Source organism: Ranitomeya imitator, chromosome 3 (assembly GCF_032444005.1).
Source record: "Ranitomeya imitator isolate aRanImi1 chromosome 3, aRanImi1.pri, whole genome shotgun sequence".
Lineage (NCBI taxonomy): Eukaryota > Metazoa > Chordata > Amphibia > Anura > Dendrobatidae > Ranitomeya > Ranitomeya imitator.
Window position 1 is genome coordinate 167,696,259 of NC_091284.1, and position 144,179 is coordinate 167,840,437.

Here is a 144,179-nt window from a genome sequence, read left to right on the forward strand (position 1 = left end):
GTAAGAGATTATTTAGTTCTTTTGATGTTAAAAAAATGCCTTGTTATAAATGATCTTAAGAATGGAGCGTACAGTATGGATTTTAGTAAAACTATTGAATATGTTAGAAAAACAGCGATACCAATTTTCTATTGCGGTTTATGAATTAAGTTGTTCTTGTTAGCAGACGTTAATCTGCTAATCTGTATTTTATATGCAAAGCCTGACTGGTATTTTACTCCAAGTCCGGCTTTACCAATAATACCACGAGCACCTGACCAAGTGCGCTTATTGATATTCATAGGGGACTAGGACATTGTCCCTTTAAATCAGCCCTTCTGAAAAAGGAGATTTAAGTCACATGATTTCTGCTTCCTCTGCCTGACATCATTGCCTCTGCAGTCTCAGTACCTGTAGGAAGGATGCTGTGCTCTTCTGTGGGCCCTGGATGAACAATGTTACATTGCAGATTTTGCAGGTACGTGCAGCGACTGCTTCTTGTATGTAAAATCTGCTGTGGGGAAGGGGAGCTGATGCTTCCTATAAGAGTGCTGCATTTGTGCAAAGAGCTGACATCTCCGCATAAATTCTGCCATATGGGGCTGGGAGGCTGAAGGCCTATTCTCCAAGTGTGAGGATAAAAGCTCTTTGTTACTGAATGCTTAGCGACATACATAATGTATGTGCCGAGAGATAGAAATGTCCGGTAAATATAAATAGCCCCCTACTAATCTGGGATTAGTGTCAGCCGTGACATGACAGCTCGGTGCTCAGATAACAGAATACTAAACAGTCTTGTGTCCATTTACTTGAGAAGAGATCAGTAGCACTGAGAATGTTCAAATCATATACTGTATAAACCCTCATAAATGAGTACACCCCCTTTGAAAAGTAAGATTCTGTATCTAACTGAACACAAGGACAATTTCTGAAAAATTGATAAGACCAAGTTTCATAAAAATCCATAACATGAAGTAAGGTTAATAATATACCGTAATTCATTACAAATTCTCCAGTTTTATTCAAATTAGTTAATGCAAAAATGAATACACCCCACATCAAAAATTAATGCAGCTAATATTTTGTATAATTGCGATGATTTTTAAGGACAGCACCGAATCTTCTAGGCATGTAATGAACAAGTTGATGGCATATTGCAACATCTGTCTTTTTACATTCTTCAAGAAGGACCTCTTTAGAGCCCGGATGCCGAATGGAGGGTGAAGCTCGACTTGTCTCTTCAGAATTCCCCATAGGTGTCTGACTTGTTTCAGACCAGGAGACATTTGGCCACTGAATGACTTTAACTCTGTTGTTCTTCAGAAATGCAACAGATGTGTGTTTTGGATCATTGTCATGTTGAAAAAGTGTACGTCTATCAAGGGCACAGAGTGATTGTAGCATCCTCTCTTTCCGTATAGAGCTGTTCATCTGTGAATTCATGATACCATCAATGAAATGTAGCTTGCCATCACTAGGAGCACTCATAGAGCCCCACATAGAGACACTGCCACCACCATGTTTAACTGTAGGCACCATGAAATTAGAAAAATTAATTTAGAAAAATGCATATTGTCTGCAGTGAAACATTGTGCTGGCAGTGTCCTTATGTTAGGCTGCACGAGTGCTCCTGGTGCTGGGGAGCTACATTTCATTGATGGTATCATGAATTCACAGATATTCTCTATATTGAAAGACAAGATGCTACCATTAGTGATGGGCGAGCATTGCAAGTATCGCATGGTGCTCTGGTCCCCATAAGGTCGTTTGAACTATCTGAGGCGAAACAGAAAGAGATGTCCGTCCTCCAGAAAAATGCTCAAGTTTGCCATGCACTTCCGAGAGTCTGACATGCTTGATCTGAGTACCAAGCACTTGTGCATTTTAGTGCTCAATCAACACTATTTACAATCACTACATGCCCTTACTAGACATAAATTTTTCTGAATGCATGGTACCTACAGTGAAACGTGGTGGCAGTGTCCTTGCAGTGGCTGCATGAGTAATTCTGGGGTCAAAAAGCTATATTTCATTAATGATATCAAACTCACAGATGTACTGCTTTATATTTAAAGAGAAGATGCCACTATCACTCTGTGCCCTTGATAGACATGCAATTTTTTTTAAATGATTGGTGCCTACAGTGAAACATGGTGGTCGCAGTGTCCTTTTGTGGGGCTGCATGAGTGTTCCTGGTGTCGAGGAGCTGCATTTCATTGATGTTTACTGCTCTATATTGAAAGAGAAAACGCTACTATCACTACATGCCCTTAGCAGGGCTAGCCAAAACTGCCATGAAAACATTAAAAAAAGTTGCAAAATTTCTTTGCAAACTCACTTCAGACAAAAAATTAAAAAATTATGAATTTTTCAAATTGTTTTATTCCAGATTTGTGGTGTAAACAATTTGATTAATCAGACCTTTGTGTTGAAGATTGTTGTTGTATGATCCAGTTATTACAAACAGTAGAAAGTTTATTAATCAAATATTATTTATTGGAGTTTTAAAAAGAAATAATGTATATAAACATATATTACCACTATCCCATCCCCCTCTCCCTCACTTTCCTACCCAATATCCTGTCTAGTTACTTTGTATATATCAACATGTAAAAAGTTATTGTATACAATACATACATACTGTAGGTAGTCAGATATTTACTGCAACAGTTTCTTTATTCATTAGCTAACAGGTTATCTTCCTTTCACTAGTACAGTGTGGGCCATGTATATGGATACACATAAATAAAATGGGAATGGTTGGTGATATCAACTTCCTGTTTGTGGCACATTAGTGTATGAGAGGGGGAAAATTTTTCAAGATGGGTAGTCACCATGGCGGCCATTCTGAAGTTGACCATTTTGGATCCAACTTTATTTTTTCCAATGGGAAGAGGGTCATGTGACTCATCAAACTTATTAAGAATTTTACAGGAAAAACAATGGTGTGCTTAGTTTTAATGTAACTTTGTTCTTTCATGAGTTTATCTTTGTTTACAGCCATTGACATGTCAGAGGTTAACACATGAGGAGCGGTTAGAAATTGTGTTGATGTCTGGTGAACACAGTACCCGGGTCATTGCAGCAGATTTCAATGCAAGACACCCTACGCAAGAAAACTGTCACCATTCCCATTATTTAGGTGTGTCCATATAAATGGCCCACCCAAAAAAGTTTGCCTCATCACTGAACATAATGTTCTGTGTAAACTGAGGGTCCTGTTACAATATTTGTTTTGACCATTCTGAAAATTCAGCGTTCCGATCTGGCATCAGTCGAACATCCTTTCGGTGGATATTAGCTACTCACAAATGGTACCCTTACAAAATCCAGCTGCTGCAGCATCTCAATGAGGATGACCCAGATCGGTGTGCTGAATTTGCAGAATGGGCAAAACAAAAATTGTAACAGGACCCTCAGTTTACACAGAACATTATGCTCAGTGATGAGGCAAACTTTTATTTATATGGATACAACTAAATAACATGGGCATGGTGACAGTTTTCTGGCGTAGTGTGTCTAGCATTGAAATCTGCTGCAATGACCCGGGTACTGCGTTCATCAGACATCAACACAATTTCTATCCGCTCCTCACGTGTTAACCTCTGCGACATGTCAATGGCTTTAAACAAAGAGAAACTTGTAAATAACTCATGAAAGAATAAAGTTACATTAAAACCAAGCACAACATTGTTTTCTTTCTTGTGAAATTCTCAATAAGTTTGATGTGTCACATGACCCTCTTCCCATTGGAAAAAACAAAAGTTGGATCCAAAATGGCCGACTTCAAAATGGCCGCCATGGTCACCACCCATCTTGAAAAGTTTTCCTCCTACCATATACTAATGTTCCACAAACAGGAAGTTGAGCTCACCAACCATTCCCATTTTATTTTTGTGTATCCATATGGCCCACCCTGTAGTTTAAATAGAAGGTGGGTCAACATCCTAACCCTTAACGTTGCTCTAGCCTGAAGTATCAAGCCAAGGAACCCAAACTTTCTCAAATGTTTTAATCTTTCACGATATACGATATATAGCCTTTTCTTCCACCAGTAGTGTTGACCAATATAACAACTCCACCGCTTCCCACCTCTGATATCATGCAGGCATCTGATCTTTTTAGACTCATTTTACACTACCTAACATTTTGCTCTCCAGCTGTAGGTTTAAGAGATCAGATCAAACTACAGTGGGTTTTTCAGACCAATATTTTTATTAACAATATATGGGCTCTTAAATTTCATGTATTTAAAACAAATCCCTTCTACATTCAGGATGAAATGTTCAGTTTATACATAGCCTTCCCCACCCTCTCTTTCTAGGCACCATTAAATACACAGAGAGATCGATGCCCGCTGCAAGGATTACGCCACTGAGGAATTTTTTTCAAGAACAGTTCTAAAGTTTCTGTAATTGTTTTCAATGCTGCAGTTTCCTCCATTGATAGCAACTGGAACAAAAATACAACCAAGCCAAACATTTGCAAGATTTGAATAGCACTTTGTGATGTTCTTACATCCGGGGCTGCAGTAATGTATCACTGTATGTGAGTACAGACTATCTGAGTATTTATGTTTCAGAGTCTTTTTTTTTTTTTGGCAGCCCAGTCCACTACGATATGGGAACACCGGCCATTTCTATGCTGCAGCTCATTGGGACCGGCTTCTTCATGGTGGTAACTCCTGTTTAGCCACAGATAGCATCACCAGCAAGAAGCAACAGGAAGAGTATCCCTTCAGATCAGAAAAGAAAAGGTAAATTCTTTTTATTAAGATTTACAGTTTTTCACCTGTAAAGAAAGATTACATAGACCCGTGAATTACAACAAAGTTAAAGTCACCAAGGAGCATAAAGAAGGGTGAGACTAAAGGATAAGTCCAGTTATAAAAGTTATTCAGCTCATCAAAATATTCTTTATAATTGAGGTAGGCACTTCCTTTCTTATATTATAAACTTCAGCTGCTGCAGAATCTCTTTTTGAACAGTAATAAGAGGAATCCTGTTTACCATTCTTCAAGCCTGCCTGCATTAGGTAGTGGCGCATATTATTTTTCAGTAATAGGGTCACTGCACTCTTAGGCTATGTGCTCAAGTTGCGGAGTGTATGCGTTTTTGCCGCATTTTTTCACCGTGAAAGCGCATAAACAACCAAGCCCATTGAATTCAATGGGATTCCGCAATGCTGTGCTAATGTTGCATATTTTTCCACGGCGGAATCGCATCACGGAAAAATACGCAGCATGCTCATTCTTTGTGCGGAATTGCGGCGATTCCACACACATAGAAGTGCATTGATCCGCTTACTTTCCGCATGGAGCTATGCCCACCATGCGCAAAGTAAGCGGATCATGTGCGGATGGTACCCGTGTGTGGAGGAGAGGAGACTCTCCTTCAGGCCCTGGGTATCATATCCCTGTTAAAAAAAAGAATTCAAATAAAAAATAGTTATATACTCACCTTCTGGCGGCCTCTGGATCCAGCCCAGGCCTTAGCGATGCTCCCGGCAGCTCCTGTTCCCAGTGATGCTTTGCGACAATGACCAGTGATGACGTAGTGGTCTCGCGTGATGCTACGTCATCTGGGGTCATTGTCACGGGGCTTCACTGGGAACGGGAGCTGCTGGGAGCATCGCGAGGATTGGGAAGGCTGCGGGTGCCGCCGGAAGGTGAGAATATCACGATTTTTTATTTTTTTAAATTATTTTTAACATTATAACTTTTTACTATTGATGCTGCACAGGCAGCATCAATAGTATAAAGTTGGTCACACTTGTCAAACACAATATTTGACAAGTGTGACCAACCTGTTTATCAGTTTTCCAAGCGATGCTACAGATCGCTTGGAAAACGCTAGCATTCTGCAAGCTAATTATGCTTGTAAAATGCTAGTGTTTAGCAGGAAAACACATGCCAATTCCACATGCGTTTTACCCGCCGCAGGGAGTTTCTGAATTGCCGCGGAAATTTCCGCGGCAATTCAGCAACGAGTGCACAAAGCATAATACACACTGCACTTTATAAGTTGGCCGCTCAGTGGTTAACACAGATAAGGGAACTGCATGCAAAAGTGATCTGTCAGAAAGAAGAGAAAAGTGGTGCCTATGTAGCGCCAGTCATCCCTATGTAATGATCCTAGTCTGACATAAAAAAAAGACCTATATGGTCGAAACGTTGCTCTTCTATGGCACAATAAATTTTTCATTTTGAAACTACTACACCCGGATGGAGCGCTGTTTTTCTACTACTTTGGTTCCTAGTCTGACATCAGTCCTTTTACAAAGTTTTACAGAGACCCCGACTTCCAGTTCTCGCAGCTGTATTTTCCCCTCATGTCTAGTAGTCACAGCAGTATCCATCCACTCAGAGTAACAGCAGTACAGCACCCTTCCTCCAGTAGTCACAGCTAGAGTTGAGCGACTTTTACTTTTTTCGGATTGAGTCGGGTTTCTCGAAACTCAACTTTGTCAAAAGTCGGGTCGGGTGAAATCGGCCGAGTATTGCGAAAAGTCGGGGGCCGACTGAAACACGAAACCCAATGCAAGTCAATGGGGAATCAAAGTCGGCAGTGAGCGGAGGACAGGAAAACACCTACAGTGCCCATTTTAATGCCAAAAACATAAATTCTTATTTCTTAAGCTTGTCAATCTTAATTTACTTTATAATAATAGTTAGGCATTGAAAACCGGGGGTCATTTGGCTAAAGTTGTGGGGGGGGTAGGGCTGGCTCCAGATTTTCGTGGGCCCAGGAAATGCGGAATACGTTACGGTGGTGGAGCAGGGAGAGGTAAGTATTTCAACTTTGCAAATGCTGTGATCCTGAGCAAGCAGGGGGGGGGAACTCGTTGGCACTGGCACAGGGCCCCTCATAGTACGGCGGTGTGTTTGATGGCGGGGGGCGCCTCCCACTGGCAGAGACACTTTTGCGTACTATGAGGGGCCCTGTGCCAGTGATATCACCAACGAGTATGCCCCCCCACCTGATGAAGGAACCTGCACTTTCATCTGCACCTTCCTCTTTGTCTCCGTGTAAGGTGGTATAGTATACGGGAAGGGGAACCTGACTTTCATCAGGGTCAGATTCAGGCTGTATAGAGTGCAAGGGCAATGTAGTGGTCTGGGTCAATGTACCAGCAGACTCATCTAGCAGTGGCTGGGCAATGGGCAGGATGAGGAGGAAACACAGATATAGGCCCAAATAATAAAGTAGGATAAATGCAGTTCAAAATTGGTAACAGGACTAAACAGGGGGCATTGCTTTGTTTAGTGGAGGACAACTGTAATGAGTGGCAGACACAGTTAGTAGGCCCAAATAATAAAGTAGGCTAAATGCAGTTCAAAATTGGTAACAGGACTAAACAGGCGGCATTGCTTTGTTGAGTGGAGGACAACTGTAATGAGTGGCAGACACAGTTAGTAAGCCCAAATAATAAAGTAGGCTAAATGCAGTTCAAAATTGGTAACAGGACTAAACAGGTGGCATAGCTAGGTACAGGGGTGGGCTCCTCTGCTGAGTAGCAGACAGAGGTAGTAGGCCCAAAGTATTAACTGGTCTAAATGGAGGCCAGGGCCCCTGTATATTTTAACTATCATCTATCATTTCAACAAATTTGTATTGGCAGTGCCATTGAAGGATTTAACAGCACAGACTACACAGTGGTGGAGCAGGGAGAGGTAAGTATTGCAAGTGGTAGAGCACTGTTTGAGCTGGGGGGGAACACTCTCTCGTGGGTGGTGGTACTGGCACAGGGCACCTCATATTATGACGGTCTGACGTTGGTTGTGCACCACCACCGTCAGAGACACTTCATTGTACTATGAGGGACCCTGTGCCAGTGCCGTCGCCCAAGAGTGGGCCCACCCACCTGTCCAGGCAAAAGGCACTCGCACGGGTGCTTGCGCCAGGTGGTGACCACGGCCCTGTGGGGGGAGTTAGCCCCTTTAGGGAGGTATAAAAATGGCCTATGGTGGACATTCAGCAGCTGCAAATGGAGGAATTGGAGAAGTCAGTAAGAGGAGGCCAAAAGAAAGACATTTTTCAGGCAAGCTACGTGTCAGCAGGGGAAGGTGGGGCAAAATAATTTGAAATCCATGATTGGTTCATTTTAATGAAGGTTAGATCATCCGGCTTTAAAAGCTGTTTTCCTACTCCCAGATAAGGGAGCCTTCGAGGCCTTGTGTAGCCAGACGATGACGCTGGCTCAACACCTCCATCCTTAGGTGCTATTGTGCTTTTGCCACTACCACCAGATGCACCACCACCACCACCACCATCAGTACCAGCTGGCAACCACCGCCCATGGGCTCTTCCACCAGACTTCCTCATTTTTTGGAAAATCTAACCAAAATAACAACCGTTATATGGTACTGTAAAACAAGGTAGAAGGTGTATATAAACTTGTTGAGAATATAAATCTCCCTTTTTTGGGGGGAGACTGAACCAAAACTCAGGCCCAGTGTATATAACAACGCAATCTAAGTGGCAGAAAGTGGCTGACTGACATACGACAAACTAACAGGACTGAAGTATATCCACTTTGTGAGAATTTGAATCTCCCTTTTTTTTGGGAGACTGAACCAAAACTCAGGCCCAGTGTATATGACAACGCAATCTAAGTGGCAGAAAGTGGCTGGCTGATATACGACAAACTAACAGGACTGAAGTATATCCACTTTGTGAGAATTTGAATCTCACTTTTTTTGGGGGAGACTGAACCAAACCTCAGGCCCTGTGCATAAAAGAACACAATGTAAGTGGCAGAAAGTGGCTGGCTGATATACGACAAACTAACAGGACTGAAGTATATCCACTTTGTGAGAATTAGAATCTCCCTTTTTTGGGGGGGAGACTGAACCAAAACTCAGGCCCAGTGTATATAACAACGCAATCTAAGTGACGCAGCTCACCGACCTCATGGCCGATCCCACACTAGGATCGGGTTGGGTTTCATGAAACCCGACTTTGCCGAAAGTCGGCGATTTTTGAATTTGTCCGATCCATTTTGCTCAACCCTAGTCACAGCAGTATCCATCCGCTCAGAGTAACAGCAGTACAGCACCCTTCCTCCAGTAGTCACAAAAAAAGCACCAAAAAGCAACATTTTGAGGCTGCATTTTCCTGCCAAGAGATGCATAAATTGTGCAGACATTTTTGCAATCAAATACTCACCATGTGCACATACCCTAGTATTCACCACCTTTTCCCCGTAGTCTCAGTAGTCTCAACAGTAACTTTCCCTTAGTAGTCATAGCAGTGCCTCACCACTTTTTCCTCATTAGTCATATCAGTGCTTCCACCTTCTTTCATGTACGGTATTCACAAACTACCCTTTTCTCCTAAGGCTATGTGCACACGTTGTGTATTTGCTTGCAGAAATTTCTGCATCTCTTGGCTGAAAATACACTCATTTTTTTGCATGTGTATTTCCACGCATTTTTGTAAATCAATAGAGCTAAATAAAGATATATTATTAAAAAAAAGAATTATGATGTAATTTCCTTGTTCAAACTCTTCAGCCAGATACCCTCATTAATATTAAATAAAGACACACACGCAGTCACCAGCCTATGTAGAAGCATTAACATAATTTACCTACATATGCTGTAACAAAACAGCAACTGTCAGAAATCTGGGTGAAATGCAAATTCTGTTTATTTCTCAAAAAAAATTTTTTTCAATTGCATGGGCTCCTGCATAAATTTCATAACCAGCAGAGGGAAAGCTGACAGCTGAGGGCTGATGTTAATATTCTGGGAAAGAGCCAATAGCCAAAGGTTTCCAGGTTCTTAATATTGCTTTGACTTTATTGGCTAGTTTACAGGGAAACCTCAGAGAAAAATTGACATGGGGTCCCCCTATAAAATAAAACCAGCAAAGGCTAGGCAGACAGCTGCGGGCTGATATTAATAGCCTGGGAAGGGCCCATGGATATTGGCACCCCCCCAGGCTAAAAACATCAGGTCTCTGCCACCCCAGAAAAGGCGCATCTCTAAGATGTGCCAATTCTGGCACTTAGCTCTGGCACTCGCTCTTCCCACTTTCCCTTTAGCGGTGGCAAGTGGGGTTCATATTTGTGGGGTTGATGTCACCTTTGTATTGTCAGGTGACATCAAGCCCCGAGGTTAGTAATGTTGAGGCATCTATAAGACACCTATCCATTACTAACCCCATAGTGATATTGTATAAAAACACAGACACCCAGAATAAAGTCCTTTATTTGAAATAATCACACAAACTCCTTTATTGAATCTAAATTTACCATAGTTACTGAACACCTAATCCCTGATGCCCTTGTCTCCTGAAAACAATCAAATAATAACAAACCAACATATAATACTATCCTGTCCGATGCAGTCCACTTAATACTGAGTGTCCCAAGGCGATCTCACGTGTAGAACAGTCACATCGGCAGAACTTTCCCACGCAGCGGTGCCGTAAGTGAAAGCATCGGAGCTGATCAGCTGATGAACTCCAGTGAACTCTCACGGCGGCTCAGTGATACACTGACAGGAATTAATCGCTCCCGCAGTGTATCGCCGAAGGCCGGTTGAGATCGACGTGGGACACTCGGTATTAAATAGACTGTGGCGGAAAGGTGAGTATTTGTTGGTTTATTATTTATTATTGTTTGCAGGAGACACGGGCATCGGGAATTAGGCATTCGCCGAGTATGTATTTTGTATGTGAATATGTATGTAATTATGTAAATGTTTAGATTTTTTTTACAATTGAACACAGGCGCTGGATGATGAGACTATTCTCCCATCATCGGCTCATGTTGTCTCTGTCCTATGTGACCAAAGACATAGCCGAATGGGAGCAGTAGTCCCATACACAGACATACACAGAGACACACATATTCTCCACCCACACACTCTTCCTCCCTCTGACATTATTTCCCTTTGAAAATTCGTAGCTTTTTTGGCACCATATCTGCAGCAAATACGCAGCAAATATTCAAACCTTTCTACACTTGCGTTTTTGCTGTAGATTTGACTGACTCAATTGAAGTCAATGAGGCTGAATTTCATGGGAATGGCTTTTAGTGTTGGCAAACTACTGAAGTTATTAGTAATCACTATGCCGATTTCCGACTTTCTCTACAATGGACTACTTTGTGCGTCCAGAAAGAGATCAGAATTCACTTCATCCTTAAAAAAGGGGGACTTTATAGATCTATGATAAAAAACAAGGCACATAGCACAGTGGTACTTAGCAAGGCATAGAAGAAAACCACAAAAAATTTCACGCAACGCGTTTCTGACCTATGTGGTCCTTACGGTCAGAACTGCGTTGCGTGAGATTTTTGTGGTTTCCCTCTATGTCTTGCTAAGTACCACTATGTTATTGCCTTAATTTTATCATGGGTCAATAAAGCCCCCCTTTTTAATGGACGAAGAGAGTGCTGGTTATTGCTTTTGAGTTTTTTGACCGTGCACTAAAGCGGTGAGCGAAAAGCATTTTTCACTACTTTGTAATATGGTGTTGTCTCATGGTCCACAGTGCTCATTTCTTACATGTGATTCATGTATTTCATGTGAGGGGCTTTATTAAATTCTAATTATTACTCTAAGATTTCTTTCTCGGGGTCAATACGATGTTTCATCTATGGCTGGAAATAATGTATGCCACTAATTCTACATCAAAGGCTATAAAACAAATGATGATCTACACTGAGCTGTGCAATACTGCCTGAACACATACAGTGTTATGAGGATATTTAATAATGCATATCTTGTTTTATTATAGAAGCAATCATGGTTAATACTGGAGAGGTCAATGGTTCCAGCAACCTTATGGATTTCCTTGATGAACCTATTCCAGATGTTGGGACATATGAGGATTTCCATACCATTGACTGGTTAAGAGAGAAATCACGGGACACAGACAGACACAGGAAGGTAAGAATGCATTATGTATGAGTGTGATCAATGCATATAACTGATAGTGGTTCCCATCTTTATGGAGGTACAAGTTACAGCTCTGGCACAAATTAAGAGACCACCACATCAAAACCCTGTCATGACCAGCACAATCTCCAGACCTGAACCCCATTGAAAACCTCTAGAATGTAATCAAGAGGATGATGGATAGTCACAAGCCATCAAACAAAGAAGAACTGCTTACATTTTTCCGCCAGAAGCAGTGTGAAAGACTGGTGGAAAGCATGCCAAGATGCATGAAAGCTGTGATTAAAAGTAATGGTTATTCCACAAAATATTGACTTCTGAACTCTTCCTGAATTAAAACATTAGTATTGTTGTTTCTAAATGATCTTGAACTTCTTTTCTTTGCATTATTTGAGGTCTGAAAGCACTGGGTTTTTTCATTTTGACCATTTTTCTTTGTCAGAAACAAATACAAAATTTATTGCTTGGAAATTCGGAGACATGTTGTCAGAAGTTTATAGAATAAATGAACAATTTACATTGTACTTAAAAATATACCTATAAAGAGAAAAGTCAGACAAACTGAACATTTTGCAGTGGTCTCTTAATTTTTGTCAGAGCTGAATGTTGAGCTGCTAACTTCAGCAATAATATAGAAAGAGGCCATTAGTAAAATTGAAAAGAGAACAATGCCCAATCCAAGAATCCCTGGTCTAATGATAAGCATTGTTACTCTTAGCTATATAAACAGGACATCTTTTGATATATAAAGGGGCTATACCCTTGGCCTATGACATTTACAGATGTACCATCCATAGAGGAACATACTCTATGACCATAGGTAACTACTCTAAATAAACAAGTATTGGGACATACATGTTGTATCTACATCAGCTTTTACGAAACCACATTCTAAATTCATGGACAATGAAGGGGTTGTTTGGCCTCAGGCTACAAGTCTACAGTCACTCACTCTATGTGATTGCCGACCTATCACTCATCACATCGTGTGCACTGCGTGCTGTGAGGATTCTCTGACACTGGGAGCAGGCGGTCATATAACCACCAGTATACGATTTTCATACTCCAGGCAACATTCAGACTAGACTTTGTCCAGCCTCACTCAATACCCTTGCATTGAGCTAGGCTGCACCCATGTACTGCATGTATGCAAATCACATACTTGAGGTCATATGCCCACCGCTCCCAGCGGCAGGGAATCTTCACCACACACAGTGCGCATGATGTGAGGATTTACTAGACTTGCAGAATAATGCCGGACAACCCCTTCAATACATACAGTCATGGCCAAAAGTATTGACACCCCTGCAATTCTGTCAGATAATACTCATTTTCTTCCTGAAAATTATTGCAAACACAAATTCTTTGGTATTATTATCTTCATTTAATTTGTCTTGAATGAAAAAACACAAAAGAGAATGAAGCAAAAAGCAAAACATTTGATCATTTCATACAAAACTCCAAAAATGGGCCAGACAAAAGTATCGGCACCCTCAGCCTAATAATTGGTTGCACAACCTTTAGCCAAAATAACTGCGACCAACAGCTTCCGGTAACCATCAATGAGTTTCTTACAATGCTCTGCCAGAATTTTAGACCATTCTTCTTTGGCAAACTGCTCCAGGTCCCTGATATTTGAAGGGTACCTTCTCCAAACTGCCATTTTTAGATCTCTCCACAGGTCTTCTATGGGATTCAGGTCTGGACTCATTGCTGGCCACCTTAGAAGTCTCCAGTGCTTTCTCTCAAACCATTTTCTAGTCCTTTTTGAAGTGTGTTTTGGATCATTGTCCTGCTGGAAGACCCATGACCTCTGAGGGAGACCCAGCTTTCTCACACTAGGCCCTACATTATGCTGCAAAATTTGTTGGTAGTCTTCAGACTTCATAATGCCATGCACACAGTCAAGAAGTCCAGGGCCAGAGGCAGCAAAGCAACCCCAAAACATCAGGGAACCTCCGCCATGTTTGACTGTAGGGACCGTGTTCTTTTCTTTGAATGCCTCTTTTTTTCTCCTGTAAACTCTATGTTGATGCCTTTGCCCAAAATGCTCTACTTTTGTCTCATCTGACCAGAGAACATTCTTCCAAAACGTTTTAGGCTTTTTCAGGTAAGTTTTGGCAAACTCCAGCCTGGCTTTTTTATGTCTCGGGTAAGAAGTGGGGCCTTCCTGGGTCTCCTACCATACAGTCGCTTTTCATTCAGACGCCAACGGATAGTATGGGTTGACACTGTTGTACCCTCGGACTGCAGAGCCGCTTGAACTTGTTGGGATGTTAGTCGAGGTTCTTTATCCAACATCCGCACAATCTTGCGTTGAAATCTCTTGTCAATATTTCTTTTCCATCCACATCTAGGGAGGTTAGCCACAGTGCCATGGGCTTTAAACTTCTTGATGACACTGCGCACGGTAGACACAGGAACAGTCAGGTCTTTGGAGATGGACTTGTAGCCTTGAGATTGCTCATGCTTCCTCACAATTTGGTTTCTCAAGTCCTCAGACAGTTCTTTGGTCTTCTTTCTTTTCTCCATGCTCAATGTGGTACACACAAGGACACAGGACAGAGGATGAGTCAACTTTAATCTATGTCAACTGGCTGCAAGTGTGATTTAGTTATTACCAACACCTGTTAGGTGCCACAGGTAAGTTACAGGTGGCTGTTAATTACACAAATTAGAGAAGCATCACATGATTTTTCGAACAGTGCCAATACCTTTGTCCACCCCCTTTTTTATGTTTGCTGTGGAATTATATCCAATTTGGCTTTAGGACAATACTTTTTGTGTTTTTTCATTTAAGACAAATTAAATGAAGATAATAATACCAAATAATTTGTGTTTGCAATCATTTTCAGGAAGACACTGAGTATTATCTGACAGAATTGCAGGGGTGTTAATACTTTTGGCCATGACTGTAGGTGGTCCTCCCTTTTTTTGGAGAAATGTTGTCCTTTCATCCAAAAGATCATTTGTTAGGTCAGACATTGATGTTGGATTAGATGGCCGTGCTCCCAACACTTATACCCTGCAGACCCCAAATACAGTCATATAGTGTATATATCAGTATATCTAATAGTGCGTGTCACCAGTGGCATCTCTACCATGCTGTGCCCTAATAACATTGGCAGTTTTCTAAACAGCGCTACCAAATCCTAAACAGAAAGCTTTTTAGGCAGCCAAATGAATACTCATTAATGCGTCTTTCAGTCGATGCAATTATAAATCTGTCTTCAGTAAGAGTCTAAGGACCTGATTCATCATTGCTGTTTTTCCAGTTTTCTGGAGTAATTTCCTCTTTCTTTATGACTTTTGCACTTGTAATTTATTCGCTACACATTTTGCGCCACTTATTAAGTTGTCTTTCTTTTTCAGCCTTTTTAAATTTTTATTTGAAAAATTTGCATATGTTTTAAACAGATTCATGAAATGCGACTTTTACCAAATAGCGCATTTTTGGCCCATCTCACTCCAGTCTTCACATGGAGTAAGGTTTCTGGAGACGTTTACAATTTGGCACATTTTTGAAACTTTTTCTTAAGGATTTGTGACATTTGGTGCTGAAAAACAATTAAAGACAAGAATAACATAACTGCAAGCGCCATTTTGAAGAATTTGGCGTGAAAACTTCAGTGAATACCACAAGACAAAAAAAGAAAATTGGCCTCAAGAATCTGCAAATGATGAATCAGGCCCTAAGAGTTTGTTTGTCACACGCAGTGCAAATTTACCTGTTGTGAGTTTTTCCCAGTGAGCATGGCCTATAAGTCTCCTTAGCAGTCTGCTTAGAGTACCCCATTGAAGGCCTGTCACCTTGTCAACTAGTCTCCTCATTTGCTCTCTTAAGAAGGCAAGAACCCCCGAAACAGCTGTATACCAATGGAGTTTCTAGTTTGGCTTTATTATGTGCAAAATTCTTTAAATTGTTGCCATGTTTTATGATTCCTATTTCCTAAACGTTGCAATAGAGACCCTGCTTTCTTTCTTTGTGTCTTCGTGATGAGGCTATTTGGAGGTTTTTATTTCACAGGAGGTGCTGCATGGCCTATAAGTCTCCTCATGACAACTTGGCGATCTCCTTATAGAGTAATTTTAGCCCTTAGATGAGATTCATATTTCTGATAACGGCAGCTAAGAATCTGTATTTAACGGAAGCTAATGACAATGTAACCAATCCGAATGGTGAACAGCCAATGCCATTGAGTTATAATGTCTCCGATTAAGATTTTAGGCATAAATGACCAAAACCTTCCCAAATTTCATACTGCAGTAAAACAATTCCTAAAAAAAGATGAAACTTTAACCCATAGTGAATTTTATTTTATTTATGTAAAACAGATTGAGATGTCATTAGGAAAGTGATCCAGTGTAATTTCTAATCAGACTATGCAATATTTATTACTTGGATATTCGCTGACGTCAAATTTGATCACATTTTCCAGATTACCAGCAAAAGTAAGGAATCAATTTGGGAATTTATCAAAGGACTTCTAGATGCCTGGTCAGGATGGATTGTCATGCTTCTCATTGGACTGCTGGCAGGTATGGTAGTTGTCATTGTACAATGCTTGGAGAGATGGATTCTTTAGTGCCATCCTTATGTAATGGAAAACCTTTAGTGCACAGGCTCATATGAATGCACGACACAATTTTCAAATTTGTATTTTTAAAATAATTAGAAATCTATGTATCATTTCCTTTAGACAAATATTATAAAACTAGATGGCAGCCCGATTCTAAAGAATCGGGAGTCTAGAATCCATATATACTTTATTTATTCAAATGTAAGAATAATACAATTAATAAATAATAGTAAGAAAGAACAAAAATAATATGCAGTATATGGAGAAAACACCAAACAAAAGTTCAAAATTGGTGTGAAAATGTCACTGAACCACTTCACAACTAAATATATATAGTTTTGGTAAATGGTATTATCATTTTTTTGACGAAATTCGGCAGGAGCTTGAAGAGCAACGTCACTGGGCCCGCCTCCACGCAGTAGAAACTTGCTGTGAGCTAAAAATTCAAAAATCACACCAAAATGGCGGGCGGAGTGTGTCACAGTACGGCACGTTTCTGATTGGTCGCTCGCAGCAGGCGGCAACCAATCAGACACTGGACACTGTTGACATCACTTATCTCCGGACATTAGCTCCGGACATTACCTCCGGACATTATCTCCGCACATTAGCTCCGGACATTAGCTCCGGACATTAGCTCCGGACAAAGCCACGGAAGTTGGCACAAATTGCAGGAAGTAGTATTCTAGGCAATTAATCTCCGGACATTAGCTCCGGACATTAGCTCCGGACATTAGCTCCGGACAAAGCCACGGAAGTTGGCACAAATTGCAGGAAGTAGTATTCTAGGCAATTATATATTAGATACATTTAGGTTTATGGGTGTAATGTGAAAAAATGTAGAAAAGTTGCATACTGCAAGACCATACAGCATTTTAATGAAGTCAGTTGGAAATTGAGATCACTGCAATGAATTCAGTCCTTCAGATTAGTGTTTCCTATGCTGCAACATCTATACAGTATGTACAATAATGGATCTATGTTTAGTTTATTTATTGTATGGGGCACATACATAATATGTAGCAAAGCTGAGATGGTCATTTGGCAAAGCTCCCTGTGGTACTGCTGTGGTTAATGCAATGACCCCTCTGCCACATATGAGAACAATACTACAATGAATGTGATAATTTATAAAAGCGATATTTCATCATTTTATACCTGTATAATAATGTTATTACAGGGGTAATTGTCACTTGTAATGTATAAAATGGTTCATGTGCAGTGTAATGTATAAATTAGATAATGTGCAGTGTAGACCGGCAGAGAACAAAAACTGAGGTCCTGGGCAAAAATAAAAAGTGGGGTTCAAAATGCTAACATATTGCAGCAACACACAACCGATTTCAGAACATAAACAAGGGTAGTGTTTAGTGAGCACTAGAATGCTCGAGTGCTCAGTAATCAGGGGGGATCGGATGCTTGGACAGACTCTAGTCAAGTATCAAGTATAATGGAAGTCAATGGGAAACTCAAGGATTTTTACGAAAGACCCTAACAGGAGGGCTGGGAGGCAAGAAAATCAATGAAATGGATAGAAACAGTGCTCAAATAGAATGGGAAGAGCATGGGGAAGATGCCTGGACGCATCTCTGACTCCCAGGTTGATACGGGGAACAATGTGGTCAGAGTATTACTCCACTTTTACAGACTGATAATAAAACATACAGTACAGACCAAAAGTTTGGACACACCTTCTCATTTAAAGATTTTTCTGTATTTTCATGACTATGAAGGCATCAAAAACTATGAATTAACACATGTGGAATTATATACTTAACAAAAAAGTGTGAAACAACTGAAAATATGTATTTTATGACTGCTTTGCACACTCTTGGCATTCTCTTGATGAGCTTCAAGTGGTAGTCACCGGGAATGGTCTTCCAACAATCTTGAAGGAGTTCCCAGAGATGCTTAGCTTTTGTTGGCTCTTTTGCCTTCACTCTGCGGTCCAGCTTACCCCAAACCATCTCGATTGGGTTCAGGTCTGGCGACTGTGGAGACCAGGTCATCTGGCGTAGTACCCCATCACTCTTCTTCTTGGTCAAATAGCCCTGACACAACCTGGAGGTGTGTTTGGGGTCATTATCCTGTTGAAAAATAAATGATGGTCCAACTAAACGCAAACTGGATGGAATAGCATGCCGCTGCAAGATGCTGTGGTAGCCAAGCTCGTTCAGTATGCCTTCAATTTTGAATAAATCCCCAACAATGTCACCAGCAAAGCACCCCCACACCATCACACCTCCTCCTTGCTTCACAGTGGGAACTAGGCATGTAGAGTCCATCTGCTCCCTTTTCTGCGTCGCACAAAGACACGGTGGTTGGAACCAAAGATCTCAAATTTGGACTCATCAGACCAAAGTACAGATTTCCACTGGTCTAATGTCCATTTCTTGTGTTCTTTAGCCCAAACAAGTGTCTTCTGCTTGTTGCCTGTCCTTAGCAGTGGTTTCCTAGCAGCTTTTTTACCATGAATGCCTGCTGCACAAAGTCTCCTCTTAACAGTTGTTGTAGAGATGTGTCTGCTGCTAGAACTCTGTGTGGCATTGACCTGGTCTCTAATCTGAGCTGCTGTTAACCTGCGATTTCTGAGGCTGGTGACTCAGATAAACATATCCTCAGAAGCAGAGGTGACTCTTGGTCTTCCTTTCCTGGGGCGGTCCTCATGTGAGCCAGTTTCTTTGTAGCGCTTGATAGTTTTTGCAACTGCACTTGGGGACACTTTCAATGTTTTCCCAATTTTTTTGTACTGACTGACTTTCATTTCTTAAAGCAATGATGGCCACTCGTTTTTCTTTACTTACCTGTTTTTTCCTTGCCATAATACAAAGTCTAACATTCTATTCAGTAGGACTAACAGCTGTGTATCCACCAAACTTCTGCTCAACACAACTGATGGTCCCAACCCCATTTATGAGGCAAGAAATCCCACTTATTAAACCTGACATGGCATACCTGTGAAGTGAAAACCATTTCCGGTGACTACGTCTTGAAGTTCATCAAGAGAATGCCAAGAGCGTGCAAAGCAGTCATCAAAGCAAAAGGTGGCTACTCTGTGTCTAGCTATCGCCCAATATCTCTTCTCCCTTATGCCTCCAAATTGCTGGAGCAACACGTCCATCTTGAACTGTCCTCCCACTTCTCCTCCTGCTCCCTCTTTGATCGGTTACAATCAGGCTTCCGTTCCGATCACTCAACTGAAACTGCCCTAACTAAAGTCACCAACGACCTACTAACTGCCAGGAGCAAGCGACACTACTCTGTCCTCCTTCTCCTGGACCTGTCTTCTGCCTTTGACACTGTAGACCACTCCCTTTTGCTACACATGCTCTCATCTCTTGGCATCACAGACTTAGCCCTTTCCTGGATCTCGTCATACCTGACAGACCGAACATTCAGTGTCTCCCTCCCCCACACCACCTCCTCACTTCGCCCCTTGTCAGTCGGTGTTCCTCAAGGCTCTGTTCTAGGACCCCTACTCTTCTCCATCTACACTTTCAGCCTGGGACAGCTCATAGAATCCCACGGTTTGCAGTACCATCTCTACGCTGATGACACGCAGATCTACCTCTCCGGACCTGACCTCTCCTCCTTGCTTACCAAAATCCCGCACTGTCTGTCTGCCATTTCAGCCTTCTTTTCTGCTCGCGTTCTACAACTGAACATGGACAAAACAGAATTCATCATCTTTCCCCCATCTCACTCTACCCCTCCACCAGACCTATCCATCAATATCAATGGCTGCTCACTATCCCCAGTCCCACACGCCCGGTGCCTCGGGGTGATCCTCGACTCTGCCCTCTCTTTCAAGCCACATATCCAAGCCCTTGCCTCCTCCTGTCGTCTCAAACTCAAAAATATTTCCCGGATCCGTGCTTTCCTTGACCGCAACACTGCAAAAACGCTAGTGCATGCCGTTATCATCTCCCGCCTCGACTACTGCAACCTCCTACTCTCTGGACTCCCCTCTAGCACTCTGGCACCACTCCAATCCATCCTACACTCTGCTGCCAGACTAATCCACCTGTCCCTGTCATGATTCCAATGGCAGGGAATCACAAACGGACAAGCACCAACGAGCTCTAGGGTGATGGAACCTGAGCTGACCGCGACCCTAAACCTGAACACACAAATAACAATAGCCGGGGAACGTGCCTACGTTGATCCTAGACGTCTCGCACCAGCCGAAGATCTAACTTCCCCTATTAGAAGAAAAATACAGACCTCTCTTGCCTCCAGAGAAATACCCCACAGAAATAGCAGATATAATGACGGTGAAATGAGAGGAAGGCACATACACAGTATGAAAACAGATTCAGCAAAATGAGGCCCGCTAAAACTAGATAGCAGAGGATACAAAAGTAAACTGCGCGGTCAGCAAAAAACCCTTCAAAAAACCATCCTACAATTACTTGAACTCATGTTCCAACTCATGGAACATGAGGAGCAATTACAGCCCACTAGAGCAACCAGCAGCAAAGAAACAATTATATGCAAGCTGGACAAGACAAAAATAAAGCAAAACGTGGAACAAGAAAATCAAAAACTTAGCTTGTCCTGAAGAATACTGAAGCCAGAAGCTGAGGTAACAAAACACTCTGATAACCTTGATAGCTGGCGGGGAAATGACAAGAAAGCCCGGTTAAATAGGAAACTCCCAAATCCTAATAGAACAGGTGGACACCAGAGACAGCAGAACACAAATCACCCAGTACCATCAGTAACCACCAGAGGGAGCCCAAAAACAGAACTCACAACAGTACCCCCCCTTGAGGAGGGGTCACCGAACCCTCACGAGAACCACCAGGGCGACCAGGATGAGCCCTATGAAAAGCGCGGACCAAATCATCAGCATGAACATCAGAGGCAACCACCCAAGAATTATCCTCCTGACCATAACCCTTCCACTTGACCAAATATTGGAGTTTCCGTCTGGAAACACGAGAATCCAAGATCTTCTCTACAACATACTCCAATTCTCCCTCCACCAGCATCGGAGCAGGAGGCTCAAGCGAAGGAACAACAGGTACCTCATACCTCCGCAACAACGACCGATGGAACACATTATGAATAGCAAATGATGCCGGGAGATCCAAACGAAACGACACAGGGTTAAGAATTTCCAAGATCCTATAAGGACCGATGAACCGAGGCTTGAACTTAGGAGAAGAGACCTTCATAGGAACAAAACGAGAAGACAACCACACCAAGTCCCCAACACGAAGTCGAGGACCCACGCGGCGACGGCGATTAGCAAACTGCTGAGCCTTCTCCTGGGACAACTTCAAATTGTCCACCACATGACTCCAAATCCGATGCAACCCATCCACCACCATGTCCACTCCAGGACAATCAGAAGGCTCCACCTGACCAGAGGAAAAACGAGGATGAAACCCCGAATTACAAAAGAAAGGAGAAACCAAGGTAGCAGAACTAGCCCGATTATTAAGGGCAAACTCGGCCAGCGGCAAAAAGGTAACCCAGTCATCCTGATCAGCAGAAACAAAACACCTCAAATAAGTTTCCAAGATCTGATTAGTTCGCTCCGTCTGGCCATTCGTCTGAGGATGGAATGCAGACGAAAAGGACAAATCAATGCCCATCTTAGCACAGAACGTCCGCCAAAATCTAGACACAAACTGGGATCCCCTGTCAGAAACGATGTTCTCCGGAATCCCATGCAAACGAACCACGTTCTGGAAAAACAGAGGGACCAACTCAGAGGAGGAAGGCAACTTAGGCAAGGGTACAAGATGAACCATTTTAGAAAAGCGGTCACACACAACCCAGATGACAGACATTTTCTGAGAGACAGGGAGATCCAAAATAAAGTCCATGGAAATGTGCGTCCAAGGCCTCTTCGGGATAGGCAAAGGTGACAACAATCCACTGGCTCGAGAACAGCAAGGCTTAGCCCGAGCACAAACCTCACAAGACTGCACAAAAGAATGCACATCCCTCGACAAGGAAGGCCACCAAAAAGACCTGGCCACCAAGTCTCTAGTACCAAATATTCCAGGATGACCTGCCAACGCAGAAGAATGGACCTCGGAGATGACTCTACTGGTCCAACTATCCGGAACAAACAGTCTCTCAGGCGGACAACGATCAGGTTTACCCGCCTGAAACTCCTGCAAAGCACGTCGCAAGTCTGGGTAGACGGCCGACAAAATCACCCTATCCCTAAGGATACCAGTGGGCTCAGAATTTCCAGGGGAGTCAGGCACAAAACTCCTAGAAAGAGCATCCGCCTTCACATTCTTTGAACCTGGCAGGTATGAAACCACAAATTTGAAACGAGAGAAAAACAGTGACCAACGAGCCTGTCTAGGATTCAGACGCCTGGCAGACTCAAGGTAAATCAGATTTTTGTGATCAGTCAAGACCACCACACGATGTCTAGCACCCTCCAGCCAATGACGCCACTCCTCAAATGCCCACTTCATGGCCAAAAGTTCCGGATTACCCACATCATAATTCCGCTCAGCGGGCGAAAATTTTCTAGAAAAGAACGCACATGGCTTCATCACCGAGCAATCGGAGCTTCTCTGTGACAAAACCGCCCCCGCTCCAATCTCGGAAGCATCAACCTCAACTTGGAAAGGAAGCGAAACATCAGGCTGACGCAACACAGGAGCAGAAGAAAACTGGCGTTTAAGTTCCTGAAAGGCCTCCACAGCCGCAGGAGACCAATCAGCAACATCAGCACCCTTCTTAGTCAAATCCGTCAAAGGCTTAACAACACTAGAAAAATTAGTTATAAAACGACGATAGAAATTAGCAAAGCCCAAGAACTTCTGCAGACTCTTAAGAGATGCAGGCTGCGTCCAGTCACAAATAGCCCGAACCTTGACGGGATCCATCTCAATAGTAGAAGGGTAAAAAATATACCCCAAGAAAGAAATCTTCTGGACTCCAAAGAGACACTTTGAGCCCTTTACAAACAAGGAATTAGCCCGCAGGACCTGAAACACCTTCCTGACCTGCTGAACATGAGACTCCCAGTCATCAGAAAAAACCAAAATATCATCCAAATACACAATCATAAATTTATCCAGATATTCACGGAAAATATCGTGCATAAAGGACTGGAAGACTGAAGGAGCATTAGAAAGTCTGAAAGGCATTACCAAATACTCAAAATGGCCCTCAGGCGTATTAAATGCGGTTTTCCACTCATCACCTTGCTTTATTCGTATAAGATTATACGCACCCCGAAGATCAATCTTAGTGAACCATTTAGCCCCCTTAATGCGAGCAAACAAATCAGTCAACAAAGCCAAAGGATACTGATATTTTACGGTAATCTTATTCAAAAGACGATAAGCTATACAAGGCCTCAAGGACCCATCTTTTTTGGCCACGAAAAAAAAACCTGCTCCCAAAGGGGACGAAGATGGACGGATATGTCCCTTTTCCAAGGACTCCTTAACATAATCCCGCATAGCAGTATACTCTGGCACTGACAGATTGAACAAACGACCTTTAGGAAATTTACTACCAGGAATTAAATCTATAGCACAATCGCAATCCCTGTGAGGAGGAAGCGAACTGAGCTTAGGCTCCTCAAAAACATCCCGATAATCAGACAAAAATACAGGAACCTCAGAAGGAGTAGATGAAGCGATAGAAATCGGAGGTGCATCATCATGAACCCCCTGACATCCCCAGCTTAACACAGACATTGTTTTCCAGTCAAGGACTGGATTATGAGTTTGTAACCATGGCAGACCAAGTACTAGAACATCATGTAAATTATACAATACCAGGAAGCGAATCACCTCCTGATGAACGGGAGTCATACGCATGGTCACTTGTGTCCAGTACTGAGGTTTATTCATAGCTAAAGGTGTAGAGTCAATTCCCTTCAAAGGAATAGGGACTTCCAGAGGCTCAAGACTAAACCCACATCGCTTGGCAAATGACCAATCCATAAGACTCAGGGCAGCGCCTGAATCTACATAGGCATCGACGGAAATGGATGATAATGAGCAAATCAGAGTCACAGACAGAATGAACTTAGACTGTAACGTACTAATGGCAACAGACTTATCAACCTTTTTTGTGCGTTTAGAGCATGCTGATATAACATGAGCTGAATCACCACAATAAAAGCACAACCCATTTTTCCGCCTATAGTTTTGCCGTTCACTTCTAGACTGAACTCTATCACATTGCATTGTCTCAAGTGCCTGTTCAGAAGACACCGCCAAATGGTGCACAGGTTTGCGCTCCCGTAAACGCCGATCAATCTGAATAGCCATAGTCATAGACTCATTCAGACCCGTAGGCGCAGGGAACCCCACCATAACATCTTTAATGGCCTCAGAAAGGCCATCTCTGAACTTTGCAGCCAGGGCACACTCATTCCACTGAGTAAGCACTGACCATTCCCGAAATTTTTGACAATATATTTCTGCTTCATCTTGCCCCTGAGAGAGAGCTAATAAAGCTTTTTCAGCCTGAATCTCCTGGTTAGGTTCCTCATAGAGCAAACCCAATGCCAGAAAAAACGCATCCACATTAAGCAACGCAGGATCCCCTGGTGCCAATGCAAATGCCCAATTTTGAGGGTCACCCCGCAGGAAAGATATAATAATCTTAACCTGCTGAGCAGGGTCTCCAGAAGAGCGAGATTTCAAAGAAAGGAACAGCTTGCAATTGTTCCTAAAATTCAGAAAACTAGATCTATCTCCAGCAAAGAACTCTGGAATAGGAATTCTAGGTTCAGACATAGGAGCATGTACAACAAAATCTTGTATATTTTGAACCTTAGCAGCAAGATTATTCAAGCTGAAAGCTAAACTCTGGACGTCCATGATAAACAGCTAAGGTCAGAGCCATTCAAGGATTAAGAGGAGGAAAAAAAAAATCAGCCAGGCTGCAATTAAGGCTAGGCAGCAACCTCAGAGGAGAAAAAAAAAAAAAAAAAAAAAACTTCCTCAGACTACTTTTCCTCCTACTTCAGCCCAAACATTTTGGCCGGCTATACTGTCATGATTCCAATGGCAGGGAATCACAAAAGGACAAGCACCAACGAGCTCTAGGGTGATGGAACCTGAGCTGACCGCGACCCTAAACCTGAACACACAAATAACAATAGCCGGGGAAAGTGCCTACGTTGATCCTAGACATCTCGCACCAGCCGAAGATCTAACTTCCCCTATTAGAAGAAACACAGACCTCTCTTGCCTCCAGAGAAATACCCCACAGAAATAGCAGCCCCCCACATATAATGACGGTGAAATGAGAGGAGGGCACATACACAGTATGAAAACAGATTCAGCAAAATGAGGCCCGCTAAAACTAGATAGCAGAGGATACAAAAGTAAACTGCGCGGTCAGCAAAAAACCCTTCAAAAAACCATCCTGCAATTACTTGAACTCATGTTCCAACTCATGGAACATGAGGAGCAATTACAGCCCACTAGAGCAACCAGCAGCAAAGAAACAATTATATGCAAGCTGGACAAGACAAAAATAAAGCAAAACGTGGAACAAGAAAATCAAAAACTTAGCTTGTCCTGAAGAATACTGAAGCCAGAAGCTGAGGTAACAAAACACTCTGATAACCTTGATAGCCGGCGGGGAAATGACAAGAAAGCCCGGTTAAATAGGAAACTCCCAAATCCTAATAGAACAGGTGGACACCAGAGACAGCAGAACACAAATCACCCAGTACCATCAGTAACCACCAGAGGGAGCCCAAAAACAGAACTCACAACATGTCCCCCCGCTATTCCCCAGCCTCTCCCCTGTGTCAAGCCCTTCACTGGCTTCCTATCGCCCAGAGACTCCAGTTCAAAACCCTCACACTGACATACAAAGCCATCCACAACCTGTCTCCTCCATACATCTGTGACATGGTCTCCCAGTACCTACCTACACGCAACCTCCGATCCTGCCAAGACCTCCTTCTCTACTCCCCTCTCATCTCTTCTTCCCATCTCCGCATCCAAGACTTCTCCCGTGCTTCCCCCATACTCTGGAACTCTCTACCCCAACACATCAGACTCGCGCCTACCTTAGAAACCTTCAAAAAGAACCTGAAGACTCATCTCTTCCAACAAGCCTACAGCCTGCAGTGATCCTCAACCTACTGAACAGCCGCACAGCCAGCTCTTCCCTCTCCTAGTGTATCCTCACCCACCCCCTGTAGACTGTGAGCCCTCGCGGGCAGGGTCCTCCCTCCTTATGTACTCGTGTGCCTTGTTATCTGCTCATGTTTAATGTATTTGTCTATATTTGCCCCGTATTCACATGTAAAGCGCCATGGAATAAATGGCGCTATAAAAATGTATAATAATAAATAATAATAATAATAATACTTTGAAGAACCTAGAATATAAGACATATTTTCAGTTGTTTCACACTTTTTTGTTAAGTATATAATTCCACATGTGTTAATTCATAGTTTTGATGCCTTCAGTGTGAATGTACAATTTTCATAGTCATGAAAATACAGAAAAATCTTTAAATGAGAAGGTGTGTCAAAACTTTTGGTCTGTACTGTACAAAACTGAAGATAAAATGGATTTTACATGAAAAAATGTTAGGAAACATTCTTCCCTGTATAATGACTTGTATATAAGGCAAAATGAAAAAGAGAAAGGAAAACAAAATGCCCCCTCCACTCCTTAATAGCTGGGCAATATCTCACCATATTTCTCTGTCACCTATGACTGCAGCAGATGACATAGTAAGGGGGGGGGGAATAGAACTACACCCATCGGTAGTCACTGGTAAATATAATTTTAACATTTTACTACCTTATCTGGGCATGTGGTGTGTGTGACATGGTCAGACACATCCTGTTTAATTTATCAAGGAGGGACACTGAAGCTCACAAAACCTATCCGGACAATGCAAGAACTGCCAAAAATTAGAAGGACCCTACATTAGACTTAATGGAGGACCTCATACACATTCTGTTAAGATGGACTCCTAGACTCATAAAGCCTATGCACTAAGTGCAAGGACTACCAAAAATGGTAAAGAGTTTGCACGAAGTGCAAGGGCTGAAAAACATTTGCCCCTATCAGACTCTATCAGAATTGTAGAGGTAGGCTTCATAGATATCCTGTAAAACTTATGAAAGAGGGCATCATACAGACCCTGGAAAAATTAAGAGTGGGGGATCACATGATGAACCGCTAAAATTATAAGCGACATTTATCTGATGGCCCTCTAAAAATTATGAGCGAAGGCCACCTGATGATCCTCTAAAAATTTGTGTGAGGGTCTCCTGTTTATCCACTAAATATTATGAGTGAGGGCCACCTGATGACCCTCTAAAAATGATGAATGAGGGCAACCTGTTTACTCTCTAAAAATTATGAGCAGGGGCTGCCTGATGATCCTCTAAAAATTTGTGCGTGGGCCTCATGTTTACCCTCTAAATGTTATGAGTGAGGACCGACTGATGACCCTCTAAAAATTATTAACGATGGACACCTGAATAACCTCTAAAAATTATGAGAGAGGGTGGCATGATGAATCTCTAAAAATTATGTGCAAGGGCAGCATGATGAACCTCTAAAAATTTGGAATGAGGGCCGCCTGATGACCCTGTTGATATGGTGGAGGGGGAGGACAGGAAAAAGGAGAAACCATTAACCATATACCATTTTTTTTTTGGGGGGGGGGGGTGCATGGGAATACACAAGAAAGAAAGGGAACATTTGCATTGGCTGCATGTCTCTGCATGCACCATCAGCAGCACGTTTTTTTTCCCCATACCTTACACCTTTCACATTTTAAGTTAGGTATACAATATATGCCTGTAAACTTTCCGGTATTAATATGGAAAAGAAAATATGTAGGTCTAAAAAGGACTTTTGTTTTTAGGTTGCATCAACAGTATACCTATAGAAGGACTGTATGGCAATAAACCCTGCCTATATGCCTCTAATCCAAAACTATCCCTCCTCCACCAGCTATCCCTACACTGAATGGAGGTTACAGTGGTTTACTAGAGAAAGGACAGTATGTAGCATTGAAAATTACTTTTGTTTTAATGGTGCAGCACTGGTATACAAGTTCTGCAATAGCAATTAAACACTGGCTATATGTCTGTTCTAATCTAAGCTCTCCCTCCTAGATCAACTCTCTCTGAACTATTTTCAGAGGAGCGTGTGCCAAGCATTGCATTACCGGGTCTTATATAAGACCCTATTATGCAATGCGGCCGGCCGATCACAGTAATTCCAGAAGCCGACATGGCTTCGGCATTACCGTTTATGGCAGGTTATCTCTCGTATGTTTATTGGCTGTCTATGAGCCACAAAACATGCTGCGGGGTCTCAATCATGGCGCTCAATCACCCACGATACTTGAGTAACGAGCATACCCGAGTACCCTGATGCTCGATCGAGTGGGGAGCACACTCACCCATCAATAAGCAAAAGCCAATCGACAATATTCAAGTTGTTGTTCTCTTGTTTGTTGGCCTCTTTACACTGGCTGGTGAAGAATGATGGGGACAGAACAATCACTAATACCTCATTCTATCCACATACAGTCAGGGCCACCATCAGGGCAATACTGCCCTTAATACTGTATGGGGCCCGGTGATTAGGAGCAAAAAGGGGGCCCGAGCACGCTGGCAACTCCTGGGCCCTGTTGGATGTGGCCCCCAGTCACCACTAGCCTCCCCCTGGCCCAGGTGGTCTGCACAATATGAAGGGATAGCTGGATAGATAAAGGGATATATTAAGATAGAATGAAAACACTTGTACATGTGTAATGTTAATGTATTGGGCTCTTTGCTGTTATACAGATATTTCTGCCTATTTACACTTTGCGGGAGCGAGTCCAGTAGAATGGGAATTATATCCTCTCATTGTCATAATAACCTCTCCAGAAAAAATCACTAGAGCCCAGGGGGGGCTAGTGGTGACTGGAGGCCCGCGTCCAACAGGGGACTAGGTTACGCATCCAACAGGACCCAGGAGGAGGCTAGTGGGGACTGGGGTATGCATCCAACAGGGCCCAGGGGAGGCTAGTGGGGATTGGGAGCCCGCGTCCACCAGGGGACTGGGGGCCCGCATCCAACAGGACCCAGGGGAAGGCTAGTGGGGACTGGGGCCCCACATCCAACAGGGCCCAGCGGGAAGCTAGTGGGAACTGGGGGCTGCATCCAACAGGGCCCAGGGGAGGCTAGTGGGGATTGGGGGCCCTCATCCAACAGGGGACTAGGGTACGCATCCAACAGGACCCAGGAGGAGGCTAGTGGGGACTGGGGTATGCATCCAACAGGGCCCAGGGGAGGCTAGTGGGGATTGGGAGCCCGCGTCCACCAGGGGACTGGGGGCCCGCATCCAACAGGACCCAGGGGAAGGCTAGTGGGGACTGGGGCCCCACATCCAACAGGGCCCAGGGGGAAGCTAGTGGGAACTGGGGGCTGCGTTCAACAGGGTGAGGGAAGGCTGCTGAGTGGAGTGAGGGGAGGCTAGTGGGGAAGGGTGCTGAGAGGAGTCTGTGTCTCGCTGGTGGAGGCTGCTAGGGTGAGTCTGTGTCCTGCAAGGGGAATCTGCGCGGGGAGGCTGAGGTGGCGGCGAGGTCAACCAGGGCTAGTCGACGATTGTGTTTACAGAGGGTGTTAGCCTCTGCAAACAGGTGGGAACAAGAATAGTTGACAAATGTAAGGGTATGTTCCCACGGTCAGTAAATGCTGCGGGTTGGATGCTCCGTACATCCGCAGAGTTAAAACCCATAGCATCCTGATTTTACAGCATAGTGGATCGGATTTCCAGAAATCCCATCTCCACTATGCATGCAAGGACGCCTCCGGCTTCCCTGCAGAGATGCACATGCGGGCGTCTTTCCAGACCGCAGTATGTCAATTTATGTAGTGGAGACGCTCCGTCTCCGCTGCAAAAATTACCCATTCACCAAAACTGCATTATGTTCTTAGCCACATGCATATTAAGCGCATACTAATTTAAATAATGTTGTACCTTGTCTCAGCCGAAATTTCACATACACTGCAGTTCTTGCGATGACCTGAACTGACCGCGAGAACTGCAGTGCATGTGTCTGCCGGAGACTGAGCTATCTCCTGTGATCATCTCTGCTGTGTCTAAATGTCAGGCTGGATAGTGGCATAATGCCACCATTCAGCCAAAGGAATCCAGATGTAGCAGAGCTGGATTCGTCGTCAGACAGTATGTATATCTTCTGGGCGGACAGTTCAATTAGTTTAAAAAAATGTATGTGACACAATCTCTTAAAGAAATACCAAAAAAAAATTAACCCCTTACCGGCATCGGACGTACTATACCGTCCGATGCCGGCTCCCCTGCTTTGATGCAGGGCTCCGCGGTGAGCCCGCACCAAAGCCGGGACATGTCAGCTGTTTTGAACAGCTGACATGTGCCCGTAATAGGCGCGGGCAGAATCGCGATCTGCCCGCACCTATTAACTAGTTAAATGCCGCTGTCAAACGCAGACAGCGGCATTTAACTACCGCTTCCGGCCGGGCGGCCGGAAATGACGTCATCGCCGACCCCCGTCACATGTCCGGGGGTCGGCGATGCGTCTCCATTGTAGCCATAGAGGTCCTTGAGACCTCTATGGTTACTGATTGCCCGTCGCTGTGAGCGCCACCCTGTGGTCGGCGCTCACAGCACACGTGCAATTCTGCTACATAGCAGCGATCAGCAGATCGCTGCTATGTAGCAGAGCCGATCGTGCTGTCCCTGCTTCTAGCCTCCCATGGAGGCTATTGAAGCATGGCAAAAGTTAAAAAAAAAAGTTTAAAAAAATGTGAAAAAAATAAAAAAAACATAAAAGTTTAAATCACCCCCCTTTCGCCCCAATCAAAATAAATCAATAAAATAAATATCAAATCTACGCATATTTGGTATCGCCGCGCTCAGAATTGCCCGATCTATCAAATAAAAAAAAGTATTAACCTGATCGCTAAACAGCGTAGCGGGAAAAAAACTCGAAACGCCAGAATTACGTTTTTTTGGTCGCCGCGACATTGCATTAAAATGCAATAACGGGCGATCAAAAGAACGTATCTGCACCAAAATGCTATCATTAAAAACGTCATCTCGGCACGCAAAAAATAAGCCCTCAACCGACCCCAGATCACGAAAAATGGAGACGCTACGAGTATCGGAAAATGGCGCAAATTTTTTTTTTTTTTTTAGCAAAGTTTGGAATTTTTTTTCACCACTTAGATAAAAAATAACCTAGTCATGTTTGGTGTCTATGAACTCGTAATGACCTGGAGAATCATAATGGCAGGTCATTTTTAGCATTTAGTGAACCTAGCAAAAAAGCCAAACAAAAAACCAATGTGGGATTGCACTTTTTTTGCAATTTCACCGCACTTGGAATTTTTTTCCCGTTTTCTAGTACACGACATGCTAAAACCAATGATGTCGTTCAAAAGTACAACTCGTCCCGCAAAAAATAAGCCCTCACATGGCCAAATTGACGGAAAAATAAAAAAGTTATGGCTCTGGGAAGGAGGGGAGCGAAAAACGAACACGGAAAAACGAAAAATCCCCTGGTCATGAAGGGGTTAATAAATGTTTAATAGGCTAGAGTAGAGCCCTGCCAATACAGTCTACCTTGTCGTGGTGGCAGGCTTAAAAAATCTTTTGGTCAAAACAAAAGCTGATGCCTATGTATGTGATCTGGTGTTAGGCTGCCGTCACACTAGCAGTATTTGGTCAGTATTTTACATCAGTATCTGTAAGCCAAAACCAGGAGTGGGGGATAAATCCAGAAGTGGTGCATATGTTTCTATTATACTTTTCCTCTATTTGTTCCACTCCTGGTTTTGGCTTACAAATACTGATGTACGAGTAAAATACTGACCAAATACTGATAGTGTGACGGCAGCCTTAATGTGTGGTTGGTGAGGGCGTGGTGCAGAGTTTTTCCAAGAAAGGGCGGAGGAACTATGGAAGGTTTGTGTGGTGGAATCGGAGCTAGGGTGGAGGCGGAACTGCAGGTGGAGCCTGGGCGGAGTCTAAAGGGGGCCCAGAAAATGTTGCCAGTATGGGGCCTCAAAATTTCTAGTGGTGGCCCTGCATACAGTACATATCATGCTTTCATCAGCACATCCTCTGCTTACATCAGGTAATGTACTGCTGAGTATAATGATCTGTATACTTTCAAAATCAATCCAAGTCATCCAACAAGGGTTTTTCTCTTTCATTGGCTGATTGCTAACATGTTTACATCTACGAACGCTTGTCTTTACTGACGGTCATTGTAAATGTGGATGCTACTCACACTTCATGTTATGCACATACTGGTTATTACACACATACTGCATATTACAAACACACACGGCATTTTACACACACACCACATGCTACACACACTGCATGTTACACATACTGCATGTTGCACACACACTGCATATTGTACTTATACACTGCATGTTGAACACCCCCACACACACATACACACATACACACTGACCTGCATGTTTTACACAAACATAAACAAACACACTGCATGTTACACACGCTCAATGTTGCACACAAGCATAACCAAACAGTGAATGTTACACTCATGTACATTGCATGTTGCGTACACACACACACACACACACACATACACATACACACACACACAGTGAACTTTACACACGTGCACATTGCATGTTGCACACACACACACACACACACACACACATACCAGTGAATGTTACACACATTGCATGTTGCGCACACACACATACAAACACAGTGAATGTTACATACACACACAGCATGTTGTATACACCTTTGGTCACGTGACCATGATGTCATAAAAAATCTTTTTACACTTCTAAGCTCACAAACTGCACTAATTATGCAGGACTGACATTATCAGTGCAGTTTCTGGCTTGTAAAGGTTGGAGGCTCTGGGCAAATTTCACTACACTTCTCTGTGCTCCTACAATACTGCATTACCCTCACAACATCCTGAACACTCACATGCTAAATTCAGCACTACTACACTATATCAGTATATGCACTGCATATTTTAATTTGTCAATATTATACACCATAATATTTAGCAACATGCATTAACCTAAATTACCACAAGATGTCAGTGTTGGTCCTGCTATTGGCCGCTTTCATCTCGCTGTCTTTCCTTATACCGTAGGTTATTATTCTGCAGATGAATATAGAATACGGTTACTTTCTGTAATAATGGGTAAAACATTTTATGATGTATGGCTGAACAGGTATTTGGGGAAAATAAATGTATACAAGTGTAAATAACAGCATGGGGTAATATAACGTAATGCATACAATGTGCAGAGATATAAGTAATCCCTTTTGTTTTCCAAAATATTAGTTTACAGGATATAGTTGTGTACAGCATAGACAACCATATAAAAGGGAATCTGTCATCAGGTTTTCACTATGAAATCTGAGAGCAGCATGATATAGGGGAGGAGACCCTGGTTACAGCAATGTGTCGCTGTGTGCTGCTGTCAATAAAATCAATTTTAATCAGCAGGACATTATCACTAGAGGACTAGGTGCAGGCCTGGATTGGGCATCTACCAAGGTGGGCAGATGCCCAGTGGGCATTTATTTCATCGCTGGAGTGGTATCACTAATGTAAGTTCCCTGCGTCCAGTATTATTGTTACCAGTCACCGTCTTCATTTGTTATGAGCACCGCTCCAGTTGGTCTACACCAGTTTGTGACCTACTGGATCACTCTAGTGTTTGCTGGGCGAGATGGAAGTCACAACTCCATGTAAGTCTATGAGAGCCACAATGAGGCCGGAACGACGCTCCCACAGACTTACATTGAGATCTTGTGGCTGTTACCTCTGACTTCTGGTCAGTCAGAAGTTGTGGGCACAAGATGGCAGCTGTACTGGAGGGGCATCGGGAAGAACTGAAGATGTCAACTGGCACAACTCCACCGCTGAAATATAAAAAAAACGCTGGAGTGGGAATCTTGTAGGCAATTATTGTAAGTTTGACACTTGTTGTTGGGACTAGGCCGGAGGCCAATTCTTTAGACTGTTAGTGTCTGAAACTACAGACAGGTAAGAAATTATTATGCCTGGATGTAGTTTTCCTCCGACACCTCTTAAAATATGCCGTTCTAGTGAATAAATGGAGTTTGCCCACAGGGTGTCATTGCTAATATTAAAGTTGTTAACCAGTTACCGACTTCTTTTTTTTACTAAAATCTGGAATGAACAGAAAAAGGCACAGAAATGTAATTTTGTACCTTCATTACTGCTTTTCCAGAAATCACATTAATTTATAGGAGATATGTCAAAATATTTCACAATAAAGCCTGCATGGATTATTAATACAATTTCTTAGACCTGATGATGCTGGGTTACTAGCGATGAAAATCCATGTCTGAATGTCGGCGTACTCTTGAAATACAAGGGATCATTGTATGAATCCAGCTAGAACAGGACTCCTGAAATAAAAATGTTATTATTAGACAAGGAGTTTTTTCAAAAAGGATTATACAGATTTTCTGACATGGGTTTTCAAAGTAAGTACATTGGCCTCATCAAATCTAAGATAACTCTTTAATAATGTATGCATTTTATGTTGTGAAATCTGGTGACTGGTCCACTCTTAAGAGCTGCTGAAAACTGTAGGGTTGTTGGAGAAAGCGCAGCATTTCAGCAAAGCACTTACGGTATGTATTGCATCTCTACATTATATGTTTTTATTTCATTTAATTATATAATTCTATTGTTCTTATATTTTATAGGCACTTTAGCTGGAGTTATAGACTTAGCAGCGGACTGGATGACTGATCTAAAAGAGGGAATATGTCTCAATGGGTTCTGGTACAGCCGTGAACAGTGCTGCTGGCTATCAGATGAAACCACCTTTGATGACCGGGATAAATGTCCTCAGTGGCAGAAATGGTCTGAACTGATGATTGAGAAATCAGAGGTAATAGTTATGTTCAAATAAAATCCCATTAAAATGTTGTTCGATATCTCATGCCTGGTAGTAGTAGTACTGAGGAGGGGATTTAAAAAGAAAATTAATTTGTCTTGCTCCCCACATCATGCTTCAGAATTGCTCATTGTGCCCCTTTAAGGGCTCATATCCATATGACCGAAAAAACGGACGAGTGCCATGCGAATGTCATGCGAGTGCAATGCAATTTTCACACCTAGCATCCGACTTACATCCGAGTGCATTGCAATTGAGAAGCTGCCGGTGACAGCATCATTGGATAGCGCTGACGTCACTGGTGCTGCGCTGACTCACAGCTTGACCAGCGGTGAACTCTTGAGTGTGGGAAAATGAACTGGCATTTTCCCACACTCCAGAGGTCATCCCAGTTCAGTATGGCTGCGAGCGGCAACTTCAGTGATTGGCGGTGCGGTCATTGAAGCTGTGCTTCCTCTAAGCCTGAACTGGGATGACCTCTGGAGCGTGGGAAAATGCCAGTTCATTTTCCCACGCTCAATAGTTCACCGCCGGTGAAGCTGTAAGTCAGCGTAGCATCAGTGACGTCAGCACTAGCCACTGATGCTGCTGCCTGCAGCTTCTCACTCATTACCCAGAGGTTTACAGCTGGGACGGTCGCATTTGCACCGCTCCCGGTTGTAAACTGTATATCCCCTAGATATGGATTATGGAGTGGGACTGACTGAACGCCGGACACGTATGATATATTGTTGGTTTGTTATTTTTTCATTTATTACAGGAGATCGAGGGTTTCGCATGGATCAGCCGTAACAATAAAATGGTCAAACTGCGTTTAGTTTTTTATTTAATTAAAATTATTTATTCTGGCTGTGTCTTTATTTAACCCTTTACCAACTATGGGACTAGTAATGGATAGGTGTCTTATTGACACCTCTCCATTACTAAGCCGGCTTGATGTCACCTTACAATACAAAGGTGACATCAACCCCACAACTATTACCACACTTGCCACCACTACAGGGCAAGTGGGAAGAGTGAGGCTAAGTGCCAGAATTGGTGCATCTTACAGCAATTATCTAGCAATTGTTTGTTGAATCTAATACAACATATTGGACAGACACACACTCTTACCTTCCTCAAACAGTGCTACTTTAATTCTGAGGTCTTCACTGATAGACCAATTTTGCACCACCTCTTGTGCCCAAGATATAGTTTTGCTGTCATTCCAACAATGGCTTTCATTTCAATAGCTAAGCCATCCCCCTCCTCCATCACTAACTACACAGAAGTGAGCTAGCTTTGCTAATGAGCAAAGCCATAAGTCAGACTCTTCATCGAAACAGAGAGGGAGGAAAAGCTCCATGTCCTTGTTGGAACAAAAAGCAGAAGTTACACTTTGGGACCACGAGGGGGTTTGAAATTAGTCCATTAGTGCAATTTTCAGAATTAAGTATAATAATGGGCGAGATTAACTTGAATGTTGTATCCAGAAATTTCTGCTGCCAAGTCTAAAATACTTGGTTTGATAGCAGAGTAAACAGAATTTTGTTGTTTTTTTTTGTAGCCAAAGCTCTTTTCTTTCCTATTGTTTGTTTCTCCCTGAAGGCCCTGTGACAATAGCAACAAATATTAATTTGCCTTGGCCAGTCAGTGCATTCCTGCAATAGCATATAACACTTAAGTCATTCTACGCTGTGCAAACTACTGGCTAGGCCTCTGATATACATCAGTCAGAAACACCAGACTCCATAACTAACATTTCAGTACTGATCCTTCTTTTTTGATGACTTATTAGCACGTTATAATAACACTTTTAGACCCTGATTCATCAAACAGTTTTTGCCATAATGGTGGCATAGGCCTGTTTGAATGGGATGTTGGACTCTGGTAAGTACAGAAAATACTAAAGGCCTTATATCTTTCATGTATAACTTCTTATTACTAAAATTCCTGGGAGATCCTATGTCTGTAGTTAAATCCAGGTGGGAGAGGGGTATGGGTCATATTACTTCAGAGGAGTGGGATGATATCTTCAAGTCACCAGGGAAAGTATTGATAAATACGTTTCAAAGAAGATCCAGCTTATTTCTCATTTACAGAGTATATAGAACTCCAAAAGTGCTCTACAGGATGGGCCTCAGGACAGATGATTGTTGCCCACATTGTAGGGAAGACGGTGCAGACTTGGTCCATATGTTCTGGTCCTGCTCATACTTGGTTGGGTTGTGGGAGGATGTGAGTAGATTGATTTTTGAGGCCTTTAAATTCAAATATCTCTTAGCCCCAAAGTGTGTATGTTGGGATATGTGGAAGACATTGGAAACTCATCCACACTACAACTGGCTATAGCTAAAATGCTATATAAAAACCAGAAAGTCCATAGCTAACCACTGGTGGCAAGAAGTGCTCCGTCAGCGGAAGAGGTTGTGAGCTGCTTAAATACCACCATTTTGGTGGAAAAAAAATATTCATCCAAAGGGGGTAATTGTGAAATATGGAAAACAGTGGGAGGACTGGATTAAATGCCCAGATATAACATTAAAATGTGAGTTCAGGTAGGTGAGGGGGTAGCCTGGATGGAGGGGAGATGGGGGGGGGGGGGGGGTAAAGATTGAGCACTGTATCCTTGTCAGGAACAATGAATGATACAAAATTTTACTTGCCATAATTTCTTGTGACTTTATAATATCATTATCTTTATCAACCATTTTGTAAGTCGTAAAAGTTTTCTCAATAAAAATGCTTTGATGTAAGATAAAAAGTCTGTGTGCAATCTTCTCTGCCTACTTGGATTAATTCACAAGGGAAACCTAAAAAAACACTCAGGACCACCTACATACAAGCTAATGGATAGAAAAGCGAGAATTCTTCTCTTTGGATCACCACTTAGTCTAATGGATGGATAGCACTTACACAAACTATCTTTAACACAACAAATTAAATTTTATTCTAAACATATTTTCTCTTTTATCTCTTTTTCAGTGTTACCTTCTTTATTTCTAATGCTCTGCTATGGATTACACTTGTCAAAACTGTCAAGAAAAAGGACAGTGGCTCAGTGGTTAGCACTGTAGCCTTATAGCACTGAGGTCCTTGGTTCAATTCCTCCAAGGATAACATTTCCAAGAAATGTATATGTTTTCCCTGTGTTTGCGTGGGTTTCTTCTGTGCTCCTCCAACTCTCTAAAGACATGCTGATAAGAAATATAGATTGTGAGCCCCAATGGGGACTGATGATGACATCTGTAAATTAATGGTGCTATATAGGTAAATGAATAAAAAGTATCCAGAGTGTAACCTGTCAAATGCAAATTATTTTCAGCCAATGTTTGGCGAATAGAACCTTACAGGTTCTGGCATGTTTTTTTTTGCGCTCAGAAATATCTTTTGAATGAGACCCCTTTCTGTTGGTCACATCTGCGTCTGTCATTACTGTGCCATATATAAGAAGTAAGTACTTGTTTGCTACATATTTCTCCTATTGCTTAGAACATCTTTATGAATATGGCAAATAGATACTACTTATTCAACTCTCATGTTTGGTCATTATTAGAGATGAGCAAATTTGCTCTGGTTCCCTCTTATTCGGCAAGCTATAGCGCTTTCCTAATAAGCTACAGCGGGAACCCGGCTTCCTGGATTGCGCTGGCCGATCAGCTGATCGGCACCACAGCTGCATGTGTCGCAGCTGTGTGACAGGCACGACACATGCAAACAGGCTCTCCATGCATGTGTCATTACTGTCACACAGCCGCGACACATGCAGCTGCGGGGCCAAACAGCTGATCAGCTGGAACGCTCCAGGTATCCGGGTTCCCTCTGCAGCTTATTCGGCAAGCGCTATAGCTTGCCGAATAAGAGGGAACCAGAGCAAATTTGCTCATCTCTTGTCATTATTGATGGAAAAAAAGCTAATTATATGCAATTTCTGCTCAAAACTGAATGTGAAATGAGTGAATGTTTTTCACAGTCTGAAGTACCACATTATGCCGAGTCTGATAAAAGAGGGAGGAACTGAGGGATTCATTAACAGTTTTAATAGTTGATTACAAATCTATGAACACTTGGCGATGCTGGAATATCATCGAAATTGTCTACTGCTCAATGATCCACTTAATAGGCATCTTATATGTGTGCCTGACAGTGTGTGGACTGATTGATGTTGATAGTCACCGGCATTAGGACTCTATTCTCTTCTCAGGCTATAAAGTCACGAGTTCTGTATTCTAAATGGAACAGCAGGCAGCATGAATCAGTCTGGCTGAATATAGTCTTCTCTGAAATGCTTCAAATTTCAGAAAAAATATCCTTTGAAGATCTTCGGACCATATGTGGTGACCAGGCTAGTCCGACACTCTTCCCAGTTGGCTTTCTTCAGTGTCACTTTAGTTAATTAATCACCAGCATCCGTTGAAGTTGAAGGCTAGTCACATCTATGATCACTGGCCAGATCTTTAAAGTATATTTTCTGTAAAACGCCAGGCATTTCAGAGAAGAACATATCTACTTGCAAACAAGCAGCCAAGCTGTGACTTATGATGCCCATAGTTTGGGCAGCATGATCAGGTGTCAGGTTCCCTTGTACTCTAATTTTAATTTCTATTTCCAGCTGAATTCGTATTCTTTGACTGTTCACGTGCTCCTACCCACCTCCCCCTAGATCTAGAATATATACTGTGCCTGTCTTATTTTTGCTTCTTAAGTTAATGTCTTATTGCAATTTCATATGAAAGCGCATAGTATGTTTGACTCTTTGTGTAATTTCTTTCAGGGTGCCAGTGCATATGTTTTAAATTATTTCCTTTACACTATGTGGGCTTTGACCTTCTCGTTTTTGGCTGTGTCCTTGGTTAGAGTCTTTGCCCCTTATGCATGTGGCTCTGGAATACCTGAGGTAAGATACTTTCTCATTTCTCTACATGTCAGAATGTACCCAGGATTTTACTGGAATAACAATGTAATAAATTACACCCGACTGTTGTATTTTTGGGGCAAGCAGCCTGGGATTGGCGTTGTGTAAAAATTAAGAGTCCTTGGTGATAAGGAATGTGGAAGTTTGACTATCCTCTGATGGAGATCAAGAAAACAGTTTCTTTTTTTCACTCCTTATCTATGAACCGCTCCTCATCTGTTTATTCTTCTAGTCATTTTGATGGTCCTTATATCACTACTGTAAGAGCAGTGAGACTATGGAACACTCTGCCGTATGATGTTGTAATGAGTGATTCATTACTTAAATTTAAGAGGGGACTGGATACCTTTCTGGAAAAGTATAATGTTACAGGGTATATACACTAGATTCCTTGATAGGGCGTTGATCCAGGGAACTAGTCTGATTGCCGTATGTGGAGTCGGGAAGGAATTTTTTTCCCCAAGGTGGAGCTTACTCTTTGCCACATGGTTTTTTTTTGCCTTCCTCTGGATCAACAGGTTAGGGCATGTTAGGTTAGGCTATGGGTTGAACTAGATGGACTTATAGTCTTCCTTCAACCTTAATAACTATGTAACTATATTTAAAGGGAATCTGTCACCTCATTTTGCCGCTATAAGAAAAACAAGTTAGATTATACTCACCCAGGGGCAGTCCCGGTTCGGGGCCGATGGGCATTGCAGGTCCAGGTCCGGCGCCTCCCATCTTCATGCAATGACATCCTCTTCCTTGCTTCTGTCGCGGCGTAATTCTCTGCCCTGTTGAGGGCAGAGCAAAGTACTGCAGTGCGCAGGCACTGGGAAAGGTCAGAGAGGCCCGGCGCCTGCGCACTGCAATACTTTATGCCAGGCAATACTTTACGCCTTTGAGCAGAAGCCACAACAGAAGCAAGGAAGAGGACATCATCGCATGAAGATAAGAGGCGCCGGACCCAGACCTGCGACACCCGTCGGACCCGAACCAAACCAGGGACGCCCCTGGGTGAGTATAATGTAGCTTGTTTTTCTTATGTTTCAGGTTACATCGAGGGCTTATCTACAGCATTACATATTGCTGTAGATAAACCCCTGATGGCGGTGGCCTTAGCTTATAACGGTAAAATGAGGTGACAGATTCCCTTTTTTACTTTTCTTGTGGTGTTTTATGTAAAAAAATGCAATTTTTCAAATGTGTTAAAGAGGACCTGCCACTTGCCATAAATATGTGATTTATTTCAATCACCTCAATCTGGTGTCCCTGTGCCACTACATTTCTGAGCTGTGGTCTATTTGAATAAATCTAGTAGTTTTAATCAACTGGGCAGGGTCTTCAAAACAACTCCTTTAGAGAAGAGTTGATGACCACGACCACTTAACTATCAAAACTAGATTCAGATTTAGAGAAGAGGATGCCATATCTCAGGAATGGAGAGGCACAGGAAGAAAAAAAAAAAAAGAAACAAGTAAAATTAAGGAGAACAATGACATTGACATCAAGTAAAAAAAATGTAAAAGCGTTGCATCTTTACCGCATATCAAGTGACAGCCCCTCTTTAAACCTACACTGATTACACTGGTGAACACACATAATCAGTCTTGAAAGTTCATCTTTTCAAGCAGCTATTAAAAGGTAATAGCCACTGAGGATTCTCATTTCTTAATGTTTGTCTCAAAATGTTTCAGCAACTGTTTTGTGTTATATTTTATACAGTAGATATTATACAAAAAAATAAACATGTTCTACAGGCGAGTTTGATGTTTTCTTACCACCAGACATGGAAATTACATTTTATTTAAGGAATGGAAAACTTTGGAAAAAAATGGGAGACTTGACACCTGTGTCTATGAAGAAGTTAGCTGAAAAGCTAATGTAACTTTAAATGGTGTCATGTGTGCTGCAAAATTCTAGTTTTATAGTGAAATGAAACTCAGTACCACAATTTGTAGCCCATTATATTTAAAGCCGATTCCTTGGTTCATTTTGCACATGCTGCTTGTCTTTAGAAACAGGACTCTATAGAATTATAACTTACTAGATGGTGGCCCGATTCTAACACATCGGGTATTCTAAAATATGTATTTATGTATATATGCGGGCGCCGGGCACTGACTGCGGGGAGTAAGGAGCGGCCATTTTCTTCCGGACTGTACCTATCGCTGATTGGTCGTGGCTGTTTTGCCGCGACCAATCAGCGACTTGGATTTCCATGACAGACAGAGGCCGCGACCAATGAATATCCATGACAGACAGACAAAAGGACCCTAAGTGACCCTTAGACAATTATATAGTAGATTTGGCATGGTGTTAAGAAGGAGCAAAGAAATATACAGCGGTGAGCATAAATGAGTACATGCTCTTTGAAAAGTAAGATTTTAATCAATATCTCACTGATAGCCATACATATGGATACTGCCACCATCATATTTAACTGTAGGGACCACAATTTTAGAAAAATTAATTTAGATAAATGCATGGTGCCTACAGTAAAACATGGTTGTGCAGTGAAAGAGAAGGGAATATTGAGCGCACAATGCCTTGCAGTCCAATGCTGGAGGTTAAAATCCATATGGAGGGTGCCGATCCCGCGGGTGAAGTTCAGCCAGCTATTTAAATTGTGGGGAGGAAAAAATCGGCACATCCATCCAACAATAAATAAAATATATCAAAAAATTATTGAAAAATCTTAAGTATGGATTCTAAGGATATAAAAACCTGATACGTTTCTGGCATCCAAGCGCTCTTAGTTATAGGATAAATACATGGTGCCTACAGTGAAATATGGTGGTGCATGTCCTTATGTGGGGCTACATAAATCCTACTGATGTCAATGGAACTACATTTCATTGATGATATCATGAATTCACAGAATGTGAAAAAATCTTAATTTTTAAAAGAGGGGTGTGCTCTTTTATGCTGAGCACTGTATGAATTTGAGCTCAAGCCACACGTTTTGTCTAGATACAATTTATGGTATATGGTATAGTATGCATTTTTTATTGTATTGTTAATGTTGTTACTTATGACTGTTGTGTTTGAAACTGTTAAACTGTAAAGCGCTGCGGAATATATTGGTGCTATATAAATAAAGATTATAATTTTTTTTTTAGTATTTCTAGTCAGATAATGTAATAGCTGTCTAAAACTAGGTAACTTTATTCTGAACTAAGGCCTTCATACACATTAGAGTAAAGTTGTCCTAACCGGTTAATATTGTCAAAATTTTCCAACAATCTTTAGGTTCTCACACACATTAGACTAATAGTCTTGATTTCTATTATGCTTCTGCAGTTTGACCTCTAGTGGCTGCAATTGTTCTCCTTGATCATTTTGCTGCATTTCCACTCCTTTCCACTGGAGACTGCCGTTGTGTTCTGCAATTGCCTATTTACTAAGATTCTGAAACTGTAGAAGCCATCTTGTTTCCTGTTTGGACCTACTTAAAGCCACATGGATCTCTCACTCATTGCTTGAGTATTGTGTCTGTTAGTCTAGTTCCAGTCTCCAGCTCCTGAACTATCTCATCCAGGATGCCATCTCTGGATTGTTTCCTACAACTTCTTGAACTACCCCAAAGGACTTCTTCTACTGCTTGCTGTTTCTTGTTCATGCTTCTCTGGCCACTGGATTCCAGCAGTGCTACATCAGTATCATAACAGGATACTCAAGTCATGAAAGAGCGATCCATGTGGCTTTAAATAGGCCCATACAGGAAAAAAGACGGATTCCACAGGTTCAGAATCTATCATCTTAGTAAAGGGCAATTGCAGAACACAACAGCAGCCACCAGTGGTATGGAGTGGAAATGCAGCACAATTATTAAGGTGAAAAAATAGCAGCCACTAGTGGTAAAACTGCGGAAGGACAACAGGAATCCTGACATCAATATAAGCCAAACCCACCAATATTGATGGCTTTCAGGCAACAGACTACCATGTATGTGGGCCCGAGTTAATTGATTATTGGGGAAGATGACGATTAGACATGGCCGATTTTGTTTTCCCAGATATACGCTGTTGCTAGACATGGTCTAGTGATGGCTTTTTCATTGTTTGAAGAAGTGTACCTGTGTATGGGAGAGCTGGTTGATAATCCTGTCAGCTGAGCAAACAGCCATCTAATGTGTATGGTGTGCTTAAGATTTTTAACTCCCAATTCTTCCCTGATAGATGATGCGTTCCAAGAGATAAGAAGCTACCAGAGCAGTCTTGCCACGAATATCTCATAAAGAACACACGAGTTGCGTGTTCCTGTGCGTGGGTCAGTTGGGGAATATAGCAGTTGTATGAACGATCATTTGTCTTACAGCTCTGTAATGTTTATAGGGGCCTTTTCCTGTATTAGCTTGTGTCAAGTTTGCCCACAATAAGAAAAAGGTGTCAGATTTTCTTGAAGGAGCTCCACTCTCGTCTATCGACTGTGTCTGATATTGCACCTCATCCCCATTTTTGTTCTTCTATTGGGTAATCCTTTAACTCAAAATGCTAATTTCTAAATTTTGCTAATCTTCAGAATTAAGTCCATGGACTCTATGGTAAGACATTTGATAATAAAATAAATAATCATTCTTTTGGGACGTATATATTGACTTCTTCCAAAAAGGCTACAGAGTCAAATGATCAAATGTGACTTTCTTTTCTTAATTTCCACCATATACATTCAGTCTAAAGGTTTTTCTTATATTCTAGATAAAAACCATCCTCAGTGGTTTCATAATAAGAGGTTACCTTGGAAAGTGGACACTGTTGATAAAAACAGTGACTTTAGTGCTGGTGGTGTCTTCAGGATTAAGTCTCGGAAAAGAGGGACCTTCAGTGCACGTGGCATGTTGCTGTGGCAATCTATTCAGCAGCCTGTTGTCCAAGTACAGCAAGAATGAAGGGAAAAGGAGGGAAGTAAGTAAATTAGCCTGAAAACGTATGTTACTTAATGTATGTACTAACATGCCATGTTTTTAAATCCTATAATATTTATGTTACAGGTACTCTCAGCAGCAGCGGCAGTGGGAGTCTCTGTTGCATTTGGAGCCCCAATTGGTGGTGTGCTATTCAGTTTGGAAGAGGTATTCTTTAGAATAAAGTTACTTCTTTATACACCTTGAGAATGTTTTATAGAGCCGATGAAACTGTACTCCAGATCTTAGTACAATCAGATTATTTTAGGCTCTCTAATTCCAACTATTTAGGATCAGATCAAAACGGTTTAGAAATTTACAATATAATGCTACTAAAGTAAAATATACAGCATGAGCATTGTACAAATTCTAAGATCTTCTCTATTCATTTAATCTTAACAGTTACATGGTCTGCACTGTCATTGATGCAAATATTTAAAATGTTCCACTAGAAATGTCACTTCACAATTGATTAATGATAACTGAGTATACATAAATACTTCGTACCCCATTTTGTAATATCATAAAATGGCGATTATTACAATATTTATAGTAGTGTAAAATGAGAAAAAGTAGAAATACTCACCTTAGCAATTCCCCACTGCTCCAGACGATTCCAGAAGTCCCCTGCCAGTCTTTGTATTTCCTGTTCCGTATGGACAGACATGTGACCATTGTAGCCAATTGCTGGCCACAGTGAAGGAACAAGTCATTGCTACATGGAGTGATTGGCTGCTGGAATCAAATGTCTGTCCAGATGGAGCAGGAAAAATAAAGACCATCAGGGGACCAGGGAACCATCTGAAAAGGAATGCAGGATATCTGTTGGGTGAGTAATACTTATTTTTAGATTAGAGATGAGCAGATCGATCATTAGAAGATCGAGTTCTAGTTGAATTTGAATATTTTGAGATAAAGCGTAAGCTCTTATGGTCAGTGGGTTTTTCACTCTCTCTCCCCCCATGTGTTTATTCCAAGCAATTTCATGCTTTCAAGTATTGAGTTTCACTCAATTCGAATTTCAAAAGATCCGCTCGTCTCTACTTATTTTCATATTTTACACCACTGTGAGAACATTTTAATGCATCCAAGTTTTTTATACACCCTATTTTGACTTCTTTTTGTTTAAAGAACGGTCAATAGACATTTGACAAGTAGGTTTACATGCTTTAGAAGTATGAGTTATATTTTTCAACTGTATTATATATAATTGAATATATAACTATATATATATAATATATATACGGTATATATATGTTATATTTTTCAATTGTTAGGATATGATACCATATATTAATAAAAAGGTAAAAGTAGGTAGAATGCAATCAACTGAAGTCATGGTAATTCATTTTTCCTTGTCCTAATGCAACATAGTATTTAATAAGATGACATGAGTAAAAATATATATCTAATTTTTAAAATAGCAAGGAGAATGCTGGTTTACTTTTGCTCATTACTAAAATCTGCCTTTTTTGTAGGTCAGTTACTATTTTCCTCTAAAAACCCTGTGGCGTTCCTTCTTTGCTGCTCTCGTGGCTGCCTTTACTCTGAGATCAATTAACCCGTTTGGGAACAGTCGTCTGGTTCTCTTTTATGTCGAATACCATACTCCTTGGTACATGGCTGAGCTATTTCCTTTTATTCTTCTTGGTGTGTTTGGAGGACTTTGGGGGACCCTTTTTATTCGTTGTAACATTGTTTGGTGTCGCAGGCGTAAGACCACTAGCCTTGGCAAGTACCCAGTACTGGAAGTTATTGTTGTGACAGCTATTACGGCCATCATAGCTTACCCAAACCCATATACACGAAGAAGCACTAGTGAACTTATCTCCGAGCTATTCAATGACTGTGGAGCACTTGAGTCTTCTCAACTCTGTGATTACATTAATGATATCAACATGACCAGACCGGTGGATGACATCCCGGATCGACCAGCTGGCCCAGGAGTTTACACCGCAATGTGGCAATTGGCCCTAGCTCTTGTTTTTAAAATTATAATCACTATTTTTACATTTGGTATGAAGGTAAGTGCACTCGATAACATTTTTTTACTTTTAAATAAATTGATTTTACTTTTATTATAGCTGTAGGTTCTTACAATCAGTGAAATCCATAAAAATCCATCTTCATATAGTGACGGTCCAGTGGGAAAAATTTAGCAGTAAAGGCATAGCAAGAAATTTTGGATATTTAAAGTTTAGTATGGTATGAACGAAGCCCCAAATTAAGGAAGACATCAAAAAATGTACTTAATTTAAGGTCTGATTGGATTGAGACACAAAATTTACCCACATCACCTTTGTATGCCAATTAACTTAATGAAATACATGTTGCTCTAAAAGTTTGTATTTTTAAATGGAAAACAGCATGAAGGAAGCAGCTTTATAGAAAAAAGAAGAAAAGCTTTATTGCTCATTAGTACTGTATGAGCATTACTTACTGCCTTGGAGAAATAATATGATCACTAAACTCTTTTTAATGATGTCTTCTGTTCAGCACCTTCAGATCTTACCAGGGTAAAAATCAGACTGCAATAAAAAATGCATCAAGCTCAGTAGATATAGCGAAACAAACTCTGGAGATGACAATCAATTAATAATGTAAACTCAAATGTATAATATATCAGTATAACATCCATTTAACCCTATAGACAAGCAACACATCATTAGCTGTTAAACTCAACAAGCCCTTCAAGTAAGACATTTCACTGGTCTACACATTTAATGAGAGCCGTGTTCCTCTTTTCTCTTAACCCATGTATATTGTGACCCTCCTTACCAGTGTGTTCATTTAAGTTGTGCATAAAATTGTTCTTAAAGAAGTTGTGCACTACTTGAGTCAACTACTCACCTCCCATGCTGGCACCGTTCCCGCGGTGTCGGCACTCTGTCTCCCGGGGCTGCCGTGTGGTTGTTGTGACACGTGACGCCAGCGCACAATCATTGCTGGCATCACTGTTCCCTCGTCCTGTCGAATTGAGCATGACTAGGGAGTCCGAGATCAGCTGCACCCCAGCCTTCCACTTCATGTTTGATTTGTCTGAAGGCGGGGACAGTGACGCCAGCGCTGACTGTGTGACAGCGTTATGTGTCACAACAGCAGCACCGTAGCCCCGAGACCGCGAGTCCCGACACCACAGGAACAGCGCCGTCACGGGAGGTGAGTATAGACTTTAGTATTTTATTGGGGCCAAACATTTGGATCAAGACTGGGTTGTCCTTTTAGTGGACAACTCATTTAAGGGCGCCTTTTTCACACTTAAATGGGTTAGCTGGACCTATTTAATTTTTTTATTATGGGCTAACTATCTGCCTATTGTGCCCGGCACCAATGTCAGCTGCTATAGAATGGTCACAAACCGATTCAGTGGCTCCCACTGATGTCACATTAACAGTGCAGTGGCTTTCCTTCAACACTTCTCTATTGACAGGGCGTGACTGCTGATGTCATGCAGATTGACAGCCAGCTCTGGCTGTCAATCAGCATGACGTTGGCTGTTGAACAGGCAGATGGTTAGGACTACCTGTCTTAGTTTTTAGGCTCATAGTAAAAAAAAAATAGTGCTGGACAACCCCTTTAAGTTTTTTCTTGTTTATCAGACATAAGAGGTATTTTGTTTCTACACTACTGGCATAAGGGATATGTGAGGTGCCAACTACTGTACTGCTACCATTTTCCTAGACACTTTTTAGAATCTAAAGCATACATATCTTTTTACATAAAACCTTTAACTATGCCTGGACTTAGTAACACCCACAACAAGTTGAAATAGCTTTTGGAGCACATACCATTCTAATATGTCCAAAAACTCTCAAGTCTCTGAAACTTGTCATCCACTTTTATTACATGGGCAGGCCCTCTGCATAAGCTTTCTATTAGCACTACAGGTTCTGAAACTTAATTTCCCTCACTTTTCAGCAGGTGTTGCTCCTGCCAGTGCCCAATAGCTTGCCTGCCTGAACTGAAAGAAAGACCACCTCTTCTTTATGCCTGCATACAGTTTTTTTTCAGAGAGAACAGCAGGAGCGCAGAGAAAATCACACCTACTTAAAATCATCTCTCTCAGTATATCTGCTGCTAGAGACAGATTATCCATTACTATAGGCAGTAAACAGCAATTAAGACAAATGAGAGACATATAGCAGCTGGCAACTTGGAGACATTTTTCAGGGTAAGATAATATAATTCTTAAATACCGTACAATGATTTGCGGATTATTACACAGCACATTATCAAGTTGTTGGACATTACGCTGACCTTCACAGAGCCTTCCTGAGCTCATGAGGAATGAATGTCAGATTGATTGGAGCCCCACTAATCACCAGTATGGGAGTCGTGAAATGGCGTTTGATTTCAGCAGCAGTTCAGCACATACAATAAAAGCATAATAATAATAATTTTTATTTATATAGCGCCAACATATTCCGCAGCGCTTTACAAATTATAGAGGGGACTTGTACAGACAATAGACATTACAGCAAAACAGAAATACAGTTCAAAACAGATACCAGGAGGAATGAGGGCCCTGCTCGCAAGCTTACAAACTATGAGGAAAAGGGGAGACACGAGAGGTGGATGGTAACAATTGCTTTAGCTATTCAGACCGGCCATAGTGTAAGGCTCGGGTGTTCATGTAAAGCTGCATGAACCAGTTAACTGCCTAAGTATGTATCAGTACAGACACAGAGGGCTATTAACTGCATAAAGTGAATGAGAACATGATGCGAGGAACCTGATTTTTTTTTTTAAATAGGCCCTAATTCACTAAGACTGCTGTTTTGTACACCAGTGTCATTGGGGGGGGGGGGGGTCTGAAGGAATAGGATGCACAGAATTCATTCTAGAGACACACACTACTTAATGAATTTGGCGCATCTTAGCAGTGGCTTTAGCCTCCATGTGCCTCTTCAGAAATATTATTCCAATTGTAAGATTACTGGCGTAAGAAATGCCGCCACTTTAGATGAATCTGATGGGCTGGCATAGCCATGCCCTGCACCTCTCTGGCTCCTCCCCAGGTCCACCCATTTTGGAGGTGCTGGTGTGAAAGCACCAAAAGTCGCAACATATTTGAGCAAATTGGTGTTGTGCAAAATTTAGCAACTTTTTTTTACACCAGTTTTCTGGCATAAGCCCCTTGATTAGTCGAGACCATGAAGTAAATAATAAAGTACTTACATTTTCAAAAGATCTATGTATCTAATGTGTTTTTTGTGAACTATAGATTTATTATTGTCACCCTTTAACTTTATTGAATATCATACATTAACTGAATTAAACCAAAGTATCAGTAAAAAGGTGATATGGTATCAACTGAGCAAGCCATTATGTCATAAACATCACCTAATAAATCCGTGCCAGTCCCGATGTTCCTTCTAGTAAATTTGCTTCTTGGTAGTGATCAATTATTCAGCCAGTTTTTGCATCAGGACACGGTCTCCTTTATATTAGCCTATAGACTTTTTGCAGGTGTCTTTCCTGTTTCATGAATATTTACAAGCTGTTTTAATACGTGAGACCACCAAGAGTCTCAGCCCTAGAAGGTCGCCTCGGAGCACTTCTCTAAATATTTGAAGAACCTAGAATCATTATAAAAAAAATCCATGGCACAGTAAGCCTTTTATTGAAGGCATTTTGTGCATACATGTTCCCTATCCAACAATCTGCTATACAGGGAAACTGCTGAGCCTTGTCCTTACTCTTGTTCTAGGAGCTGTGACATATCTGATCTGTTTTCCTAATTTTTACCATATCATTGTAACATCATGCACAGCAAGATACAATATCCTTGCACATCTTCATATTCCTGCTTGTCCATATTGGAAGGAGGACACAAGATTTTGGATCGAAAACAGAAGTATTTAAAAATAATGTTGAAAGTCTGTGTAGATAGGCAGATAGATGATATTGTACATTTTAGTTGTCAGACACCTTTTGGTTGGTTTCAGAATCCAAATATTCACCTTCCATTAAACCTTCCATGTGCACATTAATAGAAATATCATCTATAAGTCTGCTCCAAATATGGATTTCGTCTACTTGACCCTGGAGACTTTGTGCCACAGCTTGGGAACACGGGTGGGCCAGTGAAACGTTGCCTTCAGAAACCGACCTTTATTGCCTTTTCTGTATGACTCTTATGGACAGTGGTAGGAAATAGAAAAGTTTGCACAAATTGGCTGGTTTATTGGAATTATCTAGCCTCATTTCCCATTATATTTTGTTACATGTTGCATTTTCATCTGCACAGTTGAGTTTCTTTATTTTTACAGATCCCATCAGGTCTGTTTATTCCAAGCATAGCAGTTGGAGCTATAGCCGGTCGCATAGTCGGTGTTGGAGTTGAGCAGCTGGCCTATCACCACCATGACTGGATCATCTTTAGGAACTGGTGCAGGCCAGGAGCAGATTGTGTCACTCCAGGACTCTATGCTATGGTGGGAGCTGCAGCTTGCCTAGGTACAGACCTATTGACTTCCTCCACACCGCAAACTAGTGTAATAAAATAGGACACAATATTAGATGGACTGTGGCATATGGAGATAAAGTACAGACCCATGCACTTCTGAAAGTGCCACATATTGGCTCTGTACAAAATATAGTGATAGTGTTAATTAAAGGGAATCTGTCAGTAGAATCATGGCTCTATATGGGCATTTAGTCCATAGGAAATTGACTAAAATGATATCTTGGTATCTGCGATCTGATGTCTTATTCCAGAGATATTCACATTTTTTTAAATATGTAAATGACCTTTTCCAGGCTTTGGGCCGGAGACTGATCTGCATGGGGATCTGCCTCCAGAGATTATTATAAATGAAAGGGGGAATTACCAGTATGATGTGCAATGGCCGCTCTGTGCTCTACTGTTTTCACTGCAGAGCTGTGTGATTATAAGACAGATGTCACATTAGCATATAGCATCCGATGCTCCAGCATCCAATCTGATATGCTAATGAGACCCAGCTCAAATTCTGCTGTGAGTGTGAGCAGTGTCGCATTTTACTGTGATCCAATCCTCTCACATGCGAGAATCGAATCATAGGAGAAGGACAGATTAATCTCTCCATCTTCTCCATTGCCTGTCTCAGGCATATATCGAACCGCGCTTGGATGACATCAAAGTGCAGTCCTATGTTTTGCACGCACCCATTGACTTTAATGGGTGCGCGCCATGTGAGATATGCAGCCAATAGTGGCTCTGCCTCATAGAATAACGCTGGTCAGAGTAGGATTTTCTCGCATTGCACTCCTCCGTATTATACGCCATTGTGAGCGAGCCTTAACTAACACATCTGCATGTTCCTCTCAACTTCCATGTCACAGGCAAAAAAGGTTGTAATAGTGTTGTAATACAGCAGAGCTGTGAGAGATGCAGCTGCTATTTTATTTGTAAGAAGACAAATGTAATTTCTCCTATTCTGTGTTAGTTACATGTCTCACACTGGTAACTCTCCCTCTTATTACAAATAATCTCTGGAGGCAGATTCTCATGCAGAACAGTGTCTGTCCCATAGTCCTGAGCAGCTCATTTACATATAAGAAAATCATGGATTTCTCTGGAATAATAGATCGGACCACAGATATGAAGGTTTCATTTTATTCAGCTTCCTATGACCTATATACCTATATAGATGGCTTAGGAGGGCTGATCCTACAGACAGATTCCGTTTATAAAGGATACATTTAGTAATCCAATGTAATATTTTAATAGATATACAGTGGGGCAAAAAAGTATTTAGTCAGTCAGCAATAGTGCAAGTTCCACCACTTAAAAAGATGAGAGGCGTCTGTAATTTACTTCATAGGTAGACCTCAACTATGGGAGACAAACTGAGAAAAAAAATCCAGAAAATCACATTGTCTGTTTTTTTATCATTTTTTTTGCATTTTATGGTGGAAAATAAGTATTTGGTCAGAAACAAACAATCAAGATTTCTGTCTCTCACAGACCTGTAACTTCTTCTTTCAGAGTCTCCTCTTTCCTCCACTCATTACCTGTAGTAATGGCACCTGTTTAAACTTGTTATCAGTATAAAAAGACACCTGTGCACACCATCAAACAGTCTGACTCCAAACTCCACTATGGTGAAGACCAAAGAGCTGTCAAAGGACACCAGAAACAAAATTGTAGCCCTGCACCAGGCTGGGAAGACTGAATCTGCAATAGCCAACCAGCTTGGAGTGAAGAAATCAACAGTGGGAGCAATAATTAGAAAATGGAAGACATACAAGACCACTGATAATCTCCCTCGATCTGGGGCTCCACGCAAAATCCCACCCCGTGGGGTCAGAATGATCACAAGAACGGTGAGCAAAAATCCCAGAACCACGCGGGGGGACCTAGTGAATGAACTGCAGAGAGCTGGGACCAATGTAACAAGGCCTACCATAAGTAACACACTACGCCACCAAGGACTCAGATCCTGCAGTGCCAGACGTGTCCCACTGCTTAAGCCAGTACATGTCCGGGCCCGTCTGAAGTTTGCTAGAGAGCATTTGGATGATCCAGAGGAGTTTTGGGAGAATGTCCTATGGTCTGATGAAACCAAACTGGAACTGTTTGGTAGAAACACAACTTGTCGTGTTTGGAGGAAAAAGAATACTGAGTTGCATCCATCAAACACCATACCTACTGTAAAGCATGGTGGTGGAAACATCATGCTTTGGGGCTGTTTCTCTGCAAAGGGGCCAGGACAACTGATCCGGGTACATGAAAGAATGAATGGGGCCATGTATCGTGAGATTTTGAGTGCAAACCTCCTTCCATCAGCAAGGGCATTGAAGATGAAACGTGGCTGGGTCTTTCAACATGACAATGATCCAAAGCACACCGCCAGGGCAACGAAGGAGTGGCTTCGTAAGAAGCATTTCAAGGTCCTGGAGTGGCCTAGCCAGTCTCCAGATCTCAACCCTATAGAAAACCTTTGGAGGGAGTTGAAAGTCCGTGTTGCCAAGCAAAAAGCCAAAAACATCACTGCTCTAGAGGAGATCTGCAGGGAGGAATGGGCCAACATACCAACAACAGTGTGTGGCAACCTTGTGAAGACTTACAGAAAACGTTTGACCTCTGTCATTGCCAACAAAGGATATATTACAAAGTATTGAGATGAAATTTTGTTTCTGACCAAATACTTATTTTCCACCATAGTATGCAAATAAAATGTTAAAAAAACAGACAATGGGATTTTCTGGATTTTTTTTTCTCAGTTTGTCTCCCATAGTTGAGGTCTACCTATGATGTAAATTACAGACGCCTCTCATCTTTTTAAGTGGTGGAACTTGCACTATTGCTGACTGACTAAATACTTTTTTGCCCCACTGTACTTATGGAATTGGTTAATATTTGATTACTTATGCTTTAGTAGTTGATCATTCAATGTCAAAATGAATGGTAATAAATGATGCCGGGCATTTGATGGTGCTCAGTACCTATATTAACTGAGTCTTAAAAATTCAGCTCAGGGGATGACATATAATCTGCTTCAATGTGTTGAAATGTCTATAGACGCTGAACATGTATTTTCAAGCCAAAGCACAATCAGTAATTTTTCCTGGTGTTGCGCTATAGTCATAATGTCACGTCATGCTGGCTTTTCTCTGTTTTGGTAATTCGGCTCCCAAAGTGTAAAGTAGATATTGCAGATGGTGAAAAGAGAAACTGTGAAACAATAAAAGAAGAGAATTACAGGAAATCAATACCCAGACCACAGTACAAGTGTAAATGTGAACAATAGAAACATTGTGATGTGTAACATAGCATGCACTAAGGGGGGTAATTAAAGGTCAGGTTCACATTGTAATATATTAGAGGCTTGCTGAAATAGCTATTCCCTAATTTACTGTAGTTATTAGAATTCATGCCTCAACAGCAAAATCAACTTGATAAAAACATTCAAAGCTGTCGGGTAAAGTTGGAATCTGAGCAGGTCCTTTGCTGCCTGCCTGATTTATATCCATTGTTGTACATAGAATACATGTAAAGTGCCATGGAATAAATGGTGCTATAATAATAAAGAAATTGCCAAATACATTCTTAAAGGGGTTATCCGGGTATAGGTATTTTATTACCTATCTTCAGGATAGGTCATCAAAAGCAGATCTTTGGAGGTCTGACACCCGCCGCCCACACGATCACCTTATTTTTGTTTTGTTAGACAAAGCAAACATTGTAAACCCTTTGATGCAAGCACAGTTCAGCTTCTATTCAGAAGAATTGCTGCAGTACCCTGCACTTTGCATGGAGCTCTGCCCAGAAGCTCCATTCAAAGTGTATACATCCGCTAAAGCAAGATTGATCTGATCGGTGGAAGCATTGGCATCGGCCCCCAACCAATCTGCTATTGATGACGTATCCTCTAGATAGGTCATCAAATATTTATCCTTGGGCGACCAATTTAAGTGAATGTTGGAAAATTTGTTACAGGGTCTCCATCTAAGATTTATAATGTTTCCTCCTTTTCCAGCAGATGCGTTTTTGGGCCTCCTTAGGCACCGTTACCCACATTACGACACTACTTTTACCCACCTGCATCAGCATTCTTCTATAGCTTCTATCTGCCATTAAAATAGCCTAATCAAATATGAATAGCACACCTAGATCTTTCCCTTCAGTACTTTGTTAAAACAAGTGTTGCAGAGAACATTTTTCATGCAATGGTTCTCTGCCATTCATAAAGGATAAATGATCTTTTATGCTGTTTGGAGAGAAAACTATTTTCTATTAAATTCACATAAGTGTAGAGGAGTTTTGTTAGAGAAATGCAAAAGTGTGAATAGAACATTACTGAGTAAAGTTGTTCCCGGTGGAGGGGAAGAGTACGCCACTGCCGCACGTCAATGGTGGCATACTGACTGGATTGGTCTAGTTAGTGTCCATCTGCCTAATTATTCTCTCTTCCAATTAGCTATTAGTGAGAGTTAGGACTGGAGGCCTCTATAATAGGGAGCCCAGAATCTTGTGAAAATACTTGGTTTGCTCATCATCAATCTGTTATTCTTTGTTTTAGGCAACAAGAAAGATTTAGCTAAAATCAGACAATTTGACAATAAAGAAGCATAAAAGACAAAAATAAATTGTTCAAGAAGAAAACAGGTGCATATACACTGCACAGTTATCGGGAATTAATATTTCTAAGAATGCAGTGTAAACAGGCTGACGATCAAAATGCTCGTTCGTCAGGTGAAATCATCTCTAAGTTTACTTTAAAAAGTCAACATTCTTGGCAACATTACATCCTATGTCAGCAGAACCATGATAGTATGTGCGCAAAGAAAGATCTACTACTGGTTGATCAAAAAGCACCGTAAGCGCGGTCAGCTTGTCTAAACAGGATATTCAATGGCCACTGATGCTGATCGGCGATCATTTACGGCCACTGGGCAGCCAGCAAGAGCAAGCTCTAAATATCAGATATGTGCTATATAGAACTGATAAGCCATTGTGTTGTGAAAATGCCAAATGGGGAATACGACTTGCCATTCCCTGAAATGTTCATATTATCTAATAAATTACTGTAGATTTTGGCCTGATTTGTTTGTGTGTGGCCCTCATCCATAACCACAATGAGAACATTTGTGACTGTGAATTTGTATTCTGTAAATGAATAATGTGTTTCTTTTTTCTGTAGAAATCCGTATTCCATAGTAATGTTATTTTTAATTTCAGGTGGCGTCACTAGGATGACTGTTTCCTTGGTTGTTATTATGTTTGAGTTGACCGGCGGTCTGGAGTACATAGTACCATTAATGGCAGCCGCAGTAACAAGTAAATGGGTTGCAGATGCATTTGGGAAAGAAGGAATTTATGATGCACACATCCATCTAAATGGATACCCATTCTTGGATGTCAAGGATGAATTCACCCACAGAACTCTAGCAACAGATGTGATGAGACCTCGCCGTGGAGAACCGCCACTCTCTGTTCTCACTCAGGACAATATGACAGTAGAAGATGTGGAGACTCTAATCAAAGACACCGATTATAATGGTTTCCCTGTTGTGGTATCCAGAGACTCAGAGCGTCTGATTGGCTTTGCCCAAAGGAGAGAACTCATAATTGCCATCAGTAAGTTTGGGATTTATAATCTTATATGCATTTTTAATATTAATGTTTTATCATTGAGAAGTTTACTCCTTTAGCATTAAGCACACCACCATTTAGGTAAATCCTGTATTTATATTATATAGAGCACAAGTTAATTGATTACATGCCACTGAGCTAAATGGATATATACTATAGCCACTAACAGTGATCATTAAACAAAATCCAAGTCTCATATTGATTTGTGAACAAAGTACACTACACTTGGCCACAGCAAAATCACTCCACAAAACGCAAGTGCAACGCATGTCCATGCGCCCCCCATTTTACATATAGGGGCGCATGACGCATGCGTCACCGCGGTTGCGCCCTATGCAACGCAAATGTGAACGTAGCCTTATACATTAATTGATGGATGTTTCAGTAATGTCCTACCACGCTGCACACAGATCATCAAGATCTGCAGCTGGTATAACCCTAGCATCCTGATGCCAGTCCTAACCCATATAAGTGATGCCAGAGATGACTGTACATTACTCCAGTTAAGTCAAGCAAAATGATTCTCAAGACCCTGGTCAAACAGCCACATCGGTACTCTGAGGCAACCACACCTGAGCACTGCAAAATTCCTACTACCTGCCTGCATCCTGGTTACTCTTCTAATTAGTAGGCCTCCTAACCATCATGAGTCAGACCACTAATCCGAAGAGATGCCCATGATGATAGCATGTAGTATGAATTTCACAATGCTCAAGTCCAGCTGCCATGGAGCCCCAAAATGGCCGCTGGACCAAGGTCCTGGAAATCTTTCTGCTCAACTCTAGAATATAATTTTTGCAATTAAAGCCAAATGGGCTTTCTGATGGTGGAGACTGAATGTCCATGCAACAGGTATCTCATATCTGTTACCAGCTTTAGGCTTTACACATTACACTAATGGTGGCTGAACCTGCCCAGATTTTGGCTGGGTCTCTGGAATCTCCCCTGATGATGTGGATAACATTGATTAAGTATTTGGATTTCAGTTTGTTCAATCCTTTTGTTCTCACCAAAAATTAGTCGCCATCTGAAGTGTCTGGCAGCGGCCGATTCCCTTCTTTCCGGTAGGAACACAAGCCCACATACCACAATTGAACGTGTAGCTGTCTGGGGGGTTGGAAATGATAACAGTCTGCCGAATGGCTTGTGTATGACCACTCCTGATTTCATAGGCTGTTTATATAACTTTTTGAGTTTAGAATTTTAAACAACAAATGGTTAATCATGTTTCCACATGAACACATATAAACTGTAAAGGGACTGGCCAAATGTAATATTCATATTTTGCTTCAAATTTCCCATGTAAATCCCCTAAGTTCACATCAGGTATCTTGTCTCATTGCACAATAACATACCACAATCAAAGAGGAAAAAAACACTAAACATTTAAAACATTTCAACCATTTTCTCCAGAACTTATCACAATTTTCTAAACATACACAAGAAACCTCTTGATCACAGTGGGCTGCTGCGAAGCCGCTGCCAGGACGTTTTTTCTAAATTCCTTTTAATCAAGACGTTTCTTGTTTACAGAGTAGATCAGGTTCACAAGACTAGGACTGCTTACCCTGCAGTTCTAAAATGTTAGTAAACATCCATTTTTTAAAATCTGCTTATTAAAAAAAATGATTAGAAACTCACTGGCATTAACCCTTTCCCAAGTACGGCACAAATCGGGAGAAGGTGTATGGGGCAGGCTCACAGGCTAAGCTCGCACCTTACCCAGCAGATAATGACTGTGACACACAGAGGCCTTTAACAGCTGGTTGCTTACCTGTTAAATGCGACAATATAATTGGGCCATTCTATGCACCCATTGCCCAACCCACCACCCCGAGATGCAGTCACTTGATGCAGATGCCTTGCTAGGGCAGCTTGGGGCCTGCTGAAAATCCCCTTGTTTGCCATTAAAGCCCCATTGAAGCCCAGGTTGTTGTTGGACTTCAGAGGAGACCATGATTTTTCCTATGTGCAGCAATGCTCTTGTATTTCTGTATATACTATATATATATATATATATGTATATATATATATATATATACATATATATATATATATATATATATATATATATATATATATAAATTCTAATTACCCCAACCCCCTTCATCCCAATGAAAATTAAAGTGTTTAAAAAAACAAACAAAACAAGAACACATATTAGGTATCATTTACTGTAATGCTGCAAAAAAGAGAGATGAGAAGCGATCAAAATGTCAGATCTATCCCAAGTCCTTACACTGCTCCATCAACAGAAAAAATAGAACATTGCGGGTCTTCGATAATGATGACAAACAAAAAAGTTTTTCAAATTGCTGAATTTTTGTACTACTAAAATCATAAAAACTGCACAAGTTTGATATGTCCATAATCGTACTAACCTGGAGAATCTTAATGTCAGATTAGTTTTACTGCATGATCAACATTGTAAAAACAAAGCCCCAAAACAATGACGGAATTGTGTTTTGTTTTTTGTATTTTCATTGCTCTTGGAATTTTTTTCCCTATTTTTCAGTACTATGTGTGGTAAAATGTGTCTTTCAAAAGTAAAACTAACCCTACAAAAAAGCAACATATGTCTATATGGACAAAAAAAAGTTATGGTTTTTGAAAGAAAGCGATGAAAAAAATAACAAAAAAATGAAGCTCGGCCACAGGAGGAAGGGGTTATTGGCAAAATGGAATTAGCTAAAGGCTTCATAGCACCTTTCTGACAATAGGCCATGGACAGAAAGATGGGAAATTAAGTTATGTTTTAAAAGACAATGGACTAGGTATATACACTTGTACTCAAAAGTTTACATACCCCAGCAGCATGTTTGCTTTTTTTGCTTTTTTTCAGAGAATATGAATGATAACACCAAAACTTTTTCTCCACTCATGGTTAGTGATTGGGTGAAGTCATTTATTGTCAAACCACTGTTTCTCTTTTTAAATCATAATGACAACCCAAAACATCCGAATGACCCTAATCAAAAGTTCACATAACCCATTTCTTAATACCATGTATTGCCCCCTCTAACACCAATGACAGCTTGAAGTCTATTGTGGTAGTTGTAGATGAGGTTCTTTATTTTCTCAGATGGTAAAGCTGCCCACTCTTCTTGGCAAAAAGCATCCAGTTCCTGTAAATTCCTGGGCTATCTAGCATGAACTGTGCCCTTGAGACTGAGATGGCCACTCCAGAACCTTCACTTTGTTCTGCTGCAGCCAATGACAGGTCAGCTTGGCCTTGTGTTATGAACTGGTGATTCAGAACCACAATGGACCTAGTGGTTAAGAGCACACAAAGTGACCTGATTGTTACTATTAACATAGGACGAGCTCTGAGACGTGGGAACTCTGCTGACCGCAATCCCTAATCCTATCATACCACACTAGAGGTAGCCGTGGAGCGCTCCTGACCAGAACTAGGCGCCTCGGGCACAGCCTGAGAAACTAGCTAGCCCTGAAGATAGAAAGATAAGCCTACCTTGCCTCAGAGAAATTCCCCAAAGGAAAAGGCAGCCCCCCACATATAATGACTGTGAGTAAAGATGAAAATACAAACACAGAGATGAAATAGATTTTAGCAAAGTGAGGCCCGACTTACTGAATAGACCGAGGATAGGAAAGATAGCTTTGCGGTCAGCACAAAAACCTACAAACAACCACGCAGAGGGCGCAAAAAGACCCTCCGCGCCGACTAACGGTACGGAGGTGCTCCCTCTGCGTCTCAGAGCTTCCAGCAAGCAAGAAAAACCAATATAACAAGCTGGACAGGAAAAATAGCAAACAAAAGTAACACCAGCAAAACTTCGCTTATGCAGGACAGACAGGCCACAAGAACGATCCAGGAGAGAGCAAGACCAATACTGGAACATTGACTGGAGGCCAGGAACAAAGAACTAGGTGGAGTTAAATAGAGCAGCACCTAACGACTTAACCTCGTCACCTGAGGAAGGAAACTCAGAAGCCGCAGCCCCACTCACATCCACCAAAGGAAGCTCAAGGACAGAACCAGCCGAAGTACCACTCATGACCACAGGAGGGAGCTTGACCACAGAATTCACAACAGTACCCCCCCCTTGAGGAGGGGTCACCGAACCCTCACCAGAGCCCCCAGGCCGACCAGGATGAGCCAAATGAAAGGCACGAACCAGATCGGCAGCATGAAAACAGAGGCAAAGACCCAGGAATTATCTTCCTGACCATAACCCTTCCACTTAACCAGGTACTGGAGTTTCCGTCTCGAAATACGAGAATCCAAAATCTTCTCCACTATATACTCCAACTCCCCCTCAACCAAAACCGGGGCAGGAGGATCAACGGATGGAACCACAGGTGCCACGTATCACCGCAACAATGACCTATGGAATACATTATGGATGGAAAAAGAAGCTGGAAGGGTCAAACGAAAAGACACAGGATTAAGAACCTCAGAAATCCTATACGGACCAATGAAACGAGGCTTAAACTTAGGAGAGGAAACTTTCATAGGAATATAACGAGACGACAACCAAACCAAATCCCCAACACGAAGTCGGGGACCCACACAGTGCGTGCGGTTAGCGAAACGTTGAGCCTTCTCCTGGGACAATGTCAAATTGTCCACTACATGAGTCCAAATCTGCTGCAACCTATCCACCACAGTATCCACACCAGGACAGTCCGAAGACTCAACCTGCCCTGAAGAGAAACGAGGATGGAAACCAGAATTGCAGAAAAACGGTGAAACCAATGTAGCCGAGCTGGCCCGATTATTAAGGGCGAACTCAGCCAAAGGCAAAAAGGACACCCAATCATCCTGATCAGCAGAAACAAAACATCTCAGATATGTTTCCAAGGTCTGATTGGTTCGTTCAGTTTGGCCATTTGTCTGAGGATGGAAAGCCGAGGAAAAAGACAAATCAATGCCCATCCTTGCACAAAAGGCTCGCCAAAACCTCGAAACAAACTGGGAACCTCTGTCATAAATGATGTTCTCCGGAATGCCATGTAAACGAACCACATGCTGGAAAAACAATGGCACCAAATCAGAGGAGGATGGCAATTTAGACAAGGGTACCAAATGGACCATCTTAGAGAAGCGATCACAAACCACCCAAATGACCGACATCTTTTGAGAGATGGGGAGATCCGAAATAAAATCCATAGATATGTGTCCAGGGCCTCTTCGGGACCGGCAAGGGCAAAAGCAACCCACTGGCACGAGAACAGCAGGGCTTAGCCCGAGCACAAATCCCACAGGACTGCACAAACGAACGCACATCCCGCGACAGAGACGGCCACCAAAAGGATCTAGCCACCAAATCTCTGGTACCAAAGATTCCAGGATGACCAGCCAACACCGAACAATGAACCTCAGAGATAACTCTACTCGTCCATTTATCAGGGACAAACAGTTTCTCCGTTGGGCAACGGTCAGGTCTATTAGCCTGAAATTTTTGCAGCACCCGCCGCAAATCAGGGGAGATGGCAGACAAAATCACCCCCTCCTCGAGAATACCCGCCGGCTCAGGCAAACCCGGAGAGTCGGGCACAAAACTCCTAGACAGGGCATCCGCCTTCACATTTTTAGAGCCCGGAAGGTACGAAACCACAAAGTCAAAACGGGAGAAAAACAGCGACCAATGAGCCTGTCTAGGATTCAACCATTTGGGAGACTCGAGATAAGTCAAGTTCTTGTGATCAGTCAAGACCACCACGCGATGCTTAGCTCCTTCAAGCCAATGACGCCACTCCTCGAATGCCCACTTCATGGACAGCAACTCTCGATTGCCAACATCATAATTACGCTCAGCAGGCGAAAACTTCCTGGAAAAGAAGGCACATGGTTTCATCACTGAGCCATCAGAACTTCTTTACGACAAAACAGCCCCTGCTCCAATCTCAGAAGCATCAACCTCGACCTGGAACGGGAGCGAAACATCTGGCTGGCACAACACAGGGGCAGAAGAAAAACGATGCTTCAACTCCTGAAAAGCTTCCACAGCAGCAGAAGACCAATTGACCACATCAGCACCCTTCTTGGTTAAATCAGTCAACGGTTTAGCAATACTAGAAAAATTATTGATGAAGCGACGATAAAAATTAGCAAAGCCCAGGAACTTTTGCAGACTCTTCAGAGATGTCGGCTGAGTCCAATCATAAATGGCCTGAACTCTAACAGGGTCCATCTCGATAGTAGAAGGGGAAAAAATGAAACCCAAAAATGAAACCTTCTGAACACCAAAGAGACACTTTGACCCCTTCACAAACAAAGAATTAGCACGCAGGACCTGGAACACCATTCTAACCTGCTTCACGTGAGACTCCCAATCATCCGAGAAGACCAAAATATCATCCAAGTATACAATCAGGAATTTATCCAGGTACTCTTGGAAGATGTCATGCATAAAGGACTGAAATACTGATGGAGCATTAGAAAGCCCGAATGGCATAACCAGGTACTCAAAATGGCCCTCGGGCGTATTAAATGCTGTTTTCCATTCATCGCCCTTTTTAATATGCACAAGATTATACGCACCACGAAGATCTATCTTGGTGAACCAACTAGCCCCCTTAATCCGAGCAAACAAATCAGACAGCAGCGGCAAGGGGTACTGAAATTTGACTGTGATTTTATTTAGAAGGCGGTAATCAATACAAGGTCTCAGCGAATCATCCTTCTTGGCCACAAAAAAGAACCCTGCTCCCAATGGCGACGACGACGGGCGAATATGACCCTTCTCCAAGGATTCCTTTACGTAACTCCGCATAGCGGCGTGCTCAGGTACAGACAAATTAAACAGTCGACCTTTAGGAAACTTACTACCAGGAATCAAATTGATAGCACAATCGCAATCCCTATGCGGAGGTAGGGCACTGGACTTGGGCTCATCAAATACATCCCGGTAATCTGACAAGAACTCTGGGACCTCAGAAGGGGTGGATGATGAAATAGACAGAAATGGAACATCACCATGTACCCCCTGACAACCCCAGCTGGACACAGACATAGATTTCCAATTCAATACTGGGTTATGGACTTGTAGCCATGGCAACCCCAACATGACCACATCATGCAGATTCTGCAACACCAAAAAGCGAATATCCTCCTGATGCGCAGGAGCCATGCACATGGTCAGTTGGGTCCAATACTGAGGCTTATTCTTGGCCAAAGGCGTAGCATCAATTCCTCTCAATGGAATAGGATGCTGCAAGGGCTCCAAGAAAAACCCACAGCGCCTAGCATACTCCAAGTCCATCAAATTCAGGGAAGCGCCTGAATCCACAAATGCCATGACAGAATAGGATGACAACGAGCAGATCAAAGTAACGGACAAAAGAAATTTCGACTGTACCGTACCAATGGTGGCAGACCTAGCGAAACGCTTAGTGCGCTTAGGACAATCGGAGATAACATGAGTGGAATCACCACAGTAAAAACAGCCCATTCCGATGTCTGTGTTCTTGCCGTTCAGCTCTGGTCAAAGTCCTATCACATTGCATAGGCTCAGGTTTATGCTCAGATAATACCGCCAAATGGTGCACAGTTTTACGCTCACGTAAGCGTCGATCGATCTGAATGGCCAAAGACATAGACTCATTCAGACCAGCAGGCATAGGAAATTCCACCATGACATCCTTAAGGGCTTCAGAGAGACCCTTTCTGAAAATTGCTGCCAGAGCACATTCATTCCATTGAGTGAGCACAGACCACTTCCTAAACTTCTGACAATATATCTCTACCTCATCCTGACCCTGACACAGAGCCAGCAAGATTTTCTCTGCCTGATCCACTGAATTAGGTTCATCATAAAGCAACCCGAGCGCCAGAAAAAACGCATCAATATCACATAATGCAGGATCTCCTGGCGCAAGGGAAAATGCCCAGTCTTGAGGGTCGCCACGTAATAAAGAAATAATGATCTTTACTTGTTGAACTGGGTCACCAGAGGAGCGGGGTTTCAAAGCCAGAAATAGTTTACAATTATTTTTAAAATTCAGAAACTTAGCTCTATCTCCAGAAAATAACTCAGGAATAGGAATTTTAGGTTCTAACATAGGATTCTGAACCACTAAATCTTGAATGTTCTGTACACTTATAGCGAGATTATCCATCAAAGAGGACAGACCTTGAATGTCCATGTCTACACCTGTGTTCTGAATCACCCTGATGTAAAGGGGAAAAGAAAGACAAAACACAGTGCAAAGAAAAAAAAATGGTCTCAGAACTTCTCTTTTCCCTCTATTGAGAAGCATTAGTACTTTGGGCCTCCAGTACTGTTATGAACTGGTGATTCAGAACCACAATGGACCTAGTGGTTAAGAGCACACAAAGTGACCTGATAGTTACTATTAACATAGGACGAGCTCTGAGACGTGGGAACTCTGCTGACCGCAATCCCTAATCCTATCATACCACACTAGAGGTAGCCGTGGAGCGCTCCTGACCAGACCTAGGCGCCTCGGGCACAGCCTGAGAAACTAGCTAGCCCTGAAGATAGAAAGATAAGCCTAGCTTGCCTCAGAGAAATTCCCCAAAGGAAAAGGCAGCCCCCCACATATAATGACTGTGAGTAAGATGAAAATACAAACACAGAGATGAAATAGATTTTAGCAAAGTGAGGCCTGACTTACTGAATAGACCGAGGATAGGAAAGATAGCTTTGCGGTCAGCACAAAAACCTACAAACAACCACGCAGAGGGGGCAAAAAGACCCTCCGCACCGACTAACGGTACGGAGATGCTCCCTCTGCGTCTCAGAGCTTCCAGCAAGCAAGAAAAACCAATATAACAAGCTGGACAGGAAAAATAGCAAACAAAAGTAACACCAGCAAAACTTCGCTTATGCAGGACAGACAGGCCACAAGAACGATCCAGGAGAGAGCAAGACCAATACTGGAACATTGACTGGAGGCCAGGAACAAAGAACTAGGTGGAGTTAAATAGAGCAGCACCTAACGACTTAACCTCGTCACCTGAGGAAGGAAACTCAGAAGCCGCAGCCCCACTCACATCCACCAAAGGAAGCTCAAGGACAGAACCAGCCGAAGTACCACTCATGACCACAGGAGGGAGCTTGACCACAGAATTCACAACAGCCTTGTGTTTTGAATCATTGTCATGTTGGAACGTTCAAGTATATTTCATGCTCAGCTTCCGGGCTGATGAGTGCAAATTTACCTCCAGTATTTGCTGATAATGGGCTGTATTCGTCTTTCCTTCAACTTTGACCAAGTTTCCTGGGCCATTGTAGCTCACACATCTCCAAAACATCAGCAATCCACCTCCATGCTTTACAGTAGGAATGGTGTTCCTTTCACCATAGGCCTTGTTGACCTCTCTCCAAATGTGACATTTATTTTTGTGGCCAAAAAGTTCAATTTTGATCTCATCACTCCAAATTTACTTGTTCCAGAAGTTTTGAGGCTTGTCTCTGTGCTGTTTTGCTTATAGTAGGTGAGATGCTTTGTGACATTTGTGCAGTAATAGCTTTCTTCTGGTGACTCGACCATGCAGTACATTTTTCTTCAAGTGTCTCCTCATTGTGCATCTTGAAACAGCCACACTGCTAGTTTTCAGAGAATCCTGTATTTCAGCTGATGTTATTTGTGGCTTTTTCTTTGCATCGCAAACAATTTTCCTGGCAGTTATGGAAGACATTTTTGTTGGTCTACCTGACCCTGGGTTTGTTTTTACAGAACCCCTGATTTTTTATTTGTTAATCACAGTTTGAATGCTGCTGACTGGCATTATCAATTCCTTGGATATCTTTTAGTATCCCTTTCCTGTTTTATGCAGTTCAACTACATTTTCCTGTAGATCTATTGACAATTATTTTGCTTTCCTCATGACTAACAATCCAGAAACATCAGTGGCTGGATGAAAGATGCAAGAGTATGTCTGGATCCCAGAAACTCACTCAGCTTTTATGCACACACACTGATTACAAGCAAACAGGTCACCAGTGAGGATGTATGCCGGTGTATGTAAAGTTTTAAGCAAAACTGTAGCTAGTACTTTTGAAAAAAGACACATGTCCTTAAAAGTCCAACTGAGAAATGGGCGAGGATACAGGACAATATTCTCCTAGTTTAACTCTACCTAGAACATATGATTGCTGTGTATTTTAGAGCCCAAATGCACTCATTTTCCAAGAAGACTTGTGTCTTTATTTTACCTTAAAACTGTGACACTATGAATTTCTGATTTTATATAATTTTATATTTCAAAAGATGATCTATATAAATAAAAATCTTACAATTTTCACCCTGGACACTAGAGCTAATATTACACTCCTACTTTTTGGTGGTCTCAGGCACATGGACAGTATCAGCAATAGACTGCCTGAAACTCAGTTTTTTGGATAGAAACCTTCTTCATTAAAGGCTAGGAAATGTAAGTCTAACTGATAGTGTGAAAATTGGAATAGGCTAGGGAACAAAGAAAGCACAATAGGGTGTTATACAAATTAATGTAGTGATCAGATGTGGTTCCGCTCACCTGATATAAAGGTATAAAAATAAGTTTCCAGATGCTGCAGCCCCACAGATTTGCAGATCCAATGCAGTAATATGGGTAGTAATGAAACAGCGGGAGACATGCCCTCCTGGTGAACATTCAATCAATGAGGCAGAATCAAGTAAAAGTGTTGACAGTGCGGTTTATCCTGTACTCGTTTCAAAGTATTATGACGACTTCTTTAGGAACACTACAAAGATCTTTGAAAGGCATAGAGACTAAACCACACTGTCAACACTGTTGCTTGCTCCTGACTCCTTGATTGGATATGCATCAGCAGCACAGCCAGTCACTCGCTATTTGCTCAGTACCCATAGTGTGAAAATTGCAAGATTTCAGTTTTTGCTTTTAATATGGATAGTGATGTCGAAAATTAAAAAAATAAAATACATTTAACAAAGAAATTTGATTGAATGGGTTTTTCCTCTTTCAGGAAGTAGACCTAAAATGTTATCAAATACATAAAATAACAAATGGCAGGTATTCACTCTCCCTGGGTCCTTGCTGTCTGCCAGAGGTTTCTAGGGTCTTGAGGTACCGTCACATTAAGCGACACTGCAGCGATATAGACAACGATGCCGATCGCTGCAGCGTCGCTGTTTCGTCGTTGTGTGGTCGCTGGAGAGCTGTCACACAGACAGCTCTCCAGTAGAGTTGAGCGACCTTGACCTTTTTAGAGTCGAGCCGGGTTTTGCGAAACCCGACTATGTCCAAAGTCGGGTCGAGTGAAATCGGCCGATTATGACGTAAAGTCGGGATCGACCGAAACACGAAACCCAATGCAAGTCAATGGGGCAGCATAGTCGGCAGTGAGTGGGGGCCAGGAAAACACCTAGAGTGGCCATTTTAATGTCAAAACCATCCATTCTTCTTAATGAAGCTTGTCAAGCGTAATTTACCTTATAATAATTGGAAGGCATTTGAAATTGGGGGTCATTTGGCTAAAGTTGTGGGGGGTAGGGCTGGTTCAAGTAATTAGTGGGCCCAGGAAATCTGGACCACGTCACGGCAGTGGAGCAGGGAGAGGTAAGTATTTCAACTTTGCAAGTGCTGTGAACCTGAGCAAGCAGGGGGGGCCCACTCGTTGGCATTGGCACTGGCACAGGGCCCCTCAAAGTACAGCGGTGTGTTTGCACGGCGGGGGCGCCTCCCACCGGCAGCAACACTTTTGCGTACTATGAGAGGCCCTGTGCCAGTGACGTCGCCAACTAGTATTCCTCCCCCCACCTGATGAAGGAACCTGCACTTTCATCTGCACCTTCCTCTTTGTCCCCGTGTAAGGTGGTATGGTATGCGGGAAGAGCAACCTGACTTTCAGCAGGGTCACAATGTTGTTGTGTAGCGTGCACGGGGAATGTTGCGTTATGGGTCAATGTACCAGCAGACTCATCTATCACTGGCTGGGCAATGGGCACGATGAAGTGGAAACACAGATATAGGCCCAAAGAAGAAAGTGGGCTAAATGCAGTTCAAAATTGGTAACACAGGAATAACCAGGGGGCATTGCAGTGGAGGACAACTGGAATGAGAGGCTGACACAGAGAGTAGGGCCAAATCAGTAAGTAGTCGAAATGCAGTTCAAAATTGGCAACCGTAGTAAACAGGCGGCACAGCTTTGTTCAGTGGAGGAGAACAGCAAGGAGTGGCAGACACCGATAGTAGGCCCCAAACCAACTAGTACGCCAAATGCAGTTGTTCCATTTAACCACAATTTAATGAGAGCCTGAAGATAGAAGCTCAGGAAAGGCAACCTGGGGAACACCTTGGAGTGTAACACACCATCTCTCTCCACCCCATACCCATTTTGTATGGCCTAATGCAGTGTACTTTTCTACAACTACTAAACGAGAGTCGGAAGACCGAAGCAATGGCAAGGAAACCTGGGGAACACCTTAGAGTGTAACACACCCTCTCTCTACACCCCATACCCAATTTGAAGGCCTAATGCAGTGTAGTTTCCAAGAACTACTAAACGAGAGCCGGAAGATCGAAGCTCAGGAAAGGCAACCTGGGGAACACCTTGGAGTGTAACACACCCTCTCGCTACACCCCATACCCAATTTGAAGGCCTAATGCAGCGTAGTTTCCAACAACTACTAAACGAGAGCCGGAAGATCGAAGCTCAGGAAAGGCAACCTGGGGAACACCTTGGAGTGTAACACACCCTCTCTCTACACCCCATACCCAATTTGAAGGCCTAATGCAGTGTAGTTTCCAAGAACTACTAAACGAGAGCCGGAAGATCGAAGCTCAGGAAAGGCAACCTGGGGAACACCTTGGAGTGTAACACACCCTCTCGCTACACCCCATACCCAATTTGAAGGCCTAATGCAGCGTAGTTTCCAACAACTACTAAACGAGAGCCGGAAGATCGAAGCTCAGGAAAGGCAACCTGGGGAACACCTTGGAGTGGAACACACCATCTCTCTACACCCCATACCCAATTTGAAGGCCTAATGCAGAGTAGTTTCCAAGAACTACTAAACGAGAGCCGGAAGATCGAAGCTCAGGAAAGGCAACCTGGGGAACACCTTGGAGTGTAACACAACGTCTCTCTACACGACGGAAGGGCTGATTCTTAGGAAGGAAGGCTGTTGGAAATAAGCATTGCGCGTCCGAGGGTGATTATATTCTTATTAGGTATATACTCACCCTCGGACGCGCCCTGCTTCTTTATTTGGAATGAATGTTTATTTGCAATGTGGTGTTGACTTTCTCTATTATTTTGGTAATTAATGATTTTATTATTTTCATTATTTTGCATCTTCTCGGCAATAATATAAAGAAGACGCGACAGGACAACACTCGGTGGATGCCATATGTGTGTTTTCAATTTAAAAAAACTTTCAGTTAACTACTTGCAGGAGAAAGTAATTGTAGCTGGTGGCCATTTTTAGTACTGTACCAGATTAGAGTTGTGTGTTTGTTTTTAATGTTAAAATGTCTGCATTTGATATCTCACCAGTATTTTCTTTTTTATAAGCAAAATACTTATTTTTATATTTTCTGATGTTGGTTCCAGGGGTACACGGCCAGCAGTGCCCTGGTCAGTGTAGTAGTAGTTGAAAGAATGGACCGCAGACAGGCATCGAAGGCCTAAAATAAAAAAATTGGGCTGGCTGTAGGCAATTTTAAATTGGTTCCAGGGGTACACGGGCAGCAGTGGTGTGGTCAGTGGAGGCCTAGTGGAAGGAGTGACCGCAGACAGGCATCGAAGGCCTAACATAACAAACTTGGGCTGGCTGTAGGCACTTTTAAATTGGTTCCAGGGGTACACGGGCAGCAGTGGTCTGGTCAGTGGAAGTCTAGTGGAAGGAGTGACCGCAGACAGGCATCGAAGGCCTAAAATAATAACACATGGCTGTAGGCAATTTTAAATTGGTTCCAGGGGTACACGGACAGCAGTGGTGTGGTCAGTGGAGGCCTAGTGGAAGGAGTGACCGCAGACAGGCATCGAAGGCCTAAAATAATAACACATGGCTGTAGGCAATTTTAAATTGGTTCCAGGGGTACACGGACAGCAGTGGTGTGGTCAGTGGAGGCCTAGTGGAAGGAGTGACCGCAGACAGGCATCGAAGGCCTAAAATAATAACACATGGCTGTAGGCAATTTTAAATTGGTTCCAGGGGTACACGGGCAGCAGTGACCTGGTCAGTGTAGTAGTAGTTGAAAGAATGGACCGCAGACAGGCATCGAAGGCCTAAAATAAAAAAATTGGGCTGGCTGTAGGCAATTTTAAATTGGTTCCAGGGGTACACGGGCAGCAGTGACCTGGTCAGTGTAGTAGTAGTTGAAAGAATGGACCGCAGACAGGCATCGAAGGCCTAAAATAAAAAAATTGGGCTGGCTGTAGGCAATTTTAAATTGGTTCCAGGGGTACACGGGCAGCAGTGGTGTGGTCAGTGGAGGCCTAGTGGAAGGAGTGACCGCAGACAGGCATCGAAGGCCTAAAATAATAACACATGGCTGTAGGCAATTTTAAATTGGTTCCAGGGGTACACGGGCAGCAGTGACCTGGTCAGTGTAGTAGTAGTTGAAAGAATGGACCGCAGACAGGCATCGAAGGCCTAAAATAAAAAAATTGGGCTGGCTGTAGGCAATTTTAAATTGGTTCCAGGGGTACACGGGCAGCAGTGACCTGGTCAGTGTAGTAGTAGTTGAAAGAATGGACCGCAGACAGGCATCGAAGGCCTAAAATAAAAAAATTGGGCTGGCTGTAGGCAATTTTAAATTGGTTCCAGGGGTACACGGGCAGCAGTGACCTGGTCAGTGTAGTAGTAGTTGAAAGAATGGACCGCAGACAGGCATCGAAGGCCTAAAATAAAAAAATTGGGCTGGCTGTAGGCAATTTTAAATTGGTTCCAGGGGTACACGGGCAGCAGTGACCTGGTCAGTGTAGTAGTAGTTGAAAGAATGGACCGCAGACAGGCATCGAAGGCCTAAAATAAAAAAATTGGGCTGGCTGTAGGCAATTTTAAATTGGTTCCAGGGGTACACGGGCAGCAGTGGTGTGGTCAGTGGAGGCCTAGTGGAAGGAGTGACCGCAGACAGGCATCGAAGGCCTAAAATAATAACACATGGCTGTAGGCACTTTTAAATTGGTTCCAGGGGTACACGGGCAGCAGTGGTCTGGTCAGTGGAAGTCTAGTGGAAGGAGTGACCGCAGACAGGCTTCGAAGGCCTAACATAACAAAATTGGGCTGGCTGTAGGCACTTTAAATTGGTTCCAGGGGTACATGGGCAGCAGTGTATGGTCAGTGGAAGTCTAGTGGAAGGAGTGACGGCAGACAGTCTTCGAAGGCCTAACATAACAAAATTGGGCTGACTGTAGGCACTTTTAAATTGGTTCCAGGGTAACACGGCCAGCAGTGGCCTGGTCAGTGTAGTAGTTGTAGAAAGAAGGGACCGCAGACAGGCTTCGAAGGCCTAACATAACAAAAATGTCAAAACAATGGTATTGTCAGTGCCAGGCATTGAAGGATGTCAGCGGCTAGACTACACATTGGTGAAGCTGTGAGAGATAATTTTGCTAGTGGTAGAGCACTGTTTGAGCTGGGGGGGGGAACTGTCTTGTGGCCGGCGGTACAGGCACAGGGCCCCTCATATTACAACGGTGTGTCTGACGTTGGGTGCGCACCACCACCGCCAGAGACACTTTATTGTACTATGAGGGACCCAGTGGCAGTGCCGTCGACCAAAAGCGGCCACACCCACCTCTTCAGACAAACAGCACTCTCAAGGGTCCAAGCGCAAAGTGGCGATAGCACGGCCCCGTGTGGGGAGTTTGGCCATTTCGTGAGGTGGAAACATGTCGTATGCTGGACAATCAGGTGAAGAAAATTACGAGATTGGAAAAGTCATTCAGAATAGTCCACAGGCAAGACCTTTTCATAGGAAAGCTAGGTGTCAGCCGGGCAGGGTGGGGCAAAAGATTTTGAAATCCAGTTGTGGTTCATTTTAATGAAGGTTAGATCATCTACATTTTGGGTAGCCAGACGAGTCCTTTTTTCTGTTAGTATTGAACCTGCAGCACTGAATACTCTTTCTGATAGGACACTAGCTGCCGGGCAAGCAAGCTCCTGCAATGCATATTCTGCCAATTCTGGCCAGGTGTCTAATTTGGATGCCCAGTAATCAAATGGGAATGACGGTTGAGGGAGAACGTCGATAAGGGATGAAAAATAGTTTGTAACCATACTGGACAAATGTTGTCTCCTGTCACTTTGAATTGATGCTGCAGTACCTGTCCTGTCTGCGGTCATAGAAAAATCACTCCACAACCTGGTCAGAAAACCCCTCTGTCCAACGCCACTTCTGATTTCTGCCCCTCTAACACCTCTGGTCTGCTGGCCCCTGGAGCTCGTGTGAGAACGATCACGGGCGCTGTGTGCAGGGAATGCCAGAAGCAAACGGTCAACAAGAGTTGATTGTTTTGTTGCTAATATTAGTTCCAAGTTCTCATGTGGCATAATATTTTGCAATTTGCCTTTATAGCGAGGATCAAGGAGGCAGGCCAACCAGTAATCGTCATCGTTCATCATTTTTGTAATGCGTGTGTCCCTTTTGAGGATACGCAAGGCATAATCCGCCATGTGGGCCAAAGTTCCCGTTGTCAAATCTGCGGTTGTGCTTGGTTGAGGGGCAGTTGCAGGCAAATCTACGTCACTTGTGTCCCTCAAAAAACCAGAACCCGGCCTTGCCACGCCACCAATTTCCCGTGCCCCCGGGAAAGCTTCCTCATTAAAAATATACTCATCCCCATCATCCTCCTCATCCTCCACCTCCTCTTCGCCCGGTACCTCGTCATGTACACTGCCCTGACCAGACAATCGCTGACTGTCATCAAGGCTTTCCTCTTCCTCTGGTGCAGACGCCTGATCCTTTATGTGCGTCAAACTTTGCATCAGCAGACGCATTAGGGGGATGCTCATGCTTATTATGGCGTTGTCTGCACTAACCAGCCGTGTGCATTCCTCAAAACACTGAAGGACTTGACACATGTCTTGAATCTTCGACCACTGCACACCTGACAACTCCATGTCTGCCATCCTACTGCCTGCCCGTGTATGTGTATCCTCCCACAAAAACATAACAGCCCGCCTCTGTTCGCACAGTCTCTGAAGCATGTGCAGTGTTGAGTTCCACCTTGTTGCAACGTCTATGATTAGGCGATGCTGGGGAAGGTTCAAAGAACGCTGATAGGTCTGCATACGGCTGGAGTGTACAGGCGAACGGCGGATATGTGCGCAAAGTCCACGCACTTTGAGGAGCAGGTCGGATAACCCCGGATAACTTTTCAGGAAGCACTGCACCACCAGGTTTAAGGTGTGAGCCAGGCAAGGAATGTGTTTCAGTTGGGAAAGGGAGATGGCAGCCATGAAATTCCTTCCGTTATCACTCACTACCTTGCCTGCCTCAAGATCTACAGTGCCCAGCCACGACTGCGTTTCTTGCTGCAAGAACTCGGACAGAACTTCCGCGGTGTGTCTATTGTCGCCCAAACACTTCATAGCCAATACAGCCTGCTGACGTATGCCAGTAGCTGCCCCATAATGGGAGACCTGGTGTGCAACAGTGGCAGGTGCGGATGGAGTGTTTGTGCGACTGCGGTCTGTGGACGAGCTCTTGCTTCTGCAGGAGGACGAGGAGGAGGAGGAGGAGGGGGTGCGAACGGCTACAGACAACTGTTTACTAGACCGTGGGCTAGGCAGAACTGTCCCAAACTTGCTGTCCCCTGTGGACCCTGAATCCACCACATTTACCCAGTGTGCCGTGATGGACACGTAACGTCCCTGGCCATGCCTACTGGTCCATGCATCTGTTGTCAGGTGCACCTTTGTGCTCACAGATTGCCTGAGTGCATGGACGATGCCCTCTTTAACATGCTGGTGGAGGGCTGGGATGGCTTTTCTGGAAAAAAAGTGTCGACTGGGTAGCTCGTAGCGTGGTACAGCGTAGTCCATCAGGTCTTTGAAAGCTTCGCTTTCAACTAACCGGTAGGGCATCATCTCTAACGAGATTAGTCTAGCTATGTGGGCGTTCAAACCCTGTGTACGCGGATGCGAGGCTAAGTATTTCCTTTTTCTAACCATAGTCTCATGTAGGGTGAGCTGGACTGGAGAGCTGGAGATCGTGGAACTAGCGGGGGTGCCGGTGGACATGGCAGACTGAGAGACGGTGGGAGATGGTATTGTTGCCGCCGGTGCCCTAGATGCAGTGTTTCCTACTACGAAACTGGTGATTCCCTGACCCTGACTGCTTTGGCCTGGCAAAGATACCTGCACAGATACAGCAGGTGGTGCGCTAAATGGTGGTCCTACACTGCCGGAAGGGATGTTGCGTTGATGACTAGCTTCATTGGCCGAGGGTGCAACAACCTTAAGGGACGTTTGGTAGTTAGTCCAAGCTTTCAAATGCATGGTGGTTAAATGTCTATGCATGCAACTAGTATTGAGACTTTTCAGATTCTGACCTCTGCTTAAGGAAGTAGAACATTTTTGACAGATGACTTTGCGCTGATCAATTGGATGTTGTTTAAAAAAATGCCAGACTGCACTCTTTCTAGCATCGGATACCTTTTCAGGCATTGCAGACTGAGCTTTAACCGGATGGCCACGCTGTCCTCCACCAGGTTTTGGCTTTGCCACGCGTTTTGGGCAAGATACGGGCCCGGCAGATGGAACCTGTGGCGATGTTGATGCCTGCTGCGGCCCCTCCTCCTCCTCTGCTTCAGAACTGCTGCCGCCTGCACCCTGTTCCCCCAATGGCTGCCAATCGGGGTCAAGAACTGGGTCATCTAATAACTCTTCTTGTACCTCCTGCGCAACTTCGTCTGTGTCACCGTGTCGTTCGGTGGTATAGCGTTCGTGATGGGGCAACATAGTCTCATCAGGGTCTGATTCTTGATCAGCACCCTGCGAGGGCAATGTTGTGGTCTGAGTCAAAGGACCAGCATAGTAGTCTGGCTGTGGCTGTGCGTCAGTGCACTCCATGTCAGATTCAATTTGTAATGGGCATGGACTGTTAACTGCTTCACTTTCTAAGCCAGGGACGGTATGTGTAAAGAGCTCCATGGAGTAACCCGTTGTGTCGCCTGCTGCATTCTTCTCTGTTGTTGTTTTTGCTGAAGAGGACAAGGAAGTGACTTGTCCCTGACCGTGAACATCCACTAACGACGCGCTGCTTTTACTTTTACCAGTTTCACGAGATGAGGCAAAAGAGCTAGAGGCTGAGTCAGCAAGATAAGCCAAAACTTGCTCTTGCTGCTCCGGCTTTAAAAGCGGTTTTCCTAATCCCAGAAAAGGGAGCGTTCGAGGCCTTGTGTAGCCGGACGACGAACCTGGCTCCACAGCTCCAGACTTAGGTGCAATATTTTTTCCCCCACGACCACCTGATGCTCCACCACTACCACTACCCTCATTACCAGCTGACAATGAACGCCCCCGGCCACGACCTCTTCCACTAGACTTCCTCATTGTTTTAAAAACGTAACCAAACTAACGTTATTTGTTGCAGTCACACAACTTACACGGTGAGCTATAACTTCTGTATGATTTAGCTACCCCTTTACAGGTTGGTGAGACCACAGCGAAAATCAGGCCCAATGTTACACACTCTTTTTTTGGTGGCTGCAAATTAGAGAGATGCCCCACACGCAGGACTGTCACTGAAGCACAAATGTTAATATTAATGTCACACTATTATTTTTTTTTTATTTTTATTTTTTTCAGGAACACTTTAGAAACCCCCCAAAAAAAAAAAAATAGATTTTTGCAGGGAGAATTTAGAAAACAAATGTAACAAACTATATGCTTTCTATGGGCCACTGAGTGAGAGATGACGCACACAGGAATCAGGAGTGGCACACAAGCCCAGAGGCCAATATTTTTCTACCAATGATTGATGGAGTTATTTTCTCTGGTAGATTTTGGAACCCAAATCAAGGAAAAAAAATGTAGGCTTTCTATGGACCACAATTGGAGAGAGAGAGAGAGAGAGATGGCACACCCAGGAGTCAAGACTGGCACACAAGCAGAAAGGCCAATATTAATCTCCCACTGTTTTTTTTGGTTGTTTTTTTTTTTTTTTTTTTCAGGGAGACTTTAGAAAAAAAAATAATAAAAAAAATATGATTTTATCAGGAAGAATTTAGAAACCAAATAAAATAAAATGATTTTTTCAGGGAGAATTTATAAAACAAATAAAACCAAAAATAGGCGTTCTATGGCCCACTGACTGAGAGATGACGCACCCAGGAGTCAAGACTGGCACACAAGCAGAAAGGCCAATATTAATCTCCCACTGTTTTTTTTGGTTGTTTTTTTTTTTTTTTTTTTCAGGGAGACTTTAGAAAAAAAAATAATAAAAAAAATATGATTTTATCAGGAAGAATTTAGAAACCAAATAAAATAAAATGATTTTTTCAGGGAGAATTTAGAAAACAAATAAAACCAAAAATAGGCGTTCTATGGCCCACTGACTGAGAGATGACGCACCCAGGAGTCAAGACTGGCACACAAGCAGAAAGGCCAATATTAATCTCCCACTGTTTTTTTTGGTTGTTTTTTTTTTTTTTTTTTCAGGGAGACTTTAGAAAAAAAAATAATAAAAAAAATATGATTTTATCAGGAAGAATTTAGAAACCAAATAAAATAAAATGATTTTTTCAGGGAGAATTTATAAAACAAATAAAACCAAAAATAGGCGTTCTATGGCCCACTGACTGAGAGATGACGCACCCAGGAGTCAAGACTGGCACACAAGCAGAAAGGCCAATATTAATCTCCCACTGTTTTTTTTGGTTGTTTTTTTTTTTTTTTTTTTCAGGGAGACTTTAGAAAAAAAAATAATAAAAAAAATATGATTTTATCAGGAAGAATTTAGAAACCAAATAAAATAAAATGATTTTTTCAGGGAGAATTTAGAAAACAAATAAAACCAAAAATAGGCGTTCTATGGCCCACTGACTGAGAGATGACGCACCCAGGAGTCAAGACTGGCACACAAGCAGAAAGGCCAATATTAATCTCCCACTGTTTTTTTTGGTTGTTTTTTTTTTTTTTTTTTCAGGGAGACTTTAGAAAAAAAAATAATAAAAAAAATATGATTTTATCAGGAAGAATTTAGAAACCAAATAAAATAAAATGATTTTTTCAGGGAGAATTTATAAAACAAATAAAACCAAAAATAGGCGTTCTATGGCCCACTGACTGAGAGATGACGCACCCAGGAGTCAAGACTGGCACACAAGCAGAAAGGCCAATATTAATCTCCCACTGTTTTTTTTGGTTGTTTTTTTTTTTTTTTTTTTCAGGGAGACTTTAGAAATAAAAATAATAAAAAAAATATGATTTTATCAGGAAGAATTTAGAAACCAAATAAAATAAAATGATTTTTTCAGGGAGAATTTAGAAAACAAATAAAACCAAAAATAGGCGTTCTATGGCCCACTGACTGAGAGATGACGCACCCAGGAGTCAAGACTGGCACACAAGCAGAAAGGCCAATATTAATCTCCCACTGTTTTTTTTGGTTGTTTTTTTTTTTTTTTTTTCAGGGAGACTTTAGAAAAAAAAATAATAAAAAAAATATGATTTTATCAGGAAGAATTTAGAAACCAAATAAAATAAAATGATTTTTTCAGGGAGAATTTATAAAACAAATAAAACCAAAAATAGGCGTTCTATGGCCCACTGACTGAGAGATGACGCACCCAGGAGTCAAGACTGGCACACAAGCAGAAAGGCCAATATTAATCTCCCACTGTTTTTTTTTTTTTTTTTCAGGGAGACTTTAGAAAAAAAAATAATAAAAAAAATATGATTTTATCAGGAAGAATTTAGAAACCAAATAAAATAAAATAATTTTTTCAGGGAGAATTTAGAAAACAAATAAAACCAAAAATAGGCGTTCTATGGCCCACTGACTGAGAGATGACGCACACAGGAGTCAGGAGTGGCACACAAACCCAGAGGCCAATATTTTTCTACCAATGATTGATGTAGTTATTTTCTCTGGTAGATTTTAGAACCCAAATCAAGGAAAAAAAATATAGGCTTTCTATGGACCACAATTGGAGAGAGAGAGAGAGAGAGAGAGAGAGAGAGAGAGAGAGAGAGAGATGGCACACCCAGGAGTCAAGACTGGCACACAAGCAGAAAGGCCAATATTAATCTCCCACTGTTTTTTTGGTTGTTTTTTTTTTTTTTTTTTTTCAGGGAGACTTTAGAAATAAAAATAATAAAAAAAATATGATTTTATCAGGAAGAATTTAGAAACCAAATAAAATAAAATGATTTTTTCAGGGAGAATTTAGAAAACAAATAAAACCAAAAATATGCGTTCTATGGCCCACTGACTGAGAGAGAGAGAGAGATGGAACGCTTAGTACTGGCACACAAGCCCAAAGGGCAATATTAATCTCCCTTTTTTTTTCCAGGGAGAATTTCTGAAACCCAAAAAAAAAATAAAATAGGCTTTCTATGGCCCACTATTTGTGAGAGAGATGGGACGCTCAGGACTGGCACAGATGGCACGCTCAGGACTGGCACAGAAGCCCAGAGGCCAATATTAATCTCCCTTTTTTTCTGGGAGAATTTATAAAACCAAAAAAATATTTAAATAGGCTTTCTATGGCCCACTATTTGTGAGAGAGATGGCACGCTCAGGACTGGCACAGATGGCACGCTCACAACTGGCACAGAAGCCCAGAGGCCAATATTAATCTCCCTTTTTTTCTGGGAGAATTTATAAAACCAAAAAAATATTTAAATAGGCTTTCTATGGCCCACTATTTGTGAGAGAGATGGCACGCTCAGGACTGGCACAGATGGCACGCTCACAACTGGCACACAAGCCCAGAGGCCAATATTAATCTCCCTTTTTTCAGGGAAAATTTATAAAACCAAAAAAAAAATTAAATAGGCTTTCTATGGCCCACTATTTGTGAGAGAGATGGCACGCTCAGGACTGGCACAGATGGCACGCTCACAACTGGCACACAAGCCCAGAGGCCAATATTAATCTCCCTTTTTTCAGGGAAAATTTATAAAACCAAAAAAAAAATTAAATAGGCTTTCTATGGCCCACTATTTGTGAGAGAGATGGGACGCTCAGGACTGGCACAGATGGCACGCTCAGGACTGGCACAGAAGCCCAGAGGCCAATATTAATCTCCCTTTTTTTCAGGGAGAATTTATAAAACCCAAAAAAAAATAAAATAGGCTTTCTATGGCCCACTATTTGTGAGAGAGATGGCACACTCAGGACTGGCACACAAGCCCAAAGGCCAATATTAATCTCCCACTGTATTTTTATCAGGGAGAATTTATACACCCCACAAAAAAAAATACAGAAAAATGAAAAGGCTTTCTATGGCCCACTATGTGAGAGAGATGGCACACACAGGGATGGCACTCTAGCAGAAATGCCAAATTGCCAATCTTAATCTCCCACCAAAAAAAAAAAAAAAAAAAAAACAGGGAATGTCCTACAATTACTATCTCCCTGCCTGCAGTAATCTCAGCCAGGTATGGCAGGCAGCTACTATCTCCCTGCCTGCAGTAATCTCAGCCAGGTATGGCAGGCAGCAATAAGGAGTGGACTGATGCACAAATGAAATAAAAAGTGTGGACAAACAAAAAAGATAGCTGTGCAGAAAGGAAGGAACAAGAGGATTTGTGCTTTGAAAAAAGCAGTTGGTTTGCACAGCGGCGTACACACAGCAATGCAGCTATCAGGGAGCCTTCTAGGGCAGCCCAATGAGCTACAGCGCTGAGGGGAAAAAAAAAAAAAAAAAAAATTCCACTGTCCCTGCACACCGAGGGTGGTGTTGGACAGTGCAAATCGCTGCAGCACAAGCGGTTTTGTGGTTAATGGACCCTGCCTAACGCTATCCCTGCTTCTGACAAAGCGGCAGCAACCTCTCCCTAAGCTCAGATCAGCAGCAGTAAGATGGCGGTCGGCGGGAACGCCTCTTTATAGCCCCTGTGACGTCGCAGACAGCAAGCCAATCACTGCAATGCCCTTCTCTAAGATGGTGGGGACCAGGACCTATGTCATCACGCTGCCCACACTCTGCGTTTACCTTCATTGGCTGAGAAATGGCGCTTTTCGCGTCATTGAAACGCGACTTTGGCGCGAAAGTCGCGTACCGCATGGCCGACCCCGCACAGGGGTCGGATCGGGTTTCATGAAACCCCGACTTAGCCAAAAGTCGGCGACTTTTGAAAATGTTCGACCCGTTTCGCTCAACCCTACTCTCCAGCGACCAACGATGCCGATGTCCCCGGATAACCAGGGTAAACATTGGGTTACTAAGCGCAGGGTCGCGCTTAGTAACCCGATGTTTACCCTGGTTACCATTGTAAATGTAAAAAAAAAAACACTACATACTTACATTCCGGTGTCTGTCGTGTCCCCCGGCGTCAGCTTCCCTGCACTGTGTAAGTGCCGGCCGTAAAGCAGAGCGGTGACGTCACCGCTGTGCTCTGCTTTACGGCTGGCCGGCGCTGACACAGTACCCTGATTACAAGTGAAGACATCGTTGGATCGGCGTCACACATGCCGATTCAGCGATGTCAGCGGGTGATCCAGCGGCGAAATAAAGTTCTGGCCTTCTAGCTCTGACCAGCGATGTCACAGCAGGATCCTGATCACTGCTGCATGTCAAACACAACGATATCGCTATCCAGGACGCTGCAACGTCACGGATCGCTATCGTTATCGTTCTAAAGTTGCTCAGTGTGAAGGTACCTCTGGTGAAAACGCATCAACCATGCGCATAAACTCTGTATCCAGTGGCTGAGCTCAGCGGCTCATGTTGTCTTCATCAGCACTGTTATAGAGCTCAGTTATTGATTTCACAATCAAGTGATATCACTGCTGCAGCCAAATCACCAAGACACAAGCAGCAATGGCTTAATAAGTGTCCACAAATATCTGAAGCGATGTCACACTGTAGAGGGATCATCAGTATTCTCATGTGTACAAGGAAAGACTAGAAGCAATGGGATGAAACTGAATGGGAGGAAACACAGATTAGATATTAGAAATAACTTTTTGATGGTGAGAATGATCAATGAGTGGAACAGGCTGCCATGAGAGGTGGTGAGTTCTCCATCAATAGAAGTCTTCAAACAAAGGCTGGACAGACATCTGTCTGAGATGGTTTACTGAATCCTGCATTTAGAAGGGGGTTGGACTCAAAGACCCAGGAGGTCCCTTCCATCTCTACCATTCTATGATACTCAACGACTCTCCAATCCAGCCATGAAAATCCCAGTACACCTCAAAAAATGTTTGTCTAGACATATATACTAAACCAGGTCCATAAGATAATATTATTAATAGTATGTAAAGTTTGTAAAGCATGAAGCTCCAAGACTAAGCTTTTATACAGCTGGCGAGCATAAAAGGTTCACAGCCTTATTTTCTCTGTGTTGATAAGCAGAAAAATGTAATTATTGATGTTCGTTCTCCAGCGTCCTTCACATCTGCTGCAGTATCAATCACAATGCTGAGAAAAGGCCAATTTTTATGCCTGGCTAATCTCATCTATCAAACTATTAATTAACTCTTTTTATGAACAGTAACATAGACTACCTGCAGTCGGATCACATTAAGCTCGTAGACATGATGGTGTACATGATACTGGCAAGGTTTCTTAATATAAAGAGTGAATATCTCTCCAAGCTCAAGCTCTTGTCATTTTATTTCATAAGAATTACAGCAAAACTGTCATGAAATAAAATAGGCATAGATTTTAAAATAAACACATATTACAAGATTGTCAAAATATAAAGCGGCTTTCCACATAAATGAACATTTAGAAAATAGTATGATAAACTGAATTATTCAGCTCTGTTCACCTCCTATTTTCCAGGTAAGTTGTTGCTCTTCGACCAGAGTGTTCCCTGATGTATACTCAACTAGTCCCCCATGTACCTAACCCTTTCCAAGAGTAATCTTTCCGTCCACTATGGACTGGTATACTTCAGGATATATTTTTTCACTGTGGTTGTTCATGATTTTCTCTCCAGTGGACCATAGTAAAAAAATATACTGTCTGGTACATTCTCACGCATTATAAACATTCCGTAACTGTTGGAATAGCAAGAGGGAAATGGTGTCACTGTTTATATTATGTTCAGAATACTTAGAAGATACATTAATCTTGTAACATCTGGATATTCATCATGATATGAGGAATTGGTCATTAAATTATTTGGTTCCAATGTCATTAAAATCTCTTGGAAATATTGCTTACAGGATAATGTGCTTCATTTCTAGAGAATGCCAGACAGAGGCAAGATGGAGTGGTGAGCAACTCGATTATATATTTCACAGAAGACCCACCAGAGCTTCCAGCTAATAGTCCTTATCCTCTGAAACTGAGACGCATTCTCAACCTAAGTCCCTTCACTGTCACCGACCACACTCCAATGGAGACTGTAGTGGATATCTTTAGGAAACTTGGATTGAGACAATGTCTTGTTACTCGGAGTGGGTAAGAATCGTTTTAAGTTGATTTTGAGTTTTGCTTTGTATTTACATGATAGATTAAATGTCATATACCGATGTATTCATCCCTCATCTTTTATCCTTATTTGCTTTCTTCTCCTGGTTGAACTTAACAGAACAAGCAACATGAATCACACACTCTGTGTGTTCTGTCAGCCATGTATATGTGACGCCCAGGAGACCGGGATACCCAGCACCGGACCAATGGGGTCTGTCTCTTGAGGGGGATGTCACAGGTGGCTTGACCCGGTGCTGTGGCCTCAGGCAATGCACAGTGTAAGGGGTATCGTGAGGGGACAGGCACTTACTTTATCAGCAGCAGGTTCTCCCAGCGGTGACGATCCCGATCCTGGATAGATGGCTATTGTCCAAATGAAAGACTGAGGCACTGAAATGTTTAACCAGTTTACTTCAACATAAAGGGATTTACAACCAGTCCTGTCACCGGAGTCTGTATGGGAACTCTGAGTTACTTTGACCCTGCCGGGGTCTTCGCCTCTTATTGTGCGCAATTTCTGTGTGGCCCTGCTGCTGTATGTGAACTGGCTGCCGGCCCAATCTGTCCCCTCCGGGTCCTGGTTTGACGGGCAACCCGAGTCCTTTTATCGGCTTACCCCCTCCAGGAGTACCGCTGAACTCTGTGTCTGTTGCTGCGTCCGGCCCTAGTGAAGCTGATATCACCTCACGTTTTTCCGGTTGCTGTATTATATATAATGAATACAGCCACGGATCCGGTATCCGTCTTTGCGCCTGTTCTGGGTAGTGATTAATGCTACCCGGTTCTCACAATGTCCCTTTTCTCTGTCCCTCTTCTCCTCAGGCCGGTGATTTGGGCCTGGAAACCGTCATAGGGCTGTTAGAAATTCAGCTGTATGACCTCTCACTATCAGCTCCTTAGCCCAACTGCCATTTCTTCTCTCAGACCAGAATGGATCAAGGGGAGTCTCTGGAGCTCCCCCTTCTGGCCGGAGGTGGTAGTGCAGTCTTGCTATTTTAGTATTCGCATTTAGTGTCAGTAACTATTTTTGTGGCAAATACCCCTAGGGGTGCCACATTCCCCCTTAGTTAAGAACAGTACTCCGGGACTGTGGGACGATAACATTTTGAAATAACAATTAATATGTACAGAGTCTTAAAAATGAAAAGTTACAAAAACCACTCAAGGAAACAAAAATAGAGTTCTGTAAAAAGTCACTTCAAATAGCGTCCATTAATACAGTTCTATCCTTGAAGGTACTAGGAAAGGCACTGTATTTAGTGTCCAGGAATTTAGTTCCATTTTTCCAACGGAGTTATCAATATAAAGTCTAAAGAAAGTTCAAAAAGAGCAAAAAGCAAAATTCAAAAAGCAGTCTTTCCGGAGCTTTGATTTAGTGCCTCCGGGCTGATAAAAAGTTCAAGAATATGCAAGAAGTTCATACAGACAAGTCTCTGTAGGCACTTGGCTTAAACGTTGCAGACTGATAACAATGACTATACTACATTTTCTGTTTACCTATATACGGCATAACATATATACAATTCACATTATGAGCTTTATAGTTGGTAATCTGCATACCTGGCCGGTAATTGACCCTGGGTACTACGCTGTGATCTACGTAATAGCGGTGTCTCTTCATGTGGTGTACTACTGTCTACTGCGGATGTAGAATCTGCCCGCTCTGCTAAAGATAATTCCACGACTATGGAGTTGGCAAGTCCACCGTGAATGGGATTACTCTGACCAGGAATCTGTTCTTCCTGGCCTGGAACCTCCTGTAGTACGGGGTCAGCCTCTTCCTGTCTTGGGAATTCTGGTATTGGGTTCGGTGTTGGGTAAAAGGCCACCATGGGAACCACTACTGCACCATGGTATGTTAGTAGGGTTTTGGGAAAGTCTCCTATACAGGTGTGATACATTTCCTCTTCTTTTTCCTTTACTGGTTGAACCTGTATGGGTTGAATAACTTCTGGTTCTGGCTGGACAACGTCTGGCTCTTTCAATGCTTCCGGGCATAATTTAAGATTGTCTCTTGACACTAGTACAGATGTTAAGCCTCCGTTTTTGCTAATGAGACACATTTTAGGATTATCCACTCTTGTTGGTAAAACTGTGTAGGGTACGGCTTCCCACTGATTGTCCAGTTTATTGGTTCGACAATTTCTCTTGAGCACTTGGTCACCCGGTCTTAATGGGGTCGCTAGAGCATTCTGGTTGAAAGTTCGCTCTTGTCTTTCTCTAGTTTGCTGAAGGCTTCTTTCCACACTCTCTTGCACTTGGCGATACTGCTTTTGCCGTATGATATCCCAATTGGAGTCTTGAACTCCTGCGTCTGGTTTCAGAATTCCCATTTCTAGATCGATTGGTAATTGGCCGGGTCTTGCACGCATAAGGTAAGCTGGGGTGCAGTTGGTGGAGCTCACCGGGACATGATTATACAGATCCACCAAGTCAGGCAATTTCTCTGGCCATTGATTCCTTTCTGTCTCAGGTAAAGTCTTTAGTAGGTCTATTACAATATGGTTCATCTTCTCGCATAAGCCGTTTGTTTGTGGATGATAGGCCGTCGTCCGGATCTTTTTGCAACCATACATATTACAGAATTCTCTGAAGATCTCTGATTCAAAGGCTGTACCTTGGTCGGTGAGAACCTGTTCCGGATATCCATGGGGTCTACAAAAGTACGTTTGGAACGCTTTGGCTGCTGTTTTTGCTGTCAGATCTTTTACGGGTACTACTACCAAGAAGCGTGAATAATGGTCCACGATGGTCAAGGCATAGACATAGCCGGACCGGCTTGGTATTAACTTCACGTGGTCTATGGCTACAAGTTCAAGTGGTTGTTTGGTGATTATGGGCTGCAGTGGTGCTCTTTGGTTCTTTTGATCGTTTCTTCTGAGGTTGCACGGGCCACAATTTCTGCACCACTGTTCGATTGATTTTCTCATCCCGACCCAATAAAATCTTTCTCTTAGAAGTACTTCTAACTTTTTCCAACCAAAGTGACCAGCACCATTATGGTAAGCTTCGAGGACCATCTTGACATCTTGTTTAGGCACGATAATCTGCCAAACCAATTCATGTGTTTTCGGATTGGTGTACCTTCTACAGAGCTTCCCTTGATACAGGAACATTTTGCCTCTCTCTTTCCAGAGTTGATGCGTCTCTTCTGGGGCATCCTCATCGGGATATGCACTTTGCTCAGTTAACAGTTCCTTCACCAACTTCACAGCCGGATTGCTGTCTTGGGTGTCAGCCCATCTATGGTGTGTTAACGGATTAAAATTCACCTCTTGTTGTTTCTGATAGGTACTTGACTGATGATGTTTTGCCTTGGGATCATGGAAGGCTGGTAGTTCAATTTCTTCAAGCTCCCCCGTTTCTTCTTCTACATCTCTCAAGTGTGGCATCCGGGATAGGGCATCGGCATTTCCATTCTTGCGACCTGCTCGATACTTGATCTTGAAGTTGTAATTAGATAACCGGGCTATCCATCGCTGTTCTAACGCACCTAATTTGGCTGTGTCCAGGTGGGTCAACGGATTGTTGTCAGTATAGACAATAAATTCTGCAGCGGCCAGATAGTGTTTGAAACGTTCAGTCACAGCCCAAACTACTGCCAGTAGTTCCAATTTGAAGGAGCTATAATTTTCTGGATTTCTTTCAGTAGGCCGGAGCTTTCTACTTGCAAAGGCGATGACTTTCTCCCGACCTTCTTGCTTTTGTGACAGCACCGCTCCTAGTCCCACATTACTGGCATCGGTGTAGAGGATGAAAGGTTGATGGTAATCTGGGTATGCCAGAACCTCTTCTCCGGTTAGTGCCTTCTTTAGTTGTTCAAAGGAGTCTTCCCTTTCGTTGTTCCACTGAAAAGGAGGGTTTCGGTTTGAAGGTTTCTTCCTCTGCCCTACCAAGGTGTCTTGCAAGGGTGCTGCCAACTTGGTAAATCCTTTTATAAATCTGCGATAGTAACCCACCAATCCCAGGAATTGTCTCACTTCTTTTGCGCTGGTAGGTCTTGGCCAATCCCTTATGGCGCTTATTTTCTCGGGATCTGGTGCTACTCCCTCCGAACTCACGATGTGTCCCAGGTACTGTACCTTTGGCTTGAGAAGGTGACATTTGGATGGCTTGACTTTCATGCCGTACCTGGATAAGGCTTCGAACACTTCTGCCAGGTCTATTAAGTGTTGTTCGTAAGTCTTTGAGTAGACGATCACATCATCTAGGTACAGGAGGACGGTCTCGAAGTTCTTGTGTCCGAGGCAGCATTCCATCAGCCGCTGGAAGGTACCGGATGCGTTGCAGAGTCCGAACGGCATGCGATTAAATTCACATAGACCCATTGGTGTGGTGAATGCCGTCTTTTCCTTATCTCTCTCAGCCACAGGGACTTGCCAATACCCGCTTGTTAAGTCTAAGGTGGAAAAATAATTAGCAGATTTCAAAGCAGTTAAGGACTCTTCTATCCTAGGCAAGGGGTAGGCGTCTTTATGGGTGATGTTATTAATCTTCCGGTAGTCTACGCACATTCTCATGGTTCCGTCCTTTTTTTTGACAATCACTAGAGGGGCCGCCCAGGGGCTACAGCTGTCTCTTATTACCCCGGCCTGTTTCATCTCCCTCAGCATATCTTTTGCACACTGATAGTGAGCGGGCGGTATGGGTCTATATCTTTCTTTTATTGGGGGATGGTCACCGGTGGGGATTGTGTGTTCTACCCCTTCTATCCGTCCGAAGTCCAATGGGTGTTTACTGAAGACTTGTTCATATTCCGTCACTAGCCTATACACCCCTTGTTTTTGATGGGTAGGTGTTGAATTTATGCCCACGTGTAGCTGTTGGCACCAATCCTCCAATTCTCCGTCTGAGCCATTGCCTTCCACCTGACAGGTTTGTTCTAAGGGCTCAATGGTTGTGATGGCATTGTTGTCAACAGTATATAGCTTTGCCATTGTAGCATACCTTGGCAAAGTGACCTCTTCCTCTCCACAGTTCAAAAGTCGTACCGGCACTCGTCCCCGGTGTACCTCGACTATCCCTCGTGCTGCGACATACTGTGCCCCCTTAGTTAATCCGGACCCTTCCGGTCCTCCGCTTCCGTCGGGATAGTGTAGATTCGTTTCGCTGTGCAGCAGGATCGATTTTCCCCTTGCTCTGATGTCAGAGCGCTCAGCTTGGTGCCGCCCACAATGACACGCCCCCTGCTGCTCCTGCCGGCCGCGCGCTCTGTAATGGTGGATTCTGAAGTTTTTCAGTTAGACTGGGGCTCAGGTGATGGCGTAGCTCAATTAACAGTCTCGTGCCTAACGGTTATGAGGTGATTACCTCAGGGGATGGCGGCCATCTTTACTCCATTATAACCAATGGGGAAAAGTCACTTTCAATAGTTTTCAATGGGGAATGGATTTTTCTTTAATAAAGTCAATTTTCAAGATTTTTCATCCAAGTTTTCACAGTTTTGGGCTCCAATCACGGCACACAATACCCGGTATACGGGCTGGCTAGATCCTGTTCGTGACGCCAATTGTGACGCCCAGGAGACCGGGATACCCAGCACCGGACCAATGGGGTCTGTCTCTTGAGGGGGATGTCACAGGTGGCTTGACCCGGTGCTGTGGCCTCAGGCAATGCACAGTGTAAGGGGTATCGTGAGGGGACAGGCACTTACTTGATCAGCAGCAGGTTCTCCCAGCGGTGACGATCCCGATCCTGGATAGATGGCTATTGTCCAAATGAAAGACTGAGGCACTGAAACGTTTAACCAGTTTACTTCAACATAAATGGATTTACAACCAGTCCTGTCACCGGAGTCTGTATGGGAACTCTGAGTTACTTTGACCCTGCCGGGGTCTTCGCCTCTTATTGTGCGCAATTTCTGTGTGGCCCTGCTGCTGTATGTGAACTGGCTGCCGGCCCAATCTGTCCCCTCCGGGTCCTGGTTTGACGGGCAACCCGAGTCCTTTTATCGGCTTACCCCCTCCAGGTGTACCGCTGAACTCTGTGTCTGTTGCTGCGTCCGGCCCTAGTGAAGCTGATATCACCTCACGTTTTTCCGGTTGCTGTATTATATATAATGAATACAGCCACGGATCCGGTATCCGTCTTTGCGCCTGTTCTGGGTAGTGATTAATGCTACCCGGTTCTCACAATGTCCCTTTTCTCTGTCCCTCTTCTCCTCAGGCCGGTGATTTGGGCCTGGAAACCGTCATAGGGCTGTTAGAAATTCAGCTGTATGACCTCTCACTATCAGCTCCTTAGCCCAACTGCCATTTCTTCTCTCAGACCAGAATGGATCAAGGGGAGTCTCTGGAGCTCCCCCTTCTGGCCGGAGGTGGTAGTGCAGTCTTGCTATTTTAGTATTCGCATTTAGTGTCAGTAACTATTTTTGTGGCAAATACCCCTAGGGGTGCCACATATATTTTACTCTGAAATGTTGTGGTATTTCAGAGAAAATATCCTGTACTTTGTAAAGCTGCAATGGATCTATGGCCCCGATTCATCAAGATTGACAATCTCGATGCTAGAGTTAAAAACGCTGGATTCATTAAGAAGCACACGCCTCTTAATGAATCAGGCGCATCAGAGAATTATTTCTGGCTTAAGCTGCACCACAGCTTGTCATGAATCAGGCGAGCTGTGGTGTTACACCCTGTTCTGCCCCTGTTCCGCCTCAGCTTCACCCGCTGTCGCAAAGCTTGGTAAAACAAGTGTGAAAACGTCAAAAGTTGCAATGTTTTTCTTCAACCTTGAGTTATGCAAAAATTCCGCAACTTATCAAATTATTTTACTCCAGATTTTTGTCAAAAACACTTTGATTAACCGAGACCTTTCTGTCTTAGATGACTAGTGCAATTCAGGTCCTCAGCAGTTTCTCCCTGCCCCACTCCATATGACTGACAGTTTTCTCCCTATGTGTGGGTATAGGGAGTGACTTCTAGGACCTGCCTATAGTGATTTAATTCTTGTATTGCTGACCTGCAGAAGGTCCAGGTGGTTGTGTTCATATTATGGCACAAAAAGCACCAGTATTGTGGACTTGCACAATTTTCGCCTATCCTTAAGAGAAGTCATCAATATCTGATCAGTAGGGGTGTGACACCCGGAACCACCGCCTTTCAGCTGTCTCGGGCTCCGTCGGGAAGTGTTCAGGTGTGTAGCACAGCACTGCTCCATCAATGGTATAGCGGCCACTAACGGGTATTGCACATACGCCCCCTATTTGTATCAAGTAGTACAGTTAATTGGAGGAGGTGCCAGGTGTCCATATTGATGACCTATCTCAAGGATAGGCCATCAATGTAAAAGTCGTAGACAACCCTTTTACAACAGATTAGTTATTTTTGCATGTTTGCTGTCCACTATTTTTGTAGATAGATCATGGACCCATTATAATGAAAGTTCCTTTTCACATGTCATATTCCTTTTGCGGAAAGATTGTCTACAAAAAAACACACACCTGTTCTGCTCTTATCCTTGTTGTGAATCAAACTCTCCAAAATAAGTCAATGGCCCCTTGAAAAAAAAATGGATAGTACACTGATGTGATCTGTGTGCTGTTCATATTTTTTTAATGGATAGAAGCTAATATATGTATATTTTTTACCATTTTCCTGACCAGTGTTGCAGCACTCTTCATACCACAGCAGGTATTTCACCTTAGGACCCCTTTATGGGAGCTCTGCATATGCTATGCGCCCTCTTTCAGTTTGATTCATTTTTCACTTAGGTGCTATAGGATAATTCGCCCCTTTTTTGTTTCCCCACATGTATACTCCCCTGATGTTGCCGTATAACTAAGGCAGAAACGTACTGGGAGGGAACAATATTTTTTTAGTGGGTCTATGGAATAGTACAACACTTGGGTATTGCCGTTGTTAGGGTGGGAGCAACTGCATGGGGCTTGACGGGTTTAGATAGCCCTCACCATCGACAATTACAAGGAGGATCCTTGAAGGACTACACCTTTACATCTGGTCTGGGTGAGATCTAAAATAATTACCAATCACTTGGTTTAGTCACTAATCCATGTGATATATGATAGATACGCACAACTTTTACTTTTGCTGATGTGTTTTTGTTTGGGAATTCCATTTTGCTACATTTTTTTCAGGTTAACCTAGAACTATTTTATTATTTCCCCCTTCCCATTAGGGCAGGTGAACAGGCCGTAAAGCGTCTCATTCGAGAGAATTGGGCCGATCAGGCAAATAACACTCTGATCAAACTCTGATTAGTGAGTGATTGCAGTGTGCTCTGATTCTCTTGGATGAAGAGAAGATGCAGAGAAAAAATTCTCCATCTTCTCCATTCTGTGAGTGTACAGAAATCAGACTACAATCAGATGTCATCCTAGAGCTGTCCGACGTTTCCCACACATTCAATGATTTGCATGGCCGAGTGCGATCCGAATATCAGATCAAACTCGGGCATGCAGCAATTTTTGCCTCAGACACTCTGAGGAAAAAATTGGACATGTGCAAGGCCCCATAGACTAACATTCGTCTGAGTACTATCCGATGTTTTGTCGGCTTACAAAGCACAATCCCTTTCACTCATATTCTGAGCTTCTGTTGGATGCTATAAAGAAGAGGAAATCCCCTATATACACAGAAATAACCGAGCTGCCTAGAAACGTACCTTGTGCTTGTATTTTGTATGGAAAAATGCTAACAAGGAGCTTCAATTAAAAAAAGAAGGCAGCTAAGTTTCCGAAATGCTTCAGCACATTCCTGGTACAAAGTCTTAACACCTGTGTTACTGTGAAACATTGCACCCCTCTCATGCCCTTGGGAGCCATCTTAATTAAAAAAAATATTTTTTTTCAGAAGGGTACAGAAAACGCAGTGTATGACCTGCTAGGTAAAAGTGTTGATTGTCAGAAAGCTTCCAATGTGCTCAGTCATTTCAGCACCACATCTGCTCAAATATCCCCCATCCAAATGGAAATGAACAAATAACACATCATGTCTTTTTCTTCTCTTTTCTCACTGTTTTATGGAGGCGCAGAGACAGATTTTGTGTGATTTACTGGGGCCACGTGCACAGTAAAATGAAATATAGGGAACTGTTTTCTAATGATCTTTTATGTCTTGTTCCTGGTTCTTTCCTGCAGGAGGCTTCTGGGTATCATCACGAAAAAGGATGTTTTAAGACACATGGCTCAGATGGCTAATCAAGACCCAGAATCCATTATGTTCAACTAGACTACATTGCATATGGGAGGAACAAGCTGTAAAAGTGCCCGATTCTTTGGAAAACTTATTTTTCTCATTTTAATTAGACAGAGAAGCAAAAGTCGAAATTGTATTTAGGATTAGAAACTGTAACATGTCACACAAAGATGAAGGTACAAGCAGGATCCTCACAATGATGTACAATTCATCTTCCATAACGGTCACTTACCAACGCACGTCACTCAAGATCAGCCATGTTGCTTTGGCTATACTGCATGTTTGCGAGTGGATAGTGATTTCTCACCTACAATTGGAGAATTTCAGAGTATTTTATAATAAAAAACTACTACAAACAGAAAAAAAGAAGTGTTTAATCTGAATCTTTACATTTTGTGAAATCCATGTATACAACTTCTCATTCCACAAGTCTGTCATTTTCTTTGAATTAACCATGTAAGGGTATGTGCACACAGCGACTTTTAGTCGCCGGCGTACCCACATCCTTTTTGAAACAGAAGACGCTTCAGAAAAATGCTGGCAATGCTTTACCTGGAGCATCTTTCCTGGCGTCTTCTCGGACGTTGTTTGTGGTGGCGTGGTGGCTCTGCCGCCGTCTTTTTTCTACATCCCTTATTCAAAATAGTCTCTTTTTTTTACCGCTTCACAAACTTTGAAGCCTAAAGTGGTTAAAAAAAGAAACAAAGGATAGAACACACAGAAAGTCATTTTGTCATTGCAGTACGTGTTTTTTTTTCCTCCCCCCCCCCCCTTTTTTAAGCGCTTTTCCAGGCAGGTTCCTGGCCTAATCTACCTAGAACAGACATTGTGTGCATATGACTTTCTTTAATCTGAGGTTTTAATTTTTTCTTTCAGGCTGTACATTTTCTACATTTAAGTGCTTTATGTTTAAGGACTTTAACAGTATTTTATACGTGTGACCGAAATCTATTATATGTTCTCGCATCTATATTTTAAGTGAGGTGGAGACAAATTACACTGTGTTACAAAGGTTTTGTCCCTCGGACAATTTTGAGTGTTCCTGATAGAAGTTTTTCATGCTGATTTCAGAACTGACTTCAGATTTTTCCTATCACGTACGGTTTTTGAGAAATGATACGAAACATTATAGTATTCTGTTATAATTCTAAAAACTCATATATGAACTTTTTCTGAAACAGTATATTTACCACTGAAATAACATAAATCGCTGATCTACACATATACAAGCACTTATTATGCGAATTCCGCCCAGACGCAGGTAATCATTTGGCTGACCGTATACGGAGCATACCACATCAGGGGAGGAATCAAAAGACAATACTGACATTATAGCAGGGGATCACCGAGGATTTCTTTTGTCAGGTAAAATATTTCACTGACTGTTTTTAACCACTTTACGCCACGTCCTTGGCAAAGGCAGGGCACCAAACTTTGAACAACTCGTGGACAACATGCTCACAGCATATCATTTGATGAAATGCAATATGTCGCTAAAAATGCATTTTCTACACTCTCACTTGGACTTTTTTCCAGCCAATCTTGGTGCCGTTAGCCATGAACACAGTGAAAGATTTCACCAAAACATTGCGCTGATGGAGAAAAGGTACAAGGGAAAGTGGAGTACGTCAATGCTGGCTGACTATTGCTGGAATCTTGTTCGAGAAGCGTCTGACACGGATTATAAATGAAAGTCGTTTGCAAAACACTTTTGAACAATTAATTTTGCTACTGACATCGATGCACATGTATGTAGTGTCTTGGACATCATAATGTAGACCATAAACTGTTGTTTCTTAAAACCTTACGTGATACAGACTTTTGGAGCACATATTCGTGTTCAGCAGATCAAAATCTATAAGATACAATAAAATTTTCTCAGGGGACAAGAACTTCCCTGAAATCTCAGGACAGTGAAATAGACACAAATCTATCAGATTCTAGCTTTCAGTCTACAAATTAGGTCTCAAATCAGGAATAACTACATTTTTCACACTTGTCCAGACCCAAATATAAATTTCCTACCATGTCCCAACAATAGTTTGTTCTAAACTATAATGTGCCACAACCTAGCAGTATTCGCCTACACACAAACAGTATTTTGGTCCTACTGTAAGGCCAAGGCCTCATAGTACTCACATAATATGGGAATTGCCAAATTCTTTTGTTATTTCAGGAGTCTTGTAGATATTCTAGTATAGTATGCCAATGAAAAGGGTCCTGCCATATTTTCACAGAATTGATAACACCAATGCCCCCATAAGTGGACAGTAACATCCACAGTGCCCTAATAATACGGTTAGTGATAGTGCAAGCTAGGCAAGCCAACCTCAGTGATCCCATAACACCCAACTACAGGGCCTCATTACTCAACCAAGCACATTGCCCACAGAACTAAGCCAGTTACAGTGTCCCCATAACTATGCTACGCACAGTGATCCCATAACTAAGCCATCTACAGTCCATCTGTGATTGAGCCAAACACAGTGCCTCCATGATTCAACTACAGAGCTGCCGTAACTAAGCAGGTCACAGTGCCCCAGTACAGTGACATGCACAGCGACCACACAGAATATCTACAGAGCCTCCGTAATGATGACTGCTATATCCCTATAGTGTCAGCCATTGTGGCCCATAATAACTGCAAAAAAGCCCACGCTATCCACAGGCCCTCCAAAACAGCATGTACTGTACAGCCGAGATAAAATTATAAACCAGTCTGATGAAAACTGAGATATAAAGTGATCTAGGCCTGTGATATGTTCGCTCTATAGTCGCTTAAAAAGGAAGCTATGCTGACCTGTTGTTTGGGTGACCAGTGACCAAAAATCCAAGTATACAGTGGGGCAAAAAAGTATTTAGTCAGTCAGCAATAGTGCAAGTTCCACCACTTAAAAAGATGAGAGGCATCTGTAATTTACATCATAGGTAGACCTCAACTATGGGAGACAAACTGAGAAAAAAAAATCCAGAAAATCACATTGTCTGTTTTTTTAAGATTTTATTTGCATATTATGGTGGAAAATAAGTATTTGGTCAGAAACAAAATTTCATCTCAATACTTTGTAATATATCCTTTGTTGGCAATGACAGAGGTCAAACGTTTTCTGTAAGTCTTCACAAGATTGCCACACACTGTTGTTGGTATGTTGGCCCATTCCTCCATGCAGATCTCCTCTAGAGCAGTGATGTTTTTGGCTTTTCGCTTGGCAACACGGACTTTCAACTCCCTCCAAAGGTTTTCTATAGGGTTGAGATCTGGAGACTGGCTAGGCCACTCCAGGACCTTGAAATGCTTCTTACGAAGCCACTCCTTCGTTGCCCTGGCGGTGTGCTTTGGATCATTGTCATGTTGAAAGACTCAGCCACGTTACATCTTCAATGCCCTTGCTGATGGAAGGAGGCTTGCACTCAAAATCTCATGATACATGGCCCCATTCATTCTTTCATGTACCCGGATCAGTCGTCCTGGCCCCTTTGCAGAGAAACAGCCCCAAAGCATGATGTTTCCACCACCATGCTTTACAGTAGGTATGGTGTTTGATGGATGCAACTCAGTATTCTTTTTCCTCCAAACACGACAAGTTGTGTTTCTACCAAACAGTTCCAGTTTGGTTTCATCAGACCATAGGACATTCTCCCAAAACTCCTCTGGATCATCCAAATGCTCTCTAGCAAACTTCAGACGGGCCCGGACATGTACTGGCTTAAGCAGTGGGACACGTCTGGCACTGCAGGATCTGAGTCCATGGTGGCGTAGTGTGTTACTTATGGTAGGCCTTGTTACATTGGTCCCAGCTCTCTGCAGTTCATTCATTAGGTCCCCCCGCGTGGTTCTGGGATTTTTGCTCACCGTTCTTGTGATCATTCTGACCCCACGGGGTGGGATTTTGCGTGGAGCCCCAGATCGAGGGAGATTATCAGTGGTCTTGTATGTCTTCCATTTTCTAATTATTGCTCCCACTGTTGATTTCTTCACTCCAAGCTGGTTGGCTATTGCCGATACAGTCTTCCCAGCCTGGTGCAGGGCTACAATTTTGTTTCTGGTGTCCTTTGACAGCTCTTTGGTCTTCACCATAGTGGAGTTTGGAGTCAGACTGTTTGAGGGTGTGCACAGGTGTCTTTTTATACTGATAACAAGTTTAAACAGGTGCCATTACTACAGGTAATGAGTGGAGGAAAGAGGAGGCTCTTAAAGAAGAAGTTACAGGTCTGTGAGAGCCAGAAATCTTGATTGTTTGTTTCTGAGCAAATACTTATTTTCCACCATAATATGCAAATAAATTGTTAAAAACACAGACAATGTGATTTTCTGGATTGTTTGTTTCTGACCAAATACTTATTTTGCACCATAATATGCAAATAAATTGTTAAAAACACAGACAATGTGATTTTCTGGATTTTTTTCCCTCAGTTTGTCTCCCATAGTTGAGGTCTACCTATGATGTAAATTACAGACGCCTCTCATCTTTTTAAGTGGTGGAACTTGCACTATTGCTGACTGACTAAATACTTTTTTGCCCCACTGTATGTAGTTAAGGTATATATGTGTATAAATGGTCAAACAATGAAGAAATTATGCATCCCTGGGATAAAACATTAAAAACAGCTGAAAAAAGTGTCTATGTCAGTTATTATTAATGCATTGAATTTTAGGGGAAAATATTGTGCAGTAACACAAAAAAGATAGAAATAAACTATTACATGTAACTTGATTATCTGTATAGGTAGAAAAGTAATATATCTACATTCTGCCATCTGAAATAGATATCCTCTGCATAATGGTTTGTGGCCGCATTGGTGGGCACCAGTGTTGTGCCCCTCTAGACTCCAGCAGAGGTGCTCTGACCTACAGTAGATGCATACCATATCTATACACTTATAGGTGATTTTTGTTTTATTTAGTTATTTGTGTTTGGTGTTATGTTAATTAGGCTAAATCTCTAAGCTGCTTTTTTTTTCTATTTAGATGTTTGTATGTTTTCTATTCTGGCACCAGAAACGTACGCTGCTTATACAGATGATGATAATATGACAGAAAAGGTAAAACTGTATGGACTACCTCAATGCTACAAAGAAGGCAGGGCCTAAGGTCTTGTTCACACTATTACTGCCCTATTTGTTGTGACAAAAATGACAGAATCCACATTGTGTTAATTCGGCGTATGGAAGTAATGCACAAATTAGAGTGAACCTATTAGAGGAGAATAAAAAGTTAAAAAATATGGTAAGGCTCACCTGCTGGATAGAATGGTAACTCCTGGATTAAAAGGTCCAACTGCTGGAAACATGTCTCTTGCTGCAAAAATAGTAGATGAAGGCTCTTTCATTGGACAACATGTTTCTGGGAAACCATCATTTGAAGTCTCCAGTGAAGTTTGCTGCTTTTTGTACCCCTGTCAAAGACCACTAACCAGATCAGAGTTCCTGATCAACTGACCATCTCAGAGACCAGAAAGTAATATTAGCAGTACCACCTATACCCTCCAACCTTCAGCAAACATCAAATATATAGTCACCATCATATATATACACAGCAAATATTTTTATGCAGGAGTGTAAAAACTGCTGCAAAGTAATAAAAATGCTTTAAAAAAGAAGTGTTAATAGTTTACTTTTATCACTTAAGAAAATGCAAAGTGAATGAGTAAAGGGGAAATCTAATTGACCTCACTATTTGTTGTGACCACCCTTTGTCTTTACAATAGCATCAAAGCATCAATTCTTCTTGGTACACTTCTACACAATTTTTGAAGAAATTTGGCAGAGAGATTGTTCCAAACATCTTGGAGAACTACGGTAACTAAGATTTTGTCATTCAAGCAGCCCATCAGTGTGCCCATGACGCGATCGCGGGGCACTGATGGGTTGTCGTAACAGCCAGGGATCTGCTGAAGACCCCCATGACTGTCATTATGAGCCTCCCTGAAAGCCAGCCCGTGGCTGGCATTCAAAGGAAATCTTGATTTTCACGAACGTAAAGCACAAGCGATCAGATGATCACAGCTGCAAGTCCCCTAAGGGGACTACAGTGAAAAGTGAAAAACTAAATTTTCAAAATATTTTTAATATTAATTAATTAATATTTAAAAATATAAAAACACAAAAGTTCAAATCACCCATTCTTGCCCTCATTAAAAATAAAACAATAAAAAATACACATTTGGTATCGTTGTGTTCATAAAAGTCTGATCTACGAAAATATAAAATAAATTAATTTGATTGGTAAACGGTGTAATGAAAAAAAATTAAACCACCAGAATTATGTTTTCTTTTGGCCCCTGCAACATTAAAAAATAACATGCAATAAGAGATTATCAAAACATCGTATCTACCCCAAATGGTATCAGTAAAAACATCAGCTCAGGGCAAAAAAAATATACCTCCTACAGCCCCATATCCTGAAAATTAAAAAACTTGCAAGTCTTGGAAAAAGGTGACAAAAATGTTATCTCTTACATAAAAAAAAAGCTATCCATGTTTGGTATCTGTGTACTCATACTGACCCGGAGAATCATATTGCCTGTTTAGTTTTATCAAGTAGTGAATATTGTAAATAAAAAAACAAAAAACAATTGTAGAATTGCTATTTCAACGTACTTGGGGTAAGTTCACACAGAGCGTTTTTGCTGTATTTTTTAATGCTAATTTTCAGATGCTTTTTACAGTACCAGCAAAGCCTATAAGATTTCAGAAATCTCATGCACACACATCGTTTTTTTGTATGATCAGTATTTGGTGCTTTGCTGCGTTTTTTGGACATAGAGCATGTCACTTCTTTCAGCGTTTTTGCTGCGTTTTTTCAGCTTTTTTCACCCATTGACTTGAATGGGTCTTGAAAAAACGCAGCAAATGCGCAGGTATCACTATTTGCTGCATTTTTGCTGCTGATAATCCAAGGACTTTAGCATGACAAAGAGAAAAAAAACGCACCAAAAACCAAAAAAACACACCAAAAATGCACCTAAATCTGCGTTTTTGACACAGTTTCTTTCCTGCCAAGCAGATCAGGTTTTGCTGCAGAAAAATAAGCTGCAAAAACGCCCTGTGTGAACTTACCCTTAAATTTTTTTCCCTTCTTTCCAGTGCATCACATGATAAAATAAATTATGTCATTTAAAATTACAACTCCCCCGCAAAAATCAAGCCATCATACGCCTATGTGGATGGAAAATAAAAAAGTTAAGATTCTTGGAAGAAGGGGAGGAAAAAACAAAAATGAAAAAAGGAAGATTGCCTTGGGCTTCAGGGGTTAATGATAGTAGAAGATAATTAGAATTTTCATCTAAATAAAACATTTTATTTACTGTGAATATACCATGTATCCAGCATGTGCAGCTGAATAAAAAAAATATCACACAACATAAAGTGCAACCAGCCATAAAACTGTCTTGACAGGATTTGAAATGGATTGAGCCCTATAAGGATCTACTATGTGGCTCCTATTAACAGGAACAGGAACTAGAAATTTCAGTTTTCCACTTTCATTGTCCTTTCTTGCCAGCACGTACTAGAAATACAGCAAATCTACCATTTACATATAAATATTTCAATAATTAATGATCACCACATGTAGATTACTTTATTAAAATTTTAGAACTACAGAAAAGGGTAACCATGTGAGGTACACCGAGAAAAGTAATAGGTTTGTCACATCCTCCTGGCATATAGAAACATGAATTCACGTGAAACAGTCATGGCCGGTAGCGCTCTTTGCAGGCTGCCGCCTCCCCGGCCTCTTGTCTTTTAATTTTTTGCTATGAAATAAAGAAGACAGACTGCCCAGACCTGAAACTCTTTGCCCTTTCTCTCGACGCGAACAAAAGAGACCACACTTAATAACCATTCAAAACTTTGTTGGAGAGTAACTATGCAAACAGCTCTCATCTTTTGTATCTATATGCACAACCCTTTTTTGTTGGCGGGTTAAGGTCGCAGCTCTCTATTAACAACTGAAATTTTCTGTGGAGTTATGCCGCCGGACTCCCGGCACATGTTCCCGTATTGTTCTTCCGCCAACCGCTGCGACTTCATACACCTGAAATTAACAACTTAAACACACCACCAATTATCCTTTAACCAAACCAAATTGGGAGGGATGGAGGGTGGGCAGCTCTGCCTTTTATAGTACTTCCCCCGGAAGTGCCGCTGCCAGCTCACCAACACCCCACTAACAGATCAGCAAACCATATTTAACCCCTCATTCGCCCGCGCCGGAGAAAGCACTGAAGATAGGGAAATTAAGAAACTCGCCGGACAGTCAAGGGCCCCACATATTGTACTATTGGCCAGTACTTCCTTCCTGTATTTTGCTTCAATAACACACATTTAAATCTGACAGAAATGTCTAGGACTGTCCCACACATCTGAAAGGGGTTTGTAGAAATCCATGGACATTCTGAAAGGAGAAACAACCCTGTTCAGATATATGAAACAATTTTTTCAGTTGCCAAAATTACTGAATCAAATGTTCCCTATTTGAAAATACCTTCCGCTTATGTTCACACAAAATAAAAGCTGCTTTTTACAGTACCAGCTAAAGCTATGAGAATAGAGCTTGATCCTACCTGCTTTTGACCTTTAGCCTGAGAGAGGCAGTATGTTTGTTAGTCCTAGGGTCCCAACAAAGAGTTACACCTGGTTGCTGGCTGCTGGGCTCACGTGAATAGGCCAAATTGTGCGCTAAGTACCTTCATTTTTTAACCCCTTCCTGACCTTTGACGCCACGTAGGCATCATGAAAGTCGGTGCCAATCCGACCTGTGACGCCTATGTGGCGTCATGGAGGGATCGCGTCCCTCCAGCTCGGGTGAAAGGGTTAACTCCAATTTAACCCGATCTGCAGGGACAGGTGGAGTGCTACTTCATCCCGGGGGGGTGGCTTCACAACCCCCCGCCCCCGTGGCTACGATCACTCTGATTGGCTGTTGAAAGTGAAACAGCCAATCAGAGCGATTTGTAATATTTCACATATGAAAACTGTGAAATATTACAATCCAGCCATGGCCGATGCTGCAATATCATCGGCCATGGCTGGAAACCCTGATCTGCCCCCCACCACCACCGATCTCCTCCCCAGCCCTCCGATCTGTGGTCCGCTCCCCTCTGTCCTTCTGTCCTCTCCCCCGTCCTCTTGTCCGCTCCCCCCAAGCTCCAATCCACCCCCCTGTGCTCTGATCCCCCCCGTGCTCCCATTTCCCCCCCCTCATACTTACCGTGCCTCCCGATGTCCGTCCATCCGTCTTCTCCATGGGTGCCGCCGTCTTCCAAAATGGCAGGCGCATGCGCAGTGGCAGATTCGTTCCAGGTACATTTTGATCACTATGATAAAACCACAGGGATCAAAATAAAAAAAATAATAAATGAACCCCCCCTTTATCACCCCCATAGGTAGGGGCAATAATAAAATAAAGATTTTTTTTTTCCACTAGTGTTAGAACTAGGGTTAGGGTTAGGTATGTGCACACGTATTCTGCTCCTCTGCGAATTTGATAAATCCACAGTGCAAAACCGCTGCGGATTTATCATGGATTTACCGCAGGTTTTTCTGCGGTTTTTCTGCGGATTTCACTGCGGTTTTACAACTGCAGTTTTCTATTGGAGCAGTTGCAAAACCGCTGCGGAATCCGCAGAAAGAAGTGACGTGCTGTGGAACGTAAACCACTGCGTTTCCACGCAGTTTTTTCCGCTGCATGTGCACAGCGTTTTCTGTTTCCCATAGGTTTACATTGAACTGTAAACTCATGGGAAACTGCTCCGAACCCGCAGCTGCGGAAACACTGCGGATCCGCAGCATTTTCCGCAGCGTGTGCACATACCCTTAGAATTAGACTATGTGCACACGGTGCGGATTTGACTGCGGATCCGCAGCGGATTGGCCGCAGTACCATGTAAACCTATGGAAAACCAAATCGTTGTATTTTCCGCAGCATGTCAATTCTTTGTGCGGATTCCGCAGCGTTTTACACCTGTTCCTCAATAGGAATCCGCAGGTGAAATCTGAGCAAAACAACACTGGAAATCCGCGGTAAATCTGCAGGTAAAACACAGTGCCTTTTACCTGCGGATTTTTCAAAAATGGTGCGGAAAAATCTCACACAAGTCCGCAACGTGGGCACATAGCCTTAGGGTTAGGGTTGGAATTAGAGTTAGGGTTGGAATTAGAGTTAGGGTTGGAAATAGGGTTAAGATTAGGCTTGTGGTTAGGGTTATGGTTAGGAGTGTTTTGGGGTTAGGGTTGTGGTTAGGGTTGTGGTTAGGGTTGGCATTAGGGTTAGGGGTGTGTTGGGGTTAGGGTTGTGGTTAGGTGTGTGTTGGGGTTAGGGTTGTGATTAGGGTTATGGCTAGAGTTGGGAGTAGGGTTAGGGGTGTGTTGGGGTTAGTTTTGGAGTTAGAATTGAGGGGTTTCCACTGTTTAGGCACTTCAGGGGTCTCCAAACGCAACATGGCGCCACCATTGATTCCAGCCAATCTTGCGTTCAAAAAGTCAAATGGTGCTCCCTCCCTTCCGAGCCCCGACGTGCGCCCAAACAGTGGTTTACCCCCACATATGGGGTACCAGCATACTCTGGACAAACTGGGCAACAACTATTGGGGTCCAATTTCTCCTGTTACCCTTGTGAAAATAAAAAATTGCTTGCTAAAACATCATTTTTGAGGAAAGAAAAATGATTTTTTATTTTCACGGCTGTGCGTTATAAACTTCTGTGAAGCACTTGGGGGTTCAAAGTGCTCACCACATATCTAGATAAGGTCCTTGGGGGGTCTAGTTTCCAAAATGGGGTCACTTGTGGGGGGTTTCTACTGTTCAGGCACATCAAGGGCTCTGCAAACGTAACATGATGCCCGCAGACCATTCCATCAAAGTCTGCATTCCAAAGCATCACTACTTCCCTTCTGAGCCCCGATGTGTGCCCAATCAGTGGTCCCCCCCACATATGGGGTATCAGCGTACTCAGGACAAATTGGACAACAACTTTTGGGGTCCAATTTCTCCTGTTACTCTTGTGAAAATAAAAAAATTGCGGGATAAAAAAAAAATTTTGAGGAAAGAAAAATGATTTTTTTATTTTCACGGCTCTGCATTATAAACTTCTGTGAAGCACTTGGGGGTTTAAAGTGGTCACCGCACATCTAGATTAGTTCCATGGGAGGTCTAGTTTCCAAAATGGGGTCACATGTGGGGGAGCTCCAATGTTTAGGCACACAGGGGCTCTCCAAACCCGACATGGTGTCCGCTAACGATTGAAGCTAATTTTTCATTCAAAAAGTCAAATGGCGCTCATTCCCTTCCGAGCCCTGCGGTGTGCCCAAACAGTCATTTACCCCCACATGTGAGGTATCACTGTACTCAGGAAAAATTGCCCAATAAATTTTAGGATCCATTTTATCCTGTTGCCCATGTGGCAATGAACAAATTGAGGCCCAAAAATTTTTTTGTGAAAAAAAAGTACTTTTTCATTTTTACAGATCAATTTGTGAAGCACCTGGGGGTTCAAAGTGCTCACTATGCATCTAGATAAGTTGCTTGGGGGGTCTAGTTTCCAAAATGGGGACACTTGTGGGAGAGCTCCAATGTTTAGGCACACAGGGGTTCTCCAAACGTGACATGGTGTCCGCTAACGATTGGAGCTAATTTTTCATTCAAAAAGTCCAACGGCACTCCTTCCCTTCTGAGCCCTGCTATGTGCCCAAACAGTGGTTTACCCCCACATGTGAAGTATCAGTGTACTCAGGAGAAATTGCCCAATAAATTTTAGCAACCATTTTATTCTGTTGCCCATGTGGAAATGAACAAATTGAGGCTAAAATAAATTTTTTGTGAAAAAAAGTACTTTTTCATTTTTACTGAATTCAAAGTGCTCACTATGCATCTAGATAAGTTCCTTGGGGGGTCTAGTTTCCAAAATGGGGTCACTTGTGGGGGAGGTCAAATGTTTAGGCACACAGGGGCTCTCCAAACGCGACATAGTGTCCGCTAAAGATTGGAGCCAATTTTTCATTGAAAAAGTCAAATGGCGCTCCTTCCCTTCCGAACCCTGTCGTGCACCCAAACAGTGGTTTGTGGCCACATATGAGGTATCGGCGTACTCAGGAGAAATTGTACAATAACTTTTGGGGTCCAGTTTCTCTTTTTACCCTTGGGAAAATAAAAAAATTGTTGCTAAAATATCATTTTTGTGACTAAAAAGTTAAATGTTCATTTTTTTCCTTCCATGTTGCTTCTGCTGCTGTGAAGCACCTGAAGGGTTAATAAACTTCTTGAATGTGGTTTTGAGTACCTTGAGGGGTGAAGTTTTTAGAATGGTGTCACTTTTGGGTATTTTCAGCCATATAGACCCCTCAAACTGACTTCAAATGTGAGGTGGTCCCTAAAAAAAATGGTTTTGTAAATTTTGCTGTAAAAATGAGAAATCGCTGGTCAAATTTTAACCCTTATAATTTCCTAGCAAAAAAAAATGTTGTTTCCAAAATTGTGCTGATGTAAAGTAGACATGTGGGTAATGTTATTTATTAACTATTTTGTGTCACATAACTCTCTCGTTTAACAGAATAAAAATTCAAAATTTGAAAATTGCGAAATTTTCAAAATTTTAGCCAAATTTCCTTTTTTTTCACAAATAAACGCAAAAATTATCAACCTACATTTACTACTATCATGAAGCCGAATATGTCACAATTTCATATATTCAATGTTTGTATATTATAGCATTTCAGAGGTCAACTTTAATTTGTATGGTTTTTTTGTTACAGAATTTGAGAACTGCAGCAATTTTTGGAGCATTTGCAGCGTTTTTTCCCTCATAGAAAGCAATTAGAAAGTGAAAAAAACACAAGTGATTTTGAGGCATTTTTGCAATGCTTTAAATCATTTTTGTTGAATAGAACTAACTTTATTAAACATGTACTGTAGACAAAGTTCACATGTAATCTGCTCCCCAAAACACTGCAAAAAAGTGACAAAAACTCACCAAAAAAAAACAAAAATGCCACAAAAGAGGCATTTTGAATTCACCATTTGTACTGTGGCAGGTTTTGACTACAGAAATAACACAGAAAAAACATTGCGCGTGAACATAACCTAAAAGGGACAGCACTGTATTATCACCAAAACAGAAATATTCTAATTTTTCAGAGCGTATTTTTTGTTTCAGAACGTTTTTGTTTAAACAAGCTATTTGTTTCTGGGTACGTATAAGATCAAGGTGCCAAGCACATAAAAAAAAAAAAAAAAAAAAAGATTTTATGTGCCATCCTTTCTTAAATAAAGTCTTCAAGCTTTATAAAGTAACCATTATGTTAAAAACCATGAACTGGTCAAGGCATTGTCACCCTGACACGTTTCTGGTGCACAATGCGCCCGTAGTCATAGAGTAATGCCAGAATGGTGTGGGCACAAATATAAAAACAAACCATTGCCAGAACAGGTGATATCAACTATTTTATGCAAATAAAATACTAATATGTTCAAAATTACAAAAATGACAATAAATACATGAATTTTGAACATACTGGTATTAGTATTTTATTTTCATAATTAATTAGTTGGTTTCTCTTGTTCTGGCAATTGTTTGTTTTTATATATTTGTGCCCACACCCTTCTAGCATTACTCTATGACTACGAGCACATTGTGCACCAGAAACGCGTCAAGGTGACTATGCCTTTACCAGTTCATGGTTTTTAACGTAATGGATATTTATTAAAGCTTGAAGATTTTATTCAAAAGTGGATGTGACGTCCTTCCTTTTCTACATTTTATGTTATTCAGTGAGTCAGCAGGTGGATGGCACCCATCAAAATAAGACAGAGGTCATTTATTCAACTGACGGGTCTGATAGAGTAAGGTTATTGCTCGTTCATTACTGCCAATGTTGCCTATGTAGTATTCCCTGGTATATACTGTAGTTCTTCAATACTTATCTCCTGGCACCATCAGCAGAATATTGACACAGGTTATCAAAGTAAAATAATTCAGTACTCTTTTTATATTTTATAACCAGACACATTACTTCTACTGGACTTGACATTACTTAACCCCTTCCCGACCTGTGACACAGCGTATGCGTCATGAAAGTCGGTGCCAATCCGACCTGTGACGCATATGCTGTGTCACAGAAAGATCGCGTCCCTGCAGATCGGGTGAAAGGGTTAACTCCAATTTCACCCGGCCTGCAGGGACAGGGGGAGTGGTAGTTTAGCCCAGGGGGGGTGGCTTCACCCCCCCCCCCGTGGCTACGATCGCTCTGATTGGCTGTTGAAAGTGAAACTGCCAATCAGAGCGATTTGTAATATTTCACCTAAAAAACTGGTGAAATATTACAATCCAGCCATGGCCGATGCTGCAATATCATCGGCCATGGCTGGAAACACTTATGTGCACCCACCCCACCCCACCGATCGCCCCCCCAAGCCACCGATCTGTGCAGCGCTCCCCTCCGTCCTGTGCTCCGCTCCCCCGTCCTCCTGTCCGCTCCCCCGTGCTCCAATCACACCCCCGTGCTCCAATCAAACCCCCCGCACTCCGATCACCCCCCCGCACAGCGATCCCCCCCCGTGCTCCGATCCACCCCCCTGCAAGCGATTCCCCACCCCGTGCTCCAATCCACCCCCCCGTGTTCCGATCCACCCCCCATGCTCCGATCCACCCCCCATGCTCCGATCCACCCCCCCGTGCTCCGACGCCCCCCCGTGCCCTGATCTTCCCCCCCCTTATACTTACCTAGCCTCCTGGGATCCGTCCGTCTTCTTTCCTGGGCGCCGCCATCTTCCAAAATGGCGGGCGCATGTGCAGTGCGCCCGCCGAATCTGCCGGCCGGCAGATTCGTTCCAAAGTGAGTTTTGATCACTGAGATATAACCTATCTCAGTGATCAAAATAAAAAAATAGTAAATGCCCCCCCCCTTTGTCACCCCCATAGGTAGGGACAATAAAAAAAAAATAATAATTTTTTTTTCCACTAAGGTTGGGGTAAGAACTAGGGTTAGGGTTAGGGGTAGGGTTAGGGGTAGGTTTAAGGTTAGGGGTAGGGTTAGGGTTAGGGGTAGGGGTAGGGGTAGGGTTAGGGTTAGGGGTAGGGTTAGGGGTAGGGTTAGGGTTTCGGTATGTGCACACGTATTCTGTTCCTCTGCGGATTTTTCCGCTGCGGATTTGATAAATCCGCAGTGCTAAACCGCTGTGGATTTACCGCGGTTTTTCTGCGCATTTCACTGCGGTTTTACAACTGCGATTTTCTATTGGAGCAGTTGTAAAACCGCTGCGGAATCCGCAGAAAGAAGTGACATGCTGCGGAATGTAAACCGCTGCGTTTCCGTGCAGTTTTTCCGCAGCATGTGTACAGCGATTTTTGTTTCCCATAGGTTTACATTGAACTGTAAACTCATGGGAAACTGCTGCGGATCCGCAGCGTTTTCCGCAGCATGTGCACATACAGTTAGGGCCAGAAATATTTGGACATTGACACAATTTTCGCGAGTTGGGCTCTGCATGCCACCACATTGGATTTGAAATGAAACCTCTACAACAGAATTCAAGTGCAGATTGTAACGTTTAATTTGAAGGGTTGAACAAAAATATCTGATAGAAAATGTAGGAATTGTACACATTTCTTTACAAACACTCCACATTTTAGGAGGCCAAAAGTAATTGGACAAATAAACATAACCCAAACAAAATATTTTTATTTTCAATATTTTGTTGCAAATCCTTTGGAGGCAATCACTGCCTTAAGTCTGGAACCCATGGACATCACCAAGCGCTGGGTTTCCTCCTTCTTAATGCTTTGCCAGGCCTTTACAGCCGCAGCCTTCAGGTCTTGCTTGTTTGTGGGTCTTTCCGTCTTAAGTCTGGATTTGAGCAAGTGAAATGCATGCTCAATTGGGTTTAGATCTGGAGATTGACTTGGCCATTGCAGAATGTTCCACTTTTTGGCACTCATGAACTCCTGGGTAGCTTTGGCTGTATGCTTGGGGTCATTGTCCATCTGTACTATGAAGCGCCGTCCAATCAACTTTGCAGCATTTGGCTGAATCTGGGCTGAAAGTATATCCCGGTACACTTCAGAATTCATCCGGCTACTCTTGTCTGCTCTTATGTCATCAATAAACACAAGTGACCCAGTGCCATTCAAAGCCATGCATGCCCATGCCATCACGTTGCCTCCACCATGTTTTACAGAGGATGTGGTGTGCCTTGGATCATGTGCCGTTCCCTTTCTTCTCCAAACTTTTTTCTTCCCATCATTCTGGTACAGGTTGATCTTTGTCTCATCTGTCCATAGAATACTTTTCCAGAACTGAGCTGGCTTCTTGAGGTGTTTTTCTGCAAATTTAACTCTGGCCTGTCTATTTTTGGTATTGATGAATGGTTTGCATCTAGATGTGAACCCTTTGTATTTACTGTCATGGAGTCTTCTCTTTACTGTTGACTTAGAGACAGATACACCTACTTCACTGAGAGTGTTCTGGACTTCAGTTGATGTTGTGAACGGGTTCTTCTTCACCAAATTAAGTATGCGGCGATCATCCACCACTGTTGTCATCCGTGGACGCCCAGGCCTTTTTGAGTTCCCAAGCGCACCAGTCAATTCCTTTTTTCTCAGAATGTACCCAACTGTTGATTTTGCTACTCCAAGCATGTCTGCTATCTCTCTGATGGATTTTTTCTTTTTTTTCAGCCTCAGGATGTTCTGCTTCACCTCAATTGAGAGTTCCTTTGACCGCATGTTGTCTGCTCACAGCAACAGCTTCCAAATGCAAAACCACACACCTGGAATCCACCCCTGACCTTTTAACTACTTCATTGATTACAGGTTAACGAGGGAGACGCCTTCAGAGTTAATTGCAGCCCTTAGAGTCCATTGTCCAATTACTTTTGGTCCCTTGAAAAAGAGGACGCTATGCATTACAGAGCTATGATTCCTAAACCCTTTCTCCGATTTGGATGTGGAAACTATCATATTGCAGCTGGGAGTGTGCACTTTCAGTCCATATTATATATATATATAATTGTATTTTTGTAAACAGCTAAAATAACAAAACTTGTGTCACTGTCCAAATATTTCTGGCCCTAACTGTACCTTATTAGGCTCTGTGCACACGGTGCGGATTTGGCTGCGGATCCGCAGCGGATTGACCGCTGCGGATTCGCAGCAGTGTTCCATCAGGTTTACAGCACCATATAAACCTATGGAAAACCAAATCCGCTGTGCCCATGGTGCGGAAACGCTGCGTTGTATTTTCCGCAGCATGTCAATTCTTTGTGTGTATTCCGCAGCGTTTTACACCTGTTCCTCAATAGGAATCCACAGGTGAAATCCGCACAAAAAACACTGGAAATCCACGGTAAATCCGCAGGTAAAACGCAGTGCCTTTTACCCGCGGATTTTTCAAAAATGATGCTGAAAAATCTCACACGAATCCGCAACGTGGGCACATAGCCTTAGGGTTAGGGTTGGAATTAGGGTTGTGGTTAGGGGTGTGTTGGGGTTATGGGTGTGATTAGGGTTATGGCTACAGTTGGGATTAGGGTTAGGGGTGTGGGGGGGTTAGTGTTGGAGGTAGAATTGAGGGGTTTCCACTGTTTAGGCACATCAGGGGTCTCCAAACGCAACATGGCCCCACCATTGATTCCAGCCAATCTTGTATTCATAAAGTCAAATGGTGCTCCCTCACTTCCGAGCTCCGACGTGTGCCCAAACAGTGGTTTACCCCCACATATGGGGTACCAGCATACTCAGGACAAACTGCGCAACAATTACTGGGGTCCAATTTCTCCCGTTACCCTTGTGAAAATTAAAAAATGCTTGCTAAAATATCATTTTTGAGGAAAGAAAAATTATTTTTTATTTTCACGGCTCTGCGTTGTAAACGTCTGTGAAGCACTTGGGGGTTCAAAGTGCTCACCACATATCTAGATAAGTTCCTTGGGGGGTCTAGTTTCTAAAATGGGGTCACTTGTGGGGGGTTTCTACTGTTTAGGCACACCAGGGGCTCTTCAAACGCAACGTGACGTCCGCAGACCATTCCATCAAAGTCTGCATTTCAAAAGTCACTACTTCCCTTCTGAGCCCCGACGTGTGCCCAAACAGTGGTTTACCCCCACACATGGGGTATCAGCTTATTCAGGAGAAACTGGACAACAACTTTTGTGGTCCAATTTCTCCTGTAACCCTTGGGAAAATAAAAAATTCTGAGCTAAATAATTATTTTTGAGGAAAGAAAACGTATTTATTATTTTCACTGCTCTGTGTTATGAACTTCTGTGAAGCACTTGGGGGTTCAAAGTGCTCACCACATATCTAGATAAGTTCCTTGGGGGGTCTAGTTTCTAAAATGGGGTCACTTGTGGGGGGTTTCTACTGTTTAGGCACACCAGGGGCTCTTCAAACGCAACGTGACGTCCGCAGACCATTCCATCAAAGTCTGCATTTCAAAAGTCACTACTTCCCTTCTGAGCCCCGACGTGTGCCCAAACAGTGGTTTACCCCCACACATGGGGTATCAGCTTATTCAGGAGAAACTGGACAACAACTTTTGTGGTCCAATTTCTCCTGTAACCCTTGGGAAAATAAAAAATTCTGAGCTAAATAATTATTTTTGAGGAAAGAAAACGTATTTATTATTTTCACTGCTCTGTGTTATGAACTTCTGTGAAGCACTTGGGGGTTCAAAGTGCTCACCTCACATCTAGATAAGTTCCTTTTGGGGTCTAGTTTCCAAAATGGGGTCACTTGTGGGGGGTTTCTACTGTTTAGCCACATCAGGGGCTCTGCAAACGCAACGTGACGCCAGCAGAGCATTCCATCAAAGTCTGCATTTCAAAACGTCACTACTTCACTTCCGAGCCCCAGCATGTGCCTAAACAGTGGTTTACCCCCACATATGGGGTATCAGCGTACTCAAGAGAAACTGGACAACAACTTTTGGGGTCAAATTTCTCCTGTTACCCTTGGGAAAATAAAAAATTGCGGGCTAAAAAATCATTTTTGAGAAAAGAATTTTTTTTTTAAATTTTCATGGCTCTGCGTTATAAACTTCTGTGAAGCACGTGAGGGTTCAAAGTGCTCACCACACATCTAGATTAGTTCCTTTGGGGGTCTAGTTTCCAAAATGGGGTCACTTGTGGGGGATCTCCAATGTTTAGGCACACAGGGGCTCTCCAAACGCGACATGGTGTCCGCTAATGATTGGAGCTAATTTTCCATTTAAAAAGCCAAATGGCGTGCCTTCCCTTCTGAGCCCTGCCGTGCGCCCAAACAGTGGTTTACCCCCACATATGGGGAATCTGCGTACTCAGGACAAACTGGACAACAACATTTGTGGTCCAATTTCTCCTATTACCATTGGCAAAATAGGAAATTCCAGGCTAAAAAATCATTTTTGAGAAAAGAAAAATTGTTTTTTATTTTCATGGCTCTGCATTATAAACTTCTGTGAAGCACCTGGGGGTTTAAAGTGCTCAGTATGCATCTAGATAAGTTCCTTGGGGGGTCTAGTTTCCAAAATGGGGTCACTTGTGGGGGAGCTCTAATGCATAGGCACACAGGGGCTCTCCAAACGTGACATGGTGTCCGCTAACAATTGGAGCTAATTTTCCATTCAAAAAGTCAAAAGGCGCGCCTTCCCTTCCAAGCCCTGCCGTGTGCCCAAACAGTGGTTTACCCCCACATGTGAGGTATTGGCGTACTCGGGAGAAATTGCTCAACAAATTTTATGATCTATTTTATCCTATTGCCCATGTGAAAATGAAAAAATTGAGGCGAAAAGAATTTTTTTGTGAAAAAAAAAGTACTTTTTCATTTTTAGGGATCAATTTGTGAAGCACCTGAGGGTTTAAAGTGCTCACTAGGCATCTAGATAAGTTCCTTGGGGGGTCCAGTTTCCAAAATGGGGTCACTTGTGGGGGAGCTCCAATGTTTAGGCACACAGGGTCTCTCCAAACGCGACATGGTGTCCGCTAACGATGGAGATAATTTTTCATTCAAAAAGTCAAATGGCGCTCCTTCCCTTCCGAGCTTTACCATGTGCCCAAACAGTGGTTTACCCCCACATATGAATTATCAGCGTACTCAGGACAAATTGGACAACAACGTACGTGGTTCAGTTTCTCCTTTTACCATTGGGAAAATAAAAAAATTGTTGCTGAAAAATCATTTTTGTGACTAAAAAGTTAAATGTTCATTTTTTCCTTCCATGTTGCTTCTGCTGCTGTGAAGCACCTGAAGCGTTAATAAACTTCTTGAATGTGGTTTTGTGCACCTTGAGGGGTGCAGTTTTTAGAATGGTGTCACTTTTGGGTATTTTCAGCCATATAGACCGCTCAAACTGACTTCAAATGTGAGGTGGTCCCTAAAAAAAATGGTTTTGGAAATTTAGTTGTAAAAATGAGAAATCGCTGGTCAAATTTTAACCCTTATAACTTCCTAGCAAAAAAAAATTTTGTTTCCAAAATTGTGCTGATGTAAAGTAGACGTGTGGGAAATGTTATTTATTAACTATTTTGTGTCACATAAGTCTCTGGTTTAACAGAATAAAAATTCAAAATGTGAAAATTGCGAAATTTTCTAAATTTTCGCCAAATTTCCGTTTTTATCACAAATAAACACAGAATTTATTGACCTAAATTTACCACTAACATGAAGCCCAATATGTCACGAAAAAACAATCTCAGAACCGCTAGGATCCATTGAAGCGTTCCTGAGTTATTACCTCATAAAGGGACACTGGTCAGAATTGCAAAAAAACGGCAAGGTCTTTAAGGTCAAAATAGGCTGGGTCATGAAGGGGTTAAAATGATTATCAATTAGTTCTCCAAGTGTCGTTTTTATAATTGTTTTACACTGAAATTTACGTGTTCATTACACATTTAAATTACTTGCAGTTGATTGGAAATAAAGACATTTATTTGTTCTTTCCATATGTAATTAGCTCTTAGTGACTCCTTAACGATGTGATTTTAATGATTCAGGAATTAAATATTGGAGGAATTATTTGTTTCTTCTTCTAAATACTGCTTGCCTAATCCGTAGTTAAGAATCCTTGAAAACTGAGTAATTTAAAAAGAAATATTGGTGACATTGGTGATTTTTTTCATAGTTTATTTTTTAAAGTAAGAAATGCACACAAAAATCAATAAAAATCTGGCATATCTCTTTTTATTGTTATCTTCTCCTATGATCTTACTCTGTTTGATATTTCAACAAAAGTTTGAAAACTATAAAAAGAATATTTTATGTGTCCCTGAAGAAGAGACATTTCCTACTTTTCTTCTTTCAACCTGTCTGTCTCTGGCCAGCATTCATAGGAGATGATGATTTTTGCTACACATAGCAGGCTCGAGCTCTGCTATATAAAATAGAAATACATTTTTTGGGCTGCTGCAACCTCGCAATAAAATGCAGTAACAGGCGATCAAAACAATGTATCTACCCCAAAAAGGTATCAATAATAACATCAGCTCAGCGCACAAAGAAAAATAAGCCCTCACCCAGCCCAGATCCCGAAAAATAGAGCTGCTACAGGTCTCAGACAATGACAACTTATTTTTTTTTTCAAACACTGGATTTTTTTTATCACTTAAAAAAAAAAGAATCTAGACATGTTTGGTGTCTACGAACTCATAGGTTCCCATTCAGATGAAGACATTTATTCTCAGCGAGGAAAGGAAAGTCTAGGTCCTGGTATACGAGAGATGCCTTGATGTGGCTACCAGGTACACATGAATTGGCCAATTTATGCGCTAAACGCTCTAATTTTGTCATATTTCTAATGCAGTAATGCAGTTCAATTTTCATGCTTCATGTTTGCATGTTTTAGCACTGCAGTGTGCTGCCTTATTTATTTAACTGTATACGAGTTGTTGACTCTAGGTTCAGCACCTGTTCACACTTGATCTATGTTTGGATGTGACGGTCAGTTTTTTGAAATTACAAACTCGTAATGACCTGGAGAATCATAATGACAGGTCAGTTTTAGCATTTATTGAACATGGTAAATAAAAAAGACCAAAAAGCAATTGTGGAATTACAGCTTTCAATTGCAATTTCACCACACTTGGAATTTTTTCCCATCTTACAGTAGACTATATGGTAAAATCAATGGTGTCATTCAAAAGTACAACTTGTCCTGCAAAAAACAAGTTCTCACACGGCCATATTGATGGAAGAATAAAAAAGTTATGTCTGTGGGAAGAAGGGGAGAAAAAAATGAAAACGCAAAAATGGAAAATCGCAAGTTGGTGACGGCGTCCTAAATTACGTCTTGTTTGTAGTTACCCTTCAGGAAACATGACTTTTAGCCTGATTACAATAAATGTGTTTGTTCCAGATCATGAAGGCTACATTCAGAGTTTTCCATGTGATCACTGATATCAGCTCCCATAAGAATTCTTCCTGCTACCCGTATATGTGTAACATCTTCTACCTTCATGTGATTCATGTCTGTTTTATCTACGTCTTTCAAGATGAAAGGTAATACTCTGAGGATATTTGCCTTGTCTATTCACCATGTAATGCAGAATTTAGTAGTGTCTATGGTAGGATTGTATTGACAGAGTTATCACAGATATATTAGTGCCTCATACTAAAGCCACAATTACATCTCTAGTGAAATTACTCTACTCCAGCGAAATATGTCCTTCCAAGTTTTTAAGAGCGGAAGCAGGAATAAGAAGAGCATTTGAGGTGCAGTATAAGTATTGTAGGTTTTGGAAACTTTTCTACATAAAGTATCATACCTTAGTGATACAGTAATAGTCCCTTCTTAGTGCAAACAGTGCCCAGCAACGTCCAGAGAGCTCCATACAGAACAGTAACGTTACTGTCTGCAGCAGCTGCCGGTGTAGCTAGTCATTTCTTATTGCCATTATTATTACTCTTATTAAATTCCTGCTGGATAGATTGCACCAAACAGATTTATGTTTATGTAGAGATTTAGTGCTATACGGAGATTGTCATCGCTCACTTCCACCACTCAGACGTTTCTCAGATGCAGATACACACTGAGGCCAAAAAATAATAAGTATGTTTTAGTGTGTGGGAGGAAACTGGATTTCCCAGAAAAATCCCACACAAACATGTGACTATACAAACTCAATACAGATGGTGCCCTAGGTTGAATTGAAGCTGAGGACTTCAGTCCTGGAAGGCAGCAGTGCCAATCGCTGAGCCATCACGATACAGGGTCATACTCTGAAAACTTTGAAGGCTCTGATAGCGGACAGCAGCTCATGGGAGACTTCAGGGAGAATAGTGTTTACATGTGTAATCTTGTGTTCTTCGTCTTTCATGCAACGTACACTCTGTATTACACATTATTTTATATATAAGTATAGTTAATATATTTCTGAAATCTTCATGCAATGTATTTGAAGAGTACAATCTGCACATTTTTTTTAATTTGAGGTATTAATGCAAACAATATACACTGAATGGTCATTTCATTGGCGAGAGATCTAGTAGCGCTTTGGACTTCCTTTTGCCTTCAAAACCACAGCACTTCACCATGCCAAAGACTCTACTAGGTTTTCTAAATCATTCTGCAGACAGGATAGGAGCTGCTACAAATTGTTTGGAGGCATGGATATGCACTCAACAACACTTTCTACTACAGATGTTCTATATTGTTAACATCTCGGCACTGTGAAGGCCAGGGAAGTAGGAAAAACTTCCTGTTCCTGAAACCAATCTATGATTATATGCCTTGTGGCATTGTGCATTGTCCTGGTGAAAGCGGCCATCTCCCATAGAGTAAACTCCAGCCATGAATGGATGAACATGGTTAGATACAATGCTAAGATAAGACCTAAAGTCTAAACATCCGTCCAGAAGCATTGGAGAATTCAAGAAAAAATTGTTCTACTTTCTCTGTCCTGAACAGAAGGTTTCACCGATTCTTTAGCATGATGAACCAGAAATCTGAATTCATCTGGCCAAGCAATGTTTTTGTACTCCTCAGTGATCATGTTTCTGGATTGGAATTTTGCCTTTCAGCTTCCCTTAGAAAGCAATGACTTTTGAACTAGTCATCTTCTACTAGAGTCCATCCGTGCTATGGAACGATGAATTAGGTGTTCAGACACATTAGTCGGAGCACCAGTGTTGTATTCTTCTGCAGTTTGCTTGACTGCTCACCACCTTTTCTTGATCTTGGCATCCTCGTCTGACCATCTTGGTCAGTGAGTTGTTTACATCCAGAAGATCCTCTTTCTTGGGATGCTATTTCACTATTAAACTCTTCTTGGTATACTGTCTATGCCATCCCATGAGAAAAGCCCACAAGGTTGGCAGCCTCTATAAAACTGTCCCCAGCTAGTCTAGCACTGATGAACATGTCTAGCATGTCTAGTTCTAAAGGTACCTTCACACATAGCGATTTCGTTAATGATATCATTGCTTTTGGTGACGTAGCAATGATATCGTTAACGAAATCATTAAGCGTGACAGCGACCAACGATCAGGCCCCTGCTGGGAGATCGTTGGTCGCTGGGTATGATCAGGACCTTTTTTTGGTCGCTGATTACCCTCTGTCATCGCTGGATCGGCGTGTGTGACGCCGATCCAGCGATGTGTTCACTGGTAACCAGGGTAAATATCGGGTTACTAAGCGCAGGGCCACGCTTAGTAACCCGATATTTACCCTGGTTACCATAGTAAAAGTTAATAAAAAACAAACAGTACATACTCACATTCCGATGTCTGTCACGTCCCCCGGCGTCCACAGGGTGAAAACTGCTTTCGGCAGGAGCGCTGCTAATGCACGCGCTGCTGCCGAGAGCTTTCCCTTTTTCTTGTACGCACATACCTCCGTACCCACGCTTGTCATCACTGAACTATACTGTCCTTCATGCCTAGCTGCCGGGTACAATCAGTTCCCATCTATGTGTTATTCACTACCTGTTTTCCATCCTCAGATGTATTATTTATGTGCTGTGTATACATCTATTTATGGGATGGCTTTATTAATTTTCATCAGTGTGTCGTGACTTGTGATTCTCTATTTTGTGCTTGTAGTTTTTACTATGTTCCTGCTCATACACCTTGACACAAATATAAAGGCTTTGATATGTTGCAGGTGGAGAATTGTATCCCTTTATATTTTGATAGAAGGAACTGTAGTATTTTTTGTAAGTTCATTAAAATGTCTTCTTTTAGTTATGAGGCTCATGAAGCTGCATGACTGCCCTGGTCATGGGTGCAGATTATAGTACTCAGAGGGTTTATGCTACCCCAGTATGGAGCCACATGGCATTTTTGTGCTGCAGCACCAGCTTCCTTGGCTTCTATACTTTATGGATGCAGATAATTTGCCCAGAAGCATTATTTCTAGGAGAACATACCACATGGCATCAGGAGTAGCTGGATTCTGAAATTGGAAGTTCTCTACCTGTCCCACTGATTTTCATGGGAATCCTATTTAAGGGTTTTTGCTACCTCATCTGAGAGTAGCATAATGTAGAGAAAGAAACCCCGAATCCAGTGATGTATCACTTTGATTCTTGTGTCAATGAGAGTTTGTAGATGTAACATGTAGCAGAGCTCAATCTAACCCCGCCCACACAACAGCTTTCTCTGTACATGGTGTATTGACAGTAAGCTGCTAATCGGTGCTGGGGGTGTGGTTGGAACAGGTCTCACGCAGGTGGATCGCCCCCATGGGGCCGTAGGGTACTCGGTACTGGGTCCTGCGGTTCACAGGGGGATGTCACGGTGGCTGACCCGGTCCGTGGCCCTGGGACGTCCGTATTAAAGGGAAAGGTCTTTAAGGGGAATGTTCATGACGCCACCTGTGGTATTCGGTCAGGATGACTGACGCTGCTTTAAGGGGTCCGCTGCAGTGATGTTATGGCAGCTAGATGGTATACCTTCCCACAAGTGAAGTATATCCCCAGGGCTTCCCAGAGAGTAGATGTTGGATGGTGAGAAGTGCAGAGAAGAACGAGGACACAAGGTTGCAGTCTCTTTACCTTTACTGAAGACTTAAGCATCCACAGTCCAGGGCCCCAGATCACAGGGCAGGCAGAGTCCGGCCGGTTTGGAGGCAAGTCCAGAGTCCCCTTGTCCAGGTGGAAATCAGTAGCCTTCCCTTGCGCTGCAGTGGTGTATTTCCTTACTGCCTAAGGCTTCACATAAGGTCCTCACTGATGTCTCTCTCTCTGTCCTCCATATAGGATAGGACAAACCCGTATGACTGGTGGCTCGAGGCTGATTATACGGACTCTAGCATGCCCCGGCCTCCAAAGGTTGCCACCGTGCCTCCTGGGTGTAAGGGCGGACAGGTAACTTGCAATTTGCTTTCCTGCTGGTCTCTGGAGCAAAGCATAAAGGTCCTTACTCCCTCGGTGTTCCAGCTACCGGGATTCTGCGCCTCAGAAGGAGGCAACCTGTGTAGGGCTGGTCCCCTTCTGGTATCCTCTCCTTTGCTATGACTTCTTTCACGCTCGCTGCAATACAGTTCTGCCTTCGATGTCTCTTCCTAGCTCTGAGGGCATGCACAGCTCTGTGTCCTTTCTCCTTCGTTCACTGACAGGATCCCACACCTGTCAGGACCAACTAACTGAGCTGAGCTCAGCCAGCAACTAACTAACTTTCCCTACAGGCGACCAGTTTTACCTATGTGGGGAGTGACCTAATAAATAGGAGCAGAAGCTCCCCCTGGTGGTCTGGAGTGTGAAATGTGTTGCATGTTTGTGATACCTGGATGCAGTTATCCTTTTTTGCCTCCAAACGTAATATCACTCTCCCCGAAAGGAAAGCAATACCATTGGGATGATCAGGACCCTGGGGTGCCGCACAGGCACCGTTCTGGGTCGTGATAATCTACTGCTGATAAAACATTCATTGCATGGAAACAACAGCACACAGCCTAATAGGTGACACATTGCTGAAATTAGTGTCTCAGCCCTTACTTCGTGCTGCCCAAAGATTACATTGTGAAAACATGCTGGCATACTCCCTTTAAGGCCTGGAACGAAACAGTCATAATATATCCATGTTTAATTAACCCTGGTGGAGAACAGCCTTCCTGTTCTGCTCCTCCTGCACTGAGCTCCATTTAAGCCTTTGAAAATAGAGAATAATATGTTATTACATATAGTGGCTTTTAGAAAATTTTCATGTTCTATGAGAAACTGTTTTGTACATTGGACAGTAATTCTGCATTAATATATGAACTGATGTCATTGGATCCAGTTACTTCATGAAATCCTAAAATGCATGTAACAACCACCCTAGTGCACGTAATCCATGTTAGGCTGACTCATTGGAAAGGAAAGGAAGGATGACATATTAATCTCCTCCTCAAATTGTTTCCTGGTTGCTGTGAAACAACATATTTATATATTTTATATTATATACAAGTAAAAGGTCTCAATAGAGTTTTTACTATAACAGATAGCAGAGGAGGCTGCAATGATGTATCTCTATTTTCACTGCATCTAATCCAGTTAATAGTTTAGGGCATAGGAGCAGTGTCTGCACATCAGCAGAGTAGCCTGCCTGTGAAACTAACTACGCCGCCTGTGTATCTCTATTTTTACTGCATCTAATCCAGTTAATAGGTTGGGGCCTAGGAGCAGTGTCTGCACGTCAGAAGAGTAGCCCGCCTGTGAAACAAACTATACCACCCGTGTCTCTAATTTTTCACTGCATGTAATCCAGTTATTAGTTTTGGGCCTAGGAGCAGTGCCTGCATGTCAGCAGAGTAGCCCGCCTGTGAAACGAACTACACCGCCTGTGTATCTCTACTGCATCTAATCCAGTTAATAGCTTAGGGCCTAGGAGCAGTGTCTGCACGTCAGCAGAGTAGCCCGCCTTTGAAACTAACTACACCGCCTGTGTATCTCAATTTTCACTGCATCTAATCCAGTTATTAGTTTTGGGCCTAGGAGCAGTGTCTGCACGTCAGCAGAGTAAATGACCTACAAAAAGCTTGCACAGAGACCTCATCGTACGAAAAACCAGTATTTATTATTCAACAACATAACAAAAAAATATTAAAACACAGTTGTGATGGAAAACGGTACTATATAAAAACACCCCAGACCAGAGGTAAGCGTGTTACATCTCATATAACCCACTGCCAGGAAAATGTGGCACCATCAGACCGGAGGTAAAGTATTACTACAAACAGGGATTTTGATTACTGTACTGCCGGATTGAACTGTAGTTTGGGGTCATATAGTGTGGTGCCGTTTAGGCATACAGTGATAGTGCCGTCTGGGCATAAGAGGTTTCCCTTCCTGAAGCTACTAATACATTTTCCTGGCAGTGGGTTATATGAGATGTAACACGCTTACCTCTGGTCTGGGGTGTTTTTATATAGTACCGTTTTCCATCACAACTGTGTTTTAATATTTTTTTGTTATGTTGTTGAATAATAAATACTGGTTTTTCGTACGATGAGGTCTCTGTGCAAGCTTTTTGTAGGTCATTTGTATTAGTATTGTGCGGGGCCGATATGATATATATCCCCGGACGGGCATAGGGTGTAATTTGGTTCACCCTGTGTATTGTTTGTCTAAATTGGTACGTCAGCAGAGTAGCCCGCTTGTGAAACGAAGTACACCGCCTGTGTATCTCAATTTTAACTGCATCTAATCCAGTTAATAGTTTAGGGCCTAGGAGCAGTGTCTGCACGTCAGAAGAGTAGCCCGCCTGTGAAACAAACTATACCGCCTGGGTATCTCAATTTTCACTGCATGTAATCCAGTTATTAGTTTTGGGCCTAGGAGCAGTGTCTGCACGTCAGCAGAGTAGCCCGCCTGTGAAACGAACTATACCGCCTGTGTATCTCAATTTTCACTGCATCTAATCCAGTTATTAGTTTTGGGCCTAGTACCACAGTTTGGCCACTCAGTTCTGCTCGGTTTTCATCCATCGGTTGTTGTGACAACAACTTTAGATACAGAGTTGCCAATTAGTTAAGCACTAAAATGAGTGGCAAAATGCCTGCTGCTGGTGGAAAAGGGAATAGGCGTGTTGAAAAGGGAAAAATAGGTTGTGTCTGTGGGGTAGGTGGTAAAGCAACAGTAACATCTGCAGAAGAAAGACCATCTTCCAGCCAAAGTAAGATGTCTACTTCTTTTCATGGACAATCTAATATGATCCCTTTCTTACGACCATCGCTACAAGCATCGCCAAAAATTCCAGATGAGGCACAAAAACAGCAGATGCTTGAACGGATATCAAGTGCTTGTTCAAGTGGACTCTCCTCCTTGTCAACTTCAACATGACAACTACTCCAGTCCTCAGAGTTGTCACGCCAATCGCACTTGCTTCCTCACAGCTCCCAAGTCTCCAGCTGCCCGTCTGAGCATGGAATAACACACATGGTTGAGTCTGTAGAGCTGTTTACGCATACTATAGCCTGGGAATCAGAGGTCTGCTCCAGAGCTTCTGTGAATCCAGATGAGGAAATGATCTGCACTGATGCCCAGAATCTTTGTGAGTCGGATCCAGGCCCAGATGAAGAAGGTTCTGAGCATAATGTAGACCCTTGTTCCCAAACTGTAACTCCTGTTGGTGGGGACAATGAGGAAGATGATGATGAGACTGAGATACCTGATTGGAACGAAAACTTGACGTTTCGGTCGGGGCAGGAATAGGTTGGCTCTGAGGACGACGGGTGTGAGAACACACAGGATGATGATGACGAGTTTGTAGACCCCACTTACTGTCAACCCCAGTCCGCAAGTCCATAAGGTCAGCAGAGGAGGTGGAGGAGGATGCTAGAGACGAGTCTGACGACGAGGTAACGGTGCGCCTTCCTGGACAGAGACGGAGTACTGGAAGCACGTCAACAACTGCATCCTCAACCCCAACTGTGCCTCAGACCAGAAGTCGTGGTGGCTCTTCAGGTCGCACGGGCTCTAAGCCTTGCATAGCCTGGGCATTTTTTGACATCGCAAAGAACGACCCAACTCATGTTGTCTGTAAGATTTGTCAACAAAATCTCAGTAGAGGCCCAAAAAATCAATAGCTTGACTACTTCATGCATGAGCCGTCACACGGATATGAGGCATGTTGCAGTGGGAAGCTCACTGTGCTACAATGCGGCCTAGGGGGCTGGGTCAACCACCGTCTACCCCATCAAGTGCATCCACGTCCTCTTCATCCTCTGTGACTGTGGGGACAGCAGTCGCACATGGTTTTGGATGCAGACTTTCCACCTCTTTACCCGCAACAGCCAGTGTGATTGGCAGGTCGTCAGGACATTTGCAAGTGGAAGCACCTGCTGGTGTTGAGCGCTCTCCGACATTGACACCACATTTTGATCAAGGCAACATAACATTTCCACCTGCACCTTCCTCACAGACCAGCAGTTTGCCGGGGACACCCTACTCAACTCCGTCTAAGCATGGCAGCCAGACCTCAGTCCCTCAGATGTGGACAAGTAAAAGACCATTTCCTCCTAGCCATGACAAAGCTAAGAGGTTGAATTTCTCCATCTGCAAGCTGTTGACTACAGAAATGCTGCCTTTCCGCCTGGTGGACACAGAGGATTTTCGAGACCTTATGTCCGTCGCAGTGCCCCAGTACCAGATGCCCAGTCGCCACTACTTCTCAAAGAAAGCTGTGCCTGCGCTACACCAGCATGTCGCACACAACATCTCCGCTTCCTTGAGAATCTCTGTGTGTGACAGGGTGCATTTCACCACAGACACTTGGACGAGTAGACATGGACAGGGGCGTTACATTTCGGTGACTGGGCACTGGGTAACTACGGCGACATCAGGAGAAGTGGCTGCTGTCCAAGTCTTGCCATCGCCACGAGTTGCTCATTGATCCTCTATCTAGAAGTTCCTCCACTGCTTCTGCCTCCTCAACCTCCTCTCGGTCCTTCACCTGCAGCCAAAGCCTGTCTGGTAATGCCACCCGCATTGTAACTGTGCAGAAGGAATCCTGCACACCTCCTCACTATGCTGTCACCAGGGCTCAACGGCATCAGGCAGTGTTTACATTGAAATGTCTGGGAAATGTGAGTCACACAGCTGAGGAGTTGTGGTCAGCTCTGGAGACCGAGTTCCATCAATGGTTGTCTCCACTCAACCTGCAGTCAGGGAAGGCTGTGTGCGACAATGCTGCAAACCTGGGTGTGGCCCTTCGCCGGGCAATGTCACACACATGCCTTCTATGGCTCACGTTTTGAACCTGGTTGTCCAGCAATTTTTATCCCACTATCCTGGACTAGATGGGCTTCTGCAGAGGGCATGGTCGCTGTGTGCTCACTTCTGCCATTCGCATCCCGCAGCTCGACGACTTGCATCTCTACAGAAGTCGTTGGGCCTGCGAGTTCACCGGCTGAAATGCGATGTGCCCACACGGTGGATTTTAACTCTGCACATGTTGCAGCGACTGTGGCAGCACCGACGAGCCCTGGTGCAATACGTTATGATGTATAAACAAATAATATACCTAATAATAATCACAAATGTCCAGGAAGATAACTATCAAAATATCTTTAATAATAATACAAAACACACACTAGACCTGAAAAAAATATATATAAACACATACAATACAATATAAAAAAAGGAAAAAGATTGGTCTAATGAACGACAATGCAAACTGGCGGGGGTGAGCAATCCTACAATAAGAGGGGAGAGGCACTCAAAAATGTAAATAATATATCCAAGCAACCATATATGCAAGCTGGAAGGCACAAGTGTGCACAGTTACCGAAACAGAGTAACCACAAAATAACCCTCATATCATTTGGGAAAAGACACCAAGGATCACAGGAGCCACTCCATTATAATATACCTGTGCGGTGGGTGTCTGGCTTTCCTGGGTAAGACATGTTCTTATATGTATGCGCACTATTGGCACTTTAACTCTGGGAGTCATGGGGGTATGATTATCCTGCCACATGGCCTATATTATAATGGAGTGGCTCCTGTGATCCTTGGTGTCTTTTCCCAAATGATATGAGGGTTATTTTGTGGTTACTCTGTTTCGGTAACTGTGCACACTTGTGCCTTCCAGCTTGCATATATGGTTGCTGGGATATATTATTTACATTTTTGAGTGCCTCTCCCCTCTTATTGTAGGATTGCTCACCCCCGCCAGTTTGCATTGTCGTTCATTAGACCAATCCAATTATTTTTTTCCTTTTTTTGTATTGTATTGTATGTGTTTATATATATATTTTTTTCAGGTCTAGTGTGTGTTTTGTACAATTATTAAAGATATTTTGATAGTTATCTTCCTGGACATTTGTGATTATTATTAGGTATATTATTTGTTTATACTTTAGGATTTAAAAACTCTTGGTTTCTTTATGATCTTCATATAGCTATATTGAGTTTTCCTTGTAAATATGGTCATTATATATGGTCAGTTCTGGTATGTTATTATACGTTATGATGTATAGCCTATGCCAACGAGATCAAGAGGTGGGGCAAGTGGTCTCAGATCAGGGACCTATGCACCCTTCTGCACAGTTTTGAAATAGCGATGAAGATGTTTAGTGCTGACGATGCCATTATCAGCATGACCATTCCGGTGATTTACATGCTGGAGCACACCTTACACAGTGTTCGGAGTCAGGTGGTGGAACAAGAGGAGGAGGAGGAGGAACAGAAGGAGTTGTATGCGGAAGGGATCATATCTCCAAGGTCAAGAAGGTTGGCAGCACCAAGGTGGCTGGCATTGGAGGCTGGGGGAGAAGGATTACCGAGGGCACATGGTAGCAGCCAAACTGTTGAGGAAGGTGCAGGAGGCGAGGAAGAAGTGTAGGACAAACTGGCGCTGGGCATGGAAGACTCATCAGCTGAGAGAGACCTTGATCAAATGTCTGTTGTGCAAGGTTGGGGGGAGAGGGCTGACAAAGGAAGCATGATTCTCACCTCGCCACCACCAAGACAACAAGGACTTGGTCCTCCTGGATGTGCAAGACACATGAGTGCCTTCTTGCTGCACTACCTGCAACATGACCCTCGGATTGTCAGAATCTGAAGTAATGCTGACTACTGGGTTGCCACACTCTTAGATACCCGGTACAAAAGCAAATTTGGCGAAATTATTCCTGCCATAGAAAGGGATTCATGCATGCAGGAGTATCAGCAGAGACTGTTACAGAATCTAACATCTGCTTTTCCACAAAACACCAGTGGTGCACGTAGTGAATCTCTGAGTTCTAACTTGCCAACCGTGGGACTATCGAGTCATCACTCAAACCGTAACAGTAACATCGTATCTGGTGGTAACAGCAATTTTTTCCAATCGTTTCAAGATTTTTTTAGACCATCCTTTGCAAGGCCACAGGAGACAAGAAGTCTGACGCACAGCCAACGCCTAGAGAGGATGGTACAAGAGTATCTCGAAGTTAACATCGATGCCATGACTGTGGAACTGGACCCTTGCTCATTTTGGGCTTCCAATCTTGAAAAATGGCCTGAGCTCGCCACTCATGCCTTGGAGATCTTGTCGTGCCCCGCAGTCAACGTTCTCTCTGAACGTGTGTTCAGTGCTGCTGGTGGTGTGCTGACAGATAAGCGCACGCGGCTGTCCAGTGACAATGTAGACAGACTAACGTTCATCAAGATGAACAAATCCTGGATCCGCAAGGACTTTTCTACCCCTGTGTCATCTTGGGGAGACTAAAAGCTTGATGATTTTTGAAAATTACCTCACCGACCGTTTTAAAAAACTCTGGCGAAATTGATGCCACTTAAGTGGTGTCTGTGGCCGAATTTTGGGAAAAAATGGAGACTCTTCTATTTAGTCCCCTTGCTGAGCTTTACATGACGTTGCCATCGTCAATTCCAGGTAGGTGAGGTTGTCTGCAGAGTTGTTTCCTCATACTATGGCCTGGGATTCAGAGGTCTGCTCCAAAGCTTCAGTGTCTGCTAGTCAGCAGTGTAGCCCAGCCACCCACCGCCTGTTTACCTAAATACTATTTTTAACGGCATCTGGCACAGGAAATCCTTTTGGGCCTAGTAGAATTTGGTGCTACTCAGCAGCGTACTTCACCCATGAAGCAAGCTACACCACCTGTTTACCTAACTACTATTTTTTAACGGCATCTAGCCCAGGAAATCCTTTTGGGCCTAGTAGAATTTGGTGCTAATCAGCAGCGTACTTCACCCATGAAGCAAGCTACACCACCTGTTGATCTAATTACTAATTTTTAACTGCATCTAGCCCAGGAAATCTTTTTGTACCTAATAGCATTTTATGCTACTCAGCACAGTACCCCACCCATGAAGCAAGCTACACCGCCTATTTACCTAACTACTATTTTGTAATGGCATCTAGCCCAGGAAATATTTTTGGGCCTAATAGAATTTGGTGCTACTCAGCAGCATACTTCACCCATGAAGCAAGCTACACCGCTTGTTTACCTAACTACTATTTTGTAATGGCATCTAGGCCAGGAAATCCTTTTGGGCCTAATAGAATTTGGTGCTACTCAGCAGCGTACTTCACCCATGAAGCAAACTACACCGCCTGTTTACCTAACTAATATTTTTTAACGGCATCTAGCCCAGGAAATCCTTTTGGCCTAGTAGAATTTGGTGCTACTCAGCAGCGTACCCCACCCATGAAGCAAACTACACCGCCTGTTTACCTAAGTACTATTTTTTAACGGCATTTGGCCCAGGAAATCCTTTTGGGCCTAGTAGCAATTTCTGCTACTCAGCAGAGTACCCCACCCATGAAGCAAGCTACACTGCCTTCTTTCTTTCTCAATCTAACCCCTCGGCTCTGGGGTGTCCACTCTCCCTCCAGCTTACTCCTTCTCACAGGTGGACTACCGCTTGTTTTCACACTGTGGCGAATCTTTTGGGCCCAGGCATAAGAAGTCGTCGAGGTAATGGATAATATGTGCCGCCTTACAAACGTCCATGACGACACATTCAAGGAAGCAACTAAACGCCTCAAATAGTGAGCAGGATATGGAGCACCCCATGGGCAAACAGCGATCTATGTAGTATGCTCCTTCACAGAAGCAACCCAATGGAAGGACACTATTCGGAGGCACCGGTAGTAACCGGAACGCCCCCTCAATGTCTGTTTTGGCCATTAGGGTGCCCCTTTCCAACTTCTTGACCGGCCTGATTGCCTCATCAAAGGAGGTACAGTACATAGTACTGTACTTGGTTCCACGTCGATATTGTCGTTTACTGACCTGCCCCTTGGATATGACAAATGGTGGAGTAGTCTGAATGTATTGGGTTCATTTTTTGGCACAACTCCCAATGGGGGTACCACTACGTCTTCTAAGGAAAGTGTTCTGAATGGACCCGCCGCCATTCTACCTAAAGATATTTCTTTTTATATTTTTTTTATCAAGACGTCTGGGTGTTGGTAGAGTGAGTTTAGATTTTTACTCCAGCCTTTCTTGATTTTAGAAGGGCATGACATGCCTATATCTGTGTCTCCTCCTCCTTTTACTCCTCCACCTCTTTTCTTTTCGCATGACTATATGTAGTTGTGACTTTTCCATGTGTTTGTTGTGTCTTCTGAGCAGTTTGTCAGCTTCTGGACACCTTTTAAGGTGTTTTCTATGTGTTTTCCATGTGTTTGTATGTGTTTGTGTTTGCCTGCCATTGGTTTCAATGGGGTTTCACGGTGTTCGTCGAACGTTCGACAAACATTTCGTCGAACACGTCCCTGTTCGACGAACCGAACCCGAACACTAGGGAGGTGGCTCAACACTAATCAGTCTATCTCACAAATGAAAGGAATTTTACTTATTCTTCTCTCTCTCTACATCTCCTAAAACCTATCTGGGTAAAACAATGCGTGACTATAGGAAAATAGTCTTGGAGCATGTGGGCGATGTACGGAGAAAGGAGCTAGACACGTGTACAGTACATGGTGGGGATACTAAACTGATTAGGTTCTAGGGGATTGAAAAGATTAGGGTATCACCTAGAGGTGGGGATTTATGATAACAGGGTTTTAAGGAAAGTGGCTGAATATTCAGGCTAAAGGTGGTGTCAACTTTTGGCCTAATGACTCGATCTCATTGACATCCTTTATTTAAGTCCCTTCCCAATCCAGGTTATGTAGAATACAATGATGTATAGACATGGGTGATGTTTGAAATTAGAATACTATTGCTGTGTACACGGTTAGCACCATCCCAGATTTAATATCTCAGCCTTATATTAGGGAATAATCCTTGGTCTCCCGCTAGATTTGAAGGGAATGGATTATAGAATATTGGCTGGTGAAATATATGTTTAACAAGCACACTGCTAATTTTTTACCTTTTATCCTCAGACTGCTACTACTCTTGTGATCATGCTGTAGTGTGTCATACATTACAGTAGTCAGATCCTTCTAGTCTTCATTCCAGGTACACTAACAGCTTGGCATTACATTGATATGGTTGTGAAACCATTTGTACTGCCATTTCTCCAAAGTGTTCCAGGAGCTGTTTTATCAACTCTGCAAATCGTATGTTGCTCGCATTATTATAAGCAGCCTGTGTGATGCAAAGTGCTACAATGGTCTGCAGCATTTCACGACTTGTCTTACATCAACACATCTGGAACATCATCCTTAAGAATTTGCATAAGGAGCTGCTAGCAGCAGATCTTGATGATTTGTGTTCCTAAGTGCATGCCACATGGCATACAATTCCTCAGACAACCAAGACAATCATTAATCACTTTTCTTTTTGTGAGGTAAAACATTGTCCTACCTGTTTTGAAAAATGTTTTACTTCAAAGAAAGAATCAGCTGCGACACACTTTTTCTCCCCCCTACCCATGAGATGTGGTATGATCAGACCATGTCTCTGTAAAAAGGCTCGAGCTGCCTGCCATGCGGGTAGTGTTCCACCTGAGGGACAGATGGAGAAAGGGACTTGAATAGAGCATAAACCATCAAGAACCTAGAATTCAGTGCAGAAAGGAAGGCTTCCAACCCCACCTGGCTAGGAGGATTCCGAATTGCTTCCAGGCTGCCCGCATTTCCAAGATTTTTTTTTTATTATATACATTATTGTTTCTGCTATGTTCGTATTATGTGGACTGTTTTTGTGAATATTTAATATTTTTTGTATTTTTTTGCATATTTCTTAGTCACCTGCCCTGCATTGTCTTGCATGTCGCTTCACTACGATTTTAAATGTTTTTAATTGTAATTTGCTGTCTAACTTGGCATTGTTGTTAATAAAGCCGTTTTTTATATATTATTGCCTTGTGTGCACTATACTTTGCGCTCTTTTTCTTCATCTTTTCACAAATTTGGTTGCGCATTGAGTAGCACCAGGCTAATTTGACTAATTTCATCTGACTAAGTGGTGCCCACTCTTTTTCCTATTTTCATATCCAAGATCACCTGTAATCTGTGCCCTGGACTGCAATTTCACCAGTAAAAGGTAAAGAGACTGCAAATCCTGTGTCGTCCAGTTATTTACTGCACTTCACCATCTATCATCCTTGCCAACTGCACCGGGAGCCCTGCGGACTAACCTCTACCTGTGAGGAGCTATACCAATTCTGCTGTGATACCATCAGCCCCAGTGGACCCCATTAAGCAGCGTCGGCCATCCCTGGCCGAGTACCACAGGTTGCATCACAAACACTTATCCCATAAAACTGTAATGGGACACACTGGCGCTACACTGTAAAAGGGGGCCCAAGTGCTGCAGGTATTTAGGCAGGCCTGTGCCTACTCTGCCAAAGTGGAAATAGACTGATTTGATATAAAATACCGCGCTACAAGGGCCAGGAGTACAACTACTGGCTACCTACTACGTGGATAGATCTCTTGCCCGCTTCATGCTACCTACTATCCACGTAGTAGGTAGCCAGTAGTTGTACTCCAGGCCCTTGTAGCGCGGTACTTATCCCATAAACTCTATTCTCCATTTTCATATTTTATTGGACGCCCAGTACCACGTATTGGGTCATTGCTGCCATGACACATCCCCTTTAAGCACTGCCGGACCTGTCCCGACTACCCCACGGTCCTAGCGGGCGCTCCAATTGCCTCTGACATTTTGATACACTGACTTTCTAGATTTGCATAGATTTGCATTCTTATTCCAATGTCTTTAGGTTTGTTTGCTTTCTATGAAATCAGCCCTGGAGTATTTGCAAGTGCCAGGACAAGAACATTACATTGTTACAGTGAACAATACTTATATTCTCTATACAATTCGGTGGAATATGTTGATACTACAGTTACCTCTACCTCAATACAGCCCATGGCAGTGGTAAATAACAGTTCATTGTGGATGTACACATAACATTTTATGAATGTACTTTCCTTGGTCATAAACACCTTTTTGAGCTTTGCCAGCCATATGGATAAACACAAAATGCATTTATGACCAAATAAAGAGCATGTTCATAAAAAGAGCTCTACATTTACCTACTGATGAGGTGTTCTTACAACGAGGAAAAAGGAGCAGCTACTATTGGAACTAGAAATTTAACAGAGACTCTCATTAAAGGGACTAAAGCTTCAATAGTAATCTCTGAGTATCTTCAAACAGGGATTTCGTTACCCATTTAACCCCTTAGCGACCGCCGATACGCCTTTTAACGGCGGCCGCTAAGGGTACTTAAACCACAGCGCCGTTAATTAACGGCGCTGTGGAAAAAGTGAATAGCGCCCCCCAGAGGCTGATTTTCTCCGGGGTCTCGGCTGCCGGGGGTAGCCGAGACCCCAGAGAACATGATTCGGGGGTTTTTTACCCCACCCCGCATTTGCGATCGCCGGTAATTAACCGTTTACCGGCGATCGCAAAAAAAAACAAAAAAACGTGATCTCTTTTTAATTTCTCTGTCCTCCGATGTGATCGCACATCGGAGGACAGAGAAAAGGGGTCCCAGGTAGCCCCCCAATACTCACCTATCTCCCCCGATGCTCCTCGTGTCTCCCGGTGGGCGCCGCCATCTTCAAAATGGCGGGCGCATGCGCAGTGCGCCCGCCGGCCGGCCCCGCGAGAATCTTTGGGGTCTCGGCTGCCGGGGGTAGCCGAGACCCCAAAGAGCATGATCGGGGTCGGTTTTACCGACCCCTGTTTTGCGATCGCCGGTAATTAACTGTTTACCGGCGACCGCAAAAAAAAAAAAAAAAGTAAAGTGTAATTCTCTGTCCTCTGATGTGATCGCACATCAGAGGACAGAGAAATAGGGGGATTCGGGGACCCTACAATACTCACCTGTGTCCCTGGATCCTCTTGCTGCTCCTCCTGGCCGCCGGCAGAAGAAAATGGCGGGCGCATGGGCAGTGCGCCCGCCATCTGTCTCCATCTGCCGGCCCCAGCAGTTGGGGCTAAAATTAGGGGTAGGGTTAGGGGTAGGGTTAGGGGTAGGGTTAGGGTTAGGGGTAGGGTTAGGGGTAGGGTTAGGGGTAGGGTTAGGGTTAGGGGTAGGGGTAGGGGTAGGTTTAGGGCTAGGGTTAGGGCTAGGGTTAGGGTTAGGGCTAGGGCTAGGGTTAGGGCTAGGGTTGGGGCTAAATTTAGGGTTAGGGTTGGGGCTAAATTTAGGGTTAGGGTTGGGGCTAAATTTAGGGTTAGGCTTCTTTCACACTTACGTCGGTACGGGGCCGTCGCAATGCGTCGGCCCGACATACCGACGCACGTTGTGAAAATTGTGCACAACGTGGGCAGCAGCTGTAGTTTTTCAACGCATCCGCTGCCCAATCTATGTCCTGGGGAGGAAAGGGCGGAGTTACGGCCACGCATGCGCGGTCAGAAATGGCGGATGCGACGTACAAAAAAACGTTTCATTGAACTTTTTTTGTGCCGACGGTCCGCCAAAACACAACTGATCCAGTGCACGACGGACGCGACGTGTGGCCATCCGTCACGATCCGTCGGCAATACAAGTCTATGGGCAAAAAACGCATCCTGCGGGCACATTTGCAGGATCCATTTCTTGTCCAAAACGACGGATTGCGACGGAATGCCAAACTACGCAAGTGTGAAAGTAGCCTTAGGGCTAGGGTTAGGGTTGGGGCTAAAGTTAGGGTTAGAGCTGGGATTAGGGTTAGGGTTTGGATTAGGGTTGGTATTAGGGTTAGGGTTGGCATTAGGGTTACGCTTGGGATTAGGGTTAGGTTTGGGATTAGGGTTAAGGTTAGGGTTGTGATTAGGGGTGTATTGGGATTAGGGTTAGGTTTGAGGTTAGGGTTGAGATTAGGATTAGGGGTGTGTTGGATTTAGGGTTTTGATTAGGGTTATGGTTAGGGTTGACATTAGGGTTGTTTTGGGTTAAGGGTTGTGATTATGGTTAGGGTTAGTGATTAGGATTATGGATTAGGTTGGGATTAGGGTTAGGGGTGTGTTGGGGTTAGGGTTGGAGCTAGAATTGGGGGGTTTCCACTGTTTAGGTACATCAGGGGGTCTCCAAACACGACAGCCAATTTTGCGCTCAAAAAGTCAAATGGTGCTCCCTCCCTTCTGAGCTCTGCCGTGCGCCCAAACAGTGGGTTACCCCCACATATGGGGCATCAGCGTACTCAGGATAAATTGGACAACAACTATTGCAGTCCAATTTCTCCTGTTACCTTTGTGAAAATAAAAACTTGGGGGCTACAATATCTTTTTTGTGGAAAAAATTTTTATTTTTATTTTCACGACTCTGCATTCTAAACTTCTGTGAAGCACTTGGGCATTCAAAGTTCTCACCACACATCTACATAAGTTCCTTGGGGGGTCTAGTTTCCAAAATGGGGTCACTTGTGGGGGGTTACTACAGTTTAGGTACATCAGGGGCTCTGCAATCGCAACATAATGCCCACAGACCAGTCTATGAAAGTCTGCATTACAAAAAGGTGCTCCTTCCCTTCCGAGCTCTGCCGTGCGCCCAAACAGTGGTTTACCCCCACATATGGCGCATCAGCATACTCGGGATAAATTGGACAACAACTATTGCAGTCCAATTTCTCCTGTTACCCTTGTGAAAATAAAAACTTGGGGGCTAAAATATCTTTTTTGTGGAAAAAAAAATATTTTTTATTTTCACGACTCTGCATTATAAACTTCTGTGAAGCACTTGGGCATTCAAAGTTCTCACCACACATCTAGATAAGTTCCTTGGGGGGTCTAGTTTCCAAAATGGGGTCACTTGTGGGGGGTTACTACAGTTTAGGTACATCAGGGGCTCTGCAAATGCAACATAATACCCGCAGACCATTCTATCAAAGTCTGCATTCCAAAACGGCGCTCCTTCCTTCCGAGCTCTGCCGTGCGCCCAAACAGTGGTTTACCCCCACATATGGGGTACCAGCATACTCAGGACAAATTGGACAACAACTTTTGGGGTCCAATTTCTCTTGTTACAATTGTGAAAATAAAAACTTGGGGGCTAAAAAATCTTTTTTGTGGAAAAAAAAATATTTTTTATTTTCACGGCTCTGCATTATAAACTTCTGTGAAGCACTTGGGCATTCAAGGTTCTCACCACACATCTAGATAAGTTCCATGGGGGGTGTAGTTTCCAAAATGGGGTCACTTGTAGGGGATTTCTACTGTTTAGGCACATCAGGGGCTCTCCAAACGCGACATGGCGTCCAATCTCAATTCCAGCCAATTCTACATTGAAAAAGTAAAACGGCACTCTTTCTCTTCCAAGCTCTGCAGTGCGCCCAAACAGTGGTTTACCCCCACATATTGGGTATCAGCGTACTCAGGAGAAATTGCACAACAACTTTTGTGGTCTAATTTCTCCTGTTACCCTTGTGAAAATAAAAATTTGTGGGCAAAAAGATCATTTTTGTAGAAAAAATGCGATTTTTTTTTTTTCACGGCTCTACATTATAAACTTCTGTGAAGCACATGGGGGTTCAATGTGCTCACCACACATCTAGATATGTTCCTTAAGGGGTCTAGTTTCCAAAATGGGGTCACTTTTGGGAGGTTTCCACTGTTTAGGCACATCAGAGGCTCTCCAAACGCGACATGGCGTCCAATCTCAATTCCAGCCAATTCTACATTGAAAAAGTAAAACGGCGCTTCTTCACTTCCAAGCTCTGTGGTGCGCCCAAACAGTGGTTTACCCTCACATATGGGGTATCGACGTATTCAGGAGAAATCGCACAACAACTTTTGTGGTCTAATTTCTCCTGTTACCCTTGTGAAAATAAGAATTTGTGGGCGAAAAGATCATTTTTGTGTAAACAAAAGCGATTTTTTATTTTCACGGCTCTACATTATAAACTTCTGTGAAGCACTTGGGGGTTCAAAGTGCTCACCACACATCTAGATAAGTTCCTTAAGGGGTCTAGTTTCCAAAATGGTGTCACTTGTGGGGAGTTTCCACTGTTTAGGCACATCAGGGGCTCTCTAAACGTGACATGTTGTCCGATCTCAATTCCAGCCAATTCTGCATTGAAAAAGTCAAACGGCGCTCCTTCACTTCTAAGTTCTGCGGTGCGCCCAAAAAGTGGTTTACCCCCACATATGGGGTATTGTCGTATTCAGGAGAAATTGCATAACAACATTACATTTCTGTTTTTACACTTGTGAAAATAAAAAAAATGGTTCTGAATTAAGATGTTTGCAAAAAAAAGTTAAATGTTCATTTTTTCCTTCCACATTGTTTCAGTTCCTGTGAAGCACGTAAAGGGTTAATAAACTTCTTGAATGTGGTTTTGAGAACCTTGAGGGGTGTAGTTTTTAGAATGGTGTCACACTTCATTATTTTCTATCATACAGACCCCTCAAAATGACTTCAAATGTGATGTGGTCCCTAAAAAAAATGGTGTTGTAAAAATGAGAAATTGCTGGTCAACTTTTAACCCTTATAACTCCCTAATAAAAAAAAATTTTGTTTCCAAAATTGTGCTGATGTAAAGTAGACATGTGGGAAATGTTATTTATTAACTATTTTTCATGACATATCTCTCTGATTTAAGGGCATAAAAATACAAAGTTTGAAAATTGCAAAATTTTAAAAATTTTCGCCATATTTCCGTTTTTTTCATAAATAATCACAAGTAATATCGAAGAAATGTTACCACTAACATGAAGTACAATATTTCACGAAAAAACAATCTCAGAATCAGCGGGATCCGTTGAAGCGTTCCAGAGTTATAACCTCATAAAGTGACAGTGGTCAGAATTGCAAAAATTGGCCTGGTCATTAAGTACCAAATTGGCTCTGTCACTAAGGGGTTAAAGAGGACTTGTCACCAACTAGGCACCGCAGAGCAGAATAAAATGTTTGTTTCTTTGGCCTCTCCATTGCAGAGATATTAGCAATCAAATTATTTGGCTCCTAAACAGTTACTTTTTTTTAAAGTCAAAGTAGGCATTACCAAAGAGATCTTTTTTTTCATTAAATACTTTACACATTTTTTTTCACTCTTTAGTTTTTTTAATTCACTCTTTAGGAATTGAAAGTTTGTAGTTCTATATACTAGTATGTGGTAAAAATAAATTGTCATTTACGAAACCAAGCCTGTGAAAGCTGCAAGATTCCAGTTTTTTTTTAAAAGCGGTGGTGATACAAAAAAAAATAGAAAAAAAAATCACTAAAAATTCTTAAAAATGTTTAAAATAAAAACATGATTTAAGTAGTTGATTTTTTATGATGATATTTTTCTTAACCCCTTCATGACCAGAAGTATTTCTGTTTTTGCATTTTCGTTTTTTGCTCCTCTTCATCCCAGAGCTTTAAGTTTTTATTTTTTGGTCAAAATAGCCATGTTAGGGCTTGTTTTTTGTGGGACAAGTTGTAAAAAAATCCAAACTTTGGTAAAAAAAAAAAAAATGGAGCCATTTTCCAAGACCTGTAGTGGTTCCATTTTTCTTGATTTTGAGGAAGATGAGGGATTATTTTTTGCGTGCCGAGCTGACATTTTTATTGATGCCATTTTGGTGCAGATACGATCTTTTGATCTGGCATTTTGATTTTTTCTCTTTACACCGTTTAGTGATTGGGTTAATTATTTTTTAATATTGATAGATCAGGTGATTCTGAATGTGGCAATACCAAATATGTATATGTTTGATTTTTTTATTGCTTTATTTTGAATGGGGCAAGACTTCTAGTTTGCACGCCAACCCATCGGTGACCCGTGATCATGTGATGGGTTCACTAATGGGCAGGATTTACGATGCACTTTTGGAAAGTGCAAGTTAAATACTGCTGTCATATATTGACAGCAGCATTTAACTAGTTAACCGCTGTGGGTGGATTGCGATTGCACCTACGGCTGTTGCGGGCAGATCAGCTGTCATGTGACCAGAAAGGTGCAGGCTCAGCGCAGGTGCCCGCACCAAACAGGGTAAGTCTGACATCGGCATACTATTATGCCCAATGTCGAAAAAGTGTTAAAGATACAATGTGTTCTTAACAGAATTAGACCCTTTTTATGTTACAGGGCTCCAAAGTTCCTGTATAGAATTAAAAGTAAATGAATCAATTCTGGCTTCTTGCAGCCCCCATGAAAAGGACCTAAGTCAATCTGACAAGACTTGTATTATGATAGATGTGTACACCTCCTATCTCATTCACTGACATATGTATAGTTCCCTGTAATATAGAACTGCCATTGCTATATAATTCAGCTCAACGCATTTCGCCCCCACAGTTTATTATATAGACACATCAGGAGGTTGAATTATACTATAATCATATGCTGACATTAGTGTCAGCACAGGAGTGTCTGTTTTCTATCCCCGCCACGATAAGAGCTGCGCGTGGTGGCTCAGATGCCAGACCTTTAAAAACTAGACCTCGTCTCTGGATCGAACGCATTCCCTAGCCAGCCAATTGCATTGCTCAAGTCAATGAGCCATTCGCGTCTGGCCACGTCAAGGTCATGTATCACTGCGTCATCCAGACTGCCGGCGGGCGCGATGGTAGCAGGACGCTGGAGGAATCATTAAGGGCATGCTAATTTATCCCTTATACAGCTTGTCTACACTTAAAGTCCAAGAGGAATCCCTCAATATGGAGATGCCCATACATCAAAAAGAGCATCATTGCTCCATTCAATCTTCTTACATCAGTAGATTAAATTCCCACAAGGGTAAGAAACAGATCTCTGCTTTAGGATGCATTGATTACTTTTACTAATTCCTGCACCATATGTTTCTCACTTAGTGGTTATTATGAAGTGGTTATCATGAAGGCCTCTTAATGGCATTACTCACTTGGCCAACCGGACAAATCTCTGACTTTCAATACATCCAATACAAAACCTAGACTCATTTCTAAAGAGGATAAACCTTCTCTCAAGCCTCCATTGATGCATTCCAGCCTTTGGTGGGCAATGCCATGAAAAGACCTTCATTAGGGAACACCACAACAATCCTACTCCCGTGATAATGGTGTGGGGTGGCAAATGGAATGGTAGTTGGACCCCTCTAGTCTTCATTTCAGGTTCAAAAACAGTTTGGCATTATATTAATTTTATGGTGGAACCAGGGGTACTGCCATTTCTCCAAAGTGTCACTATTAAGAACAGGCATGGCCTTAATGTTCTACCATAACCTTCAGCGTCTCCAGACATGTCTCCCATCAAGCACATCTGGGATGTCTTTGATTGACAATTGTAAAATGACCTGCCAGCAGTGGATTTTGATAATTCATAGTAGCAGAATATTCTTCAGATAACCATTAATGACCTGATTGATAGCATATTAAGGTGAAAAATCTCAGAATTTGTATTTCTACTCGTGGTGCTCATAATCAAAATGTTTCAAAAAATGTGTTTTTATTTCATCTGCATATTATTGACATGTCTATTGAACCTGTGATTTCCAGAATTTTATTGCTTTTTTTTCTTGCCAGGGGCGTTGCTTTGGTCTTCCAAAATCAGGGTTCCAAGCCCGAAAATATATCTCTGTCCATATGAACACTCCATTGCCACTTAAATGAAAATATATACAAATATGCAGTAATTATTGTATACCACTGTTGCTGCTATACCAGGACTAAATACAGTATAATGGCCTCCAAAACTCTCTATATACTGTATGATGACCCCAAAGCTCTCTATTTACTGTATGATGGGCCCATAGCTCTCCCATGTATTATATGATGAACCCACCACAGGTCTCCACTTTGCAGTATTTGCCCCCACAGCTCACTATATACAGCATAACGGCCCCCACAACTCTCTATATATTGTATGATGGAACAACAGCTCTCCCATATATTATATGATCAACCCACAGGTCTTCACTTTACTGTATTGTGGCCATGCAGCTCCCCAAAATCTACATAACTGTCCACAGCTCCCTAAATATTGTACAACATCGCCACAGCTTCCTATATTCTGTAGAAGTGCCCCATAGCTCCCTATATACTGTATGATTGCCCTGCATTTCTACTATATACTGTAAAAAGCCCCACAGCTCCCTATACACAGTATAATGGCCCACAGCTCCATATTGTATAATGACTTACTACACCTAACTACTGTATAATGGCCCCACAGTTTCCTATATGCTATAGAATAACTCCCACAGCTGCCTATTTACTGTATAATAGCCCCCACACCTCTAATTTACATTGTATAATGGCCCCACAACTACCTATATACTGTTTAATGGACCTACAGCTCTACTGTATACTGTATAATGTATAATGGCCCCACAAATCTCTGTATGCTGTAAACAGCCCCACAATTCCCTATATGCAATATAATGGCCCTCACAGCTGCCAATATATAGGACAATGGTCCCTCAGTTCTACTATATACTGTCTAAAGGCCCCATATCTCTCATATATAGAATATGATGGTCCCACAGCTGCCTACATTCTGTTTGATGTCACACAACTCCCTATATTCTCTATGATGGCTATGACAGCCCCTGGAGTATAAAAACAGTAATGATTATACTCACCTGATTCCCCTTCCATTTAAGCTTCTTTCTCCTCCCCTCAGCGGGCGGATGATGATGATGATGCAATGATGTCATCGTGTCACCTGGGCATAAATATTGATGTTTTGGCTGCAGTCATACAGCAGCCTGTGGCTTACAAGACGGAGAATGATGCTGATACAGCTCAAAGTATTGCTTGCTGGAGATTCGCTGCCCCAGGCAAGTAATTCAGGCCACAGCCCCAATTCTTTGATTCTAGTGACTCCCCCGCTTCTCGGTGTAGCAATTTCAATATTGAGGAGTGTATTATAACCTGCATGCACTTATGGAAACCACTAATTGAATAAATTAAATATTAGTATTATTTTTTTTCTGCGTCCGCAACTTCATGAATCTTTCATTTTCACATAGGTATTTTTCATTGTTAACATTCTTTTTCCTTGGCACAGCCCTGAAAAGTAAATATAGATCTACAATAATATGGTTTCCTTCTACAGTATTAGTCAAGCATTCAGCAGTCTTGAAATCTCATTAGTCTGGCATTAATCAAAAGGATGGAAGGATACCCACTTTTTCCATTTTGCCCTATTAAAGTTTTACCCCTTTCCATACCCTTTTTCCCATTCCTTTCCCCTTTTTTCTATCCCTTTTATGTTATATGTTTTTAATATTAACATCCTTCATGTGTATTGTATTCCCCTTCAATTTAAAAATGTTCGATAAAAACAATTTGACGAAAAGGACGGAAGGCAAAAATCCAAGCTTGAACTCAGAAACTATCTAACCTTCTTGACACAAACCCAGGGCTTTGAGAAATTAACCTTGCTAACTTCTCACAATTGACAATTAGTGATAAATATTTTTAATATTATAAATGAAATATATGTACTTCACTATAGGGTAATTTTGCGCTACTGCAGTGGTAGATTGCGGGGCAATTAAGCAATTAAAAAGCGGCGCTCACCGTTCCACAAAATAGTCCTTTATTCCATATCACGGGACATAAAGTGGTAAACAGGGGGGAGTAGAGACTCCACATGATATGAAATAAAGGACTATTTTATGGAAAGTGAGTGCCATTTTTTCCTTGCTTTTTATGTCCCATGTAACATTTGCCACATTTTCAAAACAACCATCAACTGTAACACAAAAAAAACATCTAAAAAACACTGTGCACCTAGTGTGTATATTAATGCCAATAACCTCTAACGTAATATCTGGTTGCATAACAAACTTAATGAAAAATGCAGGTTAAAATTTTGCAAAAACACCCAAAACAGTTACGGTGATAATTAATATGTTTGATAAAACCCTAACAGAAAATTTATTGAAATATACCTTAGAAATGTCTCTTATTATGCCCTAAAAACTTCTATCTATTGCCATGCAACACTTAACAATGTGTTTCCCCCTTAATGTTTCAGATCTGTGCTTTATCCTACTTTTAGCCAGTTTTTATGCTGTTATAAAGTTCTTTTTTCTTTTGCCTGGCCAGTAGCAGGTCAGACACCTTTCATAGCCCCGTGGCTCATGGTTTAGATGGATTTCTTCTAATAGCCCCTCATTTTGTATCTGTTAAACAGATGCTATTGTAACCAATGGATGACAGCCTCACGGTCTCCGTCTATACTCTTATGTCGGGAGCTTTTACGCAATGTGAACATAGTCTTACGTCCACATATGGTCTAATTTTCGATTCATCAAGTAATATATGGACAACTTTAGAAAGCCTGGAAAGTCTCATCCTTTAAAAACATACATTTGGCTTTTCAAACAAAGCCTATAAAAATAGTATGATAGATTTGAGGGTTAGTTTGTGATGCTAATGCAGTTGAAAATCTGCTAAAAGTACGATCCAGTACACAGGAGAGGGTGCCAAGATAGTGACTCACTTAAATAACCGTACAACAGGAACTCTCATTTCGACAATTTGATGGAAAGCAGTGACTTTTGAATTCACACACAGATTAGAAATTTGCTTGCACCCGTCTCAGACATTTGTTTAATCCTGCCTTTATTATTTTTCTTTTAACTCTTCAAATTGCTCTGTAAAAATGTTCCAGTATTTCAAACATGTATTGCAGATCTCGTTACACGGGGATCTTGGGTTTACAAGCATAATACTATAGCGTACGCCTTCCTTTCATATGTATTTTAACACATTGGCATCATGTACATTCTCCTTAGCTTATACAATATTGCTTAGAACATTTGGCAACTTATGAGAGTATGGAACACTTATGTCACAATGATCACATGATCTGAAGCTCTTTGTTGCTAGAAAAGTCAGTAAGACATGGCTATATAGTGATCCTGACATTTTGAAGACAAATACTTTTTGTAGTGATCCTATATGGTAAGTGCATTACATTTCATGCATGAATGATAAATATCAGTGATCTTACTGAGATGTTAACATTTGAATTCTGTATTCCTTTTTAGCTATGTATCAACATTTCCCAAAATACTAAGAATAAGCCACAGAAGCAACAGCAGCAGCTTTTCCAATATACTGGTGCATAGAAATAGAGAATCTATATGTGCATGAGGAGGTGGAGGCAAATGTATTATTTTCCTGAGCTTCGCTTCCATGGAGTGAACCAGTGGGTTGGAGGCTGAGGTCAGTTAGAGCAAGTTATGGAGAGCCCAATTGCAAGGTCTTCAGTGAGTCATGGCACTGTTATCTAGTCACCTTATGGTTCTCCTATTTGCTGTACCGTGTGACAATAACATATAACATAATTGGGCCACAGAACAGTGTTTTGTCCAGTGGTCGCCAAAAGCTTTGATCCTTTTCAGTATTTACAGTGCTTTGGTCAATCATTGTGCCAGAGAATATCTTGGCTGGCTCAACCATACACAAGAGCAGTCATTTGGCCAAGGGCTTTTGTGTTATCTATGAGAGAGCAGTCACCAGACATGTCATCTTTGGGAAACAATATGATCGGCATTCTGAAATATTGGCATTCTGGATCAATATTTCTGGGGTTCCCATACACATTAGACTGTTGGTCTATATTGGCATGTTTGGCTAACATTAGTCTCTGTGTATTGGGGGTTTAGATGGTTTAGGCCACCATGTCCTCTGTTAACATACTCTTGTTGCCAAAAGTATCATGTTTTCACAATTACAGTCAGTAGTCTGTGGAAGGAAGTGGTATAGCAGCCCAGAAGACTTACAAAGGTGCAATGTAGATCTTTATGAGGTGGCACGTGAAATCTTATGAGATACACCTTGGCAGAGAAGGTAGGGCGTGTAATCCACTGACTGCTGCTCCACTGTGCTGGACCCCATCCAGAGATCCAGAAAAAAGAGAGAGTGGCTCGGTACAGTGCTGCCAGTAAGGATTATGATGCCACCAAATATATTATAAAACTTCATTTTTATTTATTGTTATGCGTTTAGAGTTGGTCTAGTAGTTCCTTCCTCAGGCTAATATCCATCCAAAATGCTTTCAAAATATTATATACACTCAGAGGGGAATGATCAAAATAGGTTCAATGTTGGAATTAATGAATAGAAGACCTTTTTACCATGACTAATATACATATATAAAACAACCTGTACTATAAATATTACAGCCTAACAATTTTACAATATGATATGAAATCCTATTAGGGTACCGTTGTAATGAGAAAAAAAGTAAACAAAAAACCCTAAAAAATCTCCTGTTAAATGTTCTCTAATTCTATGCTGTGTTGTATATATGCTCGTTCAAACCATTGTGTCTGAGTGTGGAAAGCTTGAAGATCCAACAGGACTCCATATTAATGAGTCTTTGTAATCTGTTGGATACATTGTCGGGTATTTGTACAAGTATAGTGAGGGGCAAGTTGGTTGGGTCTTTGTTGTGTTATGTAGGCAATCCAGTGACACAGTGTGCCAACAATCAGAGCACATGCAGTGATCTGACAATAACCCAAAAACAATAGAACGAGCTCTGAGACGTGGAATCTCTGTAGACCGCAATACCTGAACCTATCCTAAACACAACTAAAGGCAGCTGTGGATTGCGCCTGACACTACCTATGCAACTCGGCACAGCCTGAGGAGCTGACTAGCCTGAAGATAGAAAAACAAGCCTGACTTGCCTCAGAGAAATACCCCAAAGGAAAAGGCAGCCCCCCACATATAATGACTGTTAGCAAGATGAAAAGACAAACGTAGGGATGAAATAGATTCAGCAAAGTGAGGCCCGATATTCTAGATAGAGCGAGGATAGCAAAGAGAACTTTGCAGTCTACAAAAAACCCTAAAGCAAAAAACCACGCAAAGGGGGCAAAAAGACCCACCGTGCCGAACTAACGGCACGGCGGTACACCCTTTGCGTCTCAGAGCTTCCAGCAAAAGGAATAGACAAGCTGGACAGAAAAAGTAGCAACAAAGGCAAAGAAGCACTTATCTAAGCAGAGCAGCAGGCCACAGGAAAGATCCAGAAGCTCAGATCCCACACTGGAACATTGACAAGGAGCAAGGAAGAAAGAATCAGGCGGAGTTAAATAACAAAGCAGCCAACGAGCTCACCAGAACACC

The 144,179-nt window shown here is 42.5% G+C and overlaps 1 protein-coding gene across 2 annotated transcripts; it reads left to right on the forward strand.

Moving 5' to 3' along the window:
* Nucleotides 1-242: 242 nt before the first annotated feature.
* On the forward strand, nucleotides 243-93,253 carry CLCN4 (chloride voltage-gated channel 4). Of its 2 annotated transcripts, XM_069761596.1 has the most exons (13): nucleotides 243-457; nucleotides 4,584-4,735; nucleotides 11,727-11,878; nucleotides 16,327-16,426; nucleotides 35,181-35,368; nucleotides 40,128-40,250; nucleotides 44,951-45,157; nucleotides 45,244-45,324; nucleotides 46,635-47,180; nucleotides 51,429-51,615; nucleotides 56,825-57,223; nucleotides 83,517-83,733; nucleotides 92,843-93,253. In XM_069761596.1, the coding sequence occupies exons 3-13, from the start codon at nucleotides 11,735-11,737 to the stop codon at nucleotides 92,931-92,933; spliced, it is 2,283 nt and encodes a 760-aa protein (XP_069617697.1). In that variant the 5' UTR covers nucleotides 243-457; nucleotides 4,584-4,735; nucleotides 11,727-11,734; the 3' UTR covers nucleotides 92,934-93,253. The 2 variants fall into 2 exon arrangements, with proteins under 2 accessions (XP_069617697.1, XP_069617698.1); XM_069761597.1 differs by lacking the exon at nucleotides 4,584-4,735 and having other exon boundaries at nucleotides 375-457.
* The last annotated feature ends 50,926 nt before the right edge of the window (nucleotides 93,254-144,179 follow it).

Coding starts and splice junctions, on each gene's coding strand:
- CLCN4 (XM_069761596.1), top strand. CDS start 11,735: ATGGTTAATACTGGAGAGGTCAATGGTTCCAGCAACCTTATGGATTTC. Junction 16,427..35,180: donor TCTCATTGGACTGCTGGCAG/GTATGGTAGTTG, acceptor TATATTTTATAG/GCACTTTAGCTGGAGTTATA. Junction 45,325..46,634: donor TGCTATTCAGTTTGGAAGAG/GTATTCTTTAGA, acceptor CCTTTTTTGTAG/GTCAGTTACTATTTTCCTCT.